Source organism: Denticeps clupeoides, chromosome 9 (assembly GCF_900700375.1).
Source record: "Denticeps clupeoides chromosome 9, fDenClu1.1, whole genome shotgun sequence".
Taxonomy (NCBI): domain Eukaryota; kingdom Metazoa; phylum Chordata; class Actinopteri; order Clupeiformes; family Denticipitidae; genus Denticeps; species Denticeps clupeoides.
In genome coordinates this window covers 18,376,937-18,492,936 of record NC_041715.1, presented here as the reverse complement: position 1 = coordinate 18,492,936, position 116,000 = coordinate 18,376,937, and the positions used below count along the sequence as shown (strand labels likewise).

General features: G+C 42.7%; 5 protein-coding genes across 8 annotated transcripts; 2 read left to right on the top strand and 3 right to left on the bottom strand.

The window, feature by feature from the left end:
* Nucleotides 1-36,968: 36,968 nt before the first annotated feature.
* plcl1 (phospholipase C like 1) lies at nucleotides 36,969-68,753 on the bottom strand. Its single transcript, XM_028991967.1, has 8 exons — nucleotides 68,321-68,753; nucleotides 43,886-44,509; nucleotides 41,079-42,761; nucleotides 40,161-40,523; nucleotides 39,424-39,627; nucleotides 39,171-39,246; nucleotides 38,958-39,067; nucleotides 36,969-38,831 (listed from the first exon to the last, which is right to left on the bottom strand). Exons 1-8 carry the CDS (start codon nucleotides 68,423-68,425, stop codon nucleotides 38,664-38,666), a joined length of 3,333 nt encoding a protein of 1,110 aa, XP_028847800.1. The 5' UTR covers nucleotides 68,426-68,753; the 3' UTR covers nucleotides 36,969-38,663.
* A 19,330-nt stretch (nucleotides 68,754-88,083) lies between these two features.
* On the bottom strand, nucleotides 88,084-90,060 carry hspe1 (heat shock 10 protein 1). Its single transcript, XM_028991752.1, has 4 exons — nucleotides 89,956-90,060; nucleotides 88,687-88,842; nucleotides 88,515-88,604; nucleotides 88,084-88,256 (listed from the first exon to the last, which is right to left on the bottom strand). The coding sequence occupies exons 1-4, from the start codon at nucleotides 89,956-89,958 to the stop codon at nucleotides 88,206-88,208; spliced, it is 300 nt and encodes a 99-aa protein (XP_028847585.1). The 5' UTR covers nucleotides 89,959-90,060; the 3' UTR covers nucleotides 88,084-88,205.
* A 450-nt stretch (nucleotides 90,061-90,510) lies between these two features.
* Nucleotides 90,511-96,019, top strand: hspd1 (heat shock 60 protein 1). The gene is made up of 11 exons (XM_028991142.1): nucleotides 90,511-90,616; nucleotides 91,867-92,042; nucleotides 92,637-92,972; nucleotides 93,069-93,164; nucleotides 93,246-93,339; nucleotides 93,484-93,652; nucleotides 94,041-94,140; nucleotides 94,229-94,474; nucleotides 94,702-94,876; nucleotides 94,965-95,143; nucleotides 95,282-96,019. Exons 2-11 carry the CDS (start codon nucleotides 91,869-91,871, stop codon nucleotides 95,435-95,437), a joined length of 1,725 nt encoding a protein of 574 aa, XP_028846975.1. The 5' UTR covers nucleotides 90,511-90,616; nucleotides 91,867-91,868; the 3' UTR covers nucleotides 95,438-96,019.
* A 195-nt stretch (nucleotides 96,020-96,214) lies between these two features.
* Nucleotides 96,215-102,342, bottom strand: coq10b (coenzyme Q10B). Its single transcript, XM_028991141.1, has 5 exons — nucleotides 102,205-102,342; nucleotides 100,298-100,450; nucleotides 99,390-99,582; nucleotides 99,193-99,294; nucleotides 96,215-97,495 (listed from the first exon to the last, which is right to left on the bottom strand). The coding sequence occupies exons 1-5, from the start codon at nucleotides 102,303-102,305 to the stop codon at nucleotides 97,328-97,330; spliced, it is 717 nt and encodes a 238-aa protein (XP_028846974.1). The 5' UTR covers nucleotides 102,306-102,342; the 3' UTR covers nucleotides 96,215-97,327.
* A 1,310-nt stretch (nucleotides 102,343-103,652) lies between these two features.
* Nucleotides 103,653-114,583, top strand: sf3b1 (splicing factor 3b, subunit 1). 4 transcript variants are annotated; one of them, XM_028991857.1, is made up of 25 exons: nucleotides 103,653-103,753; nucleotides 104,533-104,705; nucleotides 105,200-105,301; nucleotides 105,553-105,667; nucleotides 107,376-107,455; nucleotides 108,035-108,226; nucleotides 108,320-108,560; nucleotides 108,656-108,868; nucleotides 108,948-109,069; nucleotides 109,294-109,491; nucleotides 109,565-109,666; nucleotides 109,902-110,081; nucleotides 110,168-110,254; nucleotides 110,338-110,608; nucleotides 110,949-111,094; nucleotides 111,190-111,336; nucleotides 111,422-111,547; nucleotides 111,660-111,881; nucleotides 112,172-112,354; nucleotides 112,433-112,544; nucleotides 112,622-112,742; nucleotides 112,928-113,059; nucleotides 113,170-113,442; nucleotides 113,537-113,753; nucleotides 114,086-114,244. In XM_028991857.1, exons 1-25 carry the CDS (start codon nucleotides 103,726-103,728, stop codon nucleotides 114,242-114,244), a joined length of 3,942 nt encoding a protein of 1,313 aa, XP_028847690.1. In that variant the 5' UTR covers nucleotides 103,653-103,725. The 4 variants fall into 4 exon arrangements, with proteins under 4 accessions (XP_028847690.1, XP_028847689.1, XP_028847693.1 ...); XM_028991856.1 differs by having other exon boundaries at nucleotides 103,726-103,753; nucleotides 108,035-108,560; nucleotides 114,086-114,583; XM_028991860.1 differs by lacking the exons at nucleotides 103,653-103,753; nucleotides 104,533-104,705; nucleotides 105,200-105,301; nucleotides 105,553-105,667 and adding an exon at nucleotides 105,791-107,098.
* Nucleotides 114,584-116,000: the final 1,417 nt, after the last annotated feature.

Genomic DNA, 116,000 nt, shown 5'->3' with positions numbered 1-116,000 from the left:
CTGTGTTCTCCTGCTGACACCACCCCACACTCCCACACATGACCCCCACCTCACAACACCATGCTTCAGTGGATTAATGTACACACTGATAAAAGCCTCATATATTCTCTCTCTCTCTCTCTCTCTCTCTCTCTCTCTCTCTCTGTCTCACTCTCTCTCACACACACACACACACACATACACCATTCTGTTGACGATACTTAGCAGCTAAAGTGCACAAACACTGACACACCCTTGAATGCCCTGAACAACTGCTTTATTTCCATAATAACTGTAGTACTGGGTGGTCTTCAGGCCTTGAATAAAAGCTGCACCATGTGATGGATGAATCACAGAACTCACTCAAGGTCCCACACGTCTGCATATTATATGCTAACGGGATTTCGTTGGCTTTGTACCTGTACTCCGCACAATGAAGCTGGATCTAATCTAAACTCATCTAATCAGAACTGCTCTGTCTGTTGCGCTGTAATTCTGATTCTGTTGGAATACAGCTGTCACTGTACCACACCTGCAATTCAAAGTTCTCGTATACAGACAAGCCATAATATTATGGATCCGCTAGCCTAATATTGAGTAGATCATGGACTCCACTAGGCCTCTGAAAGTATGCTGTGGTACCAAGTCATCAAATAATAACACTGCACAAAGTCAAATAAGACCTTTTTCTGATGGCTTTTCCAAATTTTTCAAAAGCTAATAAACCTTGCTAAACTTTTCAAAATGTATTTGTAAAAAATGTTTTTTTGCACCAAACAATTAACACAAACCATCATATTAATAAGCACATAATGTTCCAAGTGCACACTGATGTATGAATGGGAAACTCCTCAGAAAGAAAACATACAATTTCACTGAAAGAGAGAGAGAAAAAAAAATCCCAAAAAATCTCTCTGGGACCACAGACTTTCATGAACATCTGCAGTGTCTATTAGTCCAAGGCATCAGGGAAAATATCTGTTGGAGTGGCGTTTCCATGATTCCTTGACATGATTCCTGGTCAATATCCTTGCATGCCAATAGCATGCAATATCCTTGAGTACAGTGAAGAGTGGTTGATCTGTAAAAAGCTTACCTGCTTTGTTTCTTTCAAAAGGGACTGTACATTTGTTTCATCTTGATTCTGTTGCATGCCAATACATAAGATAATACAGAGATGCTCACAATGGAGGTGTTTTGGAAGGTGGTATCACCCTCTATTATTCGCTGCTGTATTTCCCATAGTCTAATGGAATTTTTTGTGATCACCATATTGACTACATGTGTCTCTTGTTCTTCAGTGAACATTCTTTCTTTGGACCCCGACTTTGGATGTCTAGCAATTCTGTAGAGTAACAGCTTCAGTTTTAACATGTTAGATCTTGTTTCTCATTACAGTATTGTACTACTACGAAACTCGGTATGAAGTAACAGTAATAACTGATTCACATTTCGAAATGTCCTTATGATGCTTGCTACGTCCTGCTCCTCTTCCTCCTGCTTCTTCACCTCCTCATCCTCTTCCTCTAAATTTACCCCTTGTCCATACCATACAGTAATGCACATATTTACTGTAATTTTCCGTCACTCCAAAACATGCAAGGTTTTCCTCCCTCTGGGGTAACTGGAAAGCTCCTCAGTAATGACTAAGAGCTTGCTATGGTAGAAATGGTTATAGCCAATAATGAAATAAAATTGCATGAAATTCAAACTAGAACTGTGAAGGACACAATATCAACAGCACAGCTATTACTCGGGCATTGTCCAAACACAGAGTACGGATGAAGCAGCTCTACACTGTACCCTTTCAAAGGAACAATGAAAAGGAGTTCCAGTGACATAATGTCTCATGTAATATAGTGTATGTTCAATGTCTAGTTCTACAGTAAGCATACTGTAATCTATAAGTATATATATAGGTAACGTCCTCATAATAGGTTACAGTACACTCAAAAAATGATTTGTTGGGTTAACTTGATTCAATTATGACACAATTTTCCACACATTTGAATTATGCTATTGTTCTTCATAGATGTCAGGTTAGACTGTTCAATCTTCACCAACATGGTTCCAGAGCAGGATCAGGAGACAGACAACATTAGGACTTTTGTTATCACCTGGGACAATGTGGCTTTCCATCACTCTCAAGTGATCACAACATGGACGTCCACCTAAGACCTTCCACCCTTTTCACCTTTCATCGATCCCATAGAGCAGTTCCAGATGTCACTTCTTGATGCCATGGATGCTGGCTGCAGGGACAGTGCAGTTGTAGACTGCCATGGGTGGATCTGTCATACCCAAGCATTTTAATCCCCGGTGAATCGCCTTGGTTGACATCAGATGCGACGTTGACGAAAAACATGTGGCTGAACCTGAAGATCGCAGATATTAGATAATTTTGTGGGTTTTCTAGCCTGTTTTTTGTTGCTGTTTTTTTGTCTGCTCAGTGTATTTTGTGTTTTCGTATCTTTCACAAATATTTTGTTCACTTTAAGCAATACAGTAAAATTTGTATAGGGAGACGGAAAAGAAAATTTGCTGTCACGTCCGCAAGCTGACGGGGGAAGGAAGCTCAGAGGAGGGACATACTGGGAAACAATAATTTACTTAAACACAAATGAAAAACGGCGCGAGGGACGAAAACGGGGGAAAAAAAAGGGGAGAACATAAACTGACCCGTAGGAGTGTGGCGATTGCCAGAGCTGAAAACAACGCCACACTTGGGTTGCACGGTCCACATAAAATGTTGCAGCCTTGATGGGCTGCTCAACAAAGTCCTTTATAACCGACCTGCTGTCATGCAGATTGGTGCCAGGTGCATCTCTAGGTGCACCCCGTCGTGACATTTGCTTTCTCCTGGAATGATTTAAAATGTGAACATTAGATGTGGACATACAGTTCTTAACCAAGTGTAAAATGGTGCAATTCACCATTTTACACTGTAGTTCTTGGTTAAGAACTGTAAAACTGAAACAAAGTCTATGGCAATTGTAGGCATTACAGGTATGTAGGTATTTTGAAACTTGGTGCACTTTGATTGACTTTTTCCACCTCTGCTGAATACATGCATTATTGTTTGACAGAATAATCTATTTTTGAGTCAGATTTGCAGTAACTAATTAAATCTATTCAGTTTGGCTGTGGTGGGCACAGAGGACAACATTGCTGCTTTGCCACCTTTTTTTTTCCTGGTATGGCTGCCAGGCCGGCCATCACAGCGCTTTTTACAATAAAAAAATTGTATCTATTTTATCATAAAACCCATACACATTTTATTATACACCATGTGTAAGTTATGCACAAAAAATTTTGAATGTTTTTGAGAAACATACTGGCTGTTGGTGTAGTAGTGAATTAATTGTGGAGCATTTGATTTGTCATAATGAATCTAAATCCTCGTCAGGCACAATACTCAAAATAAGAGACCAAACAGCTGCTGCGATTAAAAATATATTACACTTCGCATTTCTCTGAATCCCAGAATAACTAATCTCTGCTGTAGCATTAAACATACATGAGAAATCCATCAAAAATCCGAACAAACAAAACAGCTTGGCCTCACACGCTTCAGTAGGAGAATAAATACATTCCTCTTCTGCGTCTGATTCAGGTCACAAACATTTCCAAAGAATCTGGGAAAACCATCTTTGTGCATATTCAAATCAGGACACAACTACCTTAATAATACGTAATACCAGCAACAACAATAACAATAATTCCTATGGTAAGCCTTTGCCCCCCCCCCTGCGCCTAGTGTCCTGGGGTGGGCTCTGGCAACCACGACCCTGAGTGGGACTAAGTGAGCGAGCGAAATCCGTGTGCAACCAGGGTCTGGAGGGCTGTGAGAAAGAGGGGGAGCTTCCTGTAGGCCAGCGGGCATCTGGCCGCCAGTGTTGTTAGTCCAGCGGTGCCCTGTGACAGGTGTGCAAATCAGGCACGCCCACGGGGGTCCCAGGACGCCCCTCAGCTCCGCCCGATGCTGATGCTGCCTGACAGAGCAGCGCTGCACAAACGCCAGAGAGGGTCATTCGGGACAGCATTCCACTTAAACGTTCTTTGCGTTTGGCTGGAGATGAAAGTCGAACCTTTGAGTGGTGTGAGATATCATCATTAGTTGTCAAATTCTTGTGTGGGGGGACAAAAAAAGTCAAATCAATGTGATTCACTTAAGTTTATTTAAAAAAGGGAAACTTCCCTATTTTTTGGTGTGACTGGTAGCATATCATCCAGGTAGAAGTGGCTTATCCTTGATGGTGAGGAGGTTCTGGTTTATGATAAAGTGTTGAATGCACTGCAGCAAATATGAATTTTTACAGCTGCAAGCCACAAACACAGAAGTGAGGCCTCACTTTAATGAACTCACGTTTATTAAAGCGTTTGAATTCATTAGGTGACACAGATGCAAGGACATGCTGTTCATCAATGATTGACCTCCTGGCGTGACAGTGTCCCGCAGGTCGCGTCCTCAGACATTAACAGCCGCACGGGACGTGACTGCGGTGCCTGAGAGTCGGTCATTCATTCTCTCTGCACTGTTTGTCTTAATGAGGTCTCAGCGATTGGCCCATTTACTGATTCTCTAATGCTGAAACAGTAGTGTCTACCGTCTTTAACTCCAGATTAAATGAGTCGTATTTAAGGTAAACGGGGCCTTTAAAGATTGACCACATATGTTATTCAGTACCTGTATTGGAGGGAGGATCAGGCTACTCAGACTCTTCTGTTTATTATGTCCAGACCCAGCCTGAACCCTGGTGTGTTACTGCCATGCAAAAAAATGGATCAGCATCACATGAAATTTGTATTCTAATTACATGAGGCTTTTCATGTTTTAAAAATTGCATACTGTTAGTGAATAATTTAAATACAATAATTCATTAACGTCAATTTAAATTTTAACACAAATAGTTCCATGTTGGAAAATGAAAACATTACCTTGCTATACAAAAAAAACTTTCACATTGGGCACAAAAAAAAATTTGCTATAATTTTCTAACAAGGTACTATACATTGTTAGGCTATATATAAGACTTTTTGGAATTGTCAAAAAGCTGGAGGGGCATAAGGTTTATAGCTTTATAACATATAACAAGTATGTTATTACAACACAAGTTTCACTTTCAGTTTCAATAAGAAGCTGATGTGATGCTCCACTTTCATGGTGGCATCTGAGGGGTAATAACACTCCAGACTGGTGAGACTGGTTTCCCTGTGATGGAATGGCATGCTCTCTGTCTGCCCTGAACTGGCTGAGAGGCATTAGAGTGTTCATTTTAATTGACCAAAACATTCCTTTTGAGAAACATAATGTAATTTCTGATGGTAATGGTGTGTTTTTGGAAAACTTTAGGTCAAGATCCAGTTGAATGCCCGTACAACAGACAGATTTTTTTATTGAATGTTGCTATTAAAATTTTGGCAACACTTCGCCATGCAGGTTAGAAAATATTTTACTGTCAATTATGTCTGAAGATCAAGCTGCTTTTTGTTACTCTTATTTCAACATTCTTCATTCATTTGATACCCATTTTGATCAGACTACAAATGTATGTATCACACAAATGAATAAAAATCAAACTTGGATAAAAGTGTGTTGTTTCCTGTGGATGGAGGAGCATCATCATCTGACTAACTTTCCCTTTAAAACAGAAAAGAATCAATTCACCTATCTAGGTATAACAGGTACAAGGAAGCATAATTGTCTCCTCAAGGCAGACTTTTTTTATTAATAATAAAACAATGTTATTTACACAGTTATGTCTACTTCTTTGGTGCAAAGAATTAACTCAATTAAAATGAACATGCTTCCAAAATACTCTGTTCCAATTAATACCAAATTTAATCCCTAAATCCTTCTTTGACTCATACACTAAATTTTATCATCTTATATAAGGAGAGGTAAACTATATCAATTTCAAAAATCTAGGAGAATTGGGGGCACGGCACTGCCTGCTTTCCATTACTACTATTGGGCTGGAAATGCACATTCCATCACATACTGGTGCTATTTCCATAACAAAGATAATTGCCCACACTGGGTGTCCATGGAGCTGAAAAAACTGCTTTGGATTTATCACTTCAAATAAATTGATAATCCGGTTGTCTGGAACACAGTGAGAGTGTGGGGGCGCAGATTAGAAAGCATTTTGGCTTTACAGGTTTCCCTCTTTTGAGTCCTATTATATTAAACCCCTCTTTTCAACCACCTTTATCTCATCCTATATTTCAAGATTGGCACATTGTAAATTTTAATAATCTGTTTACTGATCTGTTTGCATCTCCCACATTCACATTTCTCAGATATTTTGTTTTTTTTATTTCTTTACCTGGTATATGGGGTTATTATGTGGGGTAGGGTATTGAGTAAGGGAAAGAGGGGAGATATAAAGTGTATCTAAGGATTAAGTCATCACTATGGTTTTTACTCTCTATATTATAATTTTGAGTGTATTTTGCAATTTTTGGTTGTAATCTAATAAAAACATATTTGAGAACAAAAGTTTAGTGAACGGCTCATAACAAGTCATTTAATGACCTTTCGTTTGGGTCAGTCAGGCTTCACACGCACTTGACGGCTTCAAAACGGTGAGGCTGGGCTTCTCACAGCCTCGGCTATCTTTAGCCGTGTGACTGGAATGTAGGATGAGGACAGTTGTGGACGGCCGTGGCCGCCTGCTGCCTTTACAATCTGTGGCCCTCAGGGGATTGTTGGTCACCAGCGGTTTGTGTAAAAATAGAGAATAATGAAGGCCTTGGTGCTCATGGCATTAAAAGCCTTGGCTGATTTTGGGGGAGACAGCAGTGCCCACCCGCTCTGCCTTTAAGCAGCAAAGCCTTGTAGTCAACATGTCTGTTACGATGGTTCCATGCACTATTTTCCAGTGTAACCTTTGTCAACAGTTTCTTTTCCCTTTTTGTTCACTCCGATGGCAGATTAATGACTGACCTGTGGTGGACCTGAGTCCAGAGCGGTTTTAAATGCTGGTGGTCTCACTATTAGCCATTAGAACAGCCAGTGTCATTATTACTAACTCCAGTTACTCTTAACTCTCGTTGTTCAATTATTGACATCAAACGTGTGTGTGTGTGTGTGTGTGTGTGTGTATGTTTTAATGTCCGACGCATCTCTGAGTCATTGTCTTTGTTTTGCTCCCTGTGTATGTGGGCTATTGGCATGAGTGGTAATTCCTGGCTCCGCCCACCCGTTGTGATTGGGTTCCAGCTTGGTGGTGAAAGTTTCAAACTGGACTGCGGTTTACCAGCTGCGGTGGGATTACTGGTTACTGGCGTGACTCAACACTTCTCAGGATCATCTAACTACTGATCCCCCACTCCCCGACTCTCCTGCATTTTCTTCTCGTGTGTTTTAGAAGTAATATGCTAATAAAAAAAGCGCAAGGATCTGCTTGCTTTGGCGTCTTTGCTCTGTGGTCTACTACCTTTCAATATCTGCCCTGATCCTAGACAGAGATGTCACTGTGGATGGGGATTGGAGGGGGGTCTGTTTGCATAACCATGTGTAGGTGGTTGTATAAGCCCACCTGTACAGCACAATGTGCATCACGCTCAATTAGCCGACAGTGAACACGCACAGCGTCCCTCCTCCATTGGCCGATGGCTCCTGGCGATAGGATTGAACCTCTGTCTCCGTGTGTGGACCAGCATGCCGCGGTCTGTCTGTAGATGGCTGTGCAGATAGCAGACAGCTGCGTGACGCTGCTCTAATCTGCACCTAGTCGTTCGGCCGGCTGCCAATCACGGACGAGAGTCGGCATGCACCAGGCCTTCCCATATCCACTGGAACACTAGGTATTTGTGATTTATTAGAAATGAACATAAACCGCATAGACTCCACTTTTATTAATTGCACAATAAACCATCCAATCAAGCTCAAGTGATCAGTTAATGAAGCCTCTGAATGGAATTTCTGTTTCATGTAGCTGCTGCTCAGGTCAAAGGGCATGAAGAAGAGTGGATGGCGCCTGTTAATGATAAATTGCATTTCACACTTACTGGCTGCTGGACTGGAACGACTGGACGTAGAGCAGTCGGTGCCAATTACGCCAGTAATCCCATCTGCATTATGGTGAACAGTTCTTTCAAAACTTACAAAATATATCCCCCAAAAACAAAAAAGTGGTGTGGTGCTCCCTGTGGTTGTTGTGTTACTGGCATAATTCCCTTTTTTTGGGGTCTAAATTGTCTTTCCATCCAGAGTGTCCAATTCAAACTGTTTTATCAATGCTGATAGTGCCGCTTCTTGTCTCAAATTCTCACTGTTCTGCAATAAAGAGGCTGAGGATTTGTAGGATTCGCTCTTTATCTTTGTTCAGTGGGATCAGACCTTGGCCGCTCAGACAACTGCAAACAATTAGGCAAATTAGTGGCTCCACCATCACCATCATGAAGCCTGCTCGTTCATAATTTCATTAAAGTCGATGTCAAAACAGTCGCGGTTTGAGAGAAACAAGATGCGTCGACGTTACAAAATTGAAGCTGCCAGCCAGCCAGCCCAAAATATCGGGGGTGTTTATTTAGCAGCATGCAGCCGCACATATCTTTTTTTCTCGTTTTCTAAAAATACTGCATTTTCTACAAAGTGCACGGCTTATTATGAAAAGGAATCACATGTAAATTGCAAATATATAAAATTTACATGAAAAGCATCTGAATAATAGATTCCCCCTGCAGTGACACAATATAAAGCAAACACGCTAGATTTGAACATAAATTACCTTTGCGTTGAATTGACTTAAAGCTATTGGCACATGGCCACAACCACTGAGAGTGGAAGGAGTACATTTTGTGTGTGTGTGTGTGTGTGTGTTTGTGTGTGAGTGTGTATTCAGTATGTGCAAGAGTTGGTAGCAAATGATAATAGTTTTTGAGTCAATAGACAAACTATTCAAAGCACAAGAGCGGCCAGAATCTTAGGAGCTTCACTTTGTTTGTGAATCGGTGCAAGTTATATGAAGAGAAAGCATTATGAAAAGGTTCCTTTCCGTTATTCTTTCATAAAACCATTTTTTCCCCTTGATTAAGACAAGATTAAAGATTTATTTCTGTCATGATCTGGTCCGGCAGGGGTGACTCCGGGTCCAGAGTTTGGACCGGAGTTTCATGTTGGTCCTGTGCAATGTTCTCTGATCGTATTCGCCTGTGTGCAATTATATGAGTGTATAAAGCTGCCCTGTTGTGTCTGTTCGCCGTCGGATCATTGTGTGGTGATTCTCCCTTGTCCTTTCAGTGATGTATTAAACCCCTGTTTTGTGACGTCGTGCGTATGCATCCTCCTTCCTCGCCATGTCCAGCCATCGTGACAATTTCAGTTCTTCAGCGAGATGTGGGAGGACTAAACTGTTTCAAAATGCATCTAGTTTCTTTCTAAAATCACTTGATTTGTGGAGCATGTGGGTTAAAAGCCCAGAATTTGACACTTGCATGCTTACGTGAATGTCTGCTGCAGTGGTCAAATGTCATTTCTCAGATAAGCTGCCTATTTGAAAATAATGTCTGAGTTCGTATATCAGTAAAATAGGCAAGTTGTTTTTGTTTTAAGAGAATTTCTTAAGAAAAATCTATCAACAATGTAATATCTCAGCCTACAAATTCATGACCTTTTCTTTTGAATTTCAATCCATGCATTAGCCTAATTAGCCTAACATTCTGACAATGACTAAAAGTTGAGAAAAATAATATCAATTAGATCAAGACTAAATCCATGACGGACAGTTACGAGTAAAAGTTGACTGAGAAAACAAAATGGTGTAACACTGGTGTGATCCGTATCTTCTTTACAGTATAATTTACATTTGTATTCATTTGTACTCATCAGCAGTGCGGCCGCATCATACCCATGCCTGTAACCACCACCGAGTTTCATTTCAAGTTCCTGTACCTGACATTGGAAAAATCCTGTATTTTATTTGCCATTCAGCACGTTATTTAAGTTACGGACAAGCTATAGTGGTTAAACACCCGGTCATCATCCTGAACTCACTTCTAACATAATGTTCATTTTTCCCCGTACAGCATATCTCATGTCATCCAACTAGATGTTCCATGTGTCATGTTGGCATAGAAGACATATGAGACAGAGATTTAATGCTAAAAACGAATTAAAAAACTTATCATGGATGGAAGTGAAGGTGATGATGGCCTGGCATGTAATCCTGTAGTACAGCTCCTGTGTATAATTAACAGCTTACTAGTAGAAGGTTTAGCAAAATTAATGTGTGAGTGTGTGTGTGTGTGTGTGTGTGTGTGTGTGTGTGTGTGTGTGTGTGTGTGTGTGTGTGTGAGAGAGAGACAGCAATAGAGACAGACATTCAGGCTCCCTCCCCATCACTCATAGGTCTACAGTCACAGATCACTGTCAGCAATGTGATTACAACACTAGATCTATTTACGCAATAATTATTACTGCAGTCCAGCAGCACACCGGGTCTGGACTGACAGCCTGTGCTTGTGTGTATGTGAGGTATGTATGCATGTGTATATGTACAGTGTGTGTGTGTGTGTGAGTGTGTGTGAAAAGTGAGTTGAGAGATTAGGATCCGACGGCATTATTATATTACTCCTCCAGTGCGAAGTTTGAAATGATGCCTAATTCAATTAGTTAACAGACAGGAGCAGATAGTGTGGAATGAGCACACAGGCGACAGTAATAGGACTCTGTCCAGGGAATTAGCCTCATCACTAGCATTTTTTTTTTGCTAAACCAGACAAGCATGAAAACATATGTCGCATCCTGAACTGACCATTATACCACACCACCAATGAAGATCAATAAGACCAGTGAATGTGTGAAAATAAGTGAGATTAATTCCTATAATATTAAGTTGCTTATCACTCACATGTGTGGCCAATGGAACTGGCTCTACAACTGTATTTTCGGTCCGATTCCTGTGCCAACAGTCACTAGTACCCCAGTAGGGTGTTCCTTAACAACTGGGCAACAGAGAAATGGTGGAGAGTTTTAATGGCATTCGGGAACTCAGACAAATGAGGCAACTCTGGTAATTTTATGGGGTTGTATATAAAACGGCATAACCTAAAATAAACCGGAATATTTATGGCAACTACAATTTATTGTAGGTTTTTGACCTGCCAGATGTCAAGTCATGGCACCTCAGGCCAATTGTTGGCCTTTTGGCACTTTGTGGAGGTTGAAGCTTGGAGATAAAGTAGGGGTCTTCATTATAGCATGAAAAATCATGGACCTGGACTCTCCCATCTTAGAGCGGCTAGGGTTAGAGTGGCTCTTCAGCAGGGTTGTGATTGTTTCTTGCCTTGGTTGAGTGATTGATGACTGTAACGTCCTGCCAGGATGTCTCCTCCTTCCTTAATTCTCCTTGTGAATCCAGCAAACCACAATGGGCTGTTGGCCGTTGTTGTTTCTTTTTAGGCAAGCATTTTTTCCCATTTTCTGTGTTAGAGGCAGTTAGAAAAGTGAAAATAAATATTTCCAGGTCTGTCCTTTCCATCCTGCTGCTTAGGGTTTTTTTTTCTAAATGTTTTGTTCTGATCAGGTCTCCAGTCCTGCAGATAACAAGCTTATTCATTACAAACCAAACATCACCCAGAGCCTCTAGAGATTTCTGGCAATCTAGTTGGGGAAAGATAGAACAGACATCTCACATTTAAAAATTTATTGAGATGTTGGTTAGATAGATCGTCCCAGAGAGAAAGTGGATAGGGAGTCACAGTTGGCCCACTAATGATAAAACTGGTCGGCCACTGGGGGCATTCCCAGGCTCTTTGCTCATTTTCTGGATAGACAAATGGCAGTTTAAATGCAATCCATTTTATCCACTAATGCATAGCCTTTATTTATGGAATATGTATGAAATAATAATAATACGACATAATGAAAGACCACATGAATATATAAGTGAATGATATATAATAGCAACATAAAATTCTGAAGTAATTGAACACATTTTGATAAACAGTTAATTATTGTGAAATATACTAAATTCTGCTATATAAATGTATTAATTATTGTGAAATATTTCAGAAGTATTTTATTTCATTTCAGCTGTTTTTATTTCCAAAAAGTCCTTTTTTCAGAATCAGCCTTTTATTTCAAAATGGTGTTTTCCCCCTGGTGGCCTATTTATTTCATAATGCGACTTTTCAGCAGAATTTAACAGTTTTCATTCACTGATGACCTAATGCCCATGAGAGCACAAGACAAAGGATTATGGAAAGGGACGGGGACCTAAAAAACCCCTTTTTAGAACAAACAAATGTTTGTTCACAAATAATGCAAAAAATATCCAAAACCTCCAGTGCAGCTGAAGTCAAGTTACATTAATTCTCTTACAAAAGGTTTCAATCTAATGACTGACTGTCAGCTGAATGATTACCACTCTCATCGACTGTTGCCAGACTGCCCTGGGGTATAATACATGACCTTGGGCCGCTTCAGATTTTAAATTTAAATTTATCTCTTTAGGCTCTTCTTGAGTTTTGAATTATTTGTCCCTTGAATCAACACGTTATCCATTCCTAATTACCCTTTGTTAAACCTGCACCACACAGCAAAAATCTACTCCTTTTGGTAGATTACAATTTCTATTTTAACTTAATTCATGTTGCAAAATGTCCACTGACCCACAGTATAGTGCATCACATGATGATAAAATACCAAACAAATGCAATGCACACCAGTAATGTATGAAAGCCACAAAGTCCTACAATGGGCTCGGAAAGCCATGGAATTAGCAGTTGCTGAAGGTGAGTGAGTGAATGAGTGAGTGAAAATATGCATACAAGCTACCACAGTCCCCATCATGCCTACATAGGTGGATACAGCACATCAAAAAATTGCATTAAAATAGCAACACTGATGCTTGGGGCCTTAAACATGAGGTGCATATTGTATGGATAGATAAATATCCAGTGCATGATTATGTAGCATCGGAGTAAGTTTACAAGTTAAGATCTGATACTTGATATACGTCAAAGCTTAGTTTATCAAACTCAGGACATTTAAAATGAAATTGTTTAAGCCACCAGTCATTTAGTTGTTTGCATCGAAACCTGTTGCCATTATATTCTGTTAGCTGAGCTGTCTGAGGAAACCAGGTGTACCAGATCAGCACATGATAAGAACACAGGGAGCAGTGACACTTTTATCTGGTGCTGGGTCCAGTGGGGTTTACAGGTGTGGCCAGAATGTCTCCTGCTTGGTAGTACCCCTTCAGTCACACTTCAGCTGTGTATGAGGGATTGTGGGAAATTAATAAAATTATTTAGTATTATTATTTTATTTGTATAATTATTTAGAAATTTATTTAGTAGGGTGCCTACTAAAAAAAGACTTCTGGCCATCTCAGGTTGCTGCTTTAAAATCATAATGGTGAAAAAGTGGATTAATCCATAATGGATAAACATTGTGTCTATAATAGCTCTATATATGTGTAATAGAGGGATGCGGCTGCCATGAGAATGCTTAACAATAAGTAGATGATAGTGAGGAAAATGTAATAAATATGAAATTCTTTTAGGAGTGACCATCAAAAACCAGCTGTAATGTCAGTTGTGTGCAGTATGTTGCGTGCAGGTATACACGCTGCATCTGCTGGATATGAGCACTACCAGGTGGCAGGGTGTATTCATCCGAGGAAGTACCCATCTCAACCTTGGGCCAGGGGCTGGATCCTAGCTGTGTTGTTCATAATCCATTTTATTCTAAATATGAATTTGAAAGCAACTAAAAGTAACTGAGTGGTTTATATGCCATTTTTACCTCTGATTTTCAAACATACATAAGATTTCATACAATACATACATACTGTATATGGCCTGTTATAATTCGGTGGAACGGTCAAAGTAGTGGGGATGTTTCCTTGACTAAAAAATGATCTGGATTCCAAAGCAAATGCAAAATCATAATAGTAATGCACCATACATTTTGCACCACTGACTTCCACTTCCTGCCATGAGTGCGATCGTTGAAATATACCACATTTGGAAAAATATTAATATGTCACTTAGGGTCTCATTGAATATAAGTAGTTTCATGGTCAGGTCATCAGTAAATATTAGGGTTCAATGTTTAACATGTCATAAAACCTGAAATAATGCTGAATAAATCCCTTAAATAAATCTTAGTTATCAATCTATAAATCTTAGTCAGTTTTTTTTTGTTCAGTGTGGTGCAGCCAGTACAACTATACACTAAATCACAACAACATTTTTATAAACATGCATACTACATAAAAAAAAAAAACTACATTTTAATATCTTATATATATAGACAGTACAGGCCAAAGGTTTGGACACATTCTCATTCAATGTGTTTTCTTCAATTTCATGACCATTTACGTTGGTAGATTCTCACTGAAGGCATCAAAACTATGAATGAATACATGTGGAGTTATGGTCTTAACAAAAAGTGGAGACCTGGCCTCCACAGTCACCGGACCTGAACCCAGTCGAGATGGTTTGGGGTGAGCTGGAGCGCAGAGTGAAGGTAAAGGGGCCAACAAGTGCTAAGCACCTCTGGGAACTCCTTCAAGACTGTTGGAAAAGCATTTCAGGTGATGACCTCTTGAAGCTCATCGAGAGAATGCCAAGAGTGTACAAAGCAGTAATCAGAGCAAAGAAACTAGAATATAAAACATGTTTTCAGCTATTTCACCTTTTTTTGTTAAGTACATAACTCCACATGTGTTCATTCATAGTTTTGATGCCTTCAGTGAGAATCTACCAATGTAAATGGGCGTGAAAATAAAGAAAGACGTATATATTGGATTTCTCCAGCATTAAACCATGTCGATGTGTAATTTGCACTTTCGACATGGTAAAAAAAATCAGCTAATGATGTGTTCAGCACATCATTAGATGAACCTCACACTCACGAGTGGACATCATCAAACTGCCAAGAGCAATGAACATTTGGGAAAAAAGTGACTGGCCCCTGCAGTCACACCCATGAGGAGTCTTTAGACATTTTATCCACAATCACACACAGATACACACACACACAAACACATAAATAGAGGCTGTCCATTTTTCTGAAAGCCTCTCATTTTTCTCTGTTTGTGGAGTCAGTATGAACTGTCTGGGTCTCACCACGCCAACATTCCACTGCGTCGCACTCAAATCTACCAGGCCACGCCCTAATGGCCAATTGGGTCTCAGACGACCGACCACTATGGCCTCCTTCTCGTTTGTGTGTGTGTGTGTGTGTGTGTGTGTGTGTGCTTTATGTGCCTTACTGCAGAAATATTTTGCTGGAGTTGTGTGTGATTGCACCGTAGGGTAGCGACACCCATTAATTACCCCGTGAAAAGCTTCTATTTAGGGTTATTGTATGGTTGCTATTTTTATTCAGGTATGTCCAAATCCTGCCAAAAGCATGAGCCTCCCCTTTCTCTTCACATAACCGTTACACATTCCGGTGTAACCATAATGCCGGCTTCACCCAGCCAACACGCCAAGCCTTCAAATCAACAGTTACAGAAGGACCAAAGAGCGATTCTGTCATGAAATCAGTCACTTTAAAGTTCATATTAAACTTCACACACAGCTGTATGTTTTTGTGTGCACATAGGCCTATAAATGTATAATGTCTTTGTTAGAAAACTACATATATGCATCTTTTTTATGTTAAATTAGTATATTTATTTAAATATAGTTGCTGTACTGTGAACATTCCAATAGTCATCTGAAACCTTTATTAGTTAAAATTTTGAGAACGTTCTGAGAACGTTCATCATTTTGAGTGAGATTTGGTGGATCTGATTATTTAAATCAGTAGCAGCTACATAAGGTGTATTGGTGTTCAACAAATAATGGCCACTGAATGGGTGTAATAGAAATTGAAAAGTCTCATATAATTTTTCCCAGAGCTATATACAGTGTGTTTATTTGCATTCTTATGGTAACTTTATCTTTACATGTTTTGGAAAAAATATTCTTTTGGGGTCCCCATTCTGGTAGGAACACACACACACATACATGCACACGGGTATCAGCAACCAAGAGGAAATGAGAACGGTCATACGGAGACAGAATATCTGTATATAGCCCTGAAAGCCCATGCCTGGCAAATACATAAATGATGCTTTATGCACCAGAGAGATGATGGTGGGGGGCATGCAGGAACTAAAAAGTGCAATGGGACGAATCCACTGATTTATCATTTGGTCTTAAAATGCACTCGTTCTAGGGTCATGAATAATTTGGCACCACAACACTAATTTTGCATTAGGCTAACGATTCAGATTACAGCTCAGGGCTCAGGGTTTTCTTTTTTTCTTTCCAATTTACTAATGTTCTTCTGCAGGCAGTGCGGTCGTGGTGAATATGGGTCATATAGAGGGGCGCATGGCGCAGTCCCCGGGTCTCCAGGCAGCTGTATGGGGAGTCTGGCAGACAGTGGGGTTCAGTGCAGAACTATTATTTATAGAGCTTGTGCCAGTTTAATATTTCATCTCGGTGATGGGCTATGTGTGCACTTCACCATCCAAACAATATTGTACAAACTGTGTGACACGTCATAATTGTGGAAATGATTGGAAGTGGAAATTGATTGCTTGTGATATGTAGTAAAGTTTAAGATTTCTTCGAAAACCTTCTCGTCAGGCCGGATTTAACCCCAATCTGCGAGCAGACAGACACATTCACCACCAATCAGGAAGAACAGAGACGTTACTAACCCTCCATCACCAGCAGCACCAGCTGCAGTCCCAAAGTAATATTGGAAAAGTACAGTATACACACACACATACACACACAAGCACTCGAAAACACCCCCACCCTGCCCATCTGTTGGACTGTATTATTTATTGGTTGTGAAGCGTGTTAGACTTGCAGCTTGCAGGCCGGACCGTAAACAGCTTCGTGTTGGGTGACATGGTTTTGCACTTTCCCATCAGGGCCTGGGAGGCTGGCGCAGGCTGAGCTGGGGTGACAGGCTGCCAAACGGTGACGCAGTAGAGCCTGTCCCCTCACAGCCAGGCTGACAACGAACAGCTCTAGCCACAAATACAGCAGCGAACAGCACTGCTGCCGGGACGGAGGTCCAGATGTGCGTCTACTCAGACCCGACTGTACATCTTCCTGTGCGACTCCATGAATTTGCACACCTTCACCCTACCAGTTACACATATTTTATGTTAAAGACGTAAAAGTGTAATACTTGTTTATGTTTGCAATATTTGCATATTGGTTCATTGTTTACTTGCAACATTTGCAATACTGTGGTCTGTAGCAGTTGCAGAAAGCATTTCACTGCACATCATACCGTGTATGACTGTGTATGTGACAAATAAAATTTGAATTTGAATTAGAATTTGAATTAAGTTTTATTTGTTTTCTATCGAAATTGATGTAGCTTCCTTCAACTGAGGAGGAGCCAACCTCACATTGACTGCAACTCTGATATTATGTTCCACGTCACTGAAACCGCAGTGCAGGTAGAAAAAAGTTCAGGAGTTAAGTGGACTGATTTGACTCCTGACGCTGAGAGTAGGGGGACAGCGACCTGAGTGTTCATCAGAAAGATGACAGAGGAGACATGATCTCTGGTATTTCCTGATAGTATTTATATTTTATATTAACTAGCTTGATCTTGGTAAATGATATAACTGTTATACCATCAATGATCAGCTACCAATGTGAATAGAAAAAAAACAAATTTTTTTTTTTACTCATTTAAACTGGTTGATTAGTGAGTTTGATCAATATGTTGAGTTTGATCAACGTCTGATTTGATGGGTTAGCTAGGGGTAGCAACCAAAACCATCTACCAATTTCTGGTTTTCAGCAGGTTACAAAATTCAACCAAAGTTGCCCGTCTTTAACTGCCATGATTTACTAGATTTGACTTATTTAAAACTCAAATGAATAAAATGTTCCTAGCAAATGATCGGTTCAGTAATACAGTGCAAATTATGATGGCCTTGGTCCTACAAATCCGTTGCTACTGCCTTATGTACAGCTCACCAAATCCTGCCCCTTCCTTCTTTCCATACATGTCTGCTTGAGACTGCAGCGGGTGGTCCTGACATCACGCAGGCCCATTGGTTTTCCTGGATAAGGCTGGATAACCGGGGCCTTTAACGGTGCTGTACAGCTGCGAGCAGAGGGTTTCTGGGTAGGGAGACATGAGGCCGCGCTCATGTTTAATGTACAACAAGGACCCAGTCGCCCACAGTGTCCCTGATTTATCCACTTGGCGCTGTATACAAGCATAATTCCCTGATTAAAGCCCAGCAGGGCTCTCACTCGCTGTCACTGCAGACAGGCAGGGTCCTGACCGCCGCCCCATATAAAAATGACTGGAGTGAAAGACGACTGGAGCGGCAGGGAAAGCTCAAGTGGCCACATCCGTCAGCTGTGTGTGGTCTTAGCCGGAGCGCATGGTCGTGCAGACATAACATTATGATCACCATCATATTCATCATCACATCATAACATACAGCAAACTTTAAAAAACTTTTTTTAAATACATGATATGATCAGCACATAAACATAAAACCAGTATTCCTTTGCTACTTTATGTATAAGCTTTAACCTTTACATTTTTTTCTTTGTTTTTTGTTTTTCAGTAATGTAATATGACCAGGACATTTTCTGACACTCTTCTCTGATCTTTGTTTATGCATTGTTTGCTTCTGCCGTACATCATTTATAAATTCCAATATATGTCAAGCCACCGTCAAATGTGATCATGACAAGCCACAAAACCTTAGATTTGTGGTGAGTGCAGGTGTAGACTAAATGAGGAAGGCTCATAAGATCTCAGTTGTCACTTTTGTTGCATGCTGGACAGTGTAATAAAAAATTAATAAAGAAATGTAACAACTGAACTACTAAACAAGCAAAATAGAGAAATTAAGTTGTACCAGAGCCAGTCTTCCTCTGGCCACCAGTCAGGAATGTAAGCTCCGTTCTCTCACTCATTTTCTTATGTGATGGAGATTTGTGGCCCTATTTTGTTTTGGGGGGGATGCCACAAATACATATGAAACCATACAACTGCATCCAATACACCATCAGAAACTTCTAGAGAAGCAGAAGGCCAGAGATAGTGACTGTAATAGGGGTGGTAGTAGCCTAGTTGATAACACACTCGCCTATGAACCAGAAGACCAAGGTTCAAATCCCACTTACTACAATTGTGTCCCTGAGTAAGACACTTAACCCTGAGTGTCCCCAGGGGGGGGCTGTCCCTGTAACTACTGTAAGTCGCTCTGGATAAGGGTGTCTGATAAATGATGTAAATGTAAATGCAATGGGACTAACAGAAGGACCAAGCTATGATCTGAGATTTTTTTGTATGCTTTCTTTTCTGAAGACAGAAAATCATCTAGTTGACAAATGAGGTCTTTCAAAAACATTATGAAGCTGTGGGTCACAAAAAGATTTTTAAATGGACAAAATGTTCTATGATTCTTGACTTCCTGTGATTTAGGCCAGCTTCAGTAACTTGACCATTCATTTTTCAGGCACTTTTGCGGTCAGGGATTTATTTTTCTTTTGATTCTGCAATAGGGAAAAACATACAGATCAGTTCCTATTAATTAAGATAGCCATAATTATGAAAGCAGCCCTGTATTCATAGCTGACTGCAGCGAGTGATTATAAAGTGCTGTAATGTGGGTGTGGCACTGATTCGCCCATTTTTGGGGATGGACATTTTACAAACTGTTCTGATTTACTGCATTGCAATTTTCTTTTGTATGAGATTAGTTGGGTGATCTTTTTTTTTTCTTTTGTCTGTTTGAATGTGGATGCTAAAATGTCCTTCCTCATTGCAGAGATCAACCCCACATCAGCAGCATTGTTTTCTTGGCAATAAGAGGCCATGTATCATAAAGAAAAACAGCTTTTCATTGACCACTGGCTTCAGCAGGTCTTTACTGTAACAGATGATGCCCAAGGCAGCAACTATCCACTTAACCAAATGAATGAAGTAAAAAATCTGATTTCAGATGCCAATACGTCAGGGCTCATGAGCATGTGTTGCAGGGTGGTTGGGGTGAATGGAGTTTTGATGGAGCTCAGGGATCTCCTCTTTATCTAATATTTTAATGACTCAGTCCAGATGGCATGGATCGAATGAAAATGTTCCAAACCTTATTCTTTACGTTGGTCCACTTTAGATAATGGCAGATCTTATAGTAACACTCTTTGTTGAAGGCCTGTTAACATGATTTAAGGCACTTGTTGACATCAAAATGTCTAAGTTGACTGTTTATAAAAGCTTGTATGTACTCACCTGTTGCACAGGGCTAACTAATATTGATGTATAATGCTGATATATAAAGTATTTAACCACTGAATTGATGTCATTTCAATTGATCAGGAAATAACTGGGTTATTTCAATTACATTAGGTTGTCTAGGTTTGTGGCCTGTAATTGTAATTTCTGTAGAAATGTTGTTTCCTTTATGAAGTTTAATCTTTTTAAATGTACTTCTCTTTACAGTGTCACCGTGTACCAGAGACAGATAAAGAAGAAAGAAACATGAAAAATAATATTTAATTACTATGAGCTATTCTTCTACAGACAGTTAAAAATAGTTAAAATTGGAACGGAATTGGAGGGTCGAGATTCAGGGTGGGAACCAATAGCAATTTATCAAGCCAGCTGCTAAACATTCAGCAATTATGGTGAAATCATTTCTATTTAGCCCCAGTAAACAAGCAACGGACACGAGAATACAAGATTTTTTTTTTTATATAATTATAAGCAAGCACGTTATTCCAGAGGGGAGATGCAGAATGCTGTGACTGGAATGCTGTGTCTCATACATGGAGACAGACAACATGGAACCAGCTAGTAAGTAATAATTCTTACTGGTTTCCCTGGCCCTTCCCTGACTGTGAATTATTTAAACTAAAAATGCCGTAAAAATGCGGCACCATCATTACTGAAGACGGGAGTTAAACTTACCAGTTAATTCCTTTCTCCTCCACCAAACAATGGACATTGTATAAAAATGTCGCCTATTCAGTAGACACTGGCTGGTGAGTAAATGGTTGTTTGCTGGAAACCTGAAAGAAACACATCTGGATGGACAGACTGTCATAACATGTAGACAGTTTCCCGTATAGCGACATTTTTAACATGCTATAACAGAATAAACAAATACAGAGCAGAAAAAACTGCTTACTAGTTATCTGTATCTTGTAGAGGTGTAACTAATCACCCACATTTATTAGACATCTGGATGTCTCAGCCCACTATTTAACTGCTGTGACAACTCAACATAATTAAATATAAATTGCCATTTTTTCTGTGATGAATGATAACAGAGGACGCACTTGGATGACATCTGAACAGAAAAGGGGATTTATTACAGTCAAGGATACAAAGTACACATAGTAAGACTGGACAGGACATATAATACACGCAACGACCCGACGAAGACATGATACAAACAGGGCAGATTTATACAGATAACAGCAGGTGAAAAACACAGGAATTAGGGGAGCATAGTCCAGAGTAAACTCCGGCCTGGATGTGGATCCGGAGCACCCCACACCTCCAGGCCATGACATTTTCCCAAAATAACAAATTAACCTCACACCCAGGATTACTGGTTTATTATTGGTGCTGCAAGGCGTATGTGTGCCCTTTTCAAATAAAAGCATGTCTGGTGCTTCAGCATGAATCCTGTCCCGCCCACCTGACCAGCATGCTTCCGTCAGTACTAAGCTCAAGGTAAAAATGGAAAATCTTGTAAAAATTGGCCGACTGATAGCCCACAAGTAATTTCTCACACTTTATAAGTCCAAAGTTTGCAGATGGTTGTAGTTGCTAAGTCAGTGTACTTTTGTTTTATTGTGGTGCATGGTAACATATTGCTGAAGGACGACTCATTTAATAAACACCCTGTTTTATGAATTGACATTGCATGTGGGTATTTACTTTCACAACGCCCCAAGCAATAGGGATAAAAAAAATTTATTTATATACATAAAACAACATACGTAAATCAAGATAAAATGTAATTTATACTCAATGTAAGTACACCATGTATGTGTGTGTGTGTGTGTGTGTGTGTGTGTGTGTGTGTGTGTGTGTGTGTATATATATATATATATATATATATATATATATATATATATAAATCTTCATTGGTTCATTGGTATAGCTACTACTAGCTATTAATAGACAGATACATTGTGGAGGTTGGTGAAGCAGCAGAATGATAAATGAGATTGGCTCCAAATTACAACATACATGAAGTATAACAGATTTCTGGAGCAGTGAGCAAATGCAGATTACAGCAGGAGTTATTAAAACAACATGCTATTGGAGTAATCATGTAATTACATTCATTCAGTCCAGAGCCATACCTAACCATTTTATAATTCTACTGTGGATGCTAATGAGCATCTAATGAAAATCTATGTGATCGTCCCTGGAGCTGCTTTGGCGTGTCTGTTTGCCTGTTGCACGACAGGGCCTGGCATTTAATACCAAATTAAACTCATGGTATGTGTATGCGGTGGTGCGTGTGTGAGCCAGCATCAGCCCATCATGTGAACTGTCCTTTCCCCACGTCGTATTGATGAGTGTCATATGTCTGAAGTCTATAAAACGCAGGCACTATTAAAGCCTGGCTGAATTAAACAGTGTTGGTACCTTTTTAATGGCAATCGTAAAACAAGCAAGTACTTTACTGCGGTATTGTTGTTAAACGGCTACTAAAAGAGTTATGATGAAGTCAACACAATATTTTATGGAGGCCTTTTTCTCCAGATAATCCAGCAGATATGTAAAATGACTTTCTCACGCCATCATGGTCACAAACTGCTGATGCTTTAATGAGCTCATCAACCATTTTGTTATGGTGTTAATGACCCCAGCGACCCTGCTTCCTGTCACTTAAAGAACATGTTTTAAATAAGGCCAGACATGCAGATGACAATCAGCAGAGCCATGACTGGTTTGCATCACTTAAACAACTTATTTATTTATGTTAATATCAATAATTTGTGTATAACGTATTGGAGTTAAATGTGGTGGCTGCTGGAGTGGCTGGCAAAGCTTAGCCCGACTGACCAGTCATCTTTTCAAAAGGAATTAGAGAACAGAACTTAATTAATGATTAACTGCTTAATAAATATCAGTTCAAATCCGCATAAATAAATGACAAGCAGTAACTCTCAATCAATCATAGCGTTTCAAAAGGAATTAATTAACTGTTAATTTATTTCAAAATTTAATGGCATGAAACTACACGCTTAGCCAGGGCACAGAATGCTAATGAAGATGCAAAGGTTGTATGTGGCGGGTGAGGGCTCTTTACATGTTAAGGTGAGGGTGCTTGCTGGACCAGCATCCTCTCGTTTATTACGGTCTGCTCTACACTGGGAGGTAATCATCATTACGGCTCCGTTGAGGATTTTTCCGCCCATTTGAGTTAAAATCAGGACGGGCTCACTCTGCATTTGGCACTTAACAACAGACCCTTTGTCCTCTTGTCAGTGTCTCTTATCTTAATGGATCAGAGAAACTATTTATGAGGATGCCGTAAAGGAGTCCCTCCCTGTGACCCCCATAGTCATCAAGACACACAGTCACACGTCCACACGGAACAACTGCTAACCAGACAAACCAAACCATGCACAGACACAAACGCAATACAACCCAAGGGTGGAGCGTTTCCTTAATCGCCATGGCAACATATAGGATTTACATTCAAATCGGGAGATTTGAGTGTGAGGGAAAGAGGATGTGCTCCTTCACAATTGTCGTTTTCAGAACCAGGTCAGCAGAAGAAGATGATGGAGGCCAATGTTTAAAGAGGCTATTAAATTTGTGAGCCTGGAGGGTCACCTGACACGACGAACATCAAAAGCAACTGTAGAACAAGAACAATGATTTTACAGTTTCCTCCTCCAGGAGGTCTGTAGACAAAAAAGGGTTTGACTTATGAATGATAGCCAATAGTGCAAGAGTTTTATTGCATGTGGTATTATACTTTTTACATAAAACATTACAACTGAGGTTAAATTATAACAAGGAAATAATAATAAAAAAATTAACTATGGTGCTTGGGAATCACTGAAATATATGGGGTTAAAATATGCTGACATTATTTAATATTCAGAAAGCAAAGTACATTATATCTATATTTTTAAAGAATTAAAACAGGAATTAAGTATTAGGAAAAAGTTATATCATTATAGCATTTTTTGAGCCTGACCTGTCTTCTACACCACAATTACTGTAGAGTTGAGTTTTTCAAGAGAAACATATATACATAAATATACTAATTATTTGACTATGAATTTCTCTGTTTGGTTGTAACTTATTTAGAATCAGTAAAAGTCAGTGTGGAACTGTCTCATGCTGCTTTTTTTTATTTTTTCTTCTTGAGTGGATTTTTTCCCAATTTTTTATTTTATCTCCCCCTCCATCCCGGAGACTTGTGTCTGAAGCTTAATTGCAAGCTGTTTGACTGCTTGGCTCTTCCGGCTTCTTCTTGTTTCCTTTCCATGGTTTTCAAAAAGATTCTACTCTAATATGAAGACACGATAAAAGCAGTAGTATATAATACAAAATGCACACACACTCCTTTCACACAGCCACAGTACAGTATGCTCAACTCCTTTTGATTTGTTCTCGATAGGTGGATGATTAAAACATAAAAAATGCAATCCTTTTTAAGAGGGGGGGGGGGGGGGGGGGGGGGTGTTGGGGGGCTACTAGCTACTCAGTTCCCAGTGACCATAAATAAAGTAAGAATAGAATAAAGGGACACAATTTGCTTTCTCATCAAAATGCATCACTAATGGTGATGTTTAGAGCTTCATTTTGAGTAAATTGCTTGAATTGGAACATGTTTAAGATAATTTGGAATGTCTCAGAATTGATCAAATGAATGGTTTGAATTGATTGTGGCACTCTTTGACTCCTGGACTGGAACTCACTTGAAGGTCAACACCACCCAGCAACTCTTGAAAGTTTGAGATAAAAAGGAATTGTGGAAATTGACCTATTATTTGTCATTATTCTTTTCTCCATGAGTGACTGTAATATGTTGAACATGTGCATATATGAATATATGAATATTGACTCATTGAAAGCATTCAGCCGCACACACCTTCTGTCCGATGTTTTAACAGGGGACTGACTGCGCAAGTTACGTTATCGGTCCTCTACCCCCCTCTAACGGCAGCATGAGGAACGGCAGTCACTTCTACTGACTTTATCTCTCTCTCTCTCACACACACACACACACACACACACAAACACTAACACACCTGCATATACTGAACAAATACAAATGTGCATCAGTAAGCTGCCACATCTATTCACAAGCACAAGGAATCCCTGGAGGGCTGAGCACATCCAACACGGACGCCATACACAAGGATTCAACCAACCACAAATCCAGAATATAGCGCTCAAAACATCCAGTGCATTATACAGTTATCACATGGTATCCTATTTCGTTTATCAGGGATCCATTGTATTAAATTATATCCCATGCTGATGATGAGGTACAAAGAAACCAATTCCACACAAATTTTGTTTTTTCTGAGTATTGCTTTGAAATCTTTTAAATGAACACAAAATTCTATGTGTATATATGTGTGTTTTTTCACCCCCTTTATTTCACCTTAATCTACATAAGGCATGAATTATTCATTTAAATCTTGGGAATGGTTCAAAAGCAAAAAGGAAAAGACGAGCGAAGCCCTGAAAAGGAGCCAACAGGAGTAAAAAGGAGACGGATCGGATGGAAAAGCACATGTGTTATTTATTTGAAGAGTAAACAGCGCAACAGAGACATAATCAATAGGAAAGTCCTGATTGTGGAGGGCTGCTCTAATAGTCTAAACACTATGGGGCTTCAGACTCCCCAGAGAGGGCGGAGTGCGGGCGGAGCAGGAGGCCTGCGCTATTTACCAATAAAGGACCTGATGATAAGTTAAACACACTGGAGACAGAACAGGCGAGGGGAGGGGCGGAGTCCGAGGCTTTCATCTTCAGGGGTGCTGCCGCTGCCCCCTGCATCATTTGCTTTTAAGACGGCACTTTTTCTACGTTGGCGTACACGTCGTTCAGACCTGCCTGCCTCTCAGGCATCTCTCAACAGACTCTTCCAGGAGGGCAGCGCACCACAAAGACGAGAAAAACTCGGGTTTAAACCCCACATACCACCACTGTGTTCCTGAGCAAGACACTTAACCCTGAGTGTCTCCAGGCGGACTGTCCCTGTCACTACTGATTATAAGTCACTCTGGATAAGGACGTCTGATAAATGCTGCAAATGTAAATAAAAGGTAGAAAGTCCTTGCTAATGACGTGAAGCTGACTGAACCGCCCTTTAGAACACATTTCCACTGACGGGTCCAGTCAACCATTTGATGTATTTAGTTGATGTGATTACCACACGAATAAGAAGATATATGTATAGATAATCATTTTTTTATTGGAAATGTATGAGGGCTCAGGACAGCCGAATCACACTTGTATAGGGCAATCGTCCGTTTGGTTGTCTGTTTGTTTGTGTGTCTGAGCACCGGCTGCTTGTTGGGAGAGTAAATGACAGAGCGGTATGGCGAACACGTATTTAACAGACACCGCACCGCGCTGCCCTCCGCCCAGTTCTAGACACTCTGTCTGCCTGCCCTGTGCTGAGTGTTTGTGTGTCGGGCCTTTTTATTTGTAATAAAGATTTTACTTCAACCTCCTGTTCCATTTTTAAGCAGGGCAGGCCTTGTAGACTGAAGCCGTGTGTGTGTATTCCTGAACATACATCACACTTTTTACTAGAAAACTCTGTTTGGCTCAGTGGGCGTGTCCACATGGGAACATGGTTTAAAGTTCTCAGGTTGCAACGTGAATAACAATATTTGTTGGGGCCATAGAGCATAGACACAATAGGTCCAGAACAGGCAAATCACTGCCATGCTTTTCATAAAATTACATTACAACCCTCAACTACCCAACCACTGGGGACACATGTGACAATGTACTGTATTTCTTGGTGCTGGTAGGCCCAGGTAAATGGGAAGGGTTGCATCAGGAAGGGCATCCGGCCTGAATCTGAAATGACCAGACTTTATAATCATCAACTTTAACCCAAAGCAACACGTGGACAGCCCCCCCAAGGGTCATCCTCGGGTGCTTTGCTCATGAGCACTATGGTAACCAGCGTTAATTGAATCTGTGTGTTTGTTGTCATCTGGTTGATAAGGAAATGTCTTTCTCTCTAGGTTACTAGGGCAGATGAGAACATGCTGGAGGATGAACACGGGACACTGGAGGTAGAATAAGGGGGGACAGGCAGTGTTTGGTACACAAGAACATAATCAAACCACAGGATGAGGCAGAGGCAAAGTCAGGAACAGGAAGGGTTCATCTAGAAAAAACATGAGATGAGATGTGTGTGATGGTGGGAGAGCTGTTAAACAACATCCATCAATATTAAACAACATCCATCATTATAAAAGAAAGAAGCACACTCAAAAGAAATATTAAATTATTGGCCTATAGAGCTTCTGTGCACACCACAGTCAGAGTTAAACTTTGAACTTTGAGCAATGTGATGCATTGTTGTGCAACCAATAGAAACAAAGCATTAAAGCAGCTCTGAAACCAAGATGGAGGAGAGGTTGATTATAGCAGTGAATATTATAGCAATTTACATTTACATTCATAATTTAAAAAGTAATTAAAAAAAATTCAAGTGTAATTAGTTCCATTTTTTGTAATTGTAATTATTACCCTACTATTTAAATTTAAATAGGGTCATTTGAAAAGTGAAAGTGAGTGATTGTCATTGTGGCACACAACAAAAGTAACCTCTGCATTTAACCCATCACCTTAGTGAGCAGTGAGCCCCATGATATGTTCCTGTCTATTTTCTATTAATATTTTTCGGAAAATGACAGCAACAAATAAAAGTCCTTCAGCCCCACTGGCAGAAGATCCACAGATCAGCCCAATATGCTGACCCCCCCCAAAAAAAAACAACATGATTGGAGAGCCACCAATTTGTGGAGCTTTGATACGCTGGAAAGAGAATTGACTACAATTTGGCGTAGCATTCCGCATCTGTGATGTGATGTTTTGCACCTGTGGATGCACCTGCCGTCTTGTGGCGCTCATCACCTAATGGAGATGACTTAATAATACTTGGTTTTTATTTAAGGAGCAGTTGAAAACCCACTTCTTCAAAAAGTATTTCAGACAAATCTAACACTTACACACGCACATGCACACACACTGCACAAAATAAATAAAAAAAATAAAATTTTCTTCGTCTAGCACTTAACAATCTCCGAGCATGTTCTTCTTCTGACAAGTTAGGCCTTATCAGGGCTCTTAGTTTTGTAAACTCAAAATCTATAGAAATCGAACGAGAATTGCTGGTGTCTTCGTCCTGTAAGTGGCTTTGGATAAAAGCATCTGCAAAATAAAGTAAAGTAGAAGTAAAGTAAAGTATTAGTTTAAAGGTGTGTACCCTTGGTCTTCCAACCAGCTTAATGTATATTCTTTTAATATTTGCCATTTTTAATCCATTTTGGAAATTGTACAGGTTTTAGGTCACATTTAAGTAGGGAAATGTTTTTCAAGCAAAGACAGGTTGTAAATAGAACTCCTCCTCCACCTCCCTACGGCTGCTCACCACAGCAGATCAGCCGGTCAAGCTGACCACACAATTGACCTGGCAAAAGTTTTACACCAGATGCCCTTCCTCTAGGATTTTGGCAAATTTGTATTGCACATGTTGTTGTTTTTATACTGTTGTGCTTTAGAGATGCCATTGATCAGAATCATTCACATATTTGACAATGAAATCCTGACAGAATCCTGATTCTGACAAATGCGATTCTGATTGCCCGGACTTGGCCACTATATATATAATATATATAAAGATTATGTTTATCCACACCTCCAGTCTAGCAAGTACACATTTTAGCTTACTTATTGTTATTTTATTATTATACACATTTTGGAAATGAATTGTATTAAATATATAGGTATGTATTATGTTTTTTCATTGATTTAATGGTTTGTTTGTTTGTTTGTTTGTTTGTTTGTTTGTTTGCTTCATTAATGTTGTATGTAGAACTGTAGACAGTAGAAAACAATGGCACACATCCATCCATATTAATTCTCATTCAAAAACTCTCCTATCAGATCTATGTGTCAAATTTCAATATAAGGACCTAAATCTCCAGAAACATACTTCTCTTCAGTCATGAGGCCTTGGTCACAATAGACTGCCTGAGAGATTCCAGACACAGTGTCTGCAGTGAATTCTCAGCATGACCAAGTTCAAGAGGTCAGGATTGGCTGTGTAACGATTGCCTGTCCCAGGGCACTGAGTGCAGGCCCCGCCCCTTCCCGATTCCCTACACCTGTTTTACCTCCTTTAAAGAAGTACCTGCACCAGTGTTCTGGGTCTTTTTCTGACGTTCTGTCATTGTCACCGTGTGTGGTGTCTTGTTGGTGGGCTGATGTGGACCTGGTCAGCCCTGTGGTTCCCTGCTGTCTGGCCGAAGGTCAGATTCGGTATGTAAAGTAAATGGTCTGCGCTAGCGGTTTTAGAGAGTCATGGTCAGAACTGGTGGGACTCTGGGTCTTGTGGTGTCTCTATTAATGGTTGTGTGTTTTGTATTTCAGATGTGGAGGGTTGTGAGTGCTTTTCCTGTTTCCAGTTCCCTTTTCCCAAAGTAGAACCCTGTTTTTTCTATCTTAAATAGACTGGTTTGTGTACAAGCACCTGCACTTGGGTCCTCCAATTCCTTGGTGTCATGACAGGCTGCTTATAATGCTCCTTAAGATTCCTATTGAATGACAAATTTCACAATGGCCATCTGTCCCTGCTGATGGACTGAACCTACAATGACTGAGTGAAAGAAAATGTCTTTCAGGGGACCCAGAAAGTGAATTTCTTGTATCAGTGTAGATTATTTATTTATTTTGATGAAACTGCTGGTTTTATGAATCCTCTCTCTGTAGAAACCTTATTAGAAATAGGTTATTTTCAGTGTTTGAGTGTAATATATTCATTTTGACTTACCTTGCATTTAGTTTTAGCCACATTGCGTTACATAAATGGTTGTGCTTTTTTAAATGTGTTTTATTTGGATAAAATGTATTGTGATTAAGTGTAGGCTAATCCCTTTAAAGTAATAGAACAGTTATTGAAATATACAGAGATTATAGTGTATATACCTCTGCAGGAAGAACCTGTACTGAAAATCAATTTTTCACAGGCATTGTACAGTGCTCCTGTGCAGAGGGTGACTGGTGTTGGTTTTTAAATGGAAGGATTTTCTGCACATGGCATGACCGTCTGATCATGAACAGAAGTTGATTTAAGTCAATAAAGATCAGAAATGGACCACAAAACCCCAGATGTACATCACTCTGGGCAAGAGTCTCTGATAGATGCAGTAAATATGAATGTAATGTGTTGGTCATGTTCTCCACCACCATTTGTAGTCACTTTGAGTCAGCACCCAAGACAGCCTTTATTTATGAGTTTGGTAAGCATGTTGACATCAGCTACTTGGAGGCTTCTGCCTCATAAAACGTCCTTGTCACTTCCACAGATGAAGGAGCAGAGCAAAAACAAAAATAGATGTGTTTTGTTCACTTTCATCTGAAATACTATATTAATATCTCATAGAAGGATTTTTTTTTTTTTTCCCCCAGTTGTTAGTTGAGGCATGTGGATTTGCTAAATATTCAAGCATCAGCATGAACTTCCAGACGTTTAGTGAAAATCAGATTGGAGAAATGAGCTGTCTCCTCCAGGAAGGACTTAATGGGTGAAGTTTTTCTGCTTCATGTAGATTACAGAACAAACTTGCAACGGTTCTTCAACGCTTGCATTGTTCAACAGAGCAGCACTAGTAGCGTGATGTGCGTGCCGTAGAGTGTCCTCAAGGCAGACAAGTGTTCGCGTAATGGATTGCTTCCGTATTTCTGAATTGTGGTCAAGGTATTGGGCGAGTCAGGCAGCAATCAATGGGAGATATTAGGGTGTCAACACAATTAAAGCCCATGGAGCAAATCTGGGCCCACTCATACTGGATCACCCATATCATTCTACACTGTAACTGTAACAAAATTAAGCAGGGCAACATTGGAACTGGAAACATTTTGGATTTCCAATATTGGAAAGATTTCTGCATGCGTATTACGTCTTATCATTTCTATAGAACGTATTTTACATTTTAATATCCAGATTATTACTATTCAGATTAGAGTCCATTTTGAATCTGTGTCAGGGCTGCCAGATCTTGCAAGAGAAACAAGCAACCGAGTCCAACGTAAACAAGCCCAAAATGACAGAATTGCTTTTTTATTTTGGAGACCCAATATTCACAGTAACTTGACCGGGTGTAAAAAGGTCAACTGAACAGTGCAGCATTATGAGCTTCACTCACAGCCCTGGACAAACTCTCTCTTTCCTCACACAAACACACACACACACACACACACACACACACACACACATATAATATTCATATTTCTCTAGACATGCGAACACACATGCACACCACTGCTCCACATTGTCCAGATGCCCCAGTGTCAGGTCCTGAATGAATGGCTGTTTGTATTAGAGCCTCAGTTTAATGAATTATCCGAGCCGCCAGCGTCAGAGAGCAGCTCATACAGAACAGAACTCCCTGAGCTCCCACCTCTCCGGCCTCTCTCCACGCTCAGACAACGCGACACCCTGATTGGGCCCATGGGGACGTCTGAGACGCCCATCGGGTCGGCTGCGGGCCTCCCTGTGTATCTGCTGCCAGCCTGTGTGGCGGCCCACTCCAGTCAGGAACTGGCAAATGTTTAAACAAATGGCAAAAATATGTACACAAGAGAGGCTGGTCTGCTCTCTCACTGCCAACTCACCCCCCCCCATACCCAGATCAGGTTCTCCACCACCACTTCACCAACTCCGTTAACAATGGCTTCAAGCTGCCATGGAAGCAATTATGTCAAGTCTTTCATATCCATGTACCCATGTTTCAGATTTCTGTATCTTCTGGGGGAGGTCCCTTTTTTATACAGCGGGTAGTACTTCCTGCAAAGCTTCTTTACTTCCTGTGAAGGCTGAAAGCCCATCTCCTCACCACCTTCTATAGAGGGACTATTGAGAGCATTCTGACCAGCTGCATCACTGTCTGCATTACTGTCTTCTTTGTCGTCAACATATTCTGTTTGACTTAAATGTTTGTCTTGGACTGCCTGTTTTGCACTGCCTGTCTTCCATGTTTTTGCACTTAATGTAGCTCAGTTTGTTGGTCAGCACCTGCCTCCGGAGAAACAGTTTCACCATTTACTGTCCAACATGTATGTAGCAGAATTGACAATAAAGCTCAACTTGACTGACTGTTCAGATGTGTGTACATGTTCACACTGCCACAGGACGAACAAGGCCTGACAGATGGAAAAGAGATGAAGAATAATAGAATAACCTGGACATTATATATTGTGTGTTGCTTGAGAGGCCCCAGCAACAATAATTCTGTTTTAGTATTAACACACTTGGCCAATATACATAATCCTGAGAACATTTTGTTAAACGTTTAAACATTTCTGAAGTATTTTAATGCATAGTGCCCATTTGTGAATCAGATTCATGGATTTCATTCATAGTCTACAGGAAATGACAGTAGTGCGTTACAGCTCAACGGATCGCTCATCAGTCGTTGTTTTTTTTTTTTTTTTTATACTCTTCAGTTGGGCCGGGTGTGGTGTGTTGAATAGGAGTGAATAGGAGTGTGTGTGCGCATGTAGGATTGACAGTGTGTTGGTGTGTGTGGGTTGAGATTGCTGTAATTACTGTTCTACCTGTTCATTAAGCGCACAGTACGATCCCAGCGCTCGCGATGGTTTAGAAGCCAATTAAAGCAGCGCAGGCCATTAACAGCAGCAGCTCGTCCCGTCTTCCTCGGCGCAGCAGTGGGGGATGGACAATGAGCCCCAGACTGGAAATGGCTTTGTGTGGTAATCGCAGATTCCCGTCGCAATCTGCACGAATGCTCAGTGTGGATGTGGTGGAAAGTTGCGAAGCGCCATTGAAGAGGAGCAGGACCACAGCGACGGCAGCAGCAGCCCAAACCGCCAGGAGGGGGTCAGGGTACGGCAGGGCGAGACATTCTGATGGTGAATGATAGTGATTACCGCACAAAGCTACTCAGCACGCCGTCTGATTGCACAGGTATGGGATCATCAGTAGGGGGGGGGGGGGGGGGGGGGGGTTGTGTGTGCGTGAATGCGGTATCATAGAGACAATTACTTTCACCCCACCCCATCTGCCTTTCCAACTCCGCAACTCATTTTCAAACAATGGCCAGTGATTCGAGAGGGACAGGTACCATGGGCTGGGACTGGCGTCCCTGTCTCACTGTAGCTGCATAATATGGGACTGTGAGCTTCAGTGACAAATTGGGGTCGGGCGGGGGTCACCGTGGTTTAACATATCAACTTTAGAAAACTTGTTCGAGAAGTGCTCAAGGACATCTTTGGGTAAAAAGTGTAAAAACTGCAAATGAATTGGGGAGGGGGGGAGGGACTGAGTGATGATGAAGATCCATTTTTTAAGGTGAATAATCATTTCTTCTGGGGGAAAAAAAAAAAAAAAAAAACTTGAGAAAAAAGCACGAGAAACTTTTCAATCATAGCTCATCAGTCGCCCTCCTTCTTGCATCCCGCCCTCCAAACCATCTTTAATATGGCCCAGATAATAGCGACGGTAATCGTCCGCTCGCCAAGCATCTGCTTGAGAGGAAACATGCCGTGCTATTGTCACCGTCCCTTTTGTTGTGGTTAAAATGATAGAGAAAAATAAGATGCAATTTAGACACTTTTAAGAGGTGATCTTTTCTCTTCCTCCCCCCCCTCCTGCCTTCAATCACGCTGAAATTGCTGCAGCAGGAAGACTGTAATTAAACACAAAGTGGCTCTCCGGCGAGGAGCACTGCAGGAGAAAATTAACAGGGCTGCTATTAGCACAGAGGCAGCGAGAAGCACCCGAGCAGGTTAAGCAGCTCCTGCCGCTTTACAACATCTTACTGCGGGATGCGTTGGTCTTCTTCTTAAGCAACTTTGTTCTGCCATGTTTACTCGAGAGAATCCAGTGAGATTCAAGCTCAAACTGCACTGTTGCCTCGGTGACCTCATCTGTTCCTAGGTCATCTGAGGTATGTCTTCTGAGGCGGGTAGGGGACACTTGAGGGTGAAATTGCTCGACTCCACAAGACAGGGTTTACTAACAATACAACAATATCCAGAAACACCAGGTGAACCAACTCCGGTCCGGAGTAAAGTAAAGTAAAGTGAAGTGATTGTCACATGTGATACACAGCAGCACAGCACACGGTGCACACAGTGAAATTTGCCCTCTGCATTTAACCCATCACCCTGAGTGAGCAGTGGGCAGCCATGACAGGCGCCCGGGGAGCAGTGTGTGGGGACGGTGCTTTGCTCAGTGGCACCTCAGTGGCACCTTGGTGGATCGGGATTCGAACCTTCTGATTATGGGGCCGCTTCCTTAACCGCTAGGCCACCACTGGATTTATTAAGATCGCTGAAATTAATAAAACTGGATTAGGAAGAAAAGGAGTGGCTTTCATATTTGTTACATGTTGCTTCATAAACTCTTGTCAGGGACATTTTCAGATTTGGGGTCGGAGGTCACTTGCAAGGAGATTTTTACAAATAAGGTACTTGACAATGAGGTTGACAGAAACAGTAAAAAGGACTGGACTGCTAGGAGAACTTAAGAAATTATTTTTAATTGCTTTTGTTGGCACTAACATGAACGAGGTACCCTAATTCGCATAAATAAAAAAATGTGTTTGTTCTCCTGGAACTGCCATTGACAAAGTTAATAAGGATGTAGTCTAACCCACACGATGCACCAGATATTAGTCTAAATTTAGGCAGTATTAGTGCTTTCTTAAATAGTGCAACTACTTTTCAGATATACTATTATCATTGTAAAAGGGTTTTCTAATAATGAATGGAGCTCCTAAAGTGATAGGCTTGCGTTACTGAACAAAGCCTTCCATTGGCTCTCAAGAATAATTGTTATTGACAAAGGGACTTTTATGCAGATATTCCAACAGTAACATCCATTTCCAGCATTTACAACATGAACAATGTATAAACAGTGGCTTTTATCAAGGGGCTTGTTTTTTTATTGAAAACAGTTGAATGGTTATTACACTATGTACTAAAAAAGACATATAAAGACAATATAAAGACAAAAGACAATAATGTTGCGTGTGTTTTTCTGTTTTTAAAGAAAACCTTTCTGAGACAAGACAGTGATGATGGTTCCCAGTGGTTGCCAGATGTTCCAGTGCATTATCAGATGACAGCATGTCATATAGGCCACTTTAAACATCCATTACTAGCTCATTTATTTCTGGGCATGATTCTTTTAAAGACATGGTTTAAAAATATACCACAAGGAGCTCCAAATCTCATCTTTTATACACAGTATATTCTGTTTATATGACCGTAGATCATAAAATCTTTTACTAAGAATCATTGGACGTGTGTGATTGCCAGTCTGTGTGTGTGTGTGTGTGTGTGTGTATGTGTGCAAACTTGCAGGTAAGTGTAATGCCATTTTTATTTAGAGATTTTAGTCATTTTTCCCTACCAATCAGTGGGGTAAGACAGGTTGTTGGTGGATGCAGTGCAGCAGTTCTGGGACAATGTCTCCTCCCAGAGGATTTTCCACTGAATGGCAGCCAGTGAGCTACCAAGATCTCACCTGATGGAAGTGCGGCCGACACAGATGAGGTTTGGAGGAAACACTCTACATGAACAGGAAGTTACTTACACATGCTTGTTGTGAAATGATTTAAGAAACAGATCGGCTCAACTGGGGCGGTGTGTCTGCTTGAAATTGTTCTCAATTCCAGATTAAAAATCAAACCTTTATGTTTTAAACATAGTCAATATGGCTTCACATTTAAAAACAGACAGCAGCTCTGCAGGCATTTCTCATTGTGGAGGTACATCCTGGTTGGGCTCAACATTAACAGCAAGAAATAAGGGATTAACCTGGATGGACCTGCATTCTCATTTGGTCTAACGTCTGACCAACGTCTGTTCAGCACATAATCTGCCTCCCACTAACCTTTCACATCTGGTCCATGTACTAAAAAACATTCTCTTATGCAGAACTTATTTTTTTCATTTATCCATTTCCCTCATTGCAGTTTTTAACCACTTACATGGATAAGTAATCAGTCATCAGAAATAAGTGCCCTTAATGTATTCATGTTTCCTCATGACTGTGAGTTGGGCATTAACTTTTTTTTTTTTATTCAGATTGACTTAAAACTGTCAATAAAGTTGAAGCCAAGTTGACAAGTTGTTTGATGACATCATCATACAGATGGAGCGTGGGACGCTGTTAGCTAATGGATGCCATTTCAGATGGCCGTGCATAACGCTAGTACTTTTATTCTATTTCATCCCCGACTTGCAGATTGTCCAGATTGGTCTCCGTGCTGTTTGTGTGTCTAGAGTGAAACATTTCCATACATGTGATGTGTGTCTGTCACTTATGCCTCTTGCCTTATGTTGGTCTTGTGTTTAAATTGCCCTCCATGCGCCAACATTACAATCCTTTTAATGAAGTGACTGTAATAATTGGTTAAGTCAAGGTATGCACGCCAGTGTAAGCTACTGTAGTAAACCGCAGTAACAATCTGATGAGCAGGTCAACTAAATGAGACTACGACCACCTTTAAGAAGCAGGTGAAAACCTCATTCAAAAAGTATTTCGGACAAATCTAACACTTACACATGCACACACACTACACGTCTAGCACTTAACAATTTCCGAGCATGTTCTTTTTTCTGGCAAGTTAGGCCTTATCAGGGCTCTATATCTATAGAAATCAAATGAGAATTGCTGGTGTCTTCCTCATGTAAGTCGCTTTGGATAAAAGCGTCTGCTAAGTAAAGTAAAGGAAAGCAACGTAAATGAAGAGAAGTAGGACATGAGTCGTAGATCATTTAATTGTGCTTTATTTAGCTGTTACTCAAATAGAACATAAAATCACTGAGCTTTTATGTTCACTTCAAAACACACTGCACTTTAAATAAATATAGATACATATTTATATAGATATTTTTAAAAGTTAAACAACAGTGACAAAAGAAGTCAGAAATCATTAGAAAATCAGCTGAAAGAAAGCCGGACATTAAGCAAACACGGCGTCCATTACAAGCCCAGCAGGGAGTTAAAAAGAGTTAAAAGTCTGACTGAATGGACCCTCACCAGTGAACCTCTCCAACATTCCAGTCTGGATGGGGTGGTGAGGCTGTTGTACAGATCTTGGCCATTAGATCCCAGTGGGAAGAACAGAGGAAGCAGGAATACTGTCGTTGTAATTCTGATACTGACATTTGATTGACCTGGTCCTTATCAAGTTCTCTACATTTTATAAACACAGATACACACACCCCCACGCACACACCACTACAGTCGAGACAGAGGAAAGATTTAGCAGACACACTTGCCCACTTGTCTTAACTCTTTGTGGATACAGTTACTGTAGTAATACAGGTGATGTTGCTTTATATGTAAAGGTGTTAAAATTCATGGCAGTGATCATGGAGAACACACACACACACACACACACACACATACACACACACACTCGTGTGTATTAGGCTAACACTCTTTTGGGCCTGCAGAACAGCTTTAGTTGCAGTCTCAGGTCAGACACTCTCAACTCAATTCTCATATTCAAAACATTATTCATAACATTTCTGGAAATGCTTATACATGGTTGGAACATTGAGTCAAGTTAATGGATTACAGCTAAATTAGTGAGCTCAATTAATTAGCTTTTAGTATGCATCTATAAATTTTTTTCGCTTACATATCACTGACATTTTTGCTTGGTCCTAGTATCTGTCTGACCCTTGGAAAGCCCCGCCTTAAAGCAGACACTTATAGGCAGAGGAGGCCTGTCAAATCTTTCAGGATAATGTGGAAAGCAGAGCTGATATGTATATGAAACCACAACGTCTAACAGCACATATCCTCAAAGTTTCACTTTTTTCAAAAGGTAAGGGGAAGACAAGTTTGTTGCCAGGGGCAAAAAAATATTATGTCATGCCCATCAAGTCTCATGATTGATCGGTTGAACATTAATCCTGCCTCAGGTATGTGGCACTGACTCTCACAAATATTCAGTAAATCATAAACTGAAAATAGTATTCATATTTGCATTCTGGCTGTGATGGTCACTGATGGATTCCAGTCATAGATAATACCTGCATCCTGGAAATTTGAAGAAAAAACAAAACAAAACAACAATATGACTGATATTATGGTAATGCCACCGTATGCACTGTAAACGTGGCAGTCGTAGCAACAATGGGAGTGACGGATGTGAGACTAGATTTCGGTAAGAACCGTTGCAGATAAAGACTGGCTGCGGTAACGTTTAAAGTGATGAGAGGGAAGCTATCGACCTCGAACACCCCGACAATCACTATGACTGGCAGTCGCATGGACCAAGACGCCATGTTTCATCACAGCGTGTGTAATCAGAAGCATTAAACCTCAAACTTGGGATCCATGAGGATTATAAAAAAAAAAAAAAAAAAAAGACTCGGAGAACCACGTTCGTACCCATTTGATCATAAGTTAGCGGTTATTCGTTTTTAGAGGCAAACTCCTTCCAATTCAGATGCGGCCGTTGCTGTGGGTGCTGCCACGTCTGCCTGATGCATTATGGGAGGTGTGATGGGGCTCGGTGGGCGTGGTCAGCCCAGAGGCTTCACAAGCCAGCGCCAGCTGCCTCAGAGTGTCCTGGGATTCGGCTTTCGCGCTGCGCAGCAGATCACACTGACCCTGAGGGGAGAGACAGCGTGGTTGTCTAGGCAGGTGTGTATAGAAATGAATGGGGACTTCATCAAGAAAACCTGTGATGTTCTAGCGGTGGGGACAAAAACTAAAGTGTGCTTGTGTTGGGTTTACCTTCAGTACAGTGATGTTCCAGGTGAAACTCTCCACAGCTTTGCTCTGTTTGTGCCCCTTCAGTCCCTCCTTTTCTCCCAGTTTAGGCAGGTCCTCATGATACACCATGCCTGAGGCACAGAACACAAAATGTGAACATTCTGTGAAGTCCATAAATAGCCCACACACATATGTTTGTGTGTGTGTGTGTGTGTGTGTGTGTGTGTTTCTAACCTTCTCGCTGCACCTGAGCAATCATCTCCTGTACAGCCTCTGCATTCTCTATGAGCTGTCGGTTTTCTGAGATCATCTGTGAACAGATATGAACACACACACAAAATCACAGGCATGTACACAATACACTACGTGCACACATGAACCATGCACACATACCTGCATTTAAAGACATACAGCAGAGAATTATACACATCTATGAATGAACAGAAATCATGGAAATCATGGAACGGTGAAAATGTATATGCCTCACCGCACTGTAGGCGTTCAGAAGTTTGCGTGTCGCATCACTGATGCTCCCCATCGCTTCTAGGCAGGGGTAACCCTCCTTCAGGGTGAGGATAGCCCCCGGTAGGCCGTCTGGACCCTGCAGACGAGTGGCTAGGCTCTGGATGCACTGCTTCAGTTTGGCCACCAGGGGGAGTCCACAGAGTTCTTTAAAAGCCACTGTGGCGTTCTGTATAGAGGGGGAAATGCAGCTCTGTGTGAGAACTGGCAGTCTACTAAAATAAAACTGCAAAAGGCATCTGTGACACAGATCTCTCTCTCCTGCACAAGACTCACATAAAACATTCCATGAAAACACATTTTAACACATTTATCATTGAGATAAACAAGTGTCTAATAGATGATTCTAGTAGACTTAAATCATTTTGGGACATTATTTCTGCTGCCTTCAGCAAGAGAAACCAAAACCACAAGATCCCTCCTCCAGCAGCCTGAACAGCAGGAGTTGTGTCTCCACCCAAAATATTAACATTTAGATTATCATTCAGCTTTATATTTTACCAGAATATTTTTAAGGCATCATTGTATTGCCAATATTTTAATTGCACTTCATTAAGTTATCCTTCTACTGGGGTGGTGAAAAATAATCTTTTGATTTTTGCAATGCAGTATTATTATTATTATTATTGTTATTATTATTTGTAGTAGCAGTAGCAATATTGTGAATAAGGAATCCAACCTAAGCATTTTTTGATCACTCACCAGTGCGTCCTCCCGGAGGTCAGTGGCTTCTCGAAGATGGCCGTTGGCAATGCGGAAAGTCTCATCAAGAACCCGTATTCCTGTGCTGCGCAGGGTGATGTATTCTCGGTTGCGCCGCACCCCGCGCCGCACCGACAGTCCCCGTCTCTGGGCCTTGCCCCCACCGGGGCGGTTGGTGATGGCCACGTGCACCAGTAAACTGGCGTGGGGAAGGGGCTCGCCTGACAGGCCCAGCAGGGGCACCGTGCGGTAACCGGACTGCAGGCACTCGAAGGCGACCGTGTACTGACCGATGAAGTCATCACCAATGTAGTCGTCATCCAGCACCACGAAACGGAGCAGAGCCAGCTCAGGCATGTTCACCTGAAGAGAGGAGGAGAGGATTATTACAACTTTACCGGTTCTAAACCATGGATTTTACGTTTGCATGGTCAAGTTTGCACCAGGGTCCTTTGAAACTGGACACAATGCAGGCCTTGATTGAATTCCTCCAGGGAAGGATCATTTAGTAATGATTTATTAATGAAAATCTGCAGTTATAGGACCTTGACGGCTGGTGGTTGAAGAAACACTGCTTCAGAGTACTTTGAAGGTAACGAGTGAAACGCAGGACTTGAGGAGGCGGGAAGTACAAATTAAGTTGGTGCAAGGTGCTATACAGAACTTGAAAATTGACCTTTTATTCTATTCAATTAAATAAATATAGCCAGGGGCTAAAAACAGAATGAAAACAAAACAAACATAAAATCCCAAACCTGAAGATATTTTCAGTTCAGCATAACTAGTAAATAAAGATTTTCATCCCGAGTAACTTTTTCAACTGTGCTGGTAGCAATGAAAGAGAAACTTCCCGGACTCTTTGACCATTTCAGGAAGGAGCTCGGACAGGAACCCAGGTTCAGCTGCATCATGCAGTACCTGGAACTCGAAGGTCTCGTCGAACAGCGGGTGATCCTGGTTCTGGGCCGCGGTGCGGGTCCTCTGCTCAGCACAGTCTGCGGGGACGCCGTGCAGCTCCAGCACCACGTAGGGCTCGATGACTTCGCCTTTGGCACCAGAGCCCTGGGGCTTGGGCAGGCTCTGTGCGCTTATGACCTTTACCCTCAGGGTTTGCGGAGGGACCCCCGGCACGCAGCCGTGCGTGTGCGCGCTAAAGTACGACACTTCGTCGCGCATGACGGCGGGCCTCAGCACGTACCCGCAGCCGCCGTTCTGTGCGAAGCGGGCGCGGTGAAGGTCCAGCATGGCCCCTGGCGTCTGCTGATTTAGTGCCACCAGCTGGACTCCGCCCCTCCAGTATCCTTGTGGGTTGGGGTTGCTGGAGTCCAGGCGCACGGCGCTGGGTCGCACCCGGGCCAGACAGCGCTTGGTGAAGCCCACCAGCTCCTCCGGGCTCTCGTTCGCCAGCCGGCCCGCCTCCCCCTCGCCGAGGGAGCACAACGTCCAGTAGGGGTTCTCAGGGGCGGGCGGCATGGCCGGGGTGCTGGGGCCAGAGCCGGGGGGCGTCTGGGGCGGGGCCTGCTGCAGCGTGGAGCGATAAGAATAGAAGCTGCGGCTCCCGGTCCGCGCGATGGCCACCAGGTCCGAGAGTTCCCGGCGCAGGCGGAGCCGGCGGGGCTGCGGAGGGGGCGGGACCACCAGCACCATACCGAGGTCCTCCTCTCCGGGTATGGTCATGCGTCGCCCGGCAAGCGGCCCCCCGCCGCCGATCTCCTCGTCCTCCTCTGACACCTCGCCTTCCGAGCCTTCCTCTTCGGGCGGGAGCTTCTTGCCGACCACCAGCACCCGGCCCTTCAGCTGCTCCGGTGACGGAAGACTAGGGGCCTGTCCTCCGAGTGCCAGACCCAGGCCGGCAGAGCTGACCTCGGGGGTGTAAAGGCGCGCCCCGAACACGCCGCGCAGGTGCTGGGCGAGGGCCCGCTGCTGTGCCGGGGAGCAGTGTTGGCACAGGTAGAGGAGCAGCGGGAAGGAGGTGGCGAGGAAGGCGTGCTTGTTCACCGCGTCCAGGGCGCTGCGCAGGGTGATGGGCGCGCGGTGGTGGTGGTGGTGCCGGGAGTCGGGGCCGTGCTCCACCCCCAGCAGGGGTTCCCCCTCGGGCCCGTCCGTGACGCCCAGCTCCAGGCAGCGGCAGCCGGCGCGCAGTGCCAGGGTCAGCCCTCCGAGGTCGGCGCGGCCGTGCACCTGGTCGTCCAGCAGGTAGGAGCGGTAGGAGGAGCTGATGTAGTAGTGCGCCAGCGGCAGCGTCATGTCCTGCCGCGCGTGCTGCTGGTCAAACAGCTGACACTCGGACGACTGCAAGTAGCGCGTGAAGCCGTCCAATCCCAGCAGGCCAAGCTCACGACCCTGCTCAGAAGGCTCGAAGCGCCGCAGCACCTCCAGGCAGTCCTCCACCTTGGTCAGGGTCAGGCCCTGCTCTGTCTCCAGGAAGAGCCGCAGGTCCTGGGCGTCCAGGCACTCGCGGCCCTTGGTTAGCTGCACCAGCAGGAAGTACGCGTCCGGCCGCGTACACAGCTCAGCGTACGCCTCCTGGAACTCGTCCAGCAGCACATGGGAGGTCAGCTTCTCCTTACTGCGCTGGATCTCCTTGAAGCGCTGCCGTACCTGAAGCACAAACACAACTTTGAGAGACTAATAAGCACGCTGTAATTAGCACGCTGTAATTAGCACGCTGTATTTACCACGCTGTATCTGCCCGGAGGCAGAGTACATTCTGTGCACAAATTACTTCAACGGTATTTGTTAAAGGACTGATTATCCCAAGATTTTCGATCCATGGTAGCTGTTCATCATGCCTGATGTTGTGGCTCTTGCCCTGGATCTAGCTCCGAGTACCACGGCTCTGAGAGGCAGCGGGTGAAAGTTGAAAGTCATACGATGATCATATGATGATCATATGATCAAACACTGGTCTCATCCTCTCATTAAATATCCGAATACCTGAATTGACAACAGTTTCCGCATAACAGTTTTCCGCTTTAAAGAGTATTATCAGAGCTTTGGACAATGATTCATTACATATTCATTTCTTCTGTCCATTCTGGCTCCGGCCAATCACAACTGAGAAACTCACTGTGGCTGCAGGTACGCAGCGGGGTGCGAAACTGCGACATCCATCTTCTAAAATAAACCGGCGGGGGTGAGTTCACAAGCTAGAAATGGCTGTTTTATACGTAATCCACACATAATGAATATTTAAAGGATTTTAATAATGCAATCAACTCTTGAACTGTCTCGGTGCCCGAATTTATAGAAATATGGCATTGTTCATTGCATATATAATTTATTATTCCAACAAACTTTACAGGGCCAATATGCATTTCTTCTAGAAGTAGCAGCACTTCACCTGTTGATAATTTGAGAAATCTACCTATTACTCCCCTTTCGTCCATTTTTTTTAAAAATCACTCATTCACTTGTGGCTTCTGGAGCCCAACCTGGGACACTGGGCGCTGGGTGGGGACTCCCACAGGCCGGGGTGCCAGCCCGCCACAGGGCACGCATGCACACACCATTCACTCACACCTACAGTCAATTTAGAGTCGACATTTCACCTAGTGTGCATGGCTTTGGATGGGAGGAAACCACAGTGCATCCCTCAAATGAAATCCGCTGTATGATCTCAAAGCGACTGTGGCAAACGGCATTATTTTCTTGTTTGATGGATCTGGTTACTTACCAGTTATTACTAGTTCATACCTGTTTTGGAATTGCCCAACAAGTCTCACCTTGGTTTCTTTTATGCTGGGGCAAAGTTTGCAAATCGTAGCCACTGCTGTGTCCTCAGGAACAATCCCGTATCCGTCCTCATCAACCTTACTGAACTCAGCAGCCAGCCAGTCCTGTCGCATCTTGCTGCCAGGGGTGCCCTCCCCAGCCCCAACCCCCTCAACCAGGCCAGCCCCCACGGCCCCCGGGTGGGACAGAAGATAGCGCAGCCCTGTCACCCAGATGTTGGCCACGTCGGCTGACAGGGCCACAAGGTCCAGCGACTGGTACTCGTCACCGTGGATGATGGAGAACGCGGCCTCCTCGGCCAGGCTCTCGGTGATGGGGTTGTTGTGTAGGAAGGTCTCGGTGCTCTTGCCGGTGCGCACCTCCCGGACGGCGGCGATGTCGAGCCGCGCTCGATCCCCGTCCTTCTTGGACGGTTCCCAGCGCAGGCAGGACATGTCGGGGTCCAGCGTGTAAAAGCGGCAGTAGACGCGCGCGTTAGGACGCACCTTCTTCAGTTCGCAGCCGCCCTGCATGAAGGCCAGACAGTCGGCAGCGCTGCTGACCTTCCGCTCTGAGGGCATGCTGCTGAAAGAGACGGTTTTCTTCCGGCTGCTCCCCACCTTCACTGCCGGATCCTGCAGGAGACAAAACATCACTTAACATCTGACTCAGAGTCTGTCATCCAATGTCTGCTGCCAGTAAGACTGTAATCTGTTCTTTTTTTATATGCGGCTCAAACGTTTGCACTCAATAAAGCAATTGCACGGTTTTGAATCTTTTTTGAGGAATTTGTGGAACATTATTCCAGAATTGTGCAACAATTTCTGGGTTTTTTTGCAGATTTGTGAACCTCTGCAAAAAACTTTGTCCTATATGCTTCTATGTACCTTTGTTTTATGTGGTTCGTTGTAGCAATAGATTTGACTGTTTAATAAAACCCGTAAGAGACATTTCTGGAGGGTGCACCGAGTTTTCCTGCGTTGAAATATAAGGTCACTACAGCTAAAGATCGTGCCAGCTCTAAATTAAGATCTTTTGTTAGTAATCGTGAATACTTCTGGGGACGCTCTCTTTGTTCACACATTACTAAGATCCGTATATTATTAAAATTAACCACGAGACTCTTTCGGGGTACGAGGTGTCAAACACGTGGAATTATTAGTAAATTACTGAAATCAAGTACTGAAATAATTCATAACCGGACTCATTTTGGACTTCATTTACCCTAAACACTTTTTTTTTGCCAGATGTAGATCATACATCTGTATGGTTTTTGTGATAGTCAAATTTTATTTTATTATTATTCTAAAAGCTCAAGGAGTAAGATGTTTGTGCACTTTTTAGTTCAGATTTTAGTTCTGTTTTTGGATAAAAGGTTGCAAATGAATGCTTTTCCTTTCTTGTTTTGTTTTTTTTATTTTTCCGATTCACCAATTAATCAAACAATACTCAACAGATTAATCGATTATTAAAATAATCGTTAGTAGCAGCCTTAGTCCACAGCAACTCTGTTCCACTCATTCAGACGTGCCTGTTGCATATTAGACTGCTGCTGTTTGGATGGTCTAGATTAGTGGTTCCCAACCTTTTTCCCTAAAGCCCTCCCCTACCTGTGTCCAAGACAATCCAGGACACCCCAACCCCAATTCTTTCCCGCATACACACATCAAAAGTATAAAATGATGAATCACAAACTTTTTATTGCTGGACCCCCTGAGATCTCTAGTGCCCCCCAGGTTGGGAATCACTGATCTAACGCACATAAACTACTGCACCAAAATGTCCAACAAAGTGGAACATCATGTCACATGACATCAGAGCCTAGTGGGAGAACAGCGGTTGCTGATTTCTGAACTCAGGAGCTGATGTCACTCTGAGACACTGCACAGGCATAAACATGCCTTCATGACGGGACACAACCCTCATTGGCCGGGATCTCCCATGACAAACATGACGTCACAACGTTCCTTATGCTAGAATGCTTGAATAGGTCGAAAACATAAGAAATTCATAGTGCGCATGAGAAAAATATATTCTGACCTGTTTTCATGAATGAATCAGGTGAAAGTGAAGTGATTGTCTTTGTGATCCACTACAGTACAGCACACGGTGGCACAACAAACTGTGTCCTCTGCATTTAAGTAGTCTTATCACCCTTAGACTACTTACTACTTAAATTTTTTTTTTGTTTGGGTTTGAGACATCGGGAGGAAAATTGGAATATAGATTATTTGGTTTGGATACATTGTGCAGCCGTGCATTTACAGATATAAGATGGTCCCTCTGAATCACAGTCTGGCTAAGAGGTGACAATCAGGCACTGCTAAAAAATAGGGATCCTCACAGAGTGCAGCTGAGAACAAGTTCAGTGCCCCTGTCATCATCTTGTATCCGTAAACACATCATATAGGTCCAACTGACCATGGAGAAACACTGATTTCCACAGTAGTCAGTAAAAATAGAGCAATTTTATTTTTCTCCACCGAATGCATTATGCTTTCAGAACCATTGTCCGTGTGTGGAGTTTTGCATGTGGACGCTGTTTTTTTCGGGGTTCAGCCGCAACCCCGATTAGGATAAGTGGTTATGTATAGTGGAAGTATGAGGAATAAGTGTGTGGGCTTAATCAAAAGGAAAAAAATTGGCTTGGCTCTCCTCCCTGCTCAGTGAAAGTCCAAAACCACTGCACGAGCTGACCTTGACTGACCTCTGTTCAGCTTCCTGCATTACTGGACTGGATTTCTCACTGTCCTGAACAGTCCAGCAGGGGCTTTAGTCCAGTCTCCTGGCTTGAATTCCCTAGCCCTAATGGGTCATGTTCCACATTCCCTTTCTCATGTCTAATTTTTTGCTTCTGCCAAGTTCCAAACTTGACAGAAGTGTGTGAATCCATACCATGTGTGTTCGTCTCTCGCTGAGCAATCTATTAAATATTGAGGAGGTGTAATTCAACATATCCCCCGTCCCTGTCCCCATCAATAATACATGCGTCCATCCTGGTGGAGCCAGGAGGGGAACTAGCTGACTCCAAATTTAGACCAGCTAGCATTTTACAACCTGACAGCACAGTCCTGCCTCCGGTTCCCACCCCGCCTGAGAGTAGGAGGCTTTAGACAGATTCTGCCGCCCCCGGGTTTATCTTTGCCACGACCAGTCTCCTCAAATACCAGCACCATCCAAGACGGCCCTGACAGGCTGATGGCCGTGCGCCTGGCTGGGGGTGGGGACAGGGACGGGAAGTGTTGGCGTGCAGCGGCGTCTCTCATCCTGATGCGGCATGGTGGCTGTGGCACAAAGCCTTTAATGCACAGGTCTTGCTGGTAAATCTCTCTGGGCTTACTGTATGATATATTGTGTTCTCCGCCTCCAACTAAGGCCCTTGTTTGTCAGCGGGTGACCTTCAGCCACCAAATAAAGACGCTTAAAAAAAACTGAGCAGATTCAGGCTGTGATGAATGGCAGGTGAGAGCAGGACACGGCCAGGGGAAAGTACACTGACAGTGGAGCGTTGTAAAGGCGTAAAAATCATTAAAAGAAAAACACGACACATTAAATCATTAATGTAGAGCAGAAAAAAACAGGCCAGCGGCGTTGCAGGGTGGGCGGGAAAGAGAAACGCTCGCACACCTCTGTCTGATGAACCCACTGTACCACACGTCCATGATGGCCTGATACTCTCTCATGAGATTTAGGTCTGTTATATAAATAGTGTGTAGCTTAAATATATATTAATTATATGTATCTGGGATCATTCATTATTATCTGATGTAAGCGAAGGATGTCATTGTCATACACAGGAAGCGCCCGGGGAGCAGTGTGTGGGGACGGTAGTTTGATCGGGATTTGAACCCTCAACCCTTCGGTTATGAGTCCACTTCCTTTCTTAATAGACCTCCACTGCCTTTTTAACAACTTCTTCCGTCAGTTATCATAGCAATATTGTATTTTCATCAGGTAATAGAGCTGTGTGAAGAAATAAATATTTAATCTTTTTGGGAGAGAGGTGCATTTTTCCAGATTTTGCCACTTCATTTTTCAGAACTTCTCCATGGTGTCTAATACTAAGTTAGTATTCCCAATGGTAGTGATTCCTGTTACTTTATACCCTCAACATGCAATTACGTTTTTAAACATCATGTTTAAGAAGGTGTGGTTGGATGGGAACGGTGTACCCGACTCTGCACAGGTCCCAAATTGGACATTATGGTGGGGGATTTTGTCTTCTATTGAACGGACAGCAACGAATCCCACTGTTTTTTTTTCTTCAATAAACGGGTGAATGGTGAGAGATAAGAGTTGAGCGGAATTAATGTTGTCTTTATGGGTCAGCAGGACAAGCTAAAAGTTCAGTGCACAATCTGGCCTCTGCGACCATCACTCTTAGTGGGGAAACGGCCAAACACGGTGGCCACGGCCCATAATGCCGTGAAAAGTCATTAACCCACTTATCTGCGCTTCTCTCACACAACACCTGGCGCAGCCTGTAATCCCTCCGCATCCAGCGCAAACCACAACCCCACTCGGCCCCAGGCTCCAGATTACTCTGCCCGTGTGGATTAGCCGTCAGTGAATCCAGCGGACAAAGCGCCAGGCTCAGCGTGCGTGTGGGCAGTCAGGACACAGCGAAATCAGAGGCTCAGGTGCACATGACTGCCTATCCACTCCAGTCAGTCTGGCCAAACTGGCCAAAGCACGCCAGACATATAGAATGCATTGCGAGGCAGAAATTCTCTCATTGTGTAGTGACAGTGTGTATGTCCACGGCCCTCCGAGTGTCTCTGAGGTGCCAAAGTCTAGTCCTTCGTTGAGAGGTGCCATGTTCGCCAAGTTAGAGTTGAGATGAAGGCAGTGGTGTAAAAGCTTAAATTATATATTAACTGGAGACTAATTAATAAACCAGCCTTTTCTTCTTTAGATGTATGGCCTATTTACTTAAATCTACTTTCCTTTATTAATATGATCTAAACATGTAAGGACTCAATTGGTGATTAAAGGTCCCCTGGCATGAACAACATTTTACTTTTATATCGGTCTTGTTGGTCCCCTTATACTGTATCTGAAGTCTGTTTCCAAAATGTAGCTTTGGTGCAGAATTACAGCAACTTTAATTCAGTCCCACAATGAGGTTTCCCAGGACACACCGTTTCTGTGTCTGTAGCTTTAAATGCTAATGAGGAGGAGAGGCGGGACGAGGAGGAGAGCGGCCTATAGAAGTTTAGGGGACTGTCGAGGAAATGACATCATCAACACTGTTCACCAACCACAATGTTTGGCACAGACAGGAAGTCGTGTCGCGTTTTTTCCAGATTATTAACCGACTGGTTCTTTTTTATTCTCGTGCGACGGAGCTAAAAGAAAATACATTCGTGCTCATTTTTACATCTAACCACTGAGCAACTGCAATGCTTCACACATTTGGCAGCCACAACGGTTGGTAGAGATAATGTTTTAGGGGAGGTGTGGGAACTTCTCTTGGCGGGCAAAGCAAGAGAACGTGAGGTAACCTTAAAAAATCTCAAATTATCATGGTAGGGGACCTTTAAAAATTGAATCTCGCACTGCGAAAAGCCCTTTCAGTGATTACATTTGTGTGGGTGAAATTGATCACTATAAGAGGATTTCGGATATTAACAATCTTTTTTTTTTCATGCAGATTAACATGTAAATGACTTGTATATACGGAAATAAAGTGAGTAAACATAAAGTGTCAGTGAAGACCGAATTGTATTGACTAATAAGATACTGTCATGATCCGGACCGGCAGGGGTTACTCCGGATCTGGAATCCGGACCGGAGTTTCATGTTCGTCTCGTGTAATGTTCCCTGATCGTGTTCACCTGTTGTATATTTATATAATTATATAAAACTATCCTGTTCGTATCTGTTCGCCGTCGGGTCATTGTGCGTGTTCATGTTCCCCTGTCTCGTGAATTTTATATTAAACCCCTGTCCTGTGATCGTGCGAATGCGTCCTCCTTCATGCCATGTCCAGCCCACCCGTGACAGAATGACCCGACCACGTGGACGCAGCCGATCTACGCCCCGCTGAGATCCAGGGAGCCGTGGTCGGTCGGGAGGACGTCTGCTCCATAGTTCCATGTTCAAGGTTCCATGTATGGACGTCCCCCGACGCCGCCGTCTCATCCGGATTCAAGCGACGCACCTCCGGTAATCGTCAGTGCCCTGCCCAAGATCCAGTCCATGTTTTTAAAGTTTCCCCAAGCGTGACAGACTCTCGGCGGCCTACGAAGGCTACCGTGGGGTCGAGGAGACCGGTCGCGCCGTGCTTTGGCCCGGGCCTGACGCCGCCGGTGCAGGACAGCCGCCACTCGTCCTTATGGACTTCTCCCCCCTTTCATGGACCATTTTGTGGGCACTCATTTTATATTATTTTATATTAAACCCCTGTCCTGTGATCGTGCGAATGCGTCCTCCTTCATGCCATGTCCAGCTCACCCGTGACAGATACATATATTTGAATCCACAAGATAAGGGCAGCTTCAACCAAAGGTGCATTCTCCACACTTTCATTTTCCGTCTCCATCATTAGCAGTTATAACTTTATTTCTACTGTTATATATTTTCTCCATATTCTGCTATGTACAATGGATATAAAAAAAGTCTACACACCCCTGCCATTTTTTGCAATGATTTCAAACTTTCCCCACCTTTAATGTGACCTATAACCTTTAGAATTAAATGAAAAATAATTAAATCATGAATAAAAATTAATTGTCTCACAGCAACATTTAAATCTACATTCAGTGCTACATTCTACATCACCACTGCAGTTCCAACATTACCAGCAGTTCTGACCCACCAAACAAGAGAGAAAGAGATAGAGATATTCATTGGACATAAAAAAGAAACAAATGTGACCAAACGAAGGTCATAAAAGGTTTTCGCAAGCTGTGAAAACCTAATATGAAGGGACAGAAACAGAAATGGGGCACAGGTGTGGGGAATGAATGCAATGAATGAAAATCTGTTACAAATAAAAGCAGGAATAAAATGGCAGTCTTCTGCAGCAGCGGAACACGGGCCAGGTCCACCATACAAAACTGTCCTGTTCCTGATCTGATCATCCCTTTACATAAGTGACTCTTCTTAAAATGTATGGTAAGACAGGGAAAACAAGAGGTTGAAGTTCACTGGAAATGCATATTCCACATGAACTAAACGCTCAAATACAGATATTTGGATTGTTTATTAGCTAGATGATTTTCACATATTCCATGTTTCACAGATGATGGAGAATCTGTGGCCCACACTGCAGTGGGGACTGATGTGTGCTCAACCTGATGAACGGGTAGGACTGGGTATTATCCAAAATGTGTAGAAACCAATAGTGAAGTGAAAGTGTCATTTGTCATTGTGATACACAGCACAGCACACGGTGACACAATAAAATGTGTCCTCTGCTTTTAACCATCACCCTTGGTGAGCAGTGGGCAGCCATGACAGGCGCCCGGGGAGCAGTGTGTGCTTAGCTCAGTGGCACCTTGGTGGTTCAGAATTTGAACCCACAACCTGCTTCCTGACCTACTAGGTCACCGATGCCCAATTTGTACCTCATTTCTATTTTCACATGCAAGAAAAAATATACATGTCTATGAAAACACTTTATTATTTGGTTTATGTGGTTTACTGTTGTCTGTTCATTTCACCACTATCCTGTAATCTGCTATAATCAATGCACAATGCACTTTAAATTGGAATCTCTGCACTGTAAATCACTATTGTACTTTATTTGATTTTATTTAACATGACATCAGTTCTTAAATCATTTAGAGGCGTGGCAAACCACTTTGACATAAATCTGGGAGAATAATTCATTTCACTGAAATGGGAAATCTGCATGCTAAAGGAATGGTTCATAAAGAAAGACTCATCAGTGGACTCACCGGTGAGCACAGCATTAGACAATTAAAAGATCCCGCTGCTCCGCTGACATTTAATAGGCAGGGTGTTAAGGCACAGCTTCTCCATGATTGGCATCTGTTGCCTGGCACCTGCTGAAGGACCAGTAGGGGGTCATGAAAGAGTCATGGGCACAAATTCAGCGGCGTGATGTCACCAGAGAACGTCTCTGAGGAGATGGTGACAACAGACAAACTGCTGCTGGGTTTCTAAAGACGACTGGTGAACTCAAGGACTCCCTTATTTTCGTGCCCTTCTCCTGGGTCCCGCAGCGGGGGGATTTGGACCCAGGCAATTAATTACACTTTACTTTAATCACATAAAGCTGGACCCGTGTGGCGGGACCGCCCAGCCTCACTGGTTCTCTAGGTCAATTACAGATGATCAGCTTGGTTGTGCCCCACAGCGGTTGACTTTTCAAACGGAAGAACCTCTGTCTTTGAGCAAGGACAGAATCCTGAGGTCCTCAGCTATAACCAGATCAAGAATAAAAGGATGCATGTGACTGCACGCATTTATGATTATCATCTCTACAGCAACTAAGCAAGGTGCATTTACCACAAATGTAAAACCACAGCAGCCTCTTCATCACCTGTGTTCTTACATCATTATACAAACTATTCAGTAAACAGAAATAAGTAAACCAATCATGGATGCCAATGATCTTCATAAAGTGCCACATTTCTCTGATCTAAAATAAGCACAAAAAGTGTTTGTTTTTTTCATCCATTGATCATTTTTTTCAAAATCTATAGGAATTATCAATTGTGTGTTAATTGCACTTGTGATGATTTAAAATGTTAATGGTGAACAAGGTAACTTTTGTTTGTTCATCTCGGAATGCTATGGTAGCTGTGCCTCCCCATGTCCACTACCAAAAAGCACCAGAGCTGGACACAGCAGTGGAAGAGGGGGTTCTTGTCTGATGAATCTAATAATACATCTATTTAATATTTTTACACGTTTAAGTGAAGAAGACACAGGCATTCAATGAATAGCATTGCAGTGTGAAGCTTAAAAAAGTCCTGCAAGCTAAACCTGTAAATTTATGTTTCATTAATCTGTTAAAGAAAACCAGTGTCCCAGACGCCAGGACAGACTGGCAATGCTGTCAAACCCAGTTCACATCAAGCCGTCCTCTGCAGGACTGGTTGGTTGAGGTGCTCAACTCAGTCCATGCGATGCCCTGACTAAGGGCAGTCATGACTCCTAACTGGCAGCGCAGCTGATCACAGCCTTGACTGACAGCCAGAGGACCCAGCAGTGCGTCCTCATTAAAATACCCAGCATGCATCTGTACACAGCTGTCCGGAATCAGGATATATGCCCGAGTGGCGTAGAATGAAGAAACAATTACAAGTCAGGCCGACATGAGGAAGTAAGGTGTATGTTTGTGTGTGTGTGTGTGACTGTGGTGTGTTAAACTGAGTGACGTCCTGTAGGATTGTGGGTGAACGCTGTTTGTATGTGGGGGATGTGTCATATGTTACATAAGGGGATTATATTATGTAAGTTTTTTTTTTTTTTTTAAGGAGAGCAGTGTGAGCCTGTGTTCTCTCTCATAATCCACTGCAGAACCTTCACATGCCCTCTGAGATGGCAAATGTGTGTGCCTTGTGAGGGATGATGTGCAAGATAATGTAACAGAATGGTAAAACAGAAAAGTTCTTAAATTAAACAGCAAATCCAAACAAATCTGGATTTTTAAAGCACACATAGCATTTATGATATCAGGTGTTTGTGACATGACGCACATGCATAATGAGAACATGCACATATGCATCTATCCACCTCCTTGTGTGTGAGCATGTTTGTGTGTCTATGTTTGCACGTGTATTTGAGCGTGTGTGTGTGTCTGTGTATCTGAGAGTGTGAGAGAGCAGTCCAGAGAACCGTGAGAACTGAGCTCCAGCAGCATGTGTGTTTAGAGTTCCCACACTGCCCCCCCCCCCCCCCCCCCCCTACTTCCACAGAGGCAACTGCACCACTAAACACACGTCCTGGGACGTGGATCGGAGAAATAACCAACATACGCGGCATATTTTCTGCTAGAAATACATCTTGTATAATATATAATGTATTTATAATGTATGAATTGTATGTAATATAATATATTAATAACAGCACTGATTTTGAGGGGACAACCTGCCATCTTAAAATGACAGTTTAAATGGTGGAAGCATCAGAGAGTGACAACAAAAAGTTCCCCTCCAGGTAAAATTACTGCAGCAATTCAAGGGGTGATGTTGTGAGTGAGAATTCCTTTTTATGCCCAGACAGAGGCCTGGTGGACTGAACAGGGTTTCTTTAGGTTTAAAGAAGCCAAATTTAAGACTAAGACCTCTTTTAAGGCCACTTTCATCAAAACTACTAATCGTCAACTACGAGTTTTCTTGGCAGACACTGAGGGCCAGATGCTATTCTAAAATACAATATTAATTGTATTTTATCTTAAGAAATATATTATTATTTTATATATTTGCTTCCAAGACTCATATTGAGACTCACATTACCTGTACTGCAGCAAGCCACTAGGGGCAACAGGGATATTTTTGGCTTTTTATTTCAGCAGTGCACGATTTTGGGGAAAAAAAGTCATATTGTGATTACTGAGATCAATATTGCAATATGTTAAATGGCACTTGCAAAATAACATAAAATTAATAAATACTAAATCTTTACATCACTGCAAATTTTATTTCCCCAATACTGCATCTTCATAAAAATAAATAATAACATTTCAAAAACCACAGCAGCATTTGCACAATGTGGCATTTGCAAATTGATTCACTATGTACTGTCTGACATGTAGCTGAAATGACAATAAAGTTCAACTTTACTTGATTTTAACAAAGATGTACTACTTATAGTAGTAATTAGGAACTGCTGGATATAAATGTAATACTTCAAGTTTTAGATGCTGATACAAATTTATTCGTGGTGCGTTGCGTTGTTTCATTTTTAACTACGAGTTATCTGTCGCCCGACTGCATATCTTTTCCCACCTGGGCTGTCGTTGTGACATCACACAATGTATACTTTACTGTACTTTACTTGCCTATTAAGACGCTTTTGTCCAAAGCGACTTACAAGGAGAAGACACCAGCAATTCTCATTCGGTTTCCATAGATTGTGAGTCAAAAAACTAAGAGCCCTGATAAGGCCTAACGGCTTAAAAGAGACGTTCCCTGTACTGGCTCCCAGTAGCTGCACGCATCAGGTTCAAAATACTGATGCTGGCCTACAAAGCCAAACATAGAGTAGCACCATCCTACCTCACAGCCCTCATTACACCTCGCACTGCACCTCGTATACTCCGAGCCTCCAGTACTGCTCGCCTGGTCCCTCCATCTCTGAAGGTAAAAGGAAAACATTCATCTAGACTCTTCTCCGTCTTGGCCCCTCGGTGGTGGAATGAACTTCCCCTCGAGGTCAGAACAGCTCAGTCACTGAGCACCTTCAAACGACAGCTCAAGACCTTCCTCTTTAAAGAATATTTAGATTAACTTGTAACTTTCTTATTGTCGAACTTGTGTGCAGAATCTACAACAGAGTGAATAAAAAGATTGTATTCAATTCAATTGATCTCTTCATCGATGGTAACTTTTTAAGTGCACAGAAATGCACAGAAAATGTCATCCAAGCAAATAAAAATATAATCCAAGCAAACCTAAATATATTCTGTGCATTTTATTCATTTCTTCTCTCGCAAAATGCTGCTTTTGCCATAAAACCAACTAATGACAGACAAGAACTTAAATATGATTGGCGGTTTTCTGTTGTTCTGGTCTGTGATTGGTTGGTTTTGTGGCACATTTGTAATGCTATGGCAAGAGCGGGAAAAGCATAATTTTGCGAAACCCTGTTACACATAATAAGACACCTCCCCCAAAGTTTTATATATGTTGTATATGCAGTCACCATCACATGACGACGGTGCCAGAGATTTGCAAATCAAATCAGCATTTTATCAAAAAACATTTAGAACATTTATTTACCACATGCGAAAAACTTTAACCAATCACAAAACAAATTTACAAGAATCAAATCATATAGAAAAGGTAAAATAGACCGTTTACCGGTCATTTAACACAACCCGACTGAAATTATAGAAATTATTCGGCCTCAGCTCTACCCTGAGTTTTCCAAAAGGTTAACAGACTGAAGTGAGACAGATCAGCCGGTCTCAAGTTTAGTCAGTTGGTAAACTTCTAGAGAATGAGAATTTAGCCATCTAGCTCCATATTCCAATCTCATACACAAAAATGCAAAACACATATAAGAAATTCGCTAAATTATTTAGAGTTTACAAGTAAATAAATGTATTTGTTCTGCATTATTTTAAGACCTCTACTTCTGGATTTAAGGATTACTAGTAATTACTAGAAAAGGCCTTAATTTTCGAAAATCCAATTTAAGACTTTATTCCGCTTCAGTGGAAACCCTGCTGAAGCATACTTTATTTTTCAGCTTTCTATTTTCTCCTTTCTTACATACAACACATCCAGCAAAACAGGACAAAACTGCTCTTTATACTGAGACCCGCATAGGCCTAAATAAACAGTTCTAAACAAAAGTCCCTAAAACCAGTAATTCTAATATATAGTCTGTAAATCCCAGCACGGTTCAATGTCCACAGAACATCAGGAAGGATCAGGGCTGTGTTGGCCTGGCGGGGTGGTTACAAGACCCCACACATTGCTAACCCCACCTTCTACCATTCTGTCCCTGAACAAGACACTTAACCCTGAGTATCTCCAGAGGGACTGTCCCTCTAACTACTGACTGCAATTCGCTCTGGAACTGCCTGCCAAATGACCCGGTTAAAACAATTTCCAGAATACTGACCAACACCTACATATTAAAGTTCCCACAGTGCTGTTATCTTTCTCATTGATCATAAAACATATTTTCCCTCACTGTCGCTTGATAGTCTGAGGCCAAGGTGCTAAATCTCAGACCCTGATGCAGAATTCAACTGCATACTGCTGATCATATTTTTTTCTGCCCAAATCACCAAATGATTATTCTCCCATCTAGTGAGTTCCTTGCCTTGGGCTTGTTCTCTGGAGATTGTAAAACCCCAAACTCTGACAGTGAACAATTTTAGAGAACACACTTTGGCATATTGGGACAATCCAACATGAAAAACATGGTAAGCAAAGAGCTATATATTTTTTTTTTACAATATTTATAACTGGGTATGCGTATTCTACTGGTTTGGTATTATCTGCATATTTAAATGTATATTGAAATGCATAATTTCTATGAAATATAGTCTATTGTGAAATGTAACTGAATGTCTTTTCTTAGATGGTGGGCTGTACTCCAGGGTATTCCAAGATGTGTACATTAGTGTGTCACTAACTGGAGAGGGGGGTTTCAAAGCCCCCCATGAAAAAAAAAAAAAACTGAGAACAGACTCAACAGAAACAACATGCTGGTTTATTAAAACTGCAAGTCATGACTGCCCAGTAAAAGGTTAGATAAGCACCATTCCTGACTTCTGTCTTCAATTATCCAGCTAACTAAGAAAATCGCCATGGGGGGTGTTTTCACTGAGCCAGGATAAGGGAGCTAGAATGTAATTGGTGTCTAAAAGGGATGTTCCTTTTCTAAACTTGTATTGTACTGTCAGGATTTCTATTAACAGAGACACCCTCGTTTACAGATTTAGTCTCAAAACCAGAAAACAAGTAAGGAACAAAACAAAAAATATATAAAGAAGGTAGTGGCCACTATTGTGCCAGGAAGGCTCCTGGTTATGGACTGGATTACTGGATAATCTGGATTATTGTTTCAATCGTGGGCTGTTGATGATTTCGGCTTGTCTCTAGTATCTATGACCTTTGTGTGGGCTTCTGACCTAGATTCTTGAATTGCCTGTGTTATTCCGGCTCTGCAATTTGATCCACTCCCACCGTCTGATTGTTACAGACGGTTTGAGGCCAGATTTGTGCCCGTGCTGTTAGTGAATCTGGGCTAATACGTTTATGGAGATGATGAGGCTTTTATTTAGAGACTACATTTAAAATGACAATGCACAATGAATTAGCTTTGAAATTATTCATTACAGTTATTGTAACTATTGTCTGTAACACTGATCAGCCACAACATTAAAACCACCTGAGGTGAAGTGATGTTAATCTGGTACCTGAGGTGGGAAGAGTCAGTGTGTTGGAACACACTGTGAATCATTGTGAATCAAACTACAAAAGATGGGTTCTTGGATTCTTTTTTAAGAATGTGTGCATCATGTACATCTATTACCTGAGGAACAGATGATTGCAGCATTCACCATGAGAAGAGGAGCGACATATGGGAAACGTTGAGTTCACCAGGACAATGCGCCTTGCTGTACTGTAAAATGTTCATGGCCTTGAAGTTCCCAAGATTTCATTCCCATTAAGCATTTGTGGGATTTCATTGAAAAATAAATATGATCCACTTTGGCACCATCTCACAACAGGAATTAGAGGATCTGCTCTTACAGGGTCTTGGTTTCAAATTTCACAGGAGACCTCAATGGATCAAAGCTGTTCTGGCAACATGAGGGATGTCTACACAATATTAGGCAGGTGGTTCTAATAATGTGGCACATCTGTGTATATTGATCACTGAGAAAAGAATGAAGACAACATCATCTGGTTTAATAGCTAAGATAATATCTAAGACTGTACTTCCTGGGGAGGCTAAGATCTTTCAAAATCTACAGGACGCTTCCACCAGTCTGTGGTTACCAGCGTTCTCTGCTTCGATGAGGTGTGCTGGGGGAGCAAAACACTCTGAACACTCTGGTGACGGTGGCAGAAAAGAGGACCCTGAACAAACTGCTGGCCTTTATGGACAATGTCAGGCACCCTCTGCACACTGTCATAAAAATAGCCAGAGGAGCCTGTTCAGTGACAGGATGCTTCTCCTCAAGTCCAGAACCAACAGATTTAAAAACCCCTTTGTCCAACATGTCATCAAAATGCTCAACTCCTCCCTGGGGGGTGTGAAGGAGGGGGAACAGAAGGACAGAGGAGGACGGGGAGGAGCAGGATCAATTAGTCTAACCAACAAGACACATAACCACACAATAATGATTTAATTATTACTATCTCCATCACTATTTATTTTTCCTTTTTTTGAGTCATTGCTGCAATTAAATATATCTTTTTGTAATTCTGATATTCCTTCTTATACTTCATGCTAGAAACATATTAATAAAGATTAATAAAGTTCTCCCTACCTACCTAAGAGTAATCTAAAACATAAAGGTTATGATGTCAACAATTCATGTACGTGCTGATCTAAATTTGAAATAAAGTGAGTTTAATGACTGTGAACACTAGTGTTGTTTTTGTCAACTAAATTTATCATTAATTAGATTTCAGGAAACTTCTGATGGGTGAGTAGATGGCTGAGAGAAAAAGACAAAGCGATCTTTGGATGCACTTTCTTTACAATGAAGTGGAAGTGAAAACATAATGTGTGGTCGATAAACATGGAACAAATCAAACCATGTCTGGATGTAGAGTATTCTTGAGTCTATGAGGTAACAATAATAGAAGAATAAGATTGTTTTAATTATGAAATGTGTTTGACTAAAAGAAAATGTGAAAGTGAAGTGATTGTCATTGTGAAACACTGCATCACAGCACACAGTGCACACGGCGAAATGCGACCTCTGCTTTTAATCATCACCCATGGTGAGCAGTCGGGGAGCAGTGTGTGGGGACGGTACTTAACTCAGTGGCACCTCAGTGGCACCTTGGCAGATCGGGATTCAAACTGGCAACTTTCTGATTACGGGGCCCCAACAGCTCAGTTGCATTGGCCGGGAATTCCATCCCATGTCCATCCCAAGTGTATACATGAATAATGTCACAGAAAACATGGATCTGGACAAAGATCATGGCATGACACCATCAGGGGTTCCATTCTAGCATATGCATTTGAACACTGGCAACACAGCCATCTGATATGTTGATCTTTAGCACAAAGTTATCTGAAGTTAGATCTGCGTAGCTAGGCAACTCACTAAGCAAAGCTACACATCTGTCTGGCGCGCATTCTGAAGTTTGTTTTTCCCAGGAGGGATAAGTAAAAGCAGAACTTTAGACTGCAGCCAGGCACCCAATCCACCGGTCATCTGGAATAACAGTCAGCTCCACCTAAGCTAAGCAGATATGGGCCTGGACAGCACTTGTGTAGGAGACCTACTTGGAAGGCGTTGGTGGTCCCGACTGTCCCAGCACAGTGAAAAATGTCCTGAATAGATAAAAACTGGTTAGAATGATGTTAATTATATTAATGATAAGAATGTTTACCTCTCCCATGTGGCCTCAGGCCACCAGGAGTACAGGGAGCAGGGGACCAAAAGTTCATGTTTATGTGGTCGTAATCACATTGTACGTCACAGACAATGTTTTCAATATCTAGGCTATATATCAGGAAGGAAATACTGCATATTCTTTTAAATATAAAAACATACAATCTACAATTCAATAGGTTAGCGCCATTTAGAAAAGTTTTGTTTTTTTAATTTTTTAATTAAAAGGGTATCAAATGTTTCAAAATGGGAAAATTACTGTGGAAGCTAGAAATGACTGTTTATGATGGAGAGGAACTTTATCAGCAACAATTAGTCTTGCGCTCCAATGGAATGATGTCTGCGTTAAACCAAGTCTGTCACTTTAAAAGCATCATTGTTTATTAGAAGCAATTTCAAGTATTTTTGTGGGGCTGAAAACAGTTGCATTGATCATATTAGCAATGTCACACTAGTACAGTACATGGTATAGTAAAATAACTTAATTTCTAATTTTCTTGTATAATACAGCAAAAGTAAATACAGGTAATAATCCAGTTTATAAAATCTGTATCACATTGTTGTGAGATACAGACCAGTAAAAAACATACTATGGGTTGTTTTTTAATGACAATCAATAATATTTGAAAAGTTTAATTGCATGAATACATTTTAGTAATGTGAACATTTTTACAGAACTGAAAAAAACTGTTTTTTGGTTACGTTCATCCCAAAATTTCATTCATTTTCTTTTTTTTTAAATCCATGCCTAATAATCCTCTTTATTGTCTTCATTGTGCTGCTGAGTTGTGAAGGGAATGGACCTGGAATAGTGTTGCCAGATACGGCCAATTCTTCCCAGTCCAAAATACACCCCAATCTGCACCAATTTTCCTTCTTCTTCAATATAAATTATACTTAAAAGTAGGGATGAGGTTCTCCATCCCTAGTCGCAACATGTCTCAAGTTAACAAAAAGATGGTGCTTCAAACAAATGTTCCAGAGCCTCACTTGAATCGACATGGTCATGTTATCTTTGGAAATGAAGCTTCATTTTCCTCACCAACATGTTACTCACAAAGATATGCGTGTCTGCCCTGCCCCATAGGGGATGTCTGCAACATAGTGGTTTAAGAGAACCCGAATCATATTTAGACTAATGGTGGTGGATTACTGTTGTTATATTGCTGATCAGACGCTGAATGGCATTCACAGAATGCTACTGACAGCCAGATGGCATGAGGGTGGAGGAGGGTGTCAAAAGCTACCAAGCTACAAAAAGCTTTTGCTACCCAAAGAATCAACGTGTCTTTGGTCTCATTCCACATTTCATATAGGTTTGAAAAACTGATTGCAAACCAGCCTGCATTTGCCTACCTGCCCAAAAGTAATTCCATGCTGCAAAATCTAATTCACACCAACATCTCATCAATATAGCAATCTGATTGCAGCCGTCAATCACCTGTCTACAGTTTTGCATGGTTCGGTGACATTTGTGCTTAAGATATAGGGGTGCTTCCACGATGAAATACAAGTTCTATAATCCAGATCTTGGTGTCATGGTTACAGTTCAGGCAACAGCTTGTCACATTACATTCTGATTCTTATATCATTCTGCCTTATTACACAATGCAATAATGTGCAATGATGTACAGGGTGATGGTGTTCAATTTCATGTACCACTTAAATGTGGATTAAATGGCTCATTTATAACTAATTTATTATTTGAATGTCAGCATGGTGAATAATGTGACTACATGTCCTCATTTCTGCCTACTACCAGGACTAAATTTGTGGTTCTGAAGGGTAAAAGTGCCACGTTTTTTGCGCGGCTTCCTCAGGGTTCTCCAGTTTCCTTGCAATGTTCCTAATCATCTGTAGGTCTGAGTGTGTGAGTGAGTGGTGTGTGTGTGTGACATGCGGTGGGCTGGTGCCCCACCATGGCCCAGTGTCCCTGGGATGAGATCCTGATTAGGAATAAGCGGTTATTGATATAAAGTAAGTAAGTAAAAACGCAACCATCTTATTTTTACGTTTCATTTTTTTTATTGTACAAGACGAGGCGTGCTGGAAGATGTCCTGATGATAGCGCTGCACGCACATCACCAGCACAGTGTCCTCTCTGCCCAGATTTTCTCTCCTCTTGGCACAGGATCAGACACTAAAACAGATCTGTTTCTGCTTCTTCTACAGATTAAACCCGCAGGTCCATTTCTACCCTGAACTCAATACCCTCTCCTCCACACACCCACTACACCGCTCTCCAAAATACACCCACCCCCTGTACACTCCAACCAACACACACTCACCAACCTGTGATGCTGTGCGTGTGTGCTCATAGGGAAGTGCTGAATTAGAAAGGAACATGCTGAACTCACCCACAAGGCAGAGAGGAGGGAATGGTTCCAGCTGGAATTCTCCCTCTCTCCCCTCTACTGACCCCAGCTGCAATTTTGGGTCAAAATCCCGGTGATGTCCTCAGCCACGTTCATTATTTCCAGCTTAAAGCTTGTTCTGCAGCAGGCAGTAGGTCTGGAAAACTAATCAAATTACGAGTTCGGCTCCAGATAAAGGCATGAATGAACGGATGAACAGTGCAATGTGGATGAGCTGGATTCTGACTGGCTAGTAGGGATGCGTTAAAAGTTTGTTACAGCACAGGTAGCTCCAGCAAAGTTTAATCAGCAAACCCCTATTTATAACAGTCTAGAACAGCAGATTTCATTTAACAAAGGCTGCAAGACGACCAAGTAAGCGCATGCATTCTTATTTTGGAATAAGTGGGACAATCCGCACCTGTACATTCCCTCATGTCATCAAAGTCAATATTTTGTCCCCACTCTCCCCATACTGGCAAAAAAAAAAAAGATATCTTCATGTATTCTTGGACAATAAACATAATTGACATTATTTTAAAATCACCAGTCGAGGCAAGCTGCCATACAATTAGTATGTTATGGAATTTGTTTGTGGATGCACAGAGAATAAATATAAGTAGACATCAAAATGTCTATCATATCTGAAAACACTGTATTTGGACACAGAATCTATTTAGTAAGTAAATCTGGCCACGTAGACAGCAAGGCTGTTTTATTCCCTGCAATGTTATTCTGGCCGATTCTATGGAAACTGAAACCTAAATGCTAAAAAAAATCTGTGATAATTTCACTTTAATATTTAAGATGGGTACTCACATAATTTTGCAAATAATTTTGAAAAATGGTTACCTCTCGCGATAAATGTAATATTTCAATGGAATTTTAAGTAAGTTATGTTCATAACCCAGATATTCAAAGATCAGTTTATATATGTTATATTGAATAGTGAATCCGGCTTAATTAAAATATTCATACAATGCACCATATTTTAACTAACTTGCTCTCGGTTTAGCGATTAGACCAGTGACATTGTCGTCCTGTGCGTCACGTCCCGTCGTGGTCATTTAGTTGTGTATATTGATATTACATGAACATTATTTTATTGAAGTGTTGCACCCATTATACATTAAAATATTTGGTGCAAACATTTTGTCTGAATACTTATAGAGTTCGCAGAATTTTATATTGAACTACCCAGTAGTGAGGCACAACAAGTACTACATACGTGTCACACTTCATAGTTCTGACCACTAGTTGTGGGGGTAAATTAACTTTTGTCATCAAAATGTCCTGTGCATCACATATAAAAGACAATTAAAGCATTATTGAAGATTATGCATTTTGCACACGCCCCTACACTGAAATGAGTGAACACTGGCAAAAAAAATGTATTCATTACGGCAATGCTAAAATATTAGAGATTACTTCAATTTGTTAAAGTTTCGCCAGTGTTCACTTTTTACAGTGTATGGATGCACTTAAAAAAGTAAACCATAACTGTTGTTTGTTTAATGTGTCTTCTCTTTTTTTCTCATTACAGTAGTTAAAAATATTAGCTGGCTCTTTTAAATCAAGCTGTCTAATCACTTTTTTTATTCTTTACTTTTTTCAGTGTAATATGAACTTTAAGGCATTGAATAAATGTCTGGAGCGTTTTGCATCAGAATGGTTGGATGAAAGACTGTATCTGATATCAGCCTCTTGTATGTGGGTAGATGGGCTCCATAGCAATCTGACAAACACTTTTCAACCCAGACTGGTGAACATAGCTGTATTTAGCTCATACCAACGGGAAGAGAGTGGGACTGAATAATTAAATCAATGAAATTGTTCTCCCACTTTAATAACAGACCGTTTGCAATCACACATTCCTTTCAAGTACTTGGTGTGCGTTTGTGTTCTCAGTGCATGGTGGCACCAGTGACAAGATGACACCAGCGGACACAGGCTTTACTCTGTCCTGGTACGCATGGTCACCCGTCTTACGTAAACGGTCACCAACTGTGACAGGACTTTGTTATTACCTTTGACTGGCAGCCAGTAAGGACCGAACTTCACAACGCACAATGGACAAAGGACTGCTACTGATCTCAGGATGCCAGACACAAAGTTTGTTATTCCAGGTTGGATTTAAAGGCTTAAACACGCTACAGAATATAACACCTACACGACCACTCCATGTAAATTCCCAGCCTCATCAGACCTGCATGCCACCAGTAACCAGGCTAAACCCTGCTCAAGTACCGCGAAAGAGCAATTCACGTCTGAGTTTCTGATTATGTTGCATCACTGTGGCTCAGTTTTTCGTTCATGGATTAAGCCTAGTCCAAGACTACAAGAGAACTTCAATGCGGTTCCTCATTGAACAAAAACTAGTCTAGGTCTTTTTCTTTTACTGCTGACATTGGTTGCGCAATGATTTGTTGTGATCTTTGCATGCAAACTCATTACAGATTAATTACATTTTTCTAGTCCTTTGATCTGGGACAAATGGCACAAATGTGAATGACCTGTTTGCCAAATGGAAATGAAAAATATGAACAGAAACACACAAAAAAATGAGAAAAAAAAAAAAAACATGAGTCAAAGTAGAGTGTTAAGCAGGGTTAAACCAACCAGAGGGTTAGGAATTAATGCTGATTCATAGGAGTAATGAAACTTTGTCTATTTGAAATTGTTCCATTTGAGCACGTCTCACGTACGCTTGTTCTTCAGCATCCTGTTAACGCAGTCCAGCCCCCCCCGCCACCGAAAGCCGAAACTATGCATCTACTGCATTTCCCTTAATGACTGAGAAACAAGATGTTGGCCTGAGGCGTGCAGAGCACCAATGTTCCTCCTCCTTCCATTTTCAGGTCATCTGTTGTATGGGCTGCGCAGCTCAGCTCCAGACCAACAATCTCAAGATGGGTCTCCCTTCTGCTGGAAGACTGATAGACCAGGCCCTTAGGCCAACAGAGTGGCGCTACACACCAACCAACACACACACAGACACACACAATAATAATCTCACTAGGGACTGAAGACAGACTGAAATTTTCTAGCATTATGAATGATTTAAGTATTTAATTTTGAACACTGTCATTGTATTATTGTAACAAAAGCCATAAATAATTATTAAAGGGAAGCCTGCAGTCTAATCGCAGTAATGCATTAAATTTCGCAGGACAGAAGTCCACCTTGTGTATTATTGCTTCATTTGTTTCCATTCCTAATGAGGGATGGGTACATTCATTTGTTTCGTTTCTTACACTATGAACATTGATCCACAGCAAAAAATGCTGCTTTTATGCTGAATGCTGAAATGTCCTCTGCCTGCAAAAAAGTAACCAATGAAATGAACAGAAAAAAGGGTAAATAGTACTGATACACCTATGAACCAGGCACCCAAAAAGACCCAGGTTCAAACCCCAATTTACTACCATTATACCCCTGATCAAGACACTTAACCCTGAGTGTCTCCAGGGGGACTGTCCCTGTAACTACTGATTGTAAGGCACTCTGGATAAGGGCGTCTAATAAATGTCATAAATGTAAATACAACCCCAGATATATTACTAGATACTACAGATACTACAGATCTGTGCTACTTTTAAATGTTGTAGTTGTAAACATAGAAGAAAAGTTTCTCGTGCAGTCTTACAGGAACTAATGTACTTCATTATAAATCCATCTGTCAGTGTCATGATCCTGTCCGGCAGGGGCCACTCTATGTCCGGAGTTTCATGTTAGTCCTGTGTAATGGTTTCCTTATCGTGTTCACCTGTATATGATTGCATAAACTGCCCTGTTTGTGTCTGTTCCCCGTTGGGTCATTGTTTGGTGCAGAGGATGCAGAGGATGGTTGTTAATTGGTCTTTGCATGAGTTTGAGTTTTCAGATTGTACCCACATACATCACTCATTTTTCGGCCGTGGTTTACTTTACTTTACTTTACTTTACTTTACTTAGCGGACACTTTTATCCTTACAAGAGGAAGACACCAGCAATTCTCGTTCGATTTCTATAGATTTTGAACTTACAAAACTTAGAGCCCTGATAAGGCCTAACTTGTCAGTAGAAGAACATGCTCTGAAATTGTTAAGTGCTAGACGAAGAAAATGTTTTTTATATATTTTTTTTTCTTTAATATTTTTCATTTGTGCAGTGTGTGTGCATATGCTTGTGTAAGTGTTAGATTCGTTTGAAATTTCAACTGCTTCTTAAAGGTGGTAGTAGTCTCGGCTAGTCGAATGGAGCAGGGCAAGTTGTTACACCAGCCAGGGACAACAAAGGAGAACAGAGTTGATTGGGATCGGAGACCCCAGTCTAGTCTCATTTCGTTTGCAGACGAAGCGTGCAGGAGTGAGAGAGGGCGTGCAGGAGTGTAGCTAACTAGTAGGGTGCACTTCCATTTACAGCCCTGTAAGCAGCATCAAGGACTTGAACTCAATGCGAGCAGCTACCGGGAGCCAGTGGAGAGAGGTAAGAAGAGGTGCAACATGGGTGTATTTTGGCTGATTGAAGATGAGACGGGCTGCCATATTTTGGAGTGGTTTTATGGTGACTGCAGAGGCTCCAGCCAGGAGAGAGTTTCAATAGACGAGTTTCGAGATGACCATTGCCTGGACGAGGAGCTGCGTAGCCTGTTGCGAGAGAAAAGGCCAAATCTAGCAAATGTTGTAGAGAGTGAACCTGCAGGATCTGGAGATTGCAGCAATGCGATGGTTCAGACTCAGTTTGTCGTCAATCCAAACACCAAGGCTTTTTGCAGCCGCCGTGGGTGTTAACAGTAGTGAGCCAATTTTAATTGGTTTATGACCCACCGAGACGTGTACTTTTTCATCATTTTAATCAACCGAGGAAGGGTGAGATGACAATTTTTTTTTCAATTTCATTTGAATATGAGACATTTTCTTCTCATCGGTGTGTATGACACGGTCAGACTGAAGGTAGCTGCTGCAGTAGATGATATATAACCACTTTTCCACTTTTCCCCATAACAGAACCGTCGCCAAATCCAGATAGAGAGAGCACCCATGACTCAAACCACTGGATTTAACAAGTGAAGACCTGAAAAATATTAAAACTTCATAACAATAAGAGCTCTGAAGTTACGTGCATCTGTGAGCCTGTTGGTGTTACACACACTTGTATGACACACAAACACAGGTGTAAGCGACATTTTAGGAGGAAACGGAGATACGGAGATACAGAGATACGTGACGCTGGTGTAAAGTCACCCCGGGATCTCACCCCTCGACCCCAATACCTGCGGTGTGACCATCCATTCCCATTAACCCAGTTAAGACAGTAGAGGAATCGGAGAGAATGGGGCTGAAACTGAAGTAACAGCAGCTAACACACACACACCGCACGTGTGAGGTTCAACTTTACCAGGAAGCGGGGCTTTTCAGAGAACGAGATCAGATTTCCTCCATGTGGGTCACACACTGACCTGACACAAGGGACATCACGTTCGAGGTCTGTCACACCCTGCTCGTGCCAAAGTCAAAATGTTCAAACTCCTTCAACGCATATTAGTTACGTTAGTAGTTTTTATTAGTTTTTATGCAGTAGCTGCTTTTCACAACATTATTACGCAGCTTTAAAAAAAAAAACTTTTGTAGCTACCTCTTTATAACTTGGTCTTTATTTAACACACGCACATCCTGGAGTAGTGTTCGGACAATTTTTGTTGGTTTTGTGATGGTCTTCCCAACTGACCTCTACAGCATCTCTAAATCTCTAAAACCGGTCCAAATCAGTTGCATGGAACCGCAGGAGAGCCTGAAGTTCAGAAAGAACCAGACGCCACTCCTCACTAATGCCTGGTAAACAGTGGTGATAACGATGCCGAATCCGCCACGTACTTTGATGATGCTGCTCCTCCGCGGCGCCGCCTTCACCGCCTCCAGCAGCAGGATCTCCGAGTCCGGACTCGGCAGGACGCCGTCGCCGCACGTCCCGTCCGACATGGTCGTCGTCTAAGCGGGGCCGGCGGGCAGCTCAGAGCTGCTCTGGGGACGCCATCCGAGGGGGAGCGCGCGCAACAAGTCCCTCTCCAACAGCGACAACTTCGCCTCGGTCCTCCGGCCGAACATTCTTCACACGAGCCGACGCGCTTCCTGCATCGTTCGCTGACGCTTGCAAAAGTCGGGGAAATGTTGTGCGTGAGTGCGACTTTCCCTCTCCGCCTGGGCAGACCGGGGTTCAGCTCACATCCCGCGCAGGAGCCGTAATTCCCGCATAACAGCTCTTCATTACAGCCCGAACCCGACTTCTGGACGGAGCCGCGGATGACAAGAAAAGGGGACGCAAGTGGCACGTCCCCGCCCTCCCACAAACCACGCCCCCAACCGCCAAGGGGCTGGAGTGACGTGCCCGTGAGCCAACCAGAACGCAGGACGCGCACTCTCCGTCCGCACGATTGAAGGGTTTCACCTCAGACGTTACCAGGAGAGGAGAGTCGAGGGTGCGCGGTGTTGTGCGCGTTTACTTAGAAATGTTCATTGTGGGGGGTTTTCGTATTTATTTATCATTTTCAGACAACAAAGCCATATCATACTTCATCCCACAACAAAATCCCATTAACAAGATTCAAGACTGGTTTATTGTCAGTACAACAGTATATAATGTTTCAACAAGAAAGCCCGTAGACTGAAGACATTATTTAATTATTATTGAAGAAATAAAATAAATAAAGTTGTTTTCTTTTCATAAAGACAGCCGTACAGCAAACACAATTCACAAATGGGAACACGAATACTCAAAACGTCTAGCATCATCATAAGAGATCTACCTTTATGAATAGGGTACTTGGTGTTACTTATATATGATATGTAAATGATTAAGCACTTTATTATGTTTTAAGATTTTACATAGGATTTATTTTAATGTACTATAGTTGGGTGGTTGTACTCAAAAACAAAACGTCAACATATTACACCAGTTCTTACGTCACTGCACTTTAAATTCAGTTTAAATCTTGTTTAGATCTTGTTCATCTTCAGCCAACTATTAGATCCTTGAGATCTCACCTTAGCAGAAGGCTGACAGAACCTTCGCAACTGCTGCGCCCAGCTTCTGGAGCCAGTTACCACTTTAAATAAAATTTCAACACTTTACATTACATTTCAAAAAAGCTATTATGTATTTTATTTAATTGTATTCAACCTTGCCATATTAGTAACATTTTTAGCCATGTATATTTCTTATTGTACTTATTGTGTATATTTGTAGAACTGCTGTTAAAGTGCTCTAGAAATAAAGTTGACTTGACTTGACTCTTAAACACACCTATACATTTCCTACTTCAACTCTTCAACTGGACACATGAAAGTCATATTTCAACTTGGAATAAACACTGAATTATGAAGTTCTGGGGAAAATGGCAGTTAAACAAATTAAAAAGAAAGAAAGAAAGAAAAAAGAAAGAAAGAAAGGAATGAAGGAAAATGGCACATATCTGAAGTGTTAGTAGTGCCACATGCCACTATTTTCAATCTTGCCTGTTTTTGCAAATAGTTAAGTGAGTTGAGGAGTTGAGGAATGGGAATATTCAAATATTCTGCAAATAGCATAGAATTCAATTTCTGAAAAAAGTAATATTGCTCAAATATTCAGTTCTGGAAACCAGGACCAGAGTCACTGAATCATCAATCCCTACCACCAGCCAGGTTCTTTCACAGCTACATGCTAATGAGTTCAGGTCTGCTCTGGGTAATGTGGGTGGAAAGGGTGCGTAAGGTGTGAGGTGTGTTTGCCATACTGGGGAATGCGGCATTTCATTAACACCACCGCTGTACTTCTCCCACTGTGCTGGAATCATTCTACAACACCCAGTCTCAACTTTGAACTTCGCTCGTTCAAGGCATCCCCATAAATGCCAATAGAAACAACAGACAGGCGTTCAACATATGAAAATGATCCTCCTGAGGTAGCAATGCTGAGTAGCCAAGTATGTAATAGGTGAGGAGATTCTAAATTAACAATGTGAATTCGGTACAACTAAGAGGCAATGAAAGAGAAGGATCAAAGTTCAGTTTAAGAGTTTTTAATAAATACTTGGATCAAAGACAGGTTTACAAATTATTATATTGAGCCGGCATGTCCCTGTGCATGAACATAAACAGGCAAAACCAGATTTATTATAATAGGAACTAGTTTTTAGACAAATTTAGAAGGAAGAAACATTTTTGCATATATGCGTTCATGCAGTAACCTGTACACGCACATACTGCACGCTTCTTCGTTTGTTTGTTTGTTTAAAATGATTCTAAATTATTGGAATAAAAAAAAATCCCCAAATGGAAACACTTCAATAAAGTACAGATATACACAAAATCCTCCTGATGCACAACAACCAAATGAATGATATTTATACTCTACCAGGCTACGTTAAATTGTGATAACTTCCTCAACCCTGACTAAAGAACTAAAGAATTAATCTTTTTATATTTCAGAGTATTGCTTAACAAAAAGGTAATATTTTGCATGGTTACGCATAAGTTCCAACTCAGTGGCAGTGGTTGGCCTATTGGGTTAGGAAGCGAATCTGTAATCAGTAGGTTGCCGGTTCGAGCCACCAAGATGCTGCTGAGGTGCCACTGAGTAAAGTACCGTCCCCACACTGCTCCCCGGGCACTTGTCATGGCTGCTCACTGGTCACCAAGGCTGATGGTTTTTTGTTGTGCTGCAGTGTTTCACACTACTTTCTCAATTCTCACAGAATTCATGTGGAAGTTTAAATGTTTTTGTATGTATTGTATTTGCTAGAAATTGCATAACATAAAAATAAGGTTTAATTGGCTGAAAAGCATTAATGTATTTTGAACAGTTTCATTTATTTAATGAACAAAAACAGCCTACATGACTTGGTCAGAAGTAGTTCAGAGATAATTGGAGTTCAGCATCGACACTCTCCCTTTGGGAGAAGTGAGTGGCAATAAAAACAATCTGTTGTCATCATAAGAAGCCCTGGAGATCATCCACAACCTCAAGCCTTCAAACTCTCTGCTGTAATATTACAAAAAGCTGCATCAAATATTTTTAAATGATCTTTTAGAGTAGTGGTTCTACTCCATTTTTATGAAAAAATATTTTATTTTTGTTGATCATTATTGTCCCTTTGCTCCTAGTCTAGATCTGATTGTAATAATTCATTTTCAACACACTCACTTCATCTGATGTGATAGACAAAAGGCAATAGCAATAGATGGAACTTCAGAACTATTCCCACCAAATAAACTAAATAAATGTTGGGGAATCTTTATTACTTTTAATATTTTATTTTTTCACATTGCTGAATTTTTTTCCCCTTCAGGTTCAAACCACACTTACTACCATTGTGTCCCTGAGCAAAACCCCTGAGTTTCTCCAGAGGGACGGTCCCTGTAACTACTGATGAGAATTATCTTAGAAATGCTATAAATGTAAATTTCTCTCTCCAAATCAACCAAGCAGAATTCATTATGAGCAGATTATATTATTATACTGCCACCTAGTGTAAATTTAATCTGGGGAAGAAAGTGGAGGGATTTTTTATAATCACCTGTAGAAGGTAGTCTTTTAATTGTCAAATAATTCTCAGCCAGTCACATAATTATTCCTAGATCACATGCAGAATACCAGTTGTCATGATTTGGACAGTTTAGTAATAATTATTTTCCCACATTGTGCATCTTAAATGCACACATGGTAGCATGGCCGAGTGGTTTAAGGCACTGGATTTAAATTCTAATCTCTCTGGAGGTGTGTGTTCAAATCCCACCCATGCCACTATATGATCTTAGATAGTTCTCTCATCCAGCAAGTCAGCTTCATCACCTATGAAATCAAGTACAGCTTTTTACTGCCTGAGTGGTAGAAAATTTACAGAATTTCCATGTTTCATGCTTCAGCATTAGTGCCATTCATTTTTCCTGCGATGACTTTAACAGAAAGAGTTTTATTATGAGGTAGGTGAAGGAGGAGGGAGGAGACCTTGTTAGACTGGGTGGTATTCTGAGAAATTGCTTGTTTGCTGCAGGTGCTGCAGATAGGTGATGAAGCTGACTTGCTGGATGAGAGAACTATCTAAGATCATATAGTGGCATGGGTGGGATTTGAACACATGCCTCCAGAGAGATTAGAATTTAAATCCAGTGCCTTAAACCACTCGGCCATGCTACCATGTGTGCATCTGTGGAGAGAGTGAGCAGCACCAAGTTCCTGGGTGTGCACATTACTGAGGATCTCTCCTGGACAAAAAACCACCACTGCATTGGCCAAGAAAGCACAGCAGCGTCTCTACTTCCTCCGCAAACTTAGAAGAGCAAGAGCACCAGCCCTCATCATGTACACATTCTACCGAGGAACCATCGAGAGCATCCTGTCTAGCTGCATCACTGTGTGGTTTGGAGCCTGCAATGCGTCCTGCCAAAAAACTCTCCAACGCATAGTCAGAGCAGCTGAGAGTCATCGGTGTCCCTCTCCCCTCCCTCCAAGACATCTACAGCACACACCTCACCAAGAAAGCCCTCTGCATAGCAGCTGATCCCACCCACACAATGCAAACCTTCTTCAGCCTGCTGCCATCAGGGAGGAGACTGCGGAGTCTCCAGGCCAGGACCAGCAGACTGAAGGACAGCTTCACCCATCAGGCTGTCAGGAAACTCAACTCCCTCCCAGCTCTGCCCCCACTCCCCTCACTCCCCTCTTCAGCTCCACAAACTTTCTGAACCCTAACACACACAAACTGACCATGCACCAGTCACTCTGTGCAGCTCTGGTCTGCCAACTACCTCACTTGTCACTTCGTCACTTTAAACTTACCTCTGTTGCACTACATGGTTTTGCACTCTCCACCATGTGCCCTTATTTGTATATGGTGTTTTTAAAATTGTAAATTGTGTTTTTTTTTTTTATTGTATTTATACTTTGTATTCAATGTTACTGTTACTGTTTTTGTATTTAATGTTACTTGTATGGGTCAGAGAGTAACATAATTTCAATTCTCTGCATGTCCTGTACATGTGGCAGAATTGACAATAAAGCTGACTTGACTTTCCTTCTCAGGCACTATATTTTACAGCCTAAGTCAGTTTAATGTGTAATTAAGACCCTTAAAGCCCCATGTCTTTAGTTGGCCACATGCAGCAGCATTTCCTTGTGAGAAGGTCTCCAGCAGGATTGCACATTTTCCTTGGTTGGTGCTAGTCCTTGGCACTAGTCCTTGGCTTACAGATTTGTGAATGTAGTTCAGTTCCATTCTTTTAGTTCCATTCAAAATATTTTGTACTGAAACCCTTGGCTGAACAATTGAAACAGAAAAAAATGATAATTACATTTTTTGAACTAATTCTGTTTGAATTAATTGGACGACAGTCTTTCGTCTTTGGAACCGGACGTTCCTCTGCCTGTAGCGCATTTTTCAAAACATGAACATTACCAGTGACCCAAACGTAGCTCTCGCTATTCAAGAATATTTTGATTCAGGACATACATACGCGGTGATACTGGATATGCTCAAGTGTAATCATGACATTTCAATTAGTATGCGTACACTGAAAATGCATCTAAAAGAATCTGGACTGTACAGACGAGGCAACTACCGCTGCAAAAGTTCGGTGACTCCTCCACCAACTTTTTCCCACAATCTGAACAAAACATTCTGCCGTTCAAACGAAATGTGCTACAGGCAGAGGAACGTCCGGTTCCAAAGACGAAAGACTGTCGTCCAATCAGTGATGTCTCCTGTTGCTGACTGGTACCTACCCTTTCTGGTTTCTTAATGTAATTGTGATTCTCAATTTGTTTTTGTGATTCTCCTTTTGTTTTTGTGATTCTCAATTTGTTTTTGTGATTCTCAATTTGTTTGTGTGGTTTGCACTGGAAAAAACAGAAGCTCGTGTCCTAAAACTTTAATCTGGGTGTTTTCTTCTGGTTTCTACCTGGTTCTTCTGTGGTACCGGTTGAGTTCTTACTGTTCACTGCAGAAACACAACTTGCTTGGTGGCAAGATTGCCTTCACTGTAAAGAGACAAACGGCAACAGCATCACCAACATTGAGGGCTTCAGAAATATTCATTTTCAGCAATGAGCCATACAGACAAAATATAAACTTTCAGCACAACGTGGAGCTGAGCAAGCTGACGGTGCACTCCAGTAGACTTCCTTCAACGCCACACCCCTCACCATATCAGACAGACCAGGGTCTTCTGTGGACATCTTCAAGTTCCTGGGTACCACCCTCTCCCAGGAGACCAACGTCTCCTCAATCCTCAAAAAAAAAAAAAGCCCAGGATGTACTTCCTGAGACATCTGAAGAAGTCCAGTCTTCCACAGGAGCTGCTGATCCAGTTCTACACTGCAGTCATTGAGTCCGTCCTGTGCTCCTCCATCACAGTCTGGTTCGGAGCAGCCACCAAACGGCACAGGAACCGACTGCATCGGACTGTACGGAGGACATTTTTGGAATAAGAGGGTTTTCACCTTCTTCTTAAAAGTGGTGATAGTCTCGGCTAGTCGTGTGGAGGAGGGCAGGTTGTTCCACCAGCCAGGGACAACAACGGAGAACAGACATGATTGGAATCGGAGACCCCGTGAAGAAGGAATTTTTAGTCTCCTTTCGTTTGCCGATCTGAGAGAGCGTGCAGGAGTGTAGCTAGGTAGTAGTGTGTTGATGTAGGAGGGCGCAGTTCCATTTACAGCCCTGTAGGCGAGCATCAAGTATTTGAACTCAATGCGAGCAGCTACCGGGAGCCAGTGGAGGGAAGTAAGAAGAGGTGTAACATGGGTGTATTTTGGCTGATTGAAAATATTTTGGATCATCTGGAGTGGTTTTATGGTGACTGCAGAGGCTCCAGCCAGGAGAGAGTTACAATAGTCGAGTTTGGAGATGACCATTGCCTGGACGAGGAGCTGCGTAGCCTGTTGTGAGAGAAAAGGCCGAATCTTGCGAATGTTGTAGAGAGTGAACCTGCAGGATCTGGAGATCGCAGCAACATGACGGTTCAAACTCAGTTTGTTATCTATCCAAACTCCAAGGCTTTTTGCAGATGCCGTGGGTGTTAACAATAGCGATCCAATTTGAATTGAAAGGTTTTGCTGAGGAGAATTGTTGCCCGGAAAGATCAGAATCTCGGTTTTGGATAGGTTGAGTTGGAGGTGTCGCTCAGACATCCATGCCGATATGTCTGAGAGGCAGGCCGAAATTTTTGTCGCTATAGTAGCATCTTCTGGTGGGAATGACAGATAGAGCTGGGTGTCATCAGCATAAGAGTGATAGGAGAAGCCATGTGATTGGATGATGTGACCAAGTGAGCGAGTGTATATTGAGAATAGAAGGGGGCCAAGGACAGAGCCTTGTGGAACCCCTGTGGTTACCCTAGAGAGGACAGATGTCTCACCTCCCCACGATACCTTGAAGGACCTGTCGTAAAGGTAAGAGGTGAACCAATCTAGTACGGTTCCTGTGACTCCTAAATCAGAGAGTGTGGTGAGAAGAATTTTGTGGTTAACTGTATCGAAGGCAGCAGATAGATCAAGTAGGACAAGGACAGATGATCTGCGGGCAGCTCTTGCAGCACGAAGGTCGTCCATCATTGCCAGGAGGGAGGTTTCAGTAGAATGCCCTTTCCTGAAACCAGACTGAAAAGGGTCAAGAAGATCATGTTTGTGGAGAAATGAGGAAAGTTGAGCCAGGACTGCTCTTTCAAGAATTTTTGAAAGAAAAGGAAGGTTGGAGACTGGGCGGTAGCTATCCAGTAGAGATGGGTTTAATGTGGGTTTTTTGAGCAGGGGAGCAATGACAGCCTGTTTGAAAGCAGTGGGGAATGTTCCTGTTGTGAGTGAGGAGTTTAAGACATGTGTCAGAGCAGATAATATGGTGGGCTGTATGGACTGAAGGAGGTGTGAGGGGATTGGATCCAGGGAGCAGGTGGTGGGGTGACTAGACTGGAGAAATTTAGACACGTCTGATTCAGAGAGGGGAGTAAAGGAAGACAGATTCCTGGTTTCAGAGGTAACAGCAGGACGGGGTCTGGGGTTAGGCAGTGAGAATTGTTTGCTAATGTCAGCCACCTTTTCTGTGAAGAAGGTGGCGAAGTCTTCAGATGAGAGAGAAGTGGAGGGGGGAGGGGGTGGAGGATTCAGGAGACGGTTGAAAGTCGAGAAAAGTTTTCGAGAGTCATTGCAGTTGCTTACTTTGTCCTGGAAGTATCTGGTCTTTGCTGTAGTGACAGCAGCAGAGAAGGATTTTAGGAGAGATTGATACTTATTAAGTTGAAGCGGGCACTTGGATTTCCTCCACTGCCTTTCAGCTGCTCTAAGATGGGTCCTGTGGCGACGAACCTCGTCAGAGATCCACGGCGAAGGTGGAGTCGCACGTGTTGGTTTTGAGGTTAGAGGGCAGAGTCTCTCGAGGCAAGATGTTAATGTGGAGAAGAGGATGTCTGTAGCACAGTTAGTGTCCTGAATAGAGAGGATGTCTAGGGGGGAGAGCTCAGAGGAAACAGCGGAAGACAATTGAGTAGGGCAGAGGGTACGGAGATTACGGCGAAAGTGTGTTAAGTGTGAGGTGGGTGTGGTGCGTGCCAGGGGGGATAGTCTGAAGTGAATAAAAGAGTGATCGGATAGATGTAGAGGAATGACAGATGTGTTGGCTGTGGAGCATTTGCGTGTGAGTACGAGATCTAGTTGTTTTCCAGCTCTGTGCGTTGCGGGCGTGCAGAGAAGTGTAAAGTTGTAAGCAGAGATGAAGTGTTGGAAGTCAGTTGTTTGTGGCTTGAGGAGATCGAGGTTGAAGTCTCCTAGTAGCACAAGGGGCAGTTCCTCATCTATAATTGAGGAGAGAGTTGTGTCTAGTTCCTCTACAAAGTTCCCCAGCGGACCTGGAGGACGATATACAGCAACTATGGACATTTTTACTGGGTGTGTAATAGTTACTGCATGGAACTCAAAACTGGTTGTTTGAATAGCAGAAACGGGAGTGAATTTCCAGTCCTTGGAAATGAGCAAGCCTGTGCCCCCTCCCCTGCCAGTGGGGCGGGGGGTATGAGAGAAGTAGAAGTCTGTGGAAAGGGCTGCAGGTGTAGCGGAGTCATGGGGGCGGATCCAGGTCTCAGTCAGTGCGAGTACTTGGAGGTTTCGTTCTGTAGCAAAAGCAGGAATGAAGTCTGCTTTGTTGACTGCCGACTGACAGTTCCATAGTCCGAACAAGTACTCAGGGTGGCAAGATGAGGCCTGGGAGAGTGTGTGCAGGTTATGTGTGTTGCGTGTTCTGTGTATATTGAATCGAGGAGGGCGCCTGGTGTGAATGAGCGGAATGTTCTGGATGGACATGATTAGCAAAAAGAAGTAGGAGAAGAGCATGGGTGAATTTACCTGTATTTTGGTTTTACTGCTCGGTAGAGTCGCGCAGGACGAGTCGCAGGTCTTTACCCAAGTGGGTCTTCACACAAGGGCTGACGCGGTAGCGCGACAGTAGTACCACAAGTACAGGTCAAATTGTGAGTGGCTACAGGTGCGGTCCACAGGTAGTGGAGTTGACTATAACCCGTTTCACGACTACGCAAGAGTGGGCGTGTACCTAGTTCGGGTGAAACTGACGCCGATTGACAACAATAACGACAGCGAAAGCTAATACATTAACTTAGCTCGCCTAGTCACGTCAACAAAAACACAAGCACTTCTTAAAAACAAGCTACCCAAGACAGAGTCAAAGTTTATTTACTCACCTCTACAGAGAACCGCGCGAGAAAGATTACCGCTGTGTCTGCACTTCATATAACAATGTGGTATTATTTCTGTCATCGATGTATTTTCTGTACATGGGATTTAGACTATACTGTATATTTTAGTTGTTTAAAACTGTTGTGCTCGAGAGACGCCATAAATAAAATTGTCTTTAGCTCAGTAAAGCAGTGAGTATATAAAAGGTATCAAAAAAGGTATCATAAGTATATAAAAGTTATCAAAAAGGCGTCGAGTAATTGCTTCCCCGATGTTCTGACGCGTTTTGTTGCTCTGCGCTTGCGCATAATGCCTCGGTAGGATATTTTAATAGGTAGGGTGAAATGTCAGGACACCGGAAATGTGTTTGACGTATTAAAAACGGCCGACGTTTCCCATTAGTATTTACATTTAATAGGCGGAACTTGCCGTCGAGCAGCCTGCAATGAGAGGCGTCTCGCTACACAAGTTAAAAAATTAACTTACCTGTTATCTAGTATTTATGTATTACAAGCTTTTAACGGCAGCTTGGTCACCGTGGTGAGCTGTGTGGGAACGGTACCGTCGCTACTCGATACCTCAGTGGCGACCTGGCGGTTCGGGATTCGAACCCACAACCTCCCCATTTGAAGTCCTCTTCCTTAACCGCTAGGCCACCGCTGCCCACGAAATTTTCGTTGGTTATTTGAAATATGAATATGAATATGAAACAAGCGCCACATCAACACGCTTTAATGTTTTGTTTTTTACAGACTTTAACAACAAGTATTCGCCATTTGTTCAAAACGCTCATAACCTGCAGCCTGGAAACTCCTTTGTCGCAGAAACCAGTGTCCGCTGTAGCAGCCAACCATGCCTCATTACAGGCTGCAAGCCCCGCCCACTCGTTCTTGATTGGTCAGTGGGGGCCTAGCAGTTAAGAAAGCGGCCTCGTAATCAGAAGGTTGCAGGTTCGAATCCCGATGCGCCAAGGTGCCACTGAGCAAAGCACCGTCCCCACACACTGCTCCCTGGGCGCCTGCCATGGCTGTTCACTGCTCACTAAGTGTGATGGTTAAAAGCAGATGACATATTTCGTTGTGTCACCGTGCAGTGTATCACAATCACTTTTTTTTTAGAAGCCACCCTCTCTCACATCCTGATTGTTTTATTTACATTTATGGTATTTATCAGACGCCCTTATCCAGAGCGACTTACAATCAGTAAGGGATTACTTACAATCAGGAACAGTCTCCCAGGAGCAATTTAGGGTTAAGTGTCTTGCTCAGGGACAAAACCCGGGTCTTCTGGTTCATAGGCGAGTGTGTTACCCACAAGGCTACTACCACCCTTTTATCCACTTTTTTCCCACGTTTTAGTAAAGATGAATGTTTATTTCATGGAACACTATTATTTTTCAGTATTTACTGTAATATAAAGTAGATTTAATTTGCATATATACATTTTTATGGATTTTTTCTGTTCTTCTAACCACAATACTTTGCTTTATTTTCTTCTAATGTTTATCTAACGCTGATCATCCAACTTGCTTTGTCAAGGATTACTTACATGTCATATTTCACTTCTAATGCGTTGTGTTATAATATTCACTATATTATAATGATTTTAATTAGTCCCAGAACATAAGAAAACGTTTGATTGTATTACATGGGTATTACAGGACACCAACTGGACCATTTCAACTCGAAATGCCTCGAGTTGAAGGAGGGAGGGCTAATTGATTCATCCTCCACTGATGATATTGAGTCTGTTTATTCACATTGTTGTGCTATGGCGCCAGCGGGTAAGGCAGTGGTGTTTCAGAATTCTTTAAAAGCAGGTCAGAGTGATGGCCTGTTTTACACCTCGGTACGAGTGCAGGGTAAAGTTGAACTGCAGGGGATGCTCGATAGCGGATCTATGGCTACTACCCTGTGTGCAGATGTCCTTGCTCAGCTACAGGAGGAAGGTGTGTTCAGTGATCACCAGTTAATCCCGTCAGATGTGCTACTGGTGGGGTGTGGGGGTAAGCAGACTAACCCAGTGGGTGAATGTATACTAAAACTCAAATTGTTTGGAATTAATTTTGAGGTTCCTGTATTAGTGGTAGAAGGTCAAGTAGATCAATTGGTTATTGGTACTAATGTTTTGAAACCATTGATCAGACAGTTGAAATCCAATGACCGTTATTGGAGTGTCTTAAACAAACCGGATGGAATGTGTCAAAATGAACATGGTGATTTTCTGCGGATGTTATCCAATCTGGAGAGATGGAGGGGGGAAAGCATTCCAAATAAAGTGGGTACAGTTAAGTTAAAGAGGGCTGTCACACTTGAACCCTTAAGTGAACATCTGGTCTGGGCACGATTGCCACCTGGAACACAACTCTCTGCAGGTAGTACTGTTGTAGTGGAGCCGTGTAAGTCCCGGTGTGTGCATCGTAACGTACTGGTGGGTAGAGTCGTTTCACCTCTTTGGGGAGACGGATGGCTCCCAGTAAAACTGATAAACCCTACTCCCTCTGAAATCACACTCCGCTGGAAGGCAAAAATCGCCGATGTGTTTCCATGTATCGCATTGGAAGATTTTGATGTACTGAAGGAGCAGGAAATTTCGCAGAATGTTGGAACACTGACTGCTGACAGGAAAAATCATTGTCTGACAACAACAAGCACTGGAAGTGTGGTTGAAACGTCTATGGAGAGTAGATTGGAGAATTTGGGCCTGCAGGACATAGATGTTGCTAACTGTGAAGTGACTCCTTTTTGGAGAGAGAAACTTCTGGAGCTCATTGAGAAATATGAAAGTGTGTTTTCCAGACATAGGTTGGATTGTGGGGAGGCAAGTGGTTTTTGTCACAGGATACGTCTCACTGATGACAGACCCTTCCGACTTCCCTATCGGAGGATTTCACCAGCACATTATCAGAAGTTGAGAGAAACATTGGATGACATGGAAGAGAAGGAGATAATACGCAAGTCGAGCAGTGAGTATGCGTCACCTTTAGTGTTGGTGTGGAAAAAGAATGGGGACCTACGCATCTGTACTGATTTCAGATGGCTGAATGCTCGCACAGTGAAGGACGCCCATCCATTGCTTCACCAGGCAGATGTCCTCGCTGCACTTGGCGGCAATGCATATTTTAATACCATGGATTTGACGTCGGGCTACTATAACATTCCCTTACATGAGGAGGACAAAAAGTTCACTGCTTTTTCGTCCCCTTTGGGTCTGCATGAGTACAATCGTCTCCCACAGGGATTGTGTAATAGTCCAGCAACTTTTATGCGAATGATGTTAACAGTGTTTGGTGACCAAAATTGTATGAGTCTCCTCTGTTATTTGGATGACTTGCTGGTTTTTGGGAAGACTGCAGAGGAGAGTTTGCAGAGGTTGGAAATGGTGTTCCAACGTCTCAAGCAGCACAACCTGAAACTTTCCAAATCCAAGTGTCAGTTTTTGAGACAGTCAGTGAAGTTTTTGGGCCACATCATCAGTGTGGAGGGTGTGGCTACTGATCCAGCGAAGGTAGAGGCCATTTTGAATGTGAGTGAGCAGGATTTGATGGAGTCAGATGGTGTCACACCTTCAGCAATTAAAATAAGATCTTTTCTTGGCATGGTACTATATTACCAACATTTCATAGAGCATTGTTCCACCATTGCGAGACCACTGTTTTTGCTGACCGCCGGTCCGAAGAAACCTCGCCGAGGTAAGGGTGTGAAGAGGTAACACTCGTAGGTTGACTCCGGCAGACTGGACTAGTGAGTGTAGAGAGGCCTTAGGGTTGTTGAAGGAGGCACTAGTTGGTCAAGCTCTATTGGCTCATCCAGACTTCACAAAACCATTCCTGCTCTCGGTGGATGCGTCTACTAGTGGTTTGGGAGCTGTGCTTTCTCAGTTTCAGGATGGTTGTACTATGGCTAGACCAATTGCGTTTGCCAGTAAGTCGCTTAATCATGCCCAGTCCAAGTACCCAGCACATCGACTAGAATTTTTAGCAATGAAATGGGCTATCCATGATAAGTTCAGTCATTGGTTACGGGGTCACCAATTCACTGTGTGGACTGATAATAATCCGTTGAAGTACATCCCCACAAAGCCGAAATTAGATGCATGTGAGCAGCGGTGGGTGGCAAAACTGGCATCGTTCGATTTTGACATTCAATACATTCCAGGACCTAAGAATGTGGTGGCTGATGCGTTGAGCAGGGAGCCATTTACCACATCTCGAGCCATCAGCAAGCTTACTCGCCTTCCGTATGATAAGTTACTGCAGGAAGCGAAGTCGGAAAGGTACATGACATACAGGACATGTTTCGGTTGACGTGTGAGCCACCGGAGGAACGGGGTGAGGGTTCATCACTGGGGGAGGTGTCGTGAAATGACGTACAAGCTGTGCTACAGTCACATTGTCAGTGGGAGCGGGGTGCTTTAACTAGGGCAGTTTCTCATGTGCAACATCTGAGTAGCCTGGTACCTATAGGTAGTAGCCCATTTCCTGTTCTCTAACATGAAGAGTTGCTTGAGAAGCAGATGCAGGATCCAGTCATTGGCCGTGTCCATTACTTTGTTGGTCGGAACAGACGTCCTTCTAGATGGGAAAGAGCTCATGAGTCTAGGGAAGTTTTGTTAGTAAGTCGCACACCACACCGTATCACCCGATGGGGAATGGACAAGCAGAACGATTTAATCGTACTTTGGGTGACATGATTCGTGCACTGGAACCAAAGTCGAAGGCTAAGTGGCCGCAATTGCTTAATAAGTAAAGTGAAGTGATTGTCACATGTGATACACAGCAGCACAGCACACAGTGAAATTTGTCCTCTGCATTTAACCCATCACCCTGAGTGAGCAGTGGGCAGCCATGACCGGCGCCCGGGGAGCAGTGTGTGGGGACGATGCTTTGCTCAGTGGCACCTCAGTGGCACCTTGGCGGATCGGGATTCGAACCGGCAACCTTCTGATTATGAAGCTCATGAAGCAACGGGATATCCACCTTTCTTTTTGATGTTCGGTCGTACACCGAGGTTACCTGTGGATGTCATGTTTGGAAGTGTGTTTTTGGATGACGAGACTGTGGATGTGGATAAATATGTCCAGACTCTTGGAAGAGACTTAAGGAAAGCAATGTTACTCGCGCAGGCACACGCAGTGAAGCAACAAGCTAAACAGGCTGAAAGGTATAATGTGAGATGTAAAGGTCATACGTTGGAGGTGGGAGATCGGGTCCTTCTGGCGAACAAGGGTGAGCGGGGTAAAAGAAAGCTGGCTGATCGCTGGGGGAGCATGGTGTACGTGGTACTAAATAAAAATGATGCTCTGAACACTTACCTGATCCGCAATCCTAACACAGATAGATCTAAGACTGTGCATCGGAATCTGTTGATGCCCGTTAACTTCTTGCCTTTACCATCTTGGGGGGACCATGAATCTGTGGGTGATACTGGGTGTGTCAGTTCAGATCATGACAGTTTTACTGGGACTGCTATGTCTGATAGTGAGGAAAGAACTGTCAAGTGGGTTGCTAATCTTGATGGATCTTCTGGAAGACTATCTGAGCAAGATGAATTATCTGTGTGTATAGACAACAGTACATCTTCGTTGGAGACTGAGCAAGAAGATGCGGCTGCACATCTGGTTGATAATTGTCAGTTATCTGGGGATGTTGATGCAGCATCAAGTGTTCTGCAGTTGTCCAAGAAGTCATCTCAAGATGTTGTTGCACCTTCATGTTCATCTGTGGCAGTGGGTGGAAAATTAACTACCAGATTAGGTAGAATTGTTAGACCAGTGAATAGGCTGATTCAAACAATGTCTTCACAAGGAATTAGGAAAATGTTCAAATGAGATCTGTCGAATTGACTAAATTGGTTGCTTGGGAAACATGTATTTGTGGGGTGCTTAAGACATACTGGAGATGTGAGCATTCCTCATATGTTGTGAGATAGGATGTATCAGTCTTGTGTGTAACTGTGTGTTGGGCATAGTTACCTATAGGTAATTTGGGGGGTGGCCACCCTCGGGTTACCTTAATCCTTTATGGGATAGCATATTAGCTGGAGAATCACTTGTGATTGTAAATCAAGACTGTGTTTTAGGGTTTTGGAGATTTCATTTCTCTGTTTTCTGTTTTTTTTTCTGTTTTTTTTTTTTTATTGTGTTTCTGTTATTTGTATCATTGTTTTGTGAGAGGGTTATTTTGGGGAGTTTTATTAATCTAGTGTAATCCAGTGGAGGAGGATGTGCCGGAGTTAAATGGTTACACTAGATTTATAAGTGTATTTCTTCTTTCTTGTGTCTTTTATTTTCTTATTTTCTAAAGACTTTTATTTTGTTTACCTGTATTCTGATGTGGGTAAGGGAATTATAATGATAATCCGGGTGTTTGTTCAATTGTAAAATGTTAAAATGTGTTAATGTTTCTGGTTATTTTAAATATGTTTCTGTATTTTGTTTGTTCAATTTATGATTATGTGGGTTCTAAAACTTTGATAACCCTCGAAAAGTGGTTGGATGCTGCCGTGCCCTTGGGTTAGTGGGTTGGAGACCCGGTTTAGTTCTCTTAGACACATGGCATGAGCTGTGAGAGGTGCGTGGGGTTTGTGTGTAAAAAAGTTATTTCTTCTATCTTAATTTATGTACATGTTCGGAGTATTTTGCATGTGTGTTATTTTGTGAATATTTTTTTTTATGTTCTGTTGTTACTGTATATTGTAGAGAGAGGTGCAGAGAGACGCGATTTGTGACGCGATATTCTGACCTTGCTTTTATACAGAATACAGTTTGCATGGAAAATCTTGTGGGTGTCGGCTCGTCATTACGGTTCAAGAAAAGAAATCAAAAAATTACACAACGCAGAAGAAGAACCGCTACACCTGCAGTCTTTACTAGTGGAAGATACAGTGAACATGGAGCTTCATTATATCCTGCTACACCTCGACCGTCCAAGAACTCCCATCCTTGGCCAATAAACATGATTCTGAATTGAAAATTTTCCTCTTTCTAGCCCAGTGAAGCAGTGAGCATAAATTGTACATTTGATTAAATGATTTGTACATTTTCTGTTGAATTGCTTTATTGCATGGTTTTGTATTCATGTAATGTAATTGCATGTTATTTTGGCCTCTTTAACCATATCTAAACAGAAAAGGTGCTGGTTGTCCTGTACAATCACACTATTTAACATTACTTATTATCAATTAAGCATGTGCAAATTATCTTTTACCAAATACATAAAACCAATATAGACTATATCCAATGTCCATAACAAACATAATCATTCAAAGAAATGTGTTGAAGTCTGTAACCAGCTTGAACGTGAAGTGAAAATTTGTCCTCTTTTTAGCCCAGTGAAGCAGTGAGCATAAATATATAAAAGGTATCAAAAAACAGAAACACGGTATCATGTTGTACTTGCATAAATTTGTATGCTACAAATAAAGACCTTGTCCTTGAACCGTCACCTTATCGTGGTGGAAGAGTTTAAGAGCCCTAATGATCCTAGGAGCTATATTGTCTGGGGCACTTGGTGCCCCTGGTAGGGTCCCCCATGACAAATTGGTCTTAGGCAGTGTTGGGATGGTTACTTTTAAAATGTATTCCATTACAGATTACAGAATACATGCCCCAAAATGTAATTTGTAACATCTTCTGTTAAGTTACTCAATGTGAGTAACGTATTCTGAATACTTTGGATTACTTAATATTCTGTCATACTTTTTACAACTACATGAATGTAGCAATCGCTGATAATAAAAAAGCCCTGTTTTTCCTTAACCATTTCTTTATTCATGAAGCTGAAAAGTGGAAGAGTATTAGACAAACATAAAATATGCCATTGAAAAGTATTTACTGATATGGTCACCAACATATTCCATCACTTAGTTAAAATAAAAAGTAGCCTTGCACAAGGAAAATTTTCAATGAACCTCAACCTGATTAGGACAAAAAAGAATGTTTCTTTAGGTTGGATGTGGAGTCTTTTGACACTGAGAGCAGCTTGGTTGCTGGCAAACAGAGTTTGCATTGCATGGTCAGATTTTGCACATCCTGTTCTTCTTTAAATGTGAAGTGGTGTCGGAATTTCCAAGTAAGAAATGCATTCCTGCCTGGCCACTGCTGGCTCTGTATTGCTGGTTCTTGGTCCATTATGTAACTGACGCCACCAACGTTAACAGGACGCTTAGATTAGAGCCTATTTTTGCGTGTTTTGATGGGGTTTCAGGTGTTCTGACAATTTATGCTGCTTTGTCGAAAAAGTGCTACCGTGTAGGGTTCAATTTGTGTTTTTCCGATCACTTTAAATTGAACCAATACTCAGTCCATGTGCACTGTAAGAGTATAAAGATCATGGTGTAATTGAGATTTAAATCATATTTAATTACAATTTCAGGGGTAGCATGGATTTACGTGCGCTGAAACAGAGTGCAAACTTGAGGGACTGCGCATGCACAGGGTCCAGTGACTCCACTGACACACCGCTGTGAACGTTAGCAGTGGGCACAAGACCGCTGGAGAAGGCGAGGTGAACGATACGTTGAGGTCAACAGGGTCCCCAGGGTTTGCTTTGCTGGAGGAGGAACAGCAGTCTGGACAGGCATCACCAGTCAGTGCAAAACAGATTTAGTTATTGTACATGGCTCAGTTACTGCACGTTCTTACCTGAGATACCTCATAAAACCCATTATCATCCCCAAATTCTGCCAGTACACCCCCAAATTTCTGTTCATGGATGATTATGCTCCACCACATCGTGGCAGAATTGTCACAGCTCAACTTCAGGACGTTGGAGGGCCATCAATGTCCCCTGGTGTTTACTGGGTCTGAGACATGCTGTGGACGAGTAGTAAATGAATCACTGGACCAAACGGAAGCAATTAATAAATAATTATTCATTTAAATGAATAAGTATTTCTGGATTTGGAACCACACTGGTCTCTGCCCTCAAAGCAGATTTAGAGCAGCATCAGAGAATAGGGTGTGTGTGTGTATGTGTGTGTATGTAAGAAAAGTATGTGGCAGGGGGTTGAGTAACTTTAAAAGGTGTTTAAACATGCAATTATTTAGCTGCCAAATTAAATGAACAAAGAAAACCAACAAGATATCAATTGGAATTATGCAGCTATATTGGGGGGGGGGGGGGGTTATGTTAGCCACATCTGTTTTTTGCAGGGGTCGTGCCCCCCCCCTGCAAATTATGCCTATGGACACTACAAAACCAAAATTGTAAGCCAATATCCTTCACCACTAGTGGGTGCTCAAGCCATTCATATTATTCATAGATTTTTCATTATGTGGCCAAAGAACACAAAATAGTGAGTGCAGAAAATAATATAGTGAAGCTTCAGCGTGGGCGAACGGTTTGTGTTGTGTGTTTGTGGGGGGAGCTTGGGCTTCAGTTTCATCAAATCGGCATCCTTTAACGCCCTCTTCTCATTGTTGAGGAACATTTGGAGCTGACTGGTCACCCAAGGTTTGTTATTTGAGAAGCAGGGCAGTCTTTGTGGGAACTACAACATCTAAATAGAAACTCAGCTATTCAGCTGTGCAACGTATGACCTACTCTAAATCCGGCGATCTATGGAGCCACGAAGACATGAATACTCACAAGTCACCTATCTGTTCATAAACACACATTTAAAACCCATTTGTAAAAGAGTGTATGTTGCTGAATGAACAATAATGCCACAGTGGCCGCAACCTACTTCAGAACATGAATCATGCACGCCACTCAAAGTTGACATTAGGTTTTTCCCCATATATGCACCAAACACAGATGTGAAAGCAAATCTGACCCCAGCCTATTCAATAATTTCTAAAAACAAGCAGATTTAGTCTGCTTCGCTCTTAAAATAACCATAATGGCAACTGCAGTAATTTCACAACAGAAGACAATGTTACAGACTTTGTTGTAATGTAACTTTGTAAAATGTAACACACGTTGATCCCCCAGTTCACTTTATTATAACAAAAACATGATCAAAATTATTTACAATTCAACATAGAAAAGAACACGTGAAAGAGACATTTGTCCCCCAGGATGTAAGACAGAAACAGCAGACTTCAATCTACATATTTCCCAAGAATGTCTCCATCTCGGAACAGGAAGTAATCCTACAAGACAAGAAAATGGACAAGTGTTACAACGAATATAAGAATACAATACAAATACACCAGAAGCAAACTGTACAGTACTGCTGCTTTCAGTAAAGCATCCAGTTAATTCACACATTAAGGCACGTGTACCATCTGTGTTCATCATTCATTTTGCTTTAGTCTATAGAAATGTTTGCTATATTTGCACTCACTCCTGAATATTTAAGTCCAGAATTTATAAGAATCACAGCTAGTGATGCGAAGAGGAAAAATCACCTTGTCATCTAGGATAACTTTTGTTCCACCATATTCAGGCAGTAGGACTTTATCCCCGACCTTCACACTGACCGGCAGCACGCTCCCCTTCTGAATGAGGAAACAAATTGAATTTTATTTAAACCAAAGCTGAGCTTTTATATGTGGAGACAAAAAAAGGCCATGATTTTACCGGGTTAACGGCTCCAGGCCCAACCGCCACCACCGTAGCCTGAAGGACTTTGCCCTGGGATTTCTCTGGCAACATGATGCCCCCTTTTGTAACAGTTTCTGCGGCTAGACGCTCAACAAGAACCCGGTCAAACATTGGCAGGAACTTCCGGAAAGCCTGCAGAAATTGGGAGATAAAAATAAATAAATAAAAAATACACACCATACACACATAAAAAGTTTAATATAAATAATAATTATATGCTTGTCTGGATGTTTTTTGAGTGCTTGAAAGTCAAAACTTTTGGCCATTTTGGAATAACATAACATTCTACATGATGAGGGTCGCATACTTTATTTGCAAAAAAAAAAAAAAAAAAAAAAAAAGGCAAATGTGGCAGACGCCCTGCTGCTTTTAGTTCAGACAACATTTAGTGAGATGCAATTGGAGCTTTTACACAAACCACAGAGAGGGTTGAGTTTAACCTTGAGTGAAGGTCGTTGGACAAGGTCCAAGGATGGGCTGATAAGACAGTAATGGCTTCCAATTCAGTGAAGGACACAAATACAGGCAAAAAAATGTCTTTACACAGAACACTGGATGAAAAGCTGGAAGGTGGGGGGACTCAATTAATCAGCTTGTTTTAAGTCAGGGACTATTTGTTTAGTGTGCATGCGGGTGGTTCAGTATGGTGAAACCTTCGCACCGGCCACGTTTCATAAAAAAAGAAAGACAAGAAAAAAAAAGAAAAAAAAGAGAATAAGCCAAAAAGAGGCCTGCGGATTTCAAGGTACTGCTTGTGAGGCATTTTAATTCTAAAAGATATCAGATATCCAGTCAACACATCAGCATCAATACGAAGATTTAATAGCAGAATCGTGTTTTCATCTCGTGCATTAAGCCAGAATCCAGTCGCGTGTATAAAGAATTCGGGCGACCCGGAAGCACTGTCGTGATTCTGCATGAACCCTGCAACGCCGAATCAAGGGCATCGCAGATTTCACGCTCTCGGACGGTACGGACAACAGAAATAACCGAACAGAACCAATAACACGTACTCTGACAACAACGAAAAATGTGTTGGGCTATCTACTGCCTTTACAGAACAAACCACAAACACGTGAAAATGGCGACATGGCCGAAATTCGCTACCTTGTGCCCGTATAATTACTGTTAATGAAGCTCGTCTAAAACTCATTAACGTTCACCAGTACGACGAAAGGCGAGGTCGGGCCCGGTACGCATCTTAATTAACAAGACACCGTGACACCGCGCGATCAGAACACTCACCATTTCCACGCGTGCTTCAGCTGCGAGTTCTGCTCGCACTCCGTCGCTTCTTAACCGAGGACGCTTCGGGAAGGACGACGGCCACCCACGTGCACTCGGAACCGTCTAGAATGTCAGCGCGCATGCGCCAAACCGGAGGCCACGTCACATCTGGGATCGTCCTGAACGTCAAAATAAGGCAAGCGGATCAAACTTAGTTGTCTTGCCATATAAAAATGCGTTTAAAACGGTTTGATCCAAAATCGTTTGATGAAATCGTTCAATTTTTTTCTCTGTCGTCCCAATGTTGCGCAACGTTGACCTGTGACCCCGAATATTTTCTCCAATCAGGTCTCCGAAGTTTCTGGAACCTGCCGCCCAGGAACGCGCACAGAATGCAAAACCTTACTCTTGAGGTATATTAGTATTTGCATTGTAAAAATGTAGTCACGGGATATTATCTCCGTAGTGCTCTACCACGTATCGGTGATTTGGGTGTTATTTAAAAAAGAAGAAGAATAAAGCAAATGAGCTGTCGTTCGTTATGCTCGTTGCGGGGCGCGGGTCTGTGTGACCCGGATGTAAAGGGCCATGTGCGCGTTCCGCAGCAGCTCCTGACGAGTGTTCTGTAGCGCCGAAGCTGTGCGGGTTTCCACCTTCGCTCGACGGTCGTACGATTACAGTAAGTGCCGAGTTTGTACTCTTGGATTAAATTACAGGTGTAGTTTGAACGGTGTATGAATATTTGCGTAAGTCAAATTCAAGTTTAGACACATGTCACGGTTTCGTGTTTCATAAAATATCACGTGTGGGTTTTTTTCTTTTAGTAATCTTTTTAATGATACTTGTGTTTGTCGTCAAGTAGCTCTATCATTTGGTGGGGGTGGGCCAAGTTTAGCCATTTTATTTCATTTTTTTACATTGACTGTGGATGGTAACGTGGTTTAGTCTCGAGTGTTCTTGTTTTATTTAATTTTATTTTTCGCATGTACATGACCCATCTCTTTAGACATACTGAATCTCGGCTGAGATGAATGGACTCTTAGTCGCTTCGTTTCCGCACACGCTTCTCGCCGCCTGCTTTTGACCTTGTCACATGTGACCCCGAACCCACGTGGGGACCCGGCGGGGTGTCTGGAGAGGCTCTTTAATCACCCGAACCCGAGCTTCATCCTTCAGCCAGAAGGTCAAAGACAAGTCAAGGATGTCTGACGCACAGCGTGTCTTCTTTCTCCTTTATGCGAATCTTGTTAGTAGTGAAGCTTAAGGTGTAATGCTTGATTTGAAGACTTGCTCGAGAGCACTTAAATGTAAAATAAGGATCTTCTATGATCCATGCTTAGGGCGTTTGTCCCTTATAAACACAGATACATTTGGCTGTGAGGTCCGTATAACCCCGTGTTTAGGTGTGGATCATTAATTTCAGGAGCAAAGAGCCCACAGACCAGTGATCCCTGCCCAATGTTGCAGTACCGTTTGTGACCTCTAGGCCTATTGAGACGCCATGTGATTAGTTTCTAATAATGCACGCAAGTTGAAATGTTTTTTTTTTTTATAAAGTTGCGGTTGGGTTTGCTGATGATCTCTTATATAACCCAATAAGCATGAATGTGGGGTGTGGTAGTAGCCTGGTGGGTAGCACACTCACCTATGAACCAGAAGACCCTGGTTCAAATCCCACTTACTACCATTGTGTCCCTGAGCAAGACACTTTACCCTATGTTCCTCCAGGGGGACTGTCCCTGTAACTACTGATTGTAAGTCGCTCTGGATAAGGGTGTCTGATAAATGCTGTAAATGTAAATTAATGTGAGCTTTAACTGGACTCCACAGCTAAAGATAGTGTAGGTAATACAGTTGATCTCTAGGCATGGGTATAGTGGTGTGTGTGTAAAGGCAATTGAGAACCTTTTGTTTTGTATATTTTCCTAGAGATGCTGCGTCTTCCTGCTGTGCTGAGACAGACACGTCCCGTCTGCCGGGCTCTTGCGCCACACCTCACCCGCAGATATGCCAAGGATGTGAAGTTCGGGGCTGATGCTCGTGCTCTCATGCTGCAGGGTGTGGACCTGCTCGCTGATGCTGTAGCTGTTACAATGGGCCCCAAGGTAAGCCGCTTCAGAAGCAGTGAAGGCGACGTAGATCCGGTACTTGTCATCTTGGTTCTTTACATGCTGCTGCATCACAATAGTAACCTGAGCAGAACAGGTTCTATTTTAATGTTTGGTTTATGATCGACATTGTGTCTAATAAAACCCTTTACATCGCACAAATGCACAGCCACGTACAAGCATCTTACATTATGTCTGTGAAGATTCTCAGTCATCCAGGTGAAGTTGTCTGAAGGTTGAGTCAAGGCTACTAGACTGCGTTTCATTTTGCATCCACAGAACTTTATCAATCTACTTACTTCCCCTGGATTGTTCAGTGGATGCAGAATGGAACGTTTGAATTTATTTATTTATTTATTTATTTATTTATTTATTTTTATAAAGGTACAGACATCTTGCACAATGGTGTCCTTGTTTTGTCTACAGAGTTTTTTTTTTTTTTTTTTTAAATGGTATGGGTATTTTAGCTTTAAATTGCTATTTTTGTATTTTAATGTATACTGTGCAATATTTATATTGTCTGTGTTACATCTAGATTTAAATATGAAATAAAACTTTGGTAACTTGTAACAGCTCAGTTTTGTCTTATAGGGTCGAACAGTCATCATTGAGCAAAGTTGGGGGAGTCCCAAGGTGACCAAAGACGGTGTAACTGTGGCAAAGAGCATAGACCTGAAAGACAAGTACAAGAACATCGGTGCAAAGCTGGTGCAGGATGTTGCCAACAATACAAACGAGGAGGCTGGCGATGGCACCACTACAGCTACCGTGCTGGCCCGTGCCATTGCTAAAGAGGGCTTTGACACCATTAGCAAAGGTGCCAATCCAGTGGAGATCCGCCGTGGGGTCATGGTGGCTGTGGAGAAGGTCATTGGTGAGCTGAAAAGACTCTCCAAGCCAGTCACCACGCCTGAGGAAATTGCTCAGGTAGGAGGTCCACAATGACCATCTATCTAAACAGTTTTTAGTCCTACTCCAGCTGATTATATTTCTATAATGGTTTAATTTTTCCCTTTGTGGCAGGTGGCTACTATTTCTGCCAATGGAGACCATGAGGTTGGCACAATCATCTCCAATGCTATGAAGAAAGTGGGCCGTAAGGGGGTGATCACTGTGAAGGTTTGTGGGGGTTTTTTTGTGGCAAATCTGCTCAATGGCCATAATGATTGTGGTGATTTAATGCTCTTTACCTTTTCTTAGGATGGAAAAACTCTGCATGACGAGCTGGAAATTATTGAGGGCTTGAAATTTGATCGTGGTTACATTTCTCCATATTTCATCAACACTGCTAAAGGTAAACTGGCTGGTGCCCTGCTTTTTTTTTTCTTTTTTTTTTTTTTTTTTTTTTTTCCCCCCCCCCTTTTCTTTTCTTTCCCTCCCCCCTCTCCCCACTGGAATATATGTAGTCCCACCGGTTAATTCTGGGCCCAACCTCCAGGTCAGAAGTGCGAGTTCCAGGATGCCTACCTGTTGCTGAGTGAGAAGAAGATCTCTAGTGTCCAGAGTATTGTGCCTGCACTGGAGCTCGCCAACCAGCATCGCAAGCCTCTGGTCATCATAGCTGAGGATGTGGATGGGGAGGCTCTCAGCACTCTTGTCCTGAACAGGTAAATCCAGTCATTTAGAGTGGGGAGTGGCACGTTTTACCTCCATCGGTGAACTTACAAGAAACTGAAGGAGTCCACCTTTTTGTGAAGATTTAATAAAAACAGCTTGATTTTGGTGAGCGGTCAATATGAAACTGCATGAAACATGTATTTTGCGCATAACTGGTAAATATCATTGTTTTCCACAACTCTCTATGCATGTTATTTAAAAATAAATAAATAAATATATATATATATATATATAAATTCTTTGAAAGTTTGATATACATTGGGCCATTTATAGCAAATGGCTCTGTCCGTAGACTAAATCGGCATCACTGAAATAAACTGCATGAAAACATGGGTGAAACCAGCTGGGTGTCTGAGCTGCTGCTGTTTTACCTTGCAGACTGAAGGTGGGCTTACAGGTGGTGGCGGTGAAGGCCCCCGGCTTTGGAGATAACCGGAAGAATCAGTTGAGGGACATGGCCATTGCTACTGGTGGCACTGTGAGCATTAGCTAAGGCCCACATCACATCCAATCGTTGGCTGCATTAGTTTCCACAGATACTTGATTGTTCGTCCCCCTGCCTGCAGGTCTTTGGTGACGAGGCTGTTGGGCTCGCAGTTGAGGACATCCAGGCTCATGATTTCGGCAAAGTGGGTGAAGTTTTGGTCACTAAGGATGACACTATGGTGCTGAAGGGCCGTGGTGACCCAGCAGAAATTGAGAAGCGTGTGGCTGAGATCGCCGAACAACTGGAGAGCACAACCAGCGAATACGAAAAGGAGAAGCTCAATGAACGGTTGGCCAAACTCTCCGATGGAGTTGCTGTAATAAAGGTGAGTGACATGTTCCAGGTTCCAAAATGAGTGAAGAGACTTCTAGAGAAGTCCTTTTGTGGCAAAAATTGATACAGAGGGTTGTCTGTATGGCATTATGTTAAACTGGTAAATGTCAGTGCACATAACCTAAGGGTTTAGTTTTGTGGTATGAACCAGTATTTAGCAATTCATTCAGCTCAAAGCCACCATGCAGTCATCGCCTCCATAACATTTCATTCCTGAAGGTTGGTGGAACCAGTGATGTTGAGGTTAACGAGAAGAAAGACCGCGTCACTGATGCTCTGAATGCCACGCGGGCTGCGGTTGAGGAGGGCATCGTGCCTGGAGGAGGCTGTGCTCTGCTTCGCTGCATCCCTGCACTGGATGCCATCAAGCCCGCTAACACAGACCAGAAGATCGGTAGGTGGCCCTGCTGAGCCACTGCCGTGACTAATTACAGTCACTACCGTGACACATTAATTTACCTGAAATTGGTTTCCATGTGCAGGTATTGACATCATTCGACGAGCTTTGCGCATTCCAGCCATGACCATTGCGAAGAATGCTGGAGTGGAAGGTTCACTGGTGGTGGAGAAGATCTTACAGAGTGGAGCTGAACTTGGCTATGATGCCATGCAGGGAGAGTACGTCAACATGGTAGAGAAAGGCATCATTGATCCTACCAAGGTTCAGTATTTATTTATTTTACTACTAAAATGAATTTTTGTATTCAGTGAAACGTGGGTCCAGCCTTTTCCTATTTTAATCTGAACACCGTATCAGTTTTCTGATGTACAGAGAAGTGACCCTACTTTCTATTTGCAGGTTGTGCGGACGGCCCTGCTGGATGCCGCTGGCGTTGCATCTCTGCTTTCCACAGCTGAGGCTGTGGTTACAGAGTTGCCGAAGGAGGAGAAAGATGCAGCTGGAGGCATGGGCGGAATGGGTGGCATGGGCGGGATGGGTGGAGGCATGTTCTAAACCTGCCCCTCCTCAGTTATGCATAGACTTGAGGGCGTGAGGTGGCACAGCTGAGGACCGCCTCCTCCACCCCCCAGTGACTGGCAGAATGTTTCAAGCAAGGAGCTGCAATATAGATGATCCACCCACTTCTCCATCCCTCCATACAGCCAACCAGACCAGAGAACAGCCGGGATTTTGAAAGGAGCCACTTCACGTTCATAGACCTGCTTTATATGCTTTCAGAAACCTGAAATTCCTCTCAGGCCTCTAACTGGAGTAACAGTTTAACAATGTCCCGTGTTTTATGAGTGTGTGTGTGCACGTTTTAGAACCAGGGGACTGGATCAGAAACACGAACAGCTTGTACCTCGTAACTGAGTATGAATGTTCCTGTGAGTTGTGGCCTGTTTTAAAGAGATCTGGTTTGTTTGGCTGTGTAGGAGCAGTGGGTGGGGCTTCGGTAGCGTTTTTGGACCATGTAGGATCTGTAAGTTGTCTGTCTGTGCCATGGGTACATCTCATTGTAATGTAAATATTTGGAGAAAGTCAGTACAAGGGAGGTGCTTTTTTTTTCTATTTAATAAAATTGTTCTAAATGAATGTTTTCGTACACCTTACTTTTCTTCCAAGAAGTAACAGTAACTTTTTAAATCTAATTTGCAGCTCAAGAAAATAACTACTGTTCATGAGGGAACTTTCATTTCTGATGTGTTTAATCCCAGTGTGTAAGCACATTGAAGGTACATGTCAGAACCAGACAATAATAATCCCCTCCCAAGAAAACACAATACTTTATAAATATAAAAATACTTTTATAAACCATGCAGTCTGGACATCATCCACAAACACACAAATTAAAACGCCTTACTTTACATGTACTGAAGAGGGGGAAAAAAAAAAAAAAAAACTGCAAGAAGAGAACGGAAGTGTGCATACGCCTGATCTTAACTCATTATGTACACATGGTCTTCCCATAGCCTAAATAAATAGATAATGAAGATGTATACATTTAAAATAAAGATGTAGATACAAAGGCAACAGAACGTGGGCTGTGGCCTGGAATCGTACAGAAGTTGGCGGAGACCCCATGACTACAGAGCAATGGGGTCCCTGCAGGAGACTCCGCCCCTTGGCCATCCACAGATTGGGCCCTTCCGAAGCACCGGGCAAGCAGTAGCTGCATTAAAATCCAAACTTCAAAAATATATTGCACACTTAAAATACAAGTCAACGTCCAAAACCTTCTTTCTTAGGGAACGACATTGCCTCGGTTAAAATGCCGGTTCACCGGTCCTGCTCACAAAAGTTATAAGGCAGCTACAGGATGCATGGTAGGGATCTTCAACTAGAGTTATGGGTACTACAGCGTTGAAGAATCCTGGTATATGGTGTTAGGAATTAAAAGACACCCACACTAATAAAACGGGCAGTGTGAGGAGGTTCTAGAACAGGCTGTGAGCAGCTCTCTGGTCGACAGTCATGGCGACATCCCTTTAGTCCCTTCTCACTGAGAGTGATCACTTACCAGCAGCTATGACAAAACCCACTCCTGGCAGCACACACGTGATGCACCATTTGGCTACTCGCCGTTCAGCCCAGGTTCAGTTTTAATGGAGTCTGAGAAATGCCGTCGGACTGAATGTGCGCCGTGTGAATGTGTACGTATCGCCGCCGCCGCCACCTCCCCCCAAATCTCAGCAGGGGTGGGGCCAGCACTAACCCAGCCACATTCACACGCAACAGAGACTAAAAGACGGAGGGGAAAAGAAAACGGACTACAATGGTTTGATAAGGCACTGTGGTACTGATGTTTGTCTCCAGTTGCCCCCCCCAACCAGCACCAAAAACCCTGCCCACCACTCCAGCGACGCCTCCTGCTGCTGGTCTGTGGGCTCTGAAGGTGGGGCGCTATGTGTGATGGACCTCGTGAAACATGAGCTCACGGGGTATCTGGGTTTCGGGTCCATAGAGCTTGCAGGCACGACGCTCGAAGGCCGACACCATCTGCTTCACCACCTCATCAAAAAACATGGTGGCCAGCTGAGAGTGCAGGAGTGACCGGAACTCAAACGAGATCTGGCAGAAGAACACAGAGGAACACAGTGAGAGATGAGTATTATGTAGTTCTCATTTCACTGTATATACAGATATCTCCCCTTATTCCCCAGTTATCACTAAATATGCCCTTTACACATTTGTACTACTGAAAAATGCTAATCTAATCTAACAGACTGGTCTATTCAATTAGTGCAGATGAGCAAGGCAAAGACAGACATGCAAATCTGTGTGCATTAAAAAAAAGATACATTAAAATAGGTCCCATAAGATCTATTACGATTCAATCTTAATACCTAGCTTCCTAGATACCAACAAACCTCTCACATTTTCATATGTTTGAACAATATATACAGCTCAAAAAATTGTATTGAAGATGTCACCAATTTATTTGGAGATATATTTCTAATGGTGCTATTGACATGAAATCTCCACCATATGCTAACATGGACAAGAACCTGTCCAATCCATACAAAAATCAAACCACAGATGTCCATAAATTAAATTATGTGTAATAACATAAAAAAAAAAAAAGCATTGAACATGAAGAAAGGAAGATGCAAAAAGACCCGGAAAATCATGACACCACCAGTGAACAGTGCAATAATCCAGAAAAGGAAAGGAAATATCTTCACCACAAACCGGACACAACCAAGTTCTCCCAACACGATTTCAGACAGAGGAGTGAAACGAGTGGTCCAAGAGCATAGGACTATTTGTGGGGTTGACTAGTACCGCCATCATCAAACTTTAAAGTGATGTGATTGTCACATGTGATACACAGCAGCACAGCACACGGTGCACACAGTGAAATTTGTCCTCTGCATTTAACCCATCACCCTGAGTGAGCAGTGGGCAGCCATGACCGGCGCCCGGGGAGCAGTGTGTGGGGACGGTGCTTTGCTCAGTGGCACCTCAGTGGTACCTTGGCGGATCGGGATTCGAACCTGCAACCTTCTGATTACGGGGCCGCTTCCTTAACCGCTAGGCCACCACTGCCCCAAACGCAAGCTAAAGCATCTGCCATAAATGTGGAAAGACAAATTAGCCAGTACAATTATTTTCAAAGAATGTATGCACACTCACCACATACGACTCCACCCCTTAAGAAAAAGCATGTTAAAGCACGCTTAAATCTGATACACAACATTTCAAAAAGCCTGTGGAACATAGTCTGGTCAGATGAGATTTACATCTTTGGATGCCATAATACACACCATGTTTGGATTTTGATTAAATCTGCTGCAGTCTACCCGGATATTTAAGATAAACGAGGACAGAGATTTCTGCAAGACAGCAATCCCAAACACACAGCCAAAGAAATTCAATTGGCTTCAGAGAAAGGGGGGCCATGGAATCTTAAAGATGGGTCAAAATCACACCCGAGCAATGCATGCGTCTAGCTCCTCCACCCAGCAGGAGTATATAAGCCTTTCATCACAAACAAAATAATAAAAACATTTCCACTTTTCCCAAGTTATGGACATCTATGGTTCAATTTCCATGCGTGGATTGGCTGGGTTGTGACCAGTAATAATTTATTATAATTCTCTCTCAAATTCTCTCTTAAATGTATGATTTATTCAATATTTGCTTTATACGCTGTATATCTGGTTCCAAAACGTTGGCTTTTTCTGAGCAATCTTTCAACGGATATATTGACTTATTATGTAAAATAAATTCATATATTTTTTTTAAATGTTAAAATCTGTACTCACAGCAAAGTCCAGCGTACACGTACGAGGGTATCCCGGAAGGCCAGGGCTGAAACGCCAAACTGTCTCAAGGTGGTTGAACAGTTTGCCATCAGAGCAGGACGCCTGCAATTGGGAGGCAGATATAGCCGGGTCAGGAAGCAATAGACAATAAACCAGCCGCACAACAAAATGCCGCGATGAGGAAAAACTCCACACACCTTGACCAAATGTGGCCGGACCGTGGTGACCAGGGAGGTGTATCTCTCCATTACAGGGGGGAAGCCCACACTGAGCTTGGCCTTACAGAAGCCTGTGCGGCGGAATACCACATCAGAGCGCTTGCACCAGGGAACGAAGTGAAGGTAGTCCTCCACTCCCGCCACCACATCGTACATCTCCTGCATCGAGTACCTGAGAGACAGCAAGTCAAGCCAATCATCTGAACTGCACACTGAAATGTATTAGGCTAAATAGACAAAATATCCATAAATATAATTTTTTATCTCTACAACCTATGTTTAAATCACTGCCAGAGATAATGTTGCCATAGCGACTGAGAACAGCTGACAACGAACAGTATCCATGACATAAATCCATGTATTTAGGCTGCTAATTATATCCATCCAACTCAGGATTCCAGAGAATAGAACTGTTTTTCATCGTTGGCCCATGATCTGCTACTGGAGTTACATGGGAAACCAGTTAGCAGGCCTGTGAATAAAGGCACCATCTCAGCATATAACAAAGTCACCTAAAAGTCAGTGCCGGTTGTTAATGTGTTTCCGTTGCGTTCGCATTATGTCTGGCATGTGGTGGTCTGAAAAATGTCTCTTTGGAAGGAACACAAGCAGCCGAGAGGAATCTGGAGCACTGTTTAAACAGAAAACCCCCAGTCCCGCGGCAGCAGACCATAACCATCACTCTTTAGTGACGCCTTGGACTGTGCCTGAAGACCCTTTGGCTAATTTAAGGTAAATCCATCATGGAAAGTTTGACTCCCCTTAAAAACCTGGAGGGCGGTCCGACTGTACATTCCCCCCTCCCCTTCCCTGCAACATTATATAACTAGTTGCAGTAGAGTGGATTTAGGGCTGCTAATTTTAGCCCTCAAGATTAAGGGACTCACCCAATGATGCGCCTCTCAGAGTACTCCTTCCTCTTGTTGAACGACTCGGCCAGGTTGAAAAAACCGCGGGTGGGGGCCACGAGGGCGCGTCCGGAGACGGCTCCCAGGAGGGGTGGCACCCGTGTCATCAGGATCCCACATGAGGACAGGTACCTGTTTCCACACCGAATCACATACAGACAGGCAGGTGGTGAGACACTCTGTCCCATTACAGCAGACACATGCTGTGTGAGAAACTGAAGGCAACATTATCAATACTTACAGAAGACAACATATACAGATTATTTTTTTTTTAATTCCACTTTATTGGAACCATTCAAATTGTAGAGAATCAAACAGCATCACCACAACCATTATAAAATACATAGTATCTTAAAACAAAAAGCTACGTAGGCATTTTCTGATGAAGGATTAGGAACCATAATGTTATTAGTGGGTTGGAAATCGTGTCTGCGGGTTTGACGGTCACCCTGGAAAACTGTACGAGGTTATATCTGGAAAACCGTGCAGGAAAAGCATGGCAAGTATGCACCCACAGATTCATTACATAAAATGGGGTCAAAGGTTTGCGGTAAAACAAGAGTTTGCAGGCAGTATGTACATGTACACATTTCTGCACCGTTGGAAACCGGACCCTGACGGGTTCCGAAACCGGCCTGGGGAGCTCATGTCATGTGTTCTAATGTCCATTCATTTAGGACAGGACGTCGCTACACCGCTCCCCGCGCAGGAACAAGCCCAGCCTCTGGCAGGTTCTTTCTGCACGAATATTTACATGAAGCGAAGGTTACCTCAATGACGTTTTAACATTTCTGTCTTTCATGGTGGGAATCACGGCACGTCTTGGTCGGGTGACCATTTGACATGCCCATGCATCTCTCGGTTACGTGGGAACGCGCTGAGGGCGCCCGAGTAAATTCTTCCAGGCGGCTGCCCTCTGCCCGAACCGTCCGCCGCCCGGTAGTGCCCTTTACCGCTGGCAGAGAGCCACGCTGCAGCCGCTAGGACACAATGTTCTTGGCACAAGACGAGCCAGCTCCATGACGGTCACATAGCTCTGAGCTGCCCACGTCACAGCTTTTGTGTGTCGTCACACAGCCCGGTGGCACCGGTGTCCCAGTGAGTTTAAAAAAAAAGATCAAATCACAAAACTAAAATACAAAAGCGGGGCGTCCGGCAGGCACATGACAGCGTGCGTTCAAAGGGTTCGACCCTCGGTGAGTGCTGCAAGGGCAACGGGTGGATTCCTGCAGTCGAACACTCGTGAGAAAAACGCTCAGTCCCAAAGAATAAGTTCAAAGTTCATACAACACCGACGGTTACGTCACAAGTCCATGAACGTCCTGTTCTCTTATTTTTTACCTTGAGGGGTCACCCTACGTCTTCGTCTAAATAAACGGAACACAGCTGCGGGGCAGAGAACATAGTCACACACTCACTCACTCACTCTCGCACACACACACACACACACACACACACACACACACACACACACACACACACACCGGCGGAAATACGAGGACGTTTAGCGGAGCTAGGCAGATGTGTAAACCTGAAACTCAGGTGCTTAATTGAAAGTCGTGGTTTTGGAAGCGGATCTGATTGCCTATAATTACCATCGTTATCTAAACGAGCTTTTATCGCCGATTTTATCCAGAGCAGCCCGGTCCAGGCACCGAGTTCAGCGCTCGACAGGCTTCCCCCAAAAACCTGCCACCGGGTGCATGAGTGGGTTTATCCACATGCAGGAATAACTAATAAGTTGCTCATAAACTAACCGGGGGGAAAAAATCACTTAAATATGATCAGGCAGCCCGCCGTTAGCATACGAGCTAATCGACCAAACGGGCGTGAAGACTCGACTGCAGAGCGAAAGCGGTGTAGCTTTTGCTCCAGACGAAACGCACCTCACTCCACTCCTACCGGGCACCTCCCGGCTGGCTGACGACGGCAGCTGTTTGATACATTCAGCCACCGCTCTCCGTAGACACCGGGAACCTCTCGCCATCTTCCTACCAAGTCCTCCCTGCGCCTCGACGCTGACTGCCTCCTTCCAGACTAAGGCCCACCCCCTGCCGCCCCGTCCCCCCACAGTGTACGCTGTGATTGGACGAGGGAGAGCTGGCGTTGGTTTTGATTGGCTGGGCTTCGTGGCTGTCATCTCGCTAAACGATAACTCGTTTTTTTGGCATTGCTGCGAGGTTGCGTGCGTTGAAATGTCACGCGGATGCGGGATTGGGTTACTCTGACGTATGCGACTCGGAGTAAGTAAAGGTTACAGCTAAAAGTGTTGAGGACTGAATCTGGACTTCATTTTTCCTGATATTTGGTTTGTAAGTCAAATGCATTTTCTTCGTAATAAATTCCAGTCGCTACACTTGGCTGTGTAAATCTGGGTATGCACAACGAAGAGTACCGTACGTCCACTGGCAATAACAAATTCATTATTTACACAAGAGAGGCACCATGAAAAAAGTCTAATAATTTAAATTCAACAATTAACCTTTGACTGCAAACTTCGAAAAGTCTAAAGACTGGGGTGTTAGTGTGTACCAAAAGACCACAAAGTCACAGGTTCAAACCCCACTCACTACCATTGCATCCCTTTCCATGAGCAAGACAGGTACCCAGAGTGTCTCCAGGGGAACTGTCCCTGTACTGCGTGTAAGTTGTTTTGGATAAGGGCATCTGCTAAATGCATGCATTTAAATGCATTCACTGGATGCTCACTAGAATTTGTAGAGTAGTTTTAATTACACAAATGAACCATTTTCATCATTCAACCTGTTCACTGTAAATGTAAATCACTCAAATGTAAATGAGGTTATCCAGGACAAAAAAAAAGCAAGAACAATATTCCCAGGAAAAACTGTGAATTTCGCTTTCAATGCACTTGGTCTGAAAAAAACAAACAATTACCTTAATTTCTGTTGAATGGTATATATTTTAATTTAATAGAAATACACATCTGTTTTCAATATAAATGAAAAGCTGTATTTTATTGTTTAATTTTCTACATGAAAAATAACTAAAGTACAAAATTCCATGCTGAAAGATGTCTGTGTAAACTACACACGTTTTTGGCCATCAATCTTTCGATATCAGTCCATTTCATTTTAACTGGTGAGTATTTTAAATAACCTTTTGACCATGGATTATTAATGAAAATCAGACGCGAAATGCATCCACGTTTATGTCTCAGTGGAAAAAAAAACATCAGCATTGGTCAATGTTATGATGGAGATTTGAAGACTGCATGCTTTGACCAATGAAATGATTTATGTGCAAGTTTGATGTACGCTGACTGTATTTGAACACATAGACCAACTGCATGTTCCTCTGGAATTCTGCTCAGTGCGCATGCGCAGCTCCACAGCGGAAGTGTGTATCAGGCCTTCCGGCAGCGGTGTTTCTGACCGAGCGCGAAGATGGCGAAGATCGCCAAAACACACGAAGGTGAGGATTTTTACAGATTATTTGTGGTGTGCTTATTATAATGATTGGGGTTAATCTGTCCGAGATGTGTTATTGGTTTGTGCGTCGTTAGATTTCCCGCTATTGTTAGTTGTTGCTTTCGTAACATCGACGCAGTGCGAACAGAGGGCAGATAATGGCGTCAACACGCAGCAACTCGAGTCTTAATGCCGAGTCCGTCATTTGCGCGGCAGACGAGTTGTTGTCCTTACGGCATCTCGCGGTACCTCTCGGGCATATGCCTACCATGTGAATTTTCACTGTAGATGTATAAAACACAATGAATGCGGTCGTCGTCCACGGTCCCGCGTTGGCCTCAAAATGGCGGAACGCGTGGCTCTTTATAAACACTAGTTTGCGCTACTGTAACATTGCGTACTCGCCTACCGCTCACTGCGGCTGTGTTCAGGTCGAACGCGGCGCTGGAACTGCTGTGTGAGTCTGCGTAAATAAAAATTAAATATCCGTTGATGCGAATATGGAGTGCTGGGCAGACGCAGGTTTTCATTTTTACCAGAGTAAATAGAAATACACACATGGATGCGTCTATTAGCTCTCTCTCTCTATATATATATTTACTCAATATTGCGATTTGTACAAATACAACAAGATTCGTTTAACAGCTCGTGTATATTATAACGTAGGCAAAGTGTACATAAAATCATGTTATAGTAGTATATTGTTATAATGTAGTGATTAATCAATCATGATGCCCGTTTTTGGATTGGAAATGCCAATGCCTTGCTCTTGCATGTTCACAGATATCGAGGCGCACATCCTGGAGATCCAGGGGATGAAGGCCGCCCTGCTGGAGGAGGGTGAGCAGGGTGTTGGCCTGGACTCCACTGGCTTCTATGACCAGGAGATTTACGGGGGCAGCGACAGTCGATTTGCTGGCTATGTCACCTCCATTGCGGCCAATGAGCAGGAAGATGTAAGTAAACCTGCATCACCTCCAATAGAAAAAATGATTTTAAAGGGCATTCTATTGGCAGTCATAAATGTCCCCTGACTTGACTATTTATTTTGTGAGATTATTTAACATTAAAACAAGTTCCCCTAACCTGAATGTGGTCCTGCAGTGGCTAGAAAAGAGTGCTTTGGCCATGCTGCTCCTCTGGATCTGGAATATGTCCCTTTATCTTGTCATAATGGGATTTATGTCTTCCTGGAAAACCTTGACAATTTCCTGTCTGCTCCAATTATTGTGGTTGGTAAATGGTTTTGATTACATCATTTCCACAAATTGCCCCGCCTCTCTCCTCGTTTGCATTTAAAGCTACAGACACTGAAACAGTGCATCCTGGGGAAATCTCATTGTGGGAAGAGACTTCAGATACAGTATTAGTGGACACTTAAGACTGATATAAAGGCAAAATAAGGGAACATGTCAGGGAGCCTTTTAACAGTCAATTCTGTTCCTTTTAGGATGATGAGGAAGAAACCGGCCCAAGTTTGCTGGGACAGAAGAAACCTGGGTACCATGCTCCAGTGGCTATACTTAACTCTATCCCACAGTCTGATGAGCAGGTTTGTGTTTTTATTTTCCCCCTCTCTGTCTTTCTTACCCTTTTAAAGCATTGAATTGAAACTAATTAAATGCCCTTTATAAGTTTACTTTGTTTTACTGCACTGCCTGGAACTGTTATGATTCAGGCATTTAGGATTTATAGAAGTACAGTACTACTGCAGCGGAATTTTATTGTTCTGTTTTATTTAATGTTTTTATGCTAAATGCACAGTTTTTGTACTGCAATGACTGTAATTCCATCCATCTACAGTATGATCCATTTGCGGAGCACCGGCCACAGAAGATCGCGGATCGGGAAAACGTGTACACAGCTCGACGTCGACAGATGATCATTTCACCAGAGCGCCTTGACCCATTTGCAGATGGTACGTTTTCAATCAACTTCTCTTTGGCCGGATTTCCTCCTTCCATCCTGATCTGTTTCACTTGTCCAATTCTTATAAATGTGCACACACACTCCAAATGTCAAAATTGAAGAGTTTATCTGGACTTTTTGAGCACTGCCTAGTCTCTCACTGCTCAGCTTTTCTGTAATGAGAGTAAAACATACAAAGGCATGAAAACATTTGGATTTGGCCACACCACAAAGTATGCGGTTGTTTACAGGGCTGAGAGTATTGTGTGTGTTAGGCACTGCCCATTACAGTTCACCCAGGTAGGTGTGAAGGGTTAACGGACCTGTGTGGAAGATCAGGGCACATATCAGAAGCTTCTGAGGGCTTTGAATTTTACTTTTAATCCCCAGTGTACATGCTGCATTCCGCACACTGATTGGTTGGTGGCATACGGTTATTTTATTTTTCCTCGCATCCGCCTACAGACTGTATGGTGTTCCTGAAAATAGCTGCAAGACTGATCAGTTGAGACTCCCAGTCTCCAGAAATCTGTCTGCTAATCGAACGGCAGATTCTGTGTCAGGTACACCACAGTGCACTGTAGCTTGACTTCAGAGCCCAGTGCTCCTTGTAATAAGCAGGGCGTGATATGCAGATGCCACCTTCATAGCTGCCCTCAAATTTGAGGAGTGTAACTCACAGGCAGAGGGGAACTCAGGAAAAGTAGCCAGAGGTAGTCATCTGGATGGTTAGCAGCCTGCATGTAGTCTGTTCCTGGTAGACACAATTTGCTCTTTTCAAAGTTGTTGTTTTTGTGTGAAAAAAAATATATTTCTACTTTATGTCCGCATAAAATGGGAATATATGTGAAGAAATATGTGTGCCACAATTCCACAGGCCCATACTAACTGTCCTTAATTTCTTTCCTACAGCAGTACTGCTTTGCCAGTCCTGTCTGCACTCTAAGAGTGCAGCACCTCATCCTGTGTAGGTTATGGTGAAAAACAGAAGCGAGAGTTTTACGTTCTGTCAGGGCCACTTGAAGGCACAAAACCCACCTCATTCAGAGCAAATCTCTCTACGCCATCATTTCATATCAGTCATGAGAAGAAAGGACACCTAATTTTTAAACTGGGGAAAATTCTAAAATGTTACACCCAAAGTGTAGCCAGATGACTTTACAGTAATGCATTAGCTCTGACCTAGTTTAATAGCGCTAATGTTATTGTTGGGGTTTTCTTTTTTAATTTATTTTAATAACTTTTTTTTAATTACTCATCGTAGCATTCTTTTTTTTAAGTTGAGGTGTATGACAGACATGACGTCTCATCACAGGTGGTATGCTTTTGTGTGTGCGTTCCAACCATTTTCCAAAGTGTTACTAATGGCAAAGAGAAATTTTCTAGGCTTCTTTTCTGCCGGTTGAAGTCTGACTGCAGAAGGACCCTTGGCACACAAAGTGTACGTATTCTGGAGAGCACAGTCCAGGACCCTGCATCAGTGATGGCTTTATCCTCTCCTTATCTCCTAAAAGCTTCAGTCTACTTGCCTGATAATGTATGAGAGCTAGGACTGTAACCATTGTGATGCAGCTGTAATGAAAATGACAAGGTGTGTTAATTAACCATGTGATTGTAGAGTGGAGGATTAGGTGGCTGTTATGCTGTCTGTGGTGAAGGCCGGTGGCGGGGCGTGTCCGTGTAACGTTGTGGTATGTTTTTGGTGCTCTTTCGTGCAGGGGGCAAAACACCAGACCCCAAGCAGCAGGCTAGGACCTACATGGACGTCATGAAGGAGCAGCACTTGACTAAAGAAGAGGTCAGTAGATGCCCTTTCGAACACTGAAATACACCTCACAACTATGGCTAAGGAAACGGCCCTTTAATCGGAAGGTTGTGGGTTCGAATCCCAAACCGCCATGGTGCTACTGAGCAAAGTACCGTCCCCACACACTGCTCCCTTTCGTGGCTGCCCACTGCTCACCAGGGGTGATTATTAAAAGCAGAGGGGACATTTCTTCACCATGTGCTGTGCTGAAGTGTGTCACAATGACAATCACTTCACATCCAATCAATTATTATCTGTAAACTTTCTAAACTAGATACGAGCAAAATAACAAATTAATCCTATGCTATTGAAAGTGAAAGTCAAGGGATTGTCATTGTGAAATACTGCAGCACAGCACACGGTGGCACAACGAAATGTATCCTCTGCATTTAACCATCACTGCCCCATCCTTACGCTTTTTAATGGCATATTGTGGTTTTGGCCTTTACCTTGTCCTTCCTGTATTCAGTGTTTGCTGATGTTAAATTAATTTTGCACATTATAAACCATAGTTTGATTCCGTTTTCCTTCCATAATACTGACGTGTGTGTGTGTGTGTTGCATTAACAGAGGGAGATCCGGCAGCAGCTGGCAGAGAAGGCAAAGTCGGGAGACTTGAAGGCAGTGAACGGTTCCGCAGCCTCCAAGGCTGCTGCAAACGCAAAGCGAAAACGCCGCTGGGACCAGACAGCTGACCAGACTCCCAGTAATTCTACACCCAAGAAGATGTCCAGCTGGGATCAGGCTGACTCTGCTGCTGATGTGAGGATTGTGACCCAGCTTCCGGGTTTCTTCTGTGTAATCAGTGTAGATGCACCCGGTCCTAGTCATCAAACTTTTTTTTGTGGCTTTCAGACTCCTGGCCACACCCCATCAAACAGCCGCTGGGATGAGACTCCTGGGCGTGCCAAGGGCAGCGAGACACCTGGTGCCACACCCAGCACTCGCATGTGGGATCCTACACCAAGCCACACCCCTGCTGGAGCAGTCACTCCTGGGCGGGGTGACACACCTGGTCATGCTACACCAGGCCATGGTGGTGCAACGTCAAGTGTGCGAAAAAATCGTTGGGATGAGACTCCAAAAACAGATAGAGGTACAGACATTGAACATATCTGGTGTAAATGTTTTATTTTTAGTATTAATAAAAGTATTAACTCTTTTCTTCTTCTTTTCCAATCTCTCCCTTAGAGACCCCTGGCCATGGCAGTGGCTGGGCTGAGACCCCTCGCACAGACCGTGGAGAGGAGTCCGTGGGTGAAACTCCCACACCTGGGGCCAGTAAGAGGAAATCCCGCTGGGACGAGACTCCGGCTAGTCAGATGGGCTCCTCCACCCCACTGCTGACACCTGGAAAGACCCCTATTGGCACGCCTGCCATGAACATGGCCACCCCCACACCTGGTAGGACATGTTGAAACTGAAATTCTGTGTCGTGGTCAGCGTTCATTTCAGTGTTGTGAACGAAGTGCCCCTCTTTCAGGCCACCTGATGAGCATGACACCCGAACAGCTGCAGGCCTGGCGCTGGGAGAGGGAGATTGATGAGCGGAACCGTCCTTTGACTGATGAGGAGCTGGATGCCATGTTCCCCGAGGGATACAAAGTAAACACCATTAATATTGCAATGGGAATTTTGATGGCTCTTATCATATGATCTATGTGAACAAATTCATTAGTCAGATCTCCCTAAGCACCGAATCTGAAAGGAGTTTATAGTGCCAAAGACTTCAAACTGCTGGACCTCATTGTCCTTTCCCCGACAAACCTTAAGCTGAGGGCCAACAGTTTAGTCAGTGTTGATAGTTTTGTTCTGCTCTTTGTTTGCAGGTTTTGCCCCCGCCTGCTGGGTATGTGCCCATCCGCACCCCAGCCCGCAAACTGTCTGCCACCCCCACACCCATTGGGGGCATGACCGGTTTCCACATGCAGGCGGAGGATCGCACAGTGAAGCAGATGAACGACCAACCGTCCGGAAATCTGCCCTTCCTCAAGCCTGACGACATCCAGTACTTCGATAAGCTTCTGGTAGGTGCCACACTTTAACCAGAGACAGGGCTGCTTGCATCTTCGTGTTGCTCTAACCCGCACTTGTGTTTAGGTGGAGGTAGACGAGTCCACCCTAAGCCCAGAGGAGCAGAAGGAGCGCAAGATCATGAAGCTTTTGTTGAAGATCAAAAATGGCACCCCACCCATGAGAAAGGTGAGTTGTTGGGTGTTCTCAATCTAAATGTGTCCCCCCATGGTGATTGTAATACATGTAATATTATTAGGTGCTATTCAAGAGACTTTGTTATTGCCCTAGATCCCCTTGTGCACGTAGGTGTGTATTTATCAGTAGAAAGTTGATTTTAGCTGTTTGATTTCAGGGAAAATAAGTTAAGATGCAGTATGGTGGTGTGACGCATGAATATGAAAGGTGTCCTCTCTGCTCCCAGGCTGCCCTGCGTCAGATCACAGATAAGGCCCGCGAATTTGGCGCCGGGCCACTGTTCAACCAGATTCTGCCTCTGCTGATGTCCCCTACGTTGGAAGACCAGGAGCGCCATCTGCTGGTCAAAGTTATCGACAGAATCCTGTACAAGCTGGACGATCTGGTCCGACCTTACGTACACAAAGTGGGTTTGGTTTAAATTGTTTAACTAATTAAAATAATTTAGTTAATTTTAGTAGAATTAATTGGCATGTGTTTTGTTTTGGACAGATCTTGGTGGTTATTGAGCCGTTGTTGATTGATGAAGACTATTATGCCAGAGTGGAGGGACGAGAGATTATCTCCAATTTGGCCAAGGTAAACCCGTTCAGTTGGTGATTAATGCTAAGACGTGTTTGCATGCCAGTTTGCAGGGTTTAAAGATCGTTCTGTCTCCTTAGGCGGCTGGCCTGGCCACTATGATCTCCACCATGAGGCCAGATATTGACAACATGGATGAGTACGTGAGAAACACCACAGCCCGCGCCTTCGCCGTGGTCGCGTCTGCCCTGGGCATCCCCTCCCTGCTGCCTTTCCTCAAAGCCGTGTGCAAGAGCAAGAAGTCCTGGCAGGCGCGGCACACAGGAATCAAGATCGTGCAACAGATCGCCATCCTGATGGGCTGTGCAATCCTGCCCCACCTGCGTAGCTTGGTGGAGATCATTGAACATGGTGAGATGGGTGTCTGAGAGCAGCTGAGGAGGTTTTACTGTGACCAAATCCTACATAAGATGATCCTTTATTAGGCCCACATGTGGGAAATTTACTGTAAGCCAATGAACAGTTTTGTGCTCTGCCTGAGCAATGCATACAAGCCAAGATTTTGTATTATTATTTATTAGCTTGATTTGATCAAAAGCCCACTTCTCAATCCGGTTTTTGTCTGTTCGCTGTCCATTGCAGGAAATTAAGCTCTAAAGACTTTTCTTTGGCTAAAATTCCTCTGTAGGATTAGGGTTAACCCTCTGTATTCTTGGTCATTCTTGATCACATTCTGGATGTGAACCCTCAGGTCTTGTGGATGAGCAGCAGAAGGTGCGCACCATCAGTGCCCTGGCCATTGCTGCTCTGGCTGAAGCAGCCACCCCATATGGTATCGAGTCATTTGACTCTGTACTGAAGCCCCTGTGGAAGGGTATCAGGCAACACAGAGGCAAGGTGAGCAGCTCTTCTTAATCCCACGCACATGATCTTTCTTTGGTGGTTTTTTTTTTTTTGGACCCATCTTTCTGAAGCTCTGCTGTCTGTTCTAGGGTCTTGCTGCATTCCTGAAGGCCATTGGTTACCTGATCCCCCTTATGGATGCTGAATATGCCAACTACTACACCAGGGAGGTGATGCTTATCCTCATCAGAGAATTCCAGTCTCCAGACGAAGAAATGAAGAAGATTGTACTTAAGGTCAGAGAGGGATTTCCCCTTAGTCAACTAATTTCCTGTTTTTAATAAATACTTGTTTTTAATAAAGTTAGTTTTTACCTTTCAGGTTGTGAAGCAATGTTGCGGCACAGATGGTGTGGAAGCCAACTACATCAAAACCGAGATCCTGCCGCCTTTCTTTAAGCACTTCTGGCAACACAGGATGGCTCTGGACCGACGCAACTACAGACAGGTACTGTACCTTTCGACCCACTCTGATGCACCAGTTGAACTGTCACAGACTCTCTGCAAGTATTTGTAGTGTCTGTGAATGCTGTAGTAAAGGTTTTTGTTGTAATCTACAGCTGGTGGACACCACCGTGGAACTGGCCAATAAGGTTGGGGCTGCAGAGATCATCTCACGCATTGTCGACGATTTGAAGGATGAGGCAGAGCAGTACAGAAAGATGGTCATGGAGACCATTGAGAAGATCATGGGAAATCTGGGCGCAGCTGACATCGACCATAAGCTAGAGGAGCAGCTGATCGACGGCATCCTCTATGCTTTCCAGGAGCAGACCACTGAGGTGTGATTCCATATATTTTTATATTTACTACTGCCTTTATACCAGTGCTGTACAAATCCTTGGTTATCAATAGGTAGAGTAGGAAACAAACATGAATTTAATTTGAAAAATGAAACTTTTGTATAGATTTTACTTTACCTGCATTACATTTCAGTGTGAGCAGTACCTGTGCTACTTTTTTTATTTATGTAACGCGCTAGCAGCCCAGTGTAGCTGTGATATTTCTGAAGTTGATGAAAGCCACTATTCATTATAAAATTTGTGTTGAACTCCATGCGTTTTCTGCGCAGGACTCTGTGATGCTGAACGGATTTGGCACGGTGGTTAATGCGTTGGGCAAGCGCGTGAAGCCCTACTTGCCTCAGATCTGTGGTACAGTCCTGTGGCGGCTCAACAACAAATCGGCCAAAGTCCGACAGCAGGCTGCTGACTTGATCTCTCGCACGGCAGTGGTGATGAAGACCTGTCAGGAGGTAAGAGGGACTTCACATACAACCGCACTGCTGCTGCCCCTTCCCTGCTAAATGTCTCGACCCCCTCTGGTGTCTTAGGAGAAACTGATGGGTCATCTGGGTGTGGTCCTTTACGAGTACCTGGGAGAGGAGTACCCTGAAGTGCTGGGGAGCATCTTGGGAGCTCTGAAGGCGATTGTCAACGTTATTGGTGAGTGTCCTCTCCAATTTTTTTTTTTTTTTGGCCATTATGGTTCAGACCCTGAGAGCTTTGTTCTCCATCTGCAGGTATGCATAAGATGACTCCACCCATTAAAGACCTGCTTCCACGACTGACTCCCATCCTGAAGAACAGGCATGAGAAGGTGCAGGAGAACTGCATCGACCTGGTGGGCAGGATTGCAGACAGGTCAGTGTGATTGCAGCTTGCATGCTTTTTTTCTTTACCCATAACCACACACACATCATCGCTTCTCACGTTTTCTTCATGCTGATTGCTGACGTATGTTTTCTATCCTGGACAATAAGGGATTCTGCCGTGTCGCTTTTCAGATTTTTTTCAGCCAGTATAAATATTGTGCTTTTAATTGGCAGGGGTGCTGAATACGTCTCGGCTCGTGAATGGATGAGGATCTGCTTTGAGCTGTTGGAACTGTTGAAGGCTCATAAGAAGGCAATTCGTAGAGCCACTGTCAACACCTTCGGATACATTGCCAAGGCTATTGGGTAAGCATGTGACCGTTGCTCCTTTTCATGGTTTCATAGAACAATGAAATCCTTTTTTTAATATTAAATATGATTTTCACGAAGTAAAATTCCCCCTTCTCCCTCTTCAGTCCTCATGATGTGCTGGCCACACTGCTGAACAACCTGAAGGTGCAGGAACGTCAGAACCGAGTGTGTACGACAGTAGCTATCGCCATTGTGGCAGAGACGTGCTCTCCTTTCACTGTGCTCCCTGCCCTGATGAATGAGTACCGTGTTCCGGAGCTCAATGTGCAGAACGGCGTGCTCAAGTCCCTGTCCTTCCTCTTTGAGTACATTGGAGAAATGGGCAAGGACTACATCTATGCTGTAACGCCTCTTCTGGAAGATGCCCTTATGGACCGGTGAGTTTAAATGTTTCTCTCTGCCTGAACAGATGTTCTACGTTTGACCACATCCAGTGGGTTGGGGTTAATCTCTTCTCTGTCTGTCCCACAGGGACCTGGTCCACAGACAGACGGCCAGTGCTGTGGTCCAGCACATGTCCCTGGGTGTTTACGGCTTTGGCTGCGAGGACTCTCTCAACCACCTGCTCAACTATGTGTGGCCCAATGTGTTTGAGACTTCGCCTCATGTCATTCAGGCAGTGATGGGCGCCCTGGAGGGTCTGAGGGTGGCAATCGGGCCATGCCGCATGCTCCAGTACTGCCTGCAGGTGAGTGACTGACTGTCATTGACTAAACACTCAAAAGTGCAACAACCTACAAACTTTATTTAGATCAATCACAGTACACATTGTAGTGACATTGTAATGTCCTTTTTTTATAGTATAAGCCATAATGCATTTTGAGCTACAATCTATGGCTAAACAGTGCTTTTTGTGCACTGAAAATGTCCCAAAAATGAAAATTTGACCTATGTTTAAGAATTGGCTTCTTTTACTTGTTGTAATTCTCAGCTCTAGAAATACAGTTGTGCAGAGTTTAAGCTATTTAAAACATTATTGATATGCTGGTATCCAGTGACAACACATTACAATCCCTACAGGGATTGTTCCACCCAGCGCGGAAAGTGCGGGACGTCTACTGGAAGATTTACAACTCGATCTACATTGGCTCGCAGGATGCCCTCATCGCGCACTATCCCCTTGTCTACAACGACGAGAAGAACCAGTATGTCCGCTACGAGCTGGACTACTTCCTGTGATCGCCCGCTGCATTTCCTGTGCACCCTCTTCTGTATTTATGTTCTACTTTACATGGTTCAAAAATAATCTGGTCCAATTTTTAAAAATTCAGTAGCTGTCAGTGGTAAGATGTTTTTTGTTTTGTTTTTTATTATTGAATGGAAAGTAAAAAGTACTTGTAGTGTTTATCTTTTCTTTGAGGAATGATCTGGTCTGGAGATTGAAAAGAAAAGCCACTGCTGCATTTTTAGCTTTAAGTTTCTGTGTATTGCCATTTTATCAGCTACTTTGTTTTCAGTGCTTGATCCATCTGTTCTTACTGATGTAGATTAATGGAAATAAACATTTGTTTACCAAAATCTGCCTCCAATGTGTGATTTTTATTTATTTAAACGCTTCTCTTAATTCAACTTTTGAATCTCATACAAGCAAGATACAGGTACACAGAGGAAATTGATTTACAACCTGCAATGTTTGACCCTAACCTAGTGTCCTCTTATGTCAATGTGGAAAAACTTGATGTTTTGGTAAAATTACCAAAGAGCTCATGTACATAAGTATTCACACCTGATCATCTTTTTTTTTTTTATTTCAACAATTTGTATTGATTTTAAAAAGGGATATAACAGGGTAAACATGTAATGTTTCAATATATTGTAAATGTTATAACCCCCTTAACCCTATAGCACCCCCCTCCCTGACTCCAAGCCAGCTTTACATGCATAAGAAAAGCTAGATACCAGGTCCTGTATGGCAAAAAAAAGAACAGTTAAATATGAAGGGAATCAAACTCTAAATTTATATGAAAAAAGCAGAGGAAGGGCCCCCACACCTGTTGAAATTTTAAGTCTGAATAACGGATTGTGTAGTGAATCTTCTCCAGGGACAAACAAGACATAATATCTCTGAGCCACTGGGCGTGAGTGGGTGATGTGGAATCCTTCCACTTGAATAGAAGAATAGAACGCCTGGCCAGGAGTGTCGAATAAGATAACAAACGCTGTTTAGCTGTTAGACGCTTATTTTCCTCCTCAGTGACACTAAAAAGAGCGATCAGAGGGTCTGGTTCAAGGTTTCATTTCTGTATGTACGACAAGGTTTTAAAAACATCCCTTCAGAATTTTTCCAAAAATTTGGGCATGTCCAATACACATGAATAAGATTGAATTTACATTTATCACAGTTAGGATCAATGTCTGGGTAGAAACGGGAGAGTTTAAGTTTGGAGAAATGTGCCCTGTGTAATAAAGAGTGGTGGGCACATAAGGAGGTTGAGTTGACAAGATTAAGTATCATCTGACAGTGACAAGTTTAAATCTTTCTCCCAAGCAGTTTTAATTTTACACAAAGGGGTGCAACTCGAACCCATAAATCCACCGTAAATAGTGGATATTAGGCCTTTATGCAGCGGGATCAAACAGAGGAGATTATCTAGGATGTTTACAGCAGGAGCCTCAGGGAAATTTGGTATTAAAGAGCCAATGAAGTGTCTTACTTGCAGGTATCTGGAAAAAATGGGAATTAGGTAGGTTAAACCTTTCAGAAAGCTGTTCAAATGATGCAAACCTATGGTCAACAAACAGATCTTTGCAAAGCTAGATGCCCTTAATGTACCATTCCTGAAACACTCAATCATGTAGAGAAGGTTGGAAGAGAAGGTTAGAGACGATAGGACTGGACAGAAAGAAGCCCAAAGACCATTGTGCTTTCTGAACTGAGCCCATACTCTCAAGGTATGCCTAATAACTGAATTGTTGATTGACTGATTTAATTGAG

Coding starts and splice junctions, on each gene's coding strand:
- sf3b1 (XM_028991856.1), top strand. CDS start 103,726: ATGGCGAAGATCGCCAAAACACACGAAG. Junction 111,882..112,171: donor TCCAGGAGCAGACCACTGAG/GTGTGATTCCAT, acceptor TTTTCTGCGCAG/GACTCTGTGATGCTGAACGG. Junction 113,754..114,085: donor TGCTCCAGTACTGCCTGCAG/GTGAGTGACTGA, acceptor CAATCCCTACAG/GGATTGTTCCACCCAGCGCG.
- coq10b (XM_028991141.1), bottom strand. CDS start 102,305: ATGGCGAGAGGTTCCCGGTGTCTACGGAGAGCGGTGGCTGAATGTATC. Junction 100,451..102,204: donor CCCGGTAGGAGTGGAGTGAG/GTGCGTTTCGTC, acceptor GTGTGGAAACAG/GTACCTGTCCTCATGTGGGA. Junction 97,496..99,192: donor CGTGTACGCTGGACTTTGCT/GTGAGTACAGAT, acceptor TTCTTCTGCCAG/ATCTCGTTTGAGTTCCGGTC.
- hspd1 (XM_028991142.1), top strand. CDS start 91,869: ATGCTGCGTCTTCCTGCTGTGCTGAGACAGACACGTCCCGTCTGCCGG. Junction 92,043..92,636: donor CTGTTACAATGGGCCCCAAG/GTAAGCCGCTTC, acceptor TTTGTCTTATAG/GGTCGAACAGTCATCATTGA. Junction 93,165..93,245: donor AGGGGGTGATCACTGTGAAG/GTTTGTGGGGGT, acceptor ACCTTTTCTTAG/GATGGAAAAACTCTGCATGA.
- plcl1 (XM_028991967.1), bottom strand. CDS start 68,425: ATGTCGGACGGGACGTGCGGCGACGGCGTCCTGCCGAGTCCGGACTCG. Junction 44,510..68,320: donor GGAGGAGCAGCATCATCAAA/GTACGTGGCGGA, acceptor TGTCTCCTGCAG/GATCCGGCAGTGAAGGTGGG. Junction 39,068..39,170: donor TGCTCAGGTGCAGCGAGAAG/GTTAGAAACACA, acceptor TCTGTGCCTCAG/GCATGGTGTATCATGAGGAC.
- hspe1 (XM_028991752.1), bottom strand. Junction 88,605..88,686: donor GGCCTGGAGCCGTTAACCCG/GTAAAATCATGG, acceptor TTCCTCATTCAG/AAGGGGAGCGTGCTGCCGGT. Junction 88,257..88,514: donor AAGTTATCCTAGATGACAAG/GTGATTTTTCCT, acceptor CTTGTCTTGTAG/GATTACTTCCTGTTCCGAGA.